The 144179-nt window shown below is 38.3% G+C and overlaps 1 protein-coding gene and 1 long non-coding RNA gene across 2 annotated transcripts; both read left to right on the top strand.

Annotated features, from left to right (window-relative positions):
- Positions 1-48122: 48122 nt before the first annotated feature.
- Positions 48123-140804, top strand: cdh2 (cadherin 2, type 1, N-cadherin (neuronal)). The gene is made up of 16 exons (XM_047367177.1): positions 48123-48443; positions 50565-50673; positions 100436-100644; positions 106138-106305; positions 107642-107797; positions 109992-110136; positions 110301-110473; positions 111474-111611; positions 112057-112242; positions 113948-114201; positions 116853-116995; positions 117982-118215; positions 119130-119363; positions 119582-119721; positions 134665-134829; positions 139246-140804. The coding sequence occupies exons 1-16, from the start codon at positions 48384-48386 to the stop codon at positions 139450-139452; spliced, it is 2721 nt and encodes a 906-aa protein (XP_047223133.1). The 5' UTR covers positions 48123-48383; the 3' UTR covers positions 139453-140804.
- On the top strand, positions 124910-128674 carry LOC124869383. Its single transcript, XR_007038573.1, has 3 exons — positions 124910-125834; positions 126036-126037; positions 127911-128674. It is a non-coding gene; the product is annotated as an uncharacterized LOC124869383 (long non-coding RNA).
- Positions 140805-144179: the final 3375 nt, after the last annotated feature.

Below are 144179 nucleotides of genomic sequence, written 5' to 3'. Positions count from 1 at the left end.
AAGGTTACAAAACATGATTAAGGCTAAGCAATTTTGTAAAGAAGCCTGGGAAAATATTTTTTTATGTAGACCGGTAAAGCTAGTACAGATATACCTGAAAAGACTTGCAACTGTAATTGCATTTAAAGGTGGTTCTAAAGTACTGACACAATGCAAGAACATATGCATGCCAAACATTTTCAACGTTTCATTTGTAAAAACCCTATGTGTAATTTTCGTTTTGCTTTTTTAAAATACCAAATAAATACACTAAAGGTTGCAGAGGTACTGTGACAAAATGTGAAAATGTTCATTGTGTATAAACACTGTTGCCAGCCGCTTTAAACATAGTCAGCTTTTCCATCTAAATTAATTAAACCAGATGTTTCTGCCTCCAATTCATTGAGATGTTTGTCACAGTTTGGGTGACTGTACTCTGTAACACTCATCAGGACAATAGAAACATAGTTTTTTATTTTCTTTCTAATACATAGGAAATTACTATTATAATTTCTTGACAACTGATACTTGACACTGCTCTACAATGTCCTTTAAAATTGTTCAAGGTCATCATAAACATTGTAATGGCAGGCTAATGCTTTGGGGTTATTTTACTTACTTGAAACTGAGGTTAAAGTGGATGAAGTTATGAATAAATCCAAATACTAAACGGCTTTTGGCCAAAATATTTAGCTGTTTGCTGGGATACTGAAGATGAAGAGGGATTTCATTTTTCAGCATCATAAGCTTTTATCCAAATCAAGAAAAGAATGACTTCACCTCAGGAAAATTAAATTATTGGGATGGCCTCGCCAGAGTCCAGAACTAAATTTGACAGAAAATCTGTGGGGACAAGAGACATCCTCATAGTCCAATAGATTTGGAGAATGTTTGCAAGGTTGAGTGGGTAAATATTGCCAAATCAGATGCTAACAGATTTATATAGAGTATGTATAGAGTATGAGTCAATGCAACCAGGTTATTGCAACATTTATTTTTTTCCTTTTCAATAATTGCTTGTTTTTCAGTTGAAGAGTACATTATATGTGGAAAAATGTTGAAATGATTTACCCCAGTCTAATTTCTTGACAGAAACCTGCCATTTTAACAGAGTGCACATGTTTCAGAGCCACTATGTTCCATTGACATTTTAACATATTTGCAACCACTACATGGTTAAGGTTTTAAAAGGTCAAGGCCTTTCAATGCATTTCTCCAAGGTCAGCTTAGTTCAACAAAGTGCATTTCATAAACATTAAACATCTTCTTTTCTCTATATCATGTTCACAAAATTCCCTTTCTAAACTACTTCATCGAGCAAAACTACTTTTTCTTGAGACATTTTATAAAGCAATATCTTGTCTTTTTTGACCGGAAAGTATTTGCTATAAAAGCAACATACTTTACCTTTTGCATTCTGATTACACACCTGTACAGTTGAGATAATGCATAAATTATGGTCCACATTGTAAACTGCAAGTTATCTTTGTAACAATAGGTGCTTGCTTATATTTTCCAGTTTCAAACATTTTACTTGCAAATGTTGGCATTTTTTAGCGTGCCTTGGATTTACCTGCAGAGCATCAACTTTCCATCACTCTGCAGCACTACATCAGTGTTTGCGGCTTCTCCGGATTTAAAGCTGTGTGGTGAGGGTGCTGCGGATGATAAAGAGAGGAGTATTTTCTCACACTGCCACAGAAAGCCCCGCTAAGAGAGAAAAAGAAGCAACACTTAGGAGAGATCAATACCAGCTCTGACCAAAGTAAAATGGATGGCACGTCTGACCTGCTGAACTTGTTAGAACAAAAAGTCATCAGGCCATTATCAGTTCATCCGACTCCTTCAACAGCGCAGAGAACAAGGTTGGCATGTTGCAGGCACAGTGTCTGCACTTAGTGAAGGACACAAAGCTTTTCTCGTCAACACCATCAAGTCATTGAATTAGAAGGCAGTTATATTGAAAAGCGATGGCAGTAATATTGATGATGGAGGTGAATTATGCAAATCTGCAAAACTCTGGAGAGAATTTCTGCAACCATATGTTATTGGAACTCTCTGTCATAGTAGGCTGACACAGTGCTTTGCTGCTGGTTTGAAAAATGATGTTCTAATTGATTTGACTGGGGCTCTTCATGTAGCTTTTATTAAACATCCTCATTGTATCGATCAGATGAAAATGTACAATTGCCCTAGTGCACCATAGGAGAAAAACGGCTCTGGGTAAACTATGCCATAATTAAGAACCTGCCGAAAACCATTAAACTTCTAAGTAGCTTAGGCCTCTTTGGTTCGGAGTGCAGAGCCTCCAATAGTCCATTACTTTGATCTACGGGTCACGGAGGAACAAAACTCAATACCAAGATGCTGTTATGAGCAACATCAAGTTCACTTCAGTCTTAGGTTGAAATCCACAGCTTTTTTTTTTCAATAGTACATCAGCCGTAATTTCTTAATGCAATGTAGAAAGGAGATAAAGATAGCTTGACTGTCACAGAGCATCACTTCAATAATATTGCCGAGCAGCGCAATGGTGCCAAAACAAATGAATGGAGAGCCCTAACTCTAAAAAGCCCTATTTATATCCTCATGAAAAGATAACTGCATTTCACCACATTTGAATTTCTGTGAGCTAGCTGCTGATGGCATGGCAAGCTTCAAACATTTAACGGTGGTCCTTGAAAACATCGACGTACCGGCAGAGCTCTCCTCACAGCATAAAAATTTCATCACAGGCTTTGATTGTACAGTAAACATTTCAGCATACAGTGCTGAGCCCAGATCTGATTTCAGATATTTTGGGGAATAAAATATGAACAAATAGCTACAACGGCGATGTCACATGGTCTAACAGAAAATACATCTGTTTCAGAAATTTGGAGGAGAAATGAGAGGTCATTTAAGACATGGGGGGTGAAGTAAAAACAATCTTTTCTGCATCCAATCAAATGTTTTTATGCTGATTTTGATTAATTCCATAAATGACTGACTTAAAATTTATTTTCTGATGTACTAAACTGCAAATATAAACTTGTATTCCTACCATTGACAAAGTACATGCAATGGATTTTTTAGCATAGAGCTTTCCAAAAGTGTTAATATTGATTGACCTTTTTTACATTTTGTCACGTTAAGGTCAGGTTTTCATGTTCAGGAAAGTGATACATGGTTCTGAAAGCGGCGAAAAGTGTGCTGCGCATTTGTATCTTGCCCACCGTAATTCTGATATTTCTAAATAAACTTCAGAGCAACTCAGCCTTCAGAATTTGATTAATCATTAAATGTACTACCTGTGTATAATTCAACCTCAGTATAAAAGCAGCTGTTTTGTGAAAGTCTCAGAGGTTTGTTAGAGAACATTAATGGACAATCAGCATCATGAAGACCAAGGAGATCATTAAGCAGGTCAGGGATAAAGTTGTGGAGAAGTACAAAGCAGAGTTAAGTTATCTAACTAAATCTAAAGCTTTGAACATCTCAATTCATCATCAAAAAATGGAAAACATAAGGCACAACTGTCAACTTACACTGCAAAAATGTAAATATAAGTCAGTCCTTTTTTCTTGAAATTTGATTTGAGCAGCTACGTAAGACAATATGCCAATGGAATGAGATGATTTATGTTTAAAATAAGAAGAAAAACAACTCTATTTTCAAGTGCATAACATCTAATTATCTTATTTTAAGGGAAAAAATACTCATTCCGTTGGCAGTTCATCTTATTTTCCTACTCAAATTATTGGTAAATGCACTTATTCTTAAGAAATATTAACTTATTTTTTGATCGGTTTTTACAGCGTATTAACCGTCCGCCTAATCTGACAGACCGGGCAAGGAGAGCATTAATCAGAGAAGCTGTAAAGAGGCCCAAAGTAACCCTGGAAGAGTCACAGAGATTCAACTCTCAGGTGTGAGAATCTGTTGATTTGACAACTGTTAATAGTGTACTCCATAAATGTGGCCTTTACTGGAGAGTGGCAAAGTTGTTACTGTTAAACTGTTAAAAGAAAGTTATGACAAAGCCATACAATTTACCACAACCAACGTATGAGACACAGCAAACGTTAAAATAAGCTACTCTGGTCCAATAAACTAAAATTAAACTTTTTGCACTACATGTACAACCCTATGTGTGATGAACAACTAGCACTCTGACACACACAATCCCCCCATGAAACGTGATGGTTGGGATGCTTTTTTCAGCACGGCCTTTTGAACACACCCCAAGAAACTACCATCTATAATCATAGCTAAATGTGGTTTCATAAAACATAGACCCTGGAGTGCTAAATACATATGCATAACATATTTTTCAGGTTTGTATTTGTTGAAAAGCATGCATCATTTTTCTTCCACTTCACAATTATGCACTATTCTTTGTGTTGGTCTCTCACATAAAATCCTAATAAAGTAGTGTAAATGCCATGGTTGTTATGGGACAGAATTTGAAAGGTTCAAAGGATAATAATTATTTTGCAAGGTATTTTATCCTTATTATTCAGAATACTTTGAAACCCTCTTTTCACCTTCTATGAACATATAAATGCTTAGCCCTGTGTATGGTTTTTGTATAAATCTGTCAAAGCAAAGAAAGAGTCAAAGTTCTGTAAACTAATTTTCTCCCTGCAGCTTGTTAATGTTAAATGTGTACTTCCATGCAATGTAAGCACTTTTATTAATGGCTCCATGCAACAAAACTGACATTTACTTTTGCCAAGTACAGCAGCTTTCCTGCCTGCAAAATTTGTTTGTCAGTAAAACGTATATCCCTATGGTAACACATTTGAGATGTAGCCATAATTGACTTCTGGTAAATATAAAGGTTTACATCCTCATACATAACATAAACTAAAAACCATAGATGGATAATTGAGAGCTGCGAACTTTTCCCAAACTTGTGTCAAAATTACTTTTGTATCATATGCCAACAGAAACGATGCTGAAAACGTATTGCTGTGTGGCATGTCTCTTTTTTTTTTTCCCTGCTTCAATACTCTCAGTTCTGTTGCTGGTTGTTAGTGAATTCAACCACAAGGGTTTGGACTTGACTGACAGACCGAAGAGTCAGGCTGAACAGATGCTCTGCGGTGCTGGGAGCTTGACTTGACTGTAACCGGGTCACAAACTTTTATAAATTTGCTTGCTCTGTTTGGTTCAGCCCTTTGCACTCTAACTGCAGGGTTTAACAGCAAAAAGTAAGAAAAAGTAAAGAGTCAGACACCACAAGATGAGAAAACTCTCACAGCTACTGTGCTAGTTCAAGCAGTAGTGTCCCATTTGATGTTTGCTTAAATAGCCATTGCAAAACTTCTCATTTATTGCAGTCTTTGTGCCATACTATAATTTTTAATTTGCCAGTTTTTCAATGTGTGTGAAACAAAGATAGCTGATATAGTATAAAATTGTTGGTACACGAGGCTTACCAACAAGTTAGACCATTACACAATAAGCACTGATTTTATAATTCATCCTAAACTGTTCATCATATAAACTTTACTTCAGACTATTTTTTATGTTAATAAATCATTTGAGGGAGTTAAAGAGAACAAGGATTGAAATATGTACTTGAAGTCTACAAGACATGTTAAATGTGTGTCCTTTCTTCTTCGTGGTCTTAAATGTCTAATCTATCTATTTTCTATACCTGCTTTGTCTTGTTCAGGGTCACAGAATGGCTGGCTACTATCCCAGTTTTCTGCTTGCGAGAGGCAGGGTAAAGCCAGTTTATCACAGGGTTAATGCAGAGACACACAACCATACACATTCCGTCTAATAATGATTTGGAATAACCATCAACCTCCCATTCATCTTTTGGAGCTGGGGGTTAAGATGAAGTACCTGGAAAAAGTCCTAAGACAAGAAGAAAAAATGCAAGCTGTTAAAATGTTAATAGCACAAGATTCAAAAACTTCCTTGTTATACCGTATATGTATATGTATATATATATATATATATATATATATATACATACATCCTGCTTATGCACTTGAATTTCCCAATGGAAAGATAAATACAGGGTTTTTCTATTCTATTCTATTCATTTTTTCTTCACTATGCGTCCAATGTTTTAACAGACAGTACCTAAACTTATAGAGCTTTCCAAAAGTGTTAATATTGATTGACCTTTTTTTACATTTTGTCACATTAAGGTCAGGTTTTCATGTTCAGGAAAGTGATACATGGTTCTGAAAACTTGTCAAAGCAAAACATACAGCTGCTTAGCATAAGGTTTATTTTGTTGATGAATATTACTAAAGCATTTCGTTGTGATGTGGTTTATAGTTGTTTGATCAGCTCTTCACATCATTTTGCTGTTTGCCTTTAAATTGTATTTATTATGATTTTTTGCTTCTTAAGTGTGGCTTATGATAGTTATATTAATCTCTTTTCTGAAATCAAGAAATGTGTAAAACAGCATGGAAGAAAAAGCAAGCACAAGGCAGCTAAAACCACAATTGAAAGTTAATGAAGATTGATGGCATTATGTTTGGAACCTCAAACTGCTGCCACAAAAAAAATAGCCACCCATGGGGAAAATATTGATAGTAATGACTCAAGCTCCAAAATTAATTCATAATATGAAGATTTATATGGAAACATTTTCCAAGGAGGAGGAAGTCAGGATAAATGTTTTCTGAGAGCAGTAACTTGGAGACCTAATAAATAGGCACCCTACCCAAAGATTCAAAAGCACACGGTAGGTTTTGCTTGTGACAAAAACTGTAACATAAAAAGCAGAAATATTATCAGCATTTTGGTAGACGTTAGAATTTCTTATCTTGTTCTGACCAGCTTTGTGACTCTGATGTGCATTCACTTATGGACTTTTTTCTCCCAATGGTCTACCTTATATTGACAAGTGATGCAATAATTCTGCAAATCTACCTTTTCTAGCAGTATCCAGTCTGTGTTTTATTTGTGAGGACAAAACTACACTACAGTAAAGTGTCTATCAAAGCACATATTTTGAGTCCTGTCTGTCAGGCTACTGAAAATGTGTTATTCCATGACCAGCAGAGGTGTCCAAACGTTTTACCATGTCGACCAAAATTGTCAGGTTCAAATTACTATAGGGCCACAGGAGGTTTTCCTTATTATTATTATTTTGTTTATTTTACCTACAATAAACTAAACATGTAGAACAAGTAAAACAGGTTTTGCTCAAATGCCTTATTAAAAGAAAGACATATAATTTCCTATATTTTTAAGGTTGATCTTTTTCTATTTTTTCTAAAAATTTAATCTTGGGGCTATGCAACAAGAACTGGATATTGGTCCGTCTTTTTTTGAAAACACTTGCTGTATTAAGCCAAGTTTAATGGATATGTGTGCCCAAGTCTGCTTTTAAAATCTTTTGGCCCTCTTTACTATTAAAATAAAGTGAAAGCAAAAAGTGTGGTTAATAAAGGAAAAATACTTTGTGTTGTACCTTAAATTTTCCATTTCAAGAATATTTGTGTTGGTAAAAATACAAAAAAATTTTTTTAAAGTATCCATCTGCCTAAATAACCTGTTCTAGTAGGCCAAATATGTATCATTCTTGGTCTGTGGTCAGGGGGTCACAGAACCATCCCAAGGTCCATAAACCCTTAATCTACAGGTAGCTTTGTCACAATATCTGGTTTGACTGATGCTGTAGTCAAACACTCTAATTGATTTGGCTCAAACAAAGAGGAAAAAACTGTTGCTGACAGAAAGGGTCATTTGGAGAGATTGGTTATTGATTTATTTATTTTTTTTATCAAAGCAATCTGCAGATATCAGATGTTTCACATCAACAGATTACACATAAAAAGAAAACAACTAGTGAAAAAGAAAGCATTTTCTTACTCAAAAAAACTTCACTGAACTACCCCCACGTGTTTTTGACTCACTGTGTAGGCTGTCTTCCCTAGCTGTGGAATAAACTGCACTCCGGAACAATGATTTTTTTATTTTCCTGGAGGCCAAGATTCCAAATGTTTCATTTTGAAAAGTGCGAGAGAAGAGACAACAGAGACTGTTTTTGGTGGCAATGAAGAAATCTGCCATATCTACCTGTGTTTACCTCCATGAAGCTTTGAAAAAAAAAGTGCTCACTTCATCCTTTCTGTGGTTTGCCAATAAGCTGGCATTTGACCGATTGCCATTAAAAATTTACTTTACAGTTTAGAAAACAATGCATTCTCAGTCATAGACAATGACAAGGCTTCAAGAAGATGCAGTGACAAACATTACGTCATACTCTACACAAAGGCTCCTTTTGTGTCTGAAGCTTCTGTGACAATACTTTTTCTTTTGGAAAAACAATGAAAAGACTGATTGTGAGTAATGTATCTTTCATACTTTCGTTATTTTGGTTTTCTGGCTTTAAAATATGATATCAGCTCGGCTTTTATCCTTCAGTGTAGGCACAGCATAGATTCATTTTGATAATGTAGAGGCCTCAAATGTAAAAAAAATAAATAAACTTTTGATCAAATCTAGCCATTCAGCTTGTTTCTTTTTTGACATGAAAAAAAAGCTCCTTAAAGAAGGAACCCTTCCAATAATAATAATAATAATAAATAAAATTAAAGATAAAAGATTGAATCATTTAGATTTGATGTTGTTTCAAAGTATCCATCGTTTTACAAACAGTGAGATTGGCAACAAGTACTTCTGAGCGTGATCAAGTAAAAAGTGTCCAAGTATGCTCAGAACATGAAGAAATCCAACATGACTGAAAGGCATCCAGAAATTGGTAGCACGCTCAAGGTTGGTCATTCATGGACAATAATAATTGAAAATTCCAAGCACTTCATTGAATCTGTTGTTTCCATACATATGGCAATCAAAATCAAAGAACTTGGACTTAAAACATCTGCCCTCAGTGAATGAAATGAGAACAGATTATTGAGAGAATAAAGACTGAATTCAAAGACTTTGCAAATACAAAACATTACCATGTGACAAAAGGTGGTACAATTTGGACAAACACTATTTGAAATTTATTCAATATCTAATCAATTGATCAGATAAAAATATATATTTCTATTTTAATCTTTAACTATTGTAATGTATCTCGATACTATTATACTTGTTTATTTATTTAAACTACAAATTTTCAATCAAACTTTTTTTCTTGAACTCTATATTTCACTATTGTTTATTTAATACAGATACATGTTTGGCCCTTTTATTTCTCTCATATTTATTACCACCCAAATATTTTTAAAACATGTCTTTTCCTCAAAAATATATTATTTTTCAAATTACTTTCCTATGCTTTTATTTCTTAAACACTGATATGTTTTCTGGTCTAATACAGGTCCTTCTCAAAATATTAGCATATTGTGATAAAGTTCATTATTTTCCATAATGTCATGATGAAAATTTAACATTCATATATTTTAGATTCATTGCACACTAACTGAAATATTTCAGGTCTTTTATTGTCTTAATACGGATGATTTCAGCATACAGCTCATGAAAACCCAAAATTCCTATCTCACAAAATTAGCATATCATTAAAAGGGTTTCTAAACGAGCTATGAACCTAATCATCTGAATCAACGAGTTAACTCTAAACACCTGCAAAAGATTCCTGAGGCCTTTAAAACTCCCAGCCTGGTTCATCACTCAAAACCCCAATCATGGGTAAGACTGCCGACCTGACTGCTGTCCAGAAGGCCACTATTGACACCCTCACGCAAGAGGGTAAGACAAAGAAAGAAATTTCTGAACGAATAGGCTGTTCCCAGAGTGCTGTATCAAGGCACCTCAGTGGGAAGTCTGTGGGAAGGAAAAAGTGTGGCAGAAAACGCTGCACAACGAGAAGAGGTGACCGGACCCTGAGGAAGATTGTGGAGAAGGGCCGATTCCAGACCTTGGGGGACCTGCAGAAGCAGTGGACTGAGTCTGGAGTAGAAACATCCAGAGCCACCGTGCACAGGCGTGTGCAGGAAATGGGCCACAGGTGCCGCATTCCCCAGGTCAAGCCACTTTTGAACCAGAAACAGCGGCAGAAGCGCCTGACTTGGGCTACAGAGAAGCAGCACCAGACTGTTGCTCAGTGGTCCAAAGTACTTTTTTCAGATGAAAGCAAATTCTGCATTTCATTCGGAAATCAAGGTGCCAGAGTCTGGAGGAAGACTGGGGAGAAGGAAATGCCAAAATGCCAGAAGTCCAGTGTCAAGTACCCACAGTCAGTGATGGTCTGGGGGGCCGTGTCAGCTGCTGGTGTTGGTCCACTGTGTTTTATCAAGGGCAGGGTCAATGCAGCTAGCTATCAGGAGATTTTGGAGCACTTCATGCTTCCATCTGCTGAAAAGTTTTATGGAGATGAAGATTTAATTTTTCAGCACGACCTGGCACCTGCTCACAGTGCCAACACCACTGGTAAATGGTTTACTGACCATGGTATCACTGTGCTCAATTGGCCTGCCAACTCTCCTGACCTGAACCCCATAGAGGATCTGTGGGATATTGTGAAGAGAACGTTGAGAGACTCAAGACCCAACACTCTGGATGAGCTGAAGGCCGCTATTGAAGCATCCTGGGCCTCCATAAGACCTCAGCAGTGCCACAGGCTGATTGCCTCCATGCCACGCCGCATTGAAGCAGTCATTTCTGCCAAAGGATTCCCGACCAAGTATTGAGTGCATAACTGTACATGATTATTTGAAGGTTGACGTTTTTTGTATTAAAAACACTTTTCTTTTATTGGTCGGATGAAATATGCTAATTTTGTGAGATAGGAATTTTGGATTTTCATGAGCTGTATGCCAAAATCATCCGTATTAAGACAATAAAAGACCTGAAATATTTCAGTTAGTGTGCAATGAATCTAAAATATATGAATGTTAAATTTTCATCATGACATTATGGAAAATAATGAACTTTATCACAATATGCTAATATTTTGAGAAGGACCTGTATATCTCTTTTGTATTTTGTTACCCAACGGATTTCTATGAGTTCATTTATATCCATCTTACTTTTTTACATTCCTTGGTTTCTGTATTGTCTTTTCCCCCTCCAGGAGGGGGGTTAGTCTTTGGGGCAGCATCACCGCTTTGTTTTCTCTCCTATTGGCTGAGTTCAGACCTCTGGGAAGTAGGTGCTAAGCCTCATTATGAATAACAGTGCTATCTACCATTATGGCTGCCTGCAATAATGGTAGATAACACTGTTAGTCAGGATAGTTTACTGTACCACTCTGACTCTAACTAAGAGAACACTTCAGTTTGCCCAAGAACTAGAAAGCGTTCATGTTTACGGACCTGCTTTCAAAATAAAAGCATGACTCAGTGACGAACTTGAAACTTGAAAATATTTAGCTATATATTTTTCAGAAATAAAGCCTGGTAAATATGACCAATATTGTTCATCATATTAATGTGGTTTTTAAAGTAAATTGTCACTCAAGGATAATTTCTTTCCTGATTCCATTTCTATAGATGCCACGTAATATGTTTTATTTATATTTCATGTGGGATTTTAAAAGCCTCATAAAGATGTCTGTAAGAAACAATACAGCCCTGGCCCCTGGGAAAGTACAAAATAGGACTCGAATCAGTCGGAGTACATGTACAGAGAGTTTCTTAAAAAAAAAAAAAAAAGCAAAGGAAAAAAAAAGTATTACTAAAACTCAAACTCAGGAATCTGAGCACCCTGCAGGTATACCTCTGGATAAAATATTCCTTGTATGCTGAGAAATATGATATTGGAATATTCAGGTGGCTTCAGATTTTGGCAGCAGATGTGACTGCGTCTTTAGTGATATAGATGGTCTCTGGCAGACATTTTCGTTTTAAGCCGATAATTATAATGTAAGTATAGGTTATATTAGAATATTCAAGGGGTGTCATTTTTAATTTCCACATTAGAAATGAATCAAGTGACATCTAGAGATGATGTAGTTTTATTTTACAATGTTCTTTTAATCGTGTTATAAATACACTAAAAGATTTGGATATATTGCCATATTAGTATTGCCTTAATTTCTTTTTGCACTCATGTAGAAAATGTCAAAGCAGGTATATCCCTCAGGAGCCAAGAAGAGAAAGAAAAGGTTGAAAAGTTTAACAAATAAGCTCAAGGTAATCTAAAAAAAAAACAATGGTCATCAAAGGAATGGGTTACCATGTTTATTGTTTGTGCAATATGTTTTTGCACAAACCTGTTTACTAGTCAGAAACATTGATGCCTTAAGTCTTGATATTCAGAAACTCTAATGTCCTAAGTCTCGTTAATCAGAAGGTTTCTCAGTCTGGAGAGTTGAAAGAACCCTTAAGGTGTAAAAGGGTTTCATTCAGGGTGTCTGGAAGCCTGGAACTCGGAGCAACCGGACTCATTGAGTCCACTGACCAAATCCACTAAGTTAGCCAGGTACAAAACAGCTGCAGGTAGATAGAAGATGCCCAATTTGAAGCCACAGGCCTTTAAGGCTCACGGGCTGAGCTTCTTTGTGGTGAAGAATCCCACCTTGTCTGTGACTCGGGTCCTCTGAACAATCCCCAGTGTCCTTCTCGTTCTCGATCTTGCTTGCTGGACTTCTGTGAGGAAACTGTTCCTCTTATTCAGCCCCTTATTTTGAGGCGTTTCTAACCTTATTGGCTGGTTTATGTTGACATGCTTGTCTTCTTGGTTACTCGCCACATTAGCTGATCTTTTCCTGGGGTTACCCAGAGTCATGTCCTTCACATCAGACATGAGCCATCATCACCTCAGTCTTGAGCCATCTTTTGACTTCTCTTCTGACCTGCACCTCAGTTATCAGCCTCGTACCGTAAGTTACAGCTCTAACTTCCCCAATTCCTAAACATCTGCTCTAGTCCTTTCTGACTCAACATTACACTTCCTCCTAAACAGTGACTTTAAATCTTACAATATCAATGTTGCTAAAACGTTTGGTATAGCAATTACTTCAGTTAAAGTTTAAAACCATCACTTCAACTTCATCTTTGCTATTCATATATAACAACTGATTAACAGTATTTCTCTCACATATATAGTTGATTAACAAAGCCCAATAGCACTTATTATGAAAGTCAAACCTTTTTGCATTTCTATTCATCAATCAGATGTAAAAATCATAAACACTGATATATGTTGTTGGGACCCTAGCTATGGGTTACAACATTAAAGTCCAATAAGAACTTTTCTGGAACTTTCAAAATAAATCGCAATAACCTACTTCTAGCTCAGCCAGGAACAGGAACAAGAGGGGTAACAGTGGACTTCCCATGATGTCACAGTTTGAATAAAAACCCTGCGTTCCAACAAACAGATCTCTTTCCATGCGGATCCCCACGCGAACCGGACAGGAGAGGCACAATGCGCCAATATCTCCTTGCTGGCAAACAGACATAACTCTTCAAACTGGAGAGCGTCGTACGATCACGTTATCATATGCATTCAATTAAGTAGAAATGAATTGCTGGTTGTCTATCCAGTATTCATTCACGAACGGGGGTAATTAAGGTACAAACGTGGCTTGACTTTTCTTTCTGAGGTCTACAGAAGCAAACAGTGTTCCAGAGAGTTCCCAGCAGAGACCCTGTCTCTACAACGCCGAGTGGAGTTTTCCCATTCTGAAGGAAGGACAAACGTACCACGACACCACACGCTGCTCTGCGTGCACTTTGGCCCGGCAGAACGAGCCACCCCACCCCACAGCTATGAAGGTTAGATGCATGCTAGCCCTTTGTTCACCCACACGTGGATGATTTCCTCAACGCCCAGGACAACTCATGATAACAAGCCATAAGCTTCTTTTGTTAGCTCAAGCCGCTAATGGCTAAGAACAAGCCTACTTTATGAGTTAGCTGAAGATCATTTACCCAGGAAAGGTTGTTAGATCCGATCTTTCTTATTTTACTAAACGTGGTAACTAATGAAACACAATTAAGACCCATTTATCCAAAAGGTTTGGTTCTTATTCAAAATAATATTTCCTTAAATATTATTTTACTAAATAAAGGCAGCTAATTAAACACCATTGAGAATTAGTCATCCAGAAGGTTGGTTTTATTCAGCAAATCATTCTTTAAAATGTTATTTTATTAAAATAATGTTTTATGTGATCTTGCATTGTGAATGGTTGTTTGAAGGTATACCAATTATTGCTTAAGTTAGTTCCAAGACTGACTTAACTTCATTTCCAGATTCTTCAAGATAATCCTTGGTTCTCAAACAGAAATAACATTGCATGGTAATGTTGCATCACTCTTTCGGTCATGGTTTTCAACCATCTTTGATTCACTTGTTTATATTGTACATAGCCTATTAGTCTTTCTTATTCTTTCACTTTGCTTGGTAGTTCAGATGGGTTGTTTTAGCATAGTAGAGTTTGTTGATTGAATTACGTTTGACTTTGAGTTGACTTATTTTTGTTAATTAATTCTTGTATTTTAAGAAATTGTGTGAATTCATTCTGTGTGTGTGCAGAGTTTTGCTGTTCAGTAATGCCAGAGCTCGCCTCATCTCTTTCAATTTTGCCCTAATACCACCGCCTTATTGGGCTGGTATTCATAGGACAACCCTTAACAGACCAAATTATTATTTAATAAAATATTTATATATTAATATTAAATAATATATTCATATTAATAATCACAACAATGTTTAACATGATTTTCAAAGAAATCATCATCTCTCCATTCTCTTTTCATGACATCTTATCCATGTAGTATGATCATTATTCATTTGATGCTCTAAGGATTAATCTCTCATATAATCATTTCAACCTGGAAAGACTCACATAATGGAGAAACAACAGAAAGACGGTTAAAGAGTTTATTAATGAAAGATTATTTCTTTGGTGCTTGGACCCCTGAGGGAGACGTGAACGCTGAGGATGAAAATGAGTTTGAATAAACATCTTATGATTATGACTAGGTACGTCTTCCCCCCTGGGATCCAATCCTGGTGGTGGCGTGGGCCTTGGTATGGAAGGAGTTGGGAATCAAAGCACAGCAGAAGAGCGGTGTCTTCCATGCAGAAGGTCTTTAAAAGTGATGCCCTGGGAGATGATTGGCCGAGGAGGAGTGCGGACCTGCCATTGATTGGAGCAGCCAGCGAGGAGTGATTGGACGAGACGGGGTGGTGAGTCTTCCATGTTGAATTTTTGTTTCAACTCCATATGTCATTTCTTTATTCTCAATCATAGTGACACACTTCTACAAAAGAAAATAGAGTAAATAGCATGACTCAGAATGGGCCTCCCAGACTTCAGAATGTGAATATTTACTGATTTATATTTTATTGATTTGATTGTAAATGTTTAATTTATTTCTGTGTGGATACATGGAAATATCTCACCTCATTTTGACACAATGTAATTCAAGAAAAATTTTTAAAACAGCAAGCTTGTATAAATTCTCAGTCATGCAGTACATGGCAAATCCCACCAAAGAAAATGTTGTGGTTTATGATCATAGTGGTAGAAAATCTTGGTCCTGGGTGCAGCATTGAGGAGCTCGGTAGCAGCTCATCCATGCCGACATGCACAGTTGTTAAATGCTCAACCTAGGCTACTGCCTCATCATACCACACTGGGTTGTCAGCACTCCAAACTAATTTATTATAATGATCTGCATGGCAGCTATATACCCTGGATCCCACCTTTCTTCTGGCTGCAATGAAAAGGTTCACCTCAAGCTGCTTGAATGAACAATCCGCCATCTCCACACTAGTAAATACAGTACCATACTCTGGCCCCTTAAACATATAGTATTTTGCCTTCAGCTGGGGAAACCTGCAGGCCCTCCAAATTACACATAGCCTAGTTGATGGGAGACTGAAGGAAGTTGTTAACTTTTCAGGCAACAATTTCAAAGTAAAACATACCTGTCATGGGAAATTTCTGGCCTCATATTTAGTGTTAAGAAAAGCTAAGGAAGTCAACAATCAGAGGTAAAAACCACTTAGAAGAAAGAACTTGAAAATTGCATGATAACAAGGTTTATATTATTGTTATATTATACAATACTTTCAGAGTACCTCAAACCTCACAGTCTTTGAGTGATTAGCCCACATTTATCAATAGTAAACAGATTTAGATTTTACGTTTGCATAATTTCTTTTGACTAAACTTGCTAAGTTATCCTCACAAAGGACTGTCTCAGGTAAAAGAAAATTGCAGAATGGATTACTCAGTTAAGGCCTCCATGGCATAGTTGAAAGTTATGTTGGAGGTGCAGTAATCTTTCATATATCTGGTGAAATTATGTACCGTAGATACTTCTGACAATAGCCTTGTGGTAGGATAAACATGAAATCAGCAAAGAGAAATCTATTTGGCAACTACTAACAGATTAGCCAATTTCAGAAAACACATAATGCCAGGACTTGGAGGTCTTTTAAGTTTTCTGAAAGGATGCAAGATGGCATGGAGGGTTTGAAGTCAACATGGTGCTTTTACGCCTCTGTGGTGCCAACCACGTTAATAACAGCCCCATATTAACAGAGTTATGTAAAAGGTAGTTGAATGTTGTGATGTAGCAATAATAGGCTAAATTAGACTCCAAGTCCACTGTGGTGTATGTACATCATTCCTTGCCATTAAAGCAAATTGAATGGGTTGTGTGAAAGTGCACAGAGAAAGAACGGGTCAATAGACTTCAGCTTAGGGTAGTTTCTTTTGTAGAGGCAATGATTAAATTAGAAGAGAAGGCATCACAAGCGACCAATGTGTTTTTCTGAAAGCTCAAGAGTGAGGAACATAATTAGCTTGATTGATGATCTAAATACAGCTGCAAGCAGCTCAGTAAGGTTCTTTTCTTTTCATGGGTATGACAGAACTGATTGGTGAAAAAGGGTAAATCCTCCACATTTAATTGAGGTTTTTCTAGTTTACAGCATTATAGCAAGTCTGGGAGACCATAGGCAGGTCTTAACCTAGTGTGAAGGAAGCCCTTAAGGTAAGTGATGCAAATCTAACATTGTTGAAAGTGACAGAAAGAAACTGACTATTCTGTTGCACTTGGTTGTCCTTTCATTTACTTTCCTTTTCTTTAAAGAATCACTATCAGATATCAGGTCCAAAGATATGTTGTTAAAATAGCCAAATATTAGAGCCGATCAAGATATGGAGCCTGGTGTCATCTACTGCTGAGCTTAGATATGAGCAGCCACAATAGATTTTAATTCGTTAAATGAGAAGAAAGAACCAGACTTATAGCCAAGGCATTTTCAGGTAATAAGGTATTATTCATGGCCCAAACTTCAAAATATATTATTTGTACATTTGTAAATGTAATTTAATAGAATTAATAACGGGTCAAGTGAAAATTCTGATATTAACTGCTCATATTATACATAATGCATCTTTTGCTACATATCCTTATTAATTGTTAAAAAATAATTAGCATATATATAAATCATACTGCAATACACTGGTGAAAAAGGGATTAAGCATACAGCATGCATAAAAAAAGTGTTAAGTATTGAATGTAAATGTGTTAAAAAGGTTCTTCTTGAACTCTACTTACAATATACAGTAAATGTGGAAACCGGGAAGGATTTTTGGCGTAGAGGAAAATGTTTTGCTTCATTTCTCCAACACACATTTATATCGGGTAGATAATGAGATCCAATATTTCTCAGAGTAAAGATTAACTTTAATATTTCTTGCTAAACAATATCCATTTAAGTTAACAAAACGACAGCATACAGATGAACACCGTTGATACACACAATGAACAGTTGTGCATTCACTGGGTATAAACAACACGATACACTTTCATTGCTTTGTGCAGTATACTGTATGTGGTCCTTTTCAAAAGGATTCCTAAAATTAGAGCTAGATTATCATCAAAGCAGTTCTAGTAATGGAAACAAAAACAACAGGCCGATTGCAGAAAGGACTTTTTGATAAGAAAAACAAAGCTTCTTTTGGTGTCAAACTGTCACCGAACAACAGTGATTAGGTTCTAACACAAGAATGCTAAATTAAAATGCCGATTCTGTCACACAACTGACAGTTTGACTCTGTTAAAAGTAACAAAATAAAAGAATATTGTTTCTTACCTGACATGCAAAATGTACTTCCTAATTTTTCTAAGGTGGATTCAATCAAACAATGCATTTGCTGAAAATAAAAGTTCCCCACCTCTACAAGACAACAAATTGTTAAGCAGTGTAGATGTTTAACATTTAGGCAGAATAATATGGTAGGTATTGTTTTTTTAATATAACAGGAAACAAGAGCAGTGATAAGAAACTACTGCCTTGTGCTGATTGATTTAGATGAATGCAGCCAGACCTATAACATAATTACCTCACTTGGGTTTTTAGCAAATTCAGTGCTATACTCAGGGTTTTCCTCTTGGTATAGGAGGCTAAGTCTGTATCATTTACCACTTACTGTACCTGTGTAAGGAGCAGTGAAACCAGATAGCATAATGACCCAGCTCTGAAAAAGACCAAAAAGTCTTGTTCAGACGGATGCTGCAGTGGTAATTAGAGATAAATCACTTGAACTTATTCGAAATGCAGAAAACAAGATTAACTAATTTCTAAACATGTCAGAGGATTTTAAGTACACACGTTGCATGTTAATATCTAATGGTAAGTAGATTTCTTTTAGATTTCATTTGGCAAAGTTTTTTTACATTAGAGCTTTATTAGCATTGACATCTTTCTCAAGCTCAAGTTCAAAGTGTAGCTTCAAGTGTCAACACGTCCATCTACAGAGAGCAAGTGCTCAGAGCTGAATAGAATATTACATCATTCTCATTGGCATGCAAAAATGCAGCCAGCATTTGGTTTTGCGTGGACTGCTTGATTACACTGTTCATGGTAAATTTGCAGTGAAAACACTAAAATTAACAGTTAATCCGAAATCAGGTCACTATGAACCAGAGGCTAATCCTGCCATGCAGATATAAATAAAATACTCAATAAAATAATTACTGGGCAACAACATAGCTAGACATAGTGCCATTAAATTCAATAAAATAATAAAAAGAAGAGATTTAATAAATAAAGGAAAATACATTATTGAAAATGTGGCTTGTCCTCTTCAGGTTGGAGGGGAGTTCTTGCCTCAAGTGGAGGAGTTCAAGTCTCTCGGGGTCTTGTTCACAAGTAAGGGGAGAATGGAGCAGGAGATCGACAGACGGACCGGTGCGGTTGCCGCAGTAATGGGGACACTGTGCTGGTCCGTTGTGGTGAAGAGAGAGCTGAATCGAAAAGCGAAGCTCTCAATTTACTGGTCAGTCTACGTTCCTACCCTCACCTGTGGCCATGAACTTTGGGTCATGACTGAAAACGAGATCCCGGATACAAGCGGCTGAAATGAGCTTCCTCCTTAGGGTGGCCGGACACTCCCTTAGAGATGGGGTGAGGAGCTTGCCCATCTGGGAGCAGCTCAGAGTAGAGCTGCTGCTACTCCAGGAGCCAGTTGAGGTGGCTAGGGCATCTATACCGGACGCCTCCCGGACACCTTCCTCTCGGCTGGCCTGGGAACGCCTTGGGCTCGCCCCGGAGTAGCTGGAGGAGGTGTCTGGGGAGAGGGACGTCTGGGTGTCCCTACTGAGTCTGCTGCCCCTGCGACCCGGTCCCGGATGAAGCAGAAGACGATGAAGATGAAGACATAATCAAAGATTTGTGGTTTAAGTGTGGTGAGGGCCCTAAGCAGCTGTTTACTGCGCTTAATGGCAGGTCCGGCTCTGCCTGGATGACTGAGAATCTACACCAGTAACTTCTACTTGCAGTCTTTTTTAAACTTAGGTAGACTTTGTTTATTAATGTTATGCAGCCTTTTTAGATCAACCCAACATGTTAGTGTAAGTAAAGATAGAACAGAACCTGAAAATATGTCAGCATACATCTTTGATTTCGATTTTTATCCCCTCAAACCTTTAATATCCTTTACTGAGAGTGAAGTGGCACTACTGCAATTCAGTCTGACAGCACTGAAAATACTCAACTTTATAGTCTATAGTATATAGTAAACTACATTTCCTCACATTTGACAGTGAGTCTGAGCTTTTTATGAGATGTAGAGGTTTATTTAAGTGATGTTGAATCCCATTAGGGTGACATACACAACCGATGCTTTTCAAGCATTGTCTATTCTCTTTCGATGCAGAAGGTAGCACATTTCCTTATTGCACAAACAGCAGAGTTAACAAGTTTGGCTCAGAGTAACATGATGACAAGACACTGTCATGGCATATAGGCTTTTGTTAAAGTCACTGAAGATGGGAAGACTGTGAAGACAGCGCAAGCCTGGCCATTACAAATCCGCTGACATTTACCTGCCTAGAACTACTGTCTGCTAGTTTTATCTTCTTTGTTAGCATATTCATCAAAGAAGAGCACTCACAAATGTAATGGTGGAAAATTAATAGCTTCCACAAGAACACAATGTAAATGCAGTGTTACAGGTTTTTTAAAATGCATAAAAGTCACAATTACAATGCAAATAACACTATATGTGTGCAAGTAAATTACCCACTGGAGTCAAAACATACCTAAGGTTTAATAAGAGAAAGCCTGTAATCATAAGCAGTGATTTACACCAGGAAATTAATGTCACTAATGCTGTGTGGCAACGAAACCACACACTACTATATAGGCACCCCATAAGCTGTGAATTCAAATGTTTACTTTTTGAATGACAACTATCAGAGTCCCCCCACAGTGTTCATTAAATTTCTGAAGGCCATGACCCACCACGTTGTTGCTGCATCAACAAACAAGTATGCAGCTGTTTCAGAAAGCTTCTTGCAACAGGCAACTACACCTCCACTTCGCTACTTTGGTTTGACTTGTAGTCACTGAGCTAAACTCTGGTCAGACCTGTTAGGTACACCACAGTAACATGATACTATGTGCATTACGACATCCTATTTATAATATTCTCATTAAAAATGTACACTGAGAGGAATAAATATTCATTCTATGATTCTCCTGCTCTTCAGCATAGGAATAACATTTTGTAATTTACAGTTCTAAATGAACAGGAACAAGTATCATCAGCTAACACAGTTGCTGCAAACATGGTGAAGCAGTTCACAAATAAAAATCCTCATTCATTTTCATTTGGCAAGAGGGATTTTATTTATCAAAATATCACAAATTAAATCATTATTTATAGCCAAGAGCCAGAAAAAAATATCTATTTTTGCCATGTTTCTTAGAAATAAAATGTTCTTCACATTAGATTTTTATATGAACAAAATGCTCTACCAGGCCTTGGGAATGTGTACCTTTTAGAGACAGCTGTGGTCAAAAATTTAAATCGACTCATAATGTGAATGTCATATTCATGCACATTTTATTGGCATGTTTACATGGATAAAAGTATTCGGAATAAAGGGCAGATTATAAAAAAGAATAAAAATGCATCAGGTAATGTGCAAATAGTAATATTCTGAGCTGATTCAGGTCAATAGGAAGGAATTTGTATTTCAAACGAGAGGGGTGGTTTATGCCAATCCACAATCCGAGCCGCATCAATGTGAACACTTGCTCTGATCGTCTTTTCTGATCGGGACAAACTGACCTGACTGTATATTTGTGTCCTATGTCAGTGTGACGCATATCTACCTTCAGTGCCAAAACTTGGAGGGATGTTAATTTCCTTCTGCTCTCTCATCCTGTAATGCAGAAAAAGCAACATAATGTGTTTCTGAGCCTGTAATTTAATAATGGAAAGCAATAACACCTCAACTGCTCAAAGAAGTTGGTGCGGGTCCAATCTGGGTGATCAAAACAGTCAGAACCAACACACTTCCACCTTTGTTGTTGTTGTTTTTTAGCACAGGTGGAAATACAAATTCTTCTTCTGCAGTTGTTTTAGGAAAATTTCACAACTCTGCTCATGTCGAAGTGCTCGTATTCTGAAAAAAGCTTGGTGCGTGTAAACACACATCATGGTTGGATTATTTGATTTGCGCCCATTTAAACAGTGTATTCAGATTAATTTATTTTTTGTTCAATACAAACATATTTGAATCCAATAAAGAAAATTTGTGCATTTAAACATAATTAGTGTTTCCTGGCACAGACCCCACTTTTAAATATAGGCCATTAATTGTTGGTGAGGTTGGGGCTTCGGGAAAACCATTCTAAAGGCTTAATGTTTTATTTAGTCCAAAACCAGTTTAGATGTGTGCTTGGGATCTTTGTCCTATTGCAACACCCAGTTTTGTCCAAGTTTCAACCAACTAGCAATTTATTTAAAATGATAATAAAGAATTGGGAGGTAGTCCCCTTTCTGCCTTGTTCCATTTCCCTTGTGGTAGTAAAACACCCCCACAGCAGGATAGCACCATCACCATTATGTCAGTTATGGTCATTGTGTCTGACCATAAACCTTTAATTATCTATGAGGGATGCTGCAAATTGTTTGAGTTTGTATGTATATTTTTGATTCTGTGTAAATTCTATTTTTTTAAATCATTACAATGGTATTTTTCCGTCACATTCCACTCATTATAAGACAGGTCAGAAAATTATTAAAACCCCAAATTAATATGACATCCATGCCCATGATTAGTGTATATAAGCGTCAGAATAGAATTGTTAGTATTATAAACTAATAAATAAAATAATTGTAAAATATTACTTTTATAAAAGAAGACTTAACATTAAAAAGCATCATAAACTAAAAGGTCTACAAAAATATCCCCGAGTCAGTCCACAGCCCAATATCAATCACTCAAACTTACAAAAAATCCCACAAAGTAACTGGGACTTCTGGTTAATATTGGATGTCACGTTGTTTCTTTAATTTTAGCTGAAAATGGCAGTTCTTGGAAGGATGCAGGCCTGCCAGTGCTCCACACACCTCTACCTTGTTAACGAACACTGTCTTTGTTGTGCTGTTGTGAAGTTGCTGTGACACACTGTTGTTTCTTGGAGAGAGGTGATTCTTTGTTTCTTCTGACAACAACAGGAACAAAAGAAACAAAGAAAACTAACCGTGTAAATTGCTGCCCGCTCCAGGTTTTTTCATGCAGTAGAACTGTGCAAAAAAGATACAGCACTGCAGTGCTGTCTTGTTTTGCAGTCCTAATTTGGATGCCTACACATCTGGACATACCTGACAAGAAGACCCACATAGCATCCTGCCTAATACAGCTTTCTTTTAAAGAAAGATGGATGTAGAGGTGCACATTTTTCTAACATTAAAACTTAAATTTAAATTTGTTTTATGAAACATGTATTAAGTTAAAGCAAGATTTTTTACAATGATAGAGCAACAAAATGAAATAATTTTGTAAGATGATATAAAAAGGTACAGGTAGGTTGAGAGGGCGAAAGAGAATGTATATGTGTGTGTTTGTTTAACCGGAGCGTTGGTGGCCAAAAAGAATGATGAGCAAGGGACCTTACTTTAATCACAGAACATTTAACCTGGTTTCAGAAAGTTATCCACACCAAATAAGCCTTCCTTTGAATAGGTCATTTATTACAACACCAATAAAAAGCATAACTCCCTCAGGTTTGAAGAATGTTATCTGGGTCTGTTCACTTGCAAATCTCCTTTTTGTACCTATAACTCCCAGCTATAACACATAGTTAACAGGAGGAGGACTTTGTCAGGAAAGATATCTGAAGAATGTTTCAGTGAAGGCCTTTAAGAGATACCCCTGGGTGAAACCGAAGCATTTATACCAACCTTGTTGGTTGTGCAACATGTGTCTGATTACCTTAATGTTTCCTGGATAAACTGAAGCAAGGAAAAGAAACAGTTCAGCTGTCAAAACTATTAAATAAAAATACAGTGCTGTGACAAATGATATACTGATACTACCATACTGACTCTTCTGTTTCTGCTATCTTTTTCACATGTATAGGTTTCAGATCATTAAACAAACTTCAAAATCAGATAAATATAAACTGAGTAAATACAAAAAGTAGTTTTCAACTATGATGGCACTGATAAAGGAAACAAGAACTATCCAAACCAACTTGGCTCTGTGTGGAAATATAATTGTCCCCCCAGTTAAATCATGAAGTAACTGATTAACCCCATTTATTTGGGTTTAACTTCATTTGCCACACCTAGATCAATCAAACTTGTAGAATCAGAAAATCACTTAGCTGGAACCTTTCTGACCATTTAAAGTAGGCTAAACGATCTGGAAAAGCACAGCATAATAGGTCAATATAAGAGATTTTATAAGAGAAAAGATGAGAAATAAAATCATTAACAACTATCAGTCATTTCCAAGGTTTTAAGACTACTATGAACCAGAGTGAGATGCAATATCCGCAGATAGCAAAAACATGAGACAGTGATGAACCTTCCTAGAGATGACCAATCAAAATATCCAAAAAACCCCAAGAGCGCATCAATTACTAATCCACCAGGCCATGAAGGAAACTAGAGCAGCAATGAAAGCACTGCAGTCCTCACTTGCATCAGTTAAGTTCGGTGTTCATCATTCAACAATAGAAAAGGAACCTGGCACAAATAACATCCAAAGTCCTATGGCTAAAACCACAGCGGTCCCAATTAGAAGACAAGACCTGTCTCGCACTTGCCAAAGACATCTTGGTGATCCCCAAGAATTTGGAAATATATTCTGAGGACTGAGAAAGCACAAGAGGAACTTTTTATTTATTTTACCAACAGTCAAATGTGGTGAGTGTAGTGTGATTCTCTGGCGCCAGTTATTGCAAACACTTGACGGCAGTTGTTGCGTAACTAGTTATTAGGTTTAGGGGGCAATTACTTTTTCACATAGGGCTAGGTTGCTTTGTTTTTCTCTTATTAAATGAACAGATTATTTAAAAAATCTATTTTGTATTTATTATTTCATTTATTATTGCCTGATCTTAACATTTTAATTGCATTTTCTGCTGCTAAGGAATGTGCTTACAATTTCTGTTCTCAATTCCTCTACTCCTACTCCATTGCAGTGCCAATGATCGTTGAGGTTTTCCATTAAGGAAAATAAAACTGAATGCAGAAACACAGTATTGATCCTGTGTAGAAGTCTTTGATTTAATCGGCCTCAAGTCCGGCTCTAGCAGTTATTATTCCAAAGCGCTGAAATAATAACCTGGAGGGTGTGCAGTTAATAGCAGTGCTTTATCTTGGGGCAGTCATTTGGGCTAAAACAAGACCAGCATTTTTCTTACTCTGTGATATATTCTACTGAGAGTATTATAGAAACTGCTCAGCATGCCCATCTTCCCCCAAGTGAGATCAGATACTCCTAGAGAACTATAGATGTTTGTACTTTAGCTAACCTTCTGATAACTGATTAACTCCAAGCTGTCTCAACTTATGTACAGTGGTGTGAAAACGTTTTGCCCCCCTACAAGTTTTTTGTGTTTTTGATATTTTTTATCACAAATGTTTCTGATCATCAAAAAAATGTTTCAATTGTATAAAGATAAGCTAAGTAAATACAAAAAAAAAAAAACATTTTCAAATGATGGTTTCATTCATTAAAGGAAATAAGTTATCCAAACCAAACTGGCCCTGTGAGAAAAAGTAATTAACCCCTAAATCTAATAACTTATGCCATCCATAGCAGCAACAACTGACATGAAAGGTTTGCATTAACTGGCAATGAGTCTTTAACATCACCACTGAGGAATTTAGACTCACTCTGCAAGAGTTTCTGGTAGAGAGCAAAACATATGATTTCATCAATTATGGCAAGTCATCCAGGTCTTGAGGAAGCAAAATAGCCCAAAACCCTCACGCTGCCACCAATATGTTTGACTGTCAGCATGATGATCTGTTTCTGAAATGCTGTGTTACTTCTAGATCAGATGTAACATGACACACAGAATATTTTCCTAAACACCTTGGGTATCATCAGGATGTTTTCTAGCAAACATGAGATGGGCTTTTATGTTATCTTTGGTCAGCAGTGGTTTTGTCCACTCCCATCGATGCCATTTTACAAAGTCTCTTTTTGCTAAATGAAGAAAACCGGACTTCACTGAGGCAAATTAGGCCTGCTGTGCTTTAGATGTTGTTCAGGATGAATATTCAGCAAAACACTTTGCATTAAGGCCCCACAAAAATAAACAAGGAGCAGTATAAACACTTAATAATCAATAATCAAATAAATAACAAATAAAATCAATCAAATAAATAATCAAATAAATAACAAACCATCAAATGCTTTAAATGGATGGAGTCATCAAAGGGCCAATATGATGTTGACTGCTTACCAGCTACATTTCTGCTAACAAAGACACAATTAATTGTTTATAAGGTGAAAGCCCTGTTAGTCTAACTATAACTTGCTTCAGAAGATTCAAGTTGTAAATTAAGAGGAAATGTACTCGCAGAGTTGGGCACGGGTCGATGACTTCAAAGTTGTTGACAAATCAATACTGCTGACAGCTAATTTTTCAACTTCTCATCCTTCTCATCCTTATATCATCCTGTGACCAATGTGCCACTGTAGATGTTGTGAGTTTATTGCTTTGCTTGTTATTGTACAACCAGTCGCTATTTTCGTGGCCTAACATATAGTATATTAAAGGGCATATATAGTCATGTGAATAAAGTTGGAATACCTTATTAAATATTTAGTAATTTATTAAGAAATGTTCAAATATTAATGTCTAAATTTGTTATATTTATTAAATAAAGTTATTTAATCACAGGTTAAGAGCAAAAATTAACCTTCTTTTATCAATTCAACACAAATGCCTTCCATAACTGTGAAAAAAGTTAGGACACCCTACTCTGTAATAGCTGTTGTTACCCTCTTTAACTGAAATAAGTCACATGCTTTCTGTAACCATCAACCATTTTCTGACATCGGTTTTAAGAAGGATTGTTCCCCTTTTCAACTGTGAGATGTTGGAAATTTTTGCGTGTACAGCGAATTTCAATTCCCCCCACAGCATTTCAAGGAGATCAAGATCTGGGCTTTGACTCTACCCAGAATATAATTCTCAGCAAGTCCTTGGTGGATGTTTTAGGTCATTATGGTGTTACAGGGTCTTTTCCTACAATACTTTAAATGGTTTACATCAAACATGTCTTCTGTTTTGCTATTCAAATACTTCAATTTAAGACTGTCCAAAAACCAGGTCTTTCAAGCTCCTCTCTCTGGCAAACGTCAACCTGGTCTTTGTTTTTTTCTCAGAAAACAAAGATCTCCTCCTTGCACACCTTCCATGGAAATTAAACCTCTAATGTCTCGTGCTGGTTTTGCAGGTGTGCAATTTCATATCAACATTAGTAAGAGTCTGTTATATATCCTGTGATGAGATTTTTAGATTTTTGGAAACTTCTTTTAACATCTTGCTGTCTGCGTTTGGGGTGGAAACTTTCTTGGATATCAATACCTGGGCATATTGGTAGTAATTTTATTTTATTTAGTTTTACATACAGTGGAATGGCTGACATCAAATTTATTTGAGACTCTTTAAGTTACTTACCAGACTCATAAGCTTCTACAATCTTCTTTCTTACCATTGTGTTCACTCTCAGTTCAAAGGTTAGGACCACACCAAATTCAATTTATAAGGTTTAAACAGGGTAAATGCTTTTCAATGTGCTGAGTGATGGTCATGTTAGTTGTGCCTGATGTAATACGCCTGGGTGAGATTTAAGCCATTTTAGGTGGGAATAATTGTGGCAGTGTTCTAATCTATGCATTTTATAGTTATACTATCACTTTTTCAAAAGATTTTCACATTACATTTTAATTTTTTTATGCATCTACCTCTTGGTTGTTAGATACATTTCATGCCCAAAATCAAGAAATTTCTACAAAGAAAGAGTAATGGGAAAAAAAGCCACCACAAGGCAGTGAGGAACACAAAGTTACATGGTGATGATGCATTTGATTTATACTTTCACGATATTATGATTTCTTGCTCTAAAACGTTCTATTTTAAGGTACTTTATTCTAAAATGGAAAGTGCAATTCCTGAAAAAGTAATGTTCCATTTAATATAAATTAAAATAAATAACTTTTTGATATTTGACAGTTTCAGACATTTGATCACACACAGAATGTTTTTTTTAATAATCTTCTCAATTTAGGAGGTTACTTTTAAGCATGAGTTCCCCTTGCTCAAAATATAGTCAGCATCAATAGGCTAACACATAAAATTATTTTTACAGTATGTGATGGAAGGATCTTTTACAATACACAGACTCCAACTTGTTTCCACTCTGCTGACAGGATTAATGGTAATCATAAACATGAGTTTGTCCCATGAAGGACACTGGTAGGGGAAGCCTGTTTAGGATGTCAGTGTTCACATAAGAAATCTAATTAGCTCTTGTAAGATAACACTTTTTCCTCCTACTTGGCATTCAGTAAGATGCCTCATTTCCTTTTAAACTGTAAATTGTGAATACAAATTAAATTATTATCATAATATTGCAAGGGCAACTTTCAGCATGCCATTCATAGCATTTGCTACCAGCAGCAGCAACAGCAGCAAGGACGAGCACATCTCAGTTGTCTCTTGTGTTTGAGATACAGGAAAAAGAGATGTTGATGCGTGACTTGGAATAAAGCTGGTTTTCACAACATATTTAGCGAAGTTTTTTCTTCCTTTTCAGCAAACGCTGGAAGAGGACAACAAAGATTTTTGGCTCTTTAGCTCAATGTTTTTCTAAGGATGAGAGAGAGGCAATGAGGTGTGTTTCTCTGCTGGTCTGTGCCATTATTATCTGAGTCATAATGGGGAAAAAAACAGCTCCCAGATTTTGTGATCTGGGATTAAACTTTAGAAATGACACTCCTTAAAATCTGTTTTTCTAATCCTGTCAGTAGTTGTACATGTTGCAACAGGGTGGTTTTCTGACTATAGACTGTTGAAAATGTGCTACAAATCTCTGATATGTATTCAGCCCCCCTTTCTTGGATACCCCTAAACAAAATCCAGTGCCTTTAGAAAACTGCCTTTAGAAGTCCATAATTGGTAAATAGAGGTCGCCTTTGTAATTAAATCTCAGTCCAAGTATGGCTGTTCTGTGAAGGCCTCAGAGGTTTGTTAGAGAACATTAGTGAACAGACAGCATCATAGAAACCAAGGAACACGGTAAACAGTTCATCCATGATGTTTTGGAGACATTTTAAGCAGGTTTAGGTTATAAAACAATATTCCAATCTTCAAACTTATGACAGAGCACTTTTTAATCCATCATCCAAAAACAGAAAAGATATGGCACTACTGTAAGCCTACCAAGAAATTGCCATCTAAACTTACAAACTCAGCAAGGAGAGCAATTGATCAAAGACGCCAAGAGGTACATAACTCTAGATGAGCTACAGCTAAAAGGCCAATGGTAATTCTGGAATAACTTCACAGATCGACAACTCAGGTGAGAGAAACTGGACAGGACAACAATTAGTTGTGCACTTCACAAACCTAGCCTTTATAGAAGACTGGCCATGTTCTTTAATTGCTTAAAGAAATCAAGATGAAGTCCTGTTTGCATTTCACTACTAACTAAGTAATGAAGACAGGAAGCATGTGTGAGAAGATTGCTCATGTAAGATGAGATCTAAATTAATCCTTTTGCCCTACATTACAAATAGCTATGTGTGGAGGCAAACAAACATCTTGATTTAACATGGTGGTGGCATCATCGTGCTGTGGGTATGCTTTTCTTAAGCATAGGTAGATGCCTAGTTACACCAAAAGACTTGAGACTGGGGTGGAGATTTCCCTTCCAGCAGGAACATGGTCTTAAACCTACAATCCAAGATCAAATTTAATGGTTTAATTCCAAGCATATTCACATATCTAACTGCCTAGACCAAATTCTAATTGTAGCCGTGGCTAAAAAAAACTATATTCACAGATGCTCCCTATTCAGTCTCACTGAGCCTTAGCAATGTTGCATAAAAGAATGTCCAAATATTTCTATAGATGTGCCAAGCTGGAAGAGATATGCCTCTAGAAGATTTGCAGCTGTATTTGCAGCAAAACATGGTTCTACGAATGATTAAATCTGAGGAACTGAATACAAATGCATGCCAACCTTTTAAGATTTTTATTTGAAAATAATGAACATTTTGAAAATGTATTATTTTCTTTAACCCTTGAGAATTATGTATTACTTTGTGTTGGTCTGTCACAAAAAATGTCATGTCGAGGTTGAGGAAGGACCCACAAGCAGGGTGTATAGAAGTAGATAAAGTCTTTCATAATTAAAGGACCTTATAGGGAAAACAGGACATGGAGCATATGGCAGGTCGAGCAGAGTAGCAGACATGGAACAGGCAGGTAAACAATAGAAACCAGCAAACTATGAAAACAACCAGAGAGCTTATATACACAGGGAGAAGTCAGCAGAAGCAGAACAGAGAGAGACACATGGAAGAATTCTAGCAAAGATAATACAAAATGTACATAAACATGAACTGAGAACCTAATCTACAATGAATGAACAAAAAGAGCAGCAGCTAGAGAACATAAACAACAGGGAAGTGAAGAGAAACAGACAAGAAGGAAACTCAAACACCTAAGGATCATGAGAAAAACTCCCAATAAATATGAAATTTGTGTTTAATAAAAGGTGATAAAGTTCAATACAGCAGGTGAACTCTACATAGGTTAGATCACGCAGTGTGGTGGCCGACATAAAAGACAGATCTAGAATTCCCAACCATGGAGCTCATGTAACAAAGTAAAGGTAAATCTCAGCTGGAAACCTTTTTTTACTCTTGCAGCATGTTTTAATATTTAAACAAGATACAATGTACAGATGAAAAGTTTGACTTCCTCGAACTTTTTGACTTCAATTTGGAGGTTTGATAAGTACAAGTGCTTTTAACATTCATCTGACTGTCACTCTACAGCATATTTCTGATTTCACTTTTTATTTCTTTCCAAAACCATATACCTTTCTCTATGTTTCTGTCTCCAAAAATAAAAGAGAGCAAATAACTAAAAATGGTACTGTAGAATCTTATAGTTCAGAGTGAGAGGTGAAGAAGAAAAAAAAAATCTCACCTCCACAGGCTCTTCCAGAGCGTGAGCAGCGTAAGCTTGTCAGGAGTGAAGCGACTCATCTGCTGACTGCCTCTCTCCACCTCACTGCCACCTTGTTTAGCCTGATCCGCCAGTCTTCAGCAAACTAATGCAAGATGACACTTTGTCACCAGAATCCTAAACTCTACCCACAATACAATTTGTCACTACATTCAGGGGCCCATGACATTCATGAGAGCCTCTCTGTCAGTATCAATTTCAGTCTTACTTTAAGGGGTCTGAGCCCTGGCATTCTCACTAACAGATGCTTAAATAGTATCCCTAAGGTTCATTGCCAATGTAAGCCAAAACTCCTTGCTCTGTCTTGGAGCTTGTTATTTCCACAACATTTACATTTTCATTGGAAGTTTTATGTTTCCACTACTAATTGTAATCATAAGCAACAAAAAGACAAAAAAAAAAAACATAAGCTAAATTGGTATTTATAACTGAACTGTCATTTATAACTAAATGTTAAAATTAAAACTTTGAAACAGCAATCAAAACTTAATAGGATGCCTGTCCTGTTTCGCCCTGAAGGCAGAAGTGAAAAACAGGCGTAATGATGCGTATCTGGGAAGTAATTTCTGACCCTTAAGAAGACGATGTAAATTAAGTACAATGACATAACCAGTTCAGCTTGTGACCTTGCTGCCATTGTGCAAACATTTACACAAATTGTTCACTGTATTTTAAAAAAAAAATAGAAATTCCAGACGGTTTAAGCTGAAGGTTGATGTAACCTTTTCATGTGCAAGACGGGGCAATCAGTCTTAATCTAGGGGGGTGTAATGCTAAATTAACCTACTCAGATTGCATCACATTTAATACTACTATATCTACTGTTTGCAATCTAGCCGCACTTTAAGGCAAAGTAATACAACCAACATGGGCCTTAATTTAAAGTTGACTGGAACTCTGCATGTTGAAAGGCCAGCACTCTGTGTGAGTGTACTTTGGGCCATGCTAAATTAACCTTGTCAACTTCGATTAGAGTAATTATATCTGGGACAAGTATGGGGACACCACCTTAATGAAATCAATATGACTTTAAAAGGTGAAGCCCAAAAAATCCCCCTGTGTAAGTTACCAGTTTTTACAGCAAGGCAAGCTAGAATCTTTTTATTTTTAGAAAGTTTCCCAACATATTTATTTAGTATTTCTTTTATATAAAAGTCAGAAAGCAGCTCTGCCAAAAGAAATACTTTGTCAGCAACGTCATTGCAGTTACATGCTAGAGTGACACCAAAGTTGGAGCAAATTAGCTCAGCCATGAGCTATGCTGAAATAATAGGCACTTTGAAAAAAAATACCATGTGGAAAATCAATGCTTTGGGAATGACAGTTTTGTGTTCAAATTGCTCTGCTTGTTTACTCTGCTTAGTGTCTTTCTGTTGCCCTCTCTCCTTTGATTTGTTCATTTGCACTCAATTTTATGTACAAAAAACTGAGGAAAGGGTTCACGCCGTCATGAACCTAACTAAATACAGTAGCAGGTCACTATTTGTCACCAACAACTTCAAGGGAAACTTCAATGTTTGATACATAAATGCTTGATTTCTAAATAATAGTTGAGATGGTCTTTTTTGCTATAGCTAGATGAATTGTCCAGAGCTTTCTTTGCCACTTTCAAAACTGTCAATAAGTAAAAAGAAAAAAGAAATTTAATTTCTGTTTCTGTCTATTAGAATGGCTCTCTAGAACCCCAAGAGAGTTTAATTTCAGTCAAATGACCAGCCAGCCAATTATAACTTGGTCATCAAAGCAGTTTAAGCTTTAAAAAAACATGTCCTAGCTTAAAGATCTGAAGGTGTTTATAACAAAAGGATAGGGCGCTGATGTTTTCAATGAAGGACGTTATCAGCTGTAGATTTCCACCACTGGCAACTCTGGAAAAAATGTCAAGGTGACATCACTTCACATAGTTTATGGCTGAGCCATTTTGTAACAGTAATATATCACCAAGCAACAGACCCAGAAAAGCATTGTACAATAGCAGTCTGAAGTCAGGAATGGGTGGCTAAGAGGAAAAAAGTTTTTTTTATTTGATTTGACATGGGTTAATATGCTGCAAACCCCCCCCCAAAAAAAGTTCTGTCAAGCTGTTGACAGAACAACCCAATTTGGGTGACTTTGCTAATCCAGTCCTGACTGTGGATTTACCACAACAGAGTGTGCTGGGTTTGGTTTTAAAGACAAATGTTCCTTCATGTTCATTTTTCGGTGGAAGTGTGAATGTTGATTAAATCTAGCATTAGCTTGCAATTATTCCTTAGCAGAAAAAAGGTTTATGTTGACTTAACTGCACAAAGTAATTATCTAGTGTGCATTAAAGTCATTAACAAAACCCACTGACTGCAGCACAGTGACTTTAATAATATCATATAAGCATAATTACCATACGGAGGAGGTGTAGTAAGTTTGATCAGGTCATTGTGTTGTTCAAAATAGTGCTCTGTGGGGAATGTTGAGGCACCTTTCAGTGGTTATTTTGTTTACTGAATCTAGGTTTTCCACTTAGAATTCAAGTCCCTTTTCACCCTATACATTAATTTTCACAGTAGGAAAGAGGCTGCTCCTGCTATCGTTTTTACTGTTATAGCCATAGATAGCGCTCAGGGTGAGAGAGAAACATTAGTCAATTGCGTTTTACAACTTTCAAAGTAAAGCTATTGTCACACTGTTTGCTGTGTATGGTGGCATTGCGAAAAACACCTGTTGAGTGTTTATTTTATTTTTATTCTGTGGTAATCCTGTGAAGTCTTTGACACATGTGTGTTACTTTTGGTGTACTCCCATTAAATAAAGTTCATATACACTGAAGATCAAAGGAGTAAAATTCACAGTGTCCTGTTGCGCTACGACTGGGTACCTTACATTTCAATTAACTTTCCTCTGCTGGAATAAAATTGTATTGCTCCATCAGTGCCCTCAGAAGGTCTAATATACTTATTCATTGAATACATCACACAGGTGGGATGTCTTAAGTTTTACTTTTGGGGTAGCAACCATTGTATGTCTAATGCACGTAAAGCATCTGCAGATTGTGGTGTTAGATTAAATGAGATTAAGAGATTATTGGATCATTGCTGTGACATTTGAGTTACAGTTGCATTGATTATATAGCCATAGTGCATATGTGGAGATAATATGGCATATTAGAGCAATGGTGCTCTTATATTGGAATTTTGGGACATGTTCAAATAGTCTGGGACAGCCTACTTTATGTGGTGATCAAACTATATTCTGACACATGTTCTAACACACATTATTATGATGGGGCTAAATTTCTGAAACAGGAGAACAAGTTTTCTTTAGGTTTTGTCCATGCATGATCAACTGGATTTACACTAAAATGTGTTATGAGCAAAACTTTTAACAAGTCACACCAACAAATGGGCTAACACTAGTCTAGTATGAAAGCCAATTACGCCACAGGAAAACAGCTTGACCAAGACATGAGTTTAATGAATATGGCTCAATGTAGCAAGTTATCCCTCTTTTCCATGCGTGGCTCCACTCTGCTCAACTTTGCTCTACTTAGCACAAAAACTGTTGTGTTTCCATTGATTCACTGACAGCTGGAGATGGGGCTAGGAGCCCCACCTCCAGCCATCAGCGTTTGTGCTTCATAACCGTGTGACCAAAACGTGTGTTGTCATTTTTCTGAGACACCATCAAGCTGCTGCTGAATATTGCACTCTACTATGATGCACAGAAAAGCCTGCACCTCATTGTTGCACCAAGGGTTAGACTTGCTTGTTGCTTGTGAGGATTCCATGACTTCCATCTAATGTAGTTTGGAAAATGGCGGTTGTTTTTTTGCTGACTGACCACGCCATGGCCAATCAGCAGTCTCTTCATGTCATATTTCGGCCTGGCTCAGCCTAAATGGGACCAGCTGCCTAGTAGTACCAAAAAATCCATTACTAGGCCGGAAAGCCAGTAATGAAAATGGTCACAAAATGGACTAAGTGGAGTGGAGCCAGCCAAATTAGAGCCCATGGAAAACGGGAAATATATATATATATGAATCAGGGCCAGTATTCACAAAGAGTCCTCAGAGTCCTCTCTGAGCATTGTAGATGACCATTTAAGCTTAGGCTGCTGACATTATCATGTAAAATACAGCAAATACATATTCACATCATTTACATCTTCCTTCTAGGTATATAGTGCTTAGATTATTGTACTGTATCTCGTGTGGAGTTTCTATTTATGTATTTTTTGTTTTTTCCAATTTTTCCAAATTTATTTTTTGAACGCATTTTACAGTCTGTAAATATTTGAATAATTCCGTACTATATTGTCTGTAATTTTGTTCACCTTTTATTCATAGTTATTTATTATTGATTCTATTGTTTATTTTTCATCCCTTAATCTCTCCTGCCACTGAAACTATTTAATTTTGCCCTAGGGTGATGATAAAGTTTATCTTATCTCTATATTAATAATTGTATGATTGTTATAGAAGTTTATGTGCTCATTTACTTGACTATTAAGGAGTTGGCTCGCTGCGCAATCGAGCTGGTTGCATTTTGTTTATTCACTGTTCATTGAATGGAGAATATCTCTCCATTCTCTCTGTCTTTCCGTCATCTTCTCCGCTTAAGACACTCTTGGGCTCACTAAAAGTCCTCCTTACTACTCTTAACATTTCCTCATGTTTGGAACTCTCTTAAGGCCTAAGATGCTTCATGAATAACTTTTATCTTTCTGAGGGAAAATTCGAAGAAAAATCAATTCGAGAAATTCGAAGATTCTTCATAATATGACATCACTAGAAGTTACTGTATTTTTAGTATTTGGATTCTTTGTGAATACGGGCCCAGGAATTTGTGATTTTCCTAACCCACGTTTAACTAAGGCTATTAGCAGAACCTCACATTGCAACATAGTATCTGTCACCTTAAAAAAAAAAGAGAAAGAATTAGAACGAGAATAGCAGTGACTGCATTGTCCCTAACATCATTGGTGAGTGGAAATAGTGTTGACATGTGGTCTCCTGTATTATTGGCCTGTAAACTTAGACAGTTTGCATGCATGTACTGGATATGACATTCATTTTATTAACTTTCTTCAGCTAAGGCCAATACTAGGACAAAAAACACTAATTGGGACCTCCCTAGACTATGCATTGTTGATTGAGTTGGGGCCAGGCCATATAAGAAACTTTATGTTAGCCAAGTTTATTAATTCCAACGTCATTTTTTATGTGCTAGGGATCATTTTCTTTTTGGAGCACCCAATTGTGCTCAAGTGACAACCACCTAACCCAAACTGTTAGCTTTATATGAAAAGAAATTGGTTAGGATGTTCAAAAGCAACCCAAGGACCACCACCTGGCTGCTGGTATTCTCTTTGCCAACTCAACAAACTGGTACAACATTTATAATCCAGCATCTGTCCCAACATCATATGTACAAGGAAACCTTTCATTTTATTCTTAGTTCATTTCTGCACTTCCACAATTTAACCAAACATATCTAGGTTAGATATACATATAGAGGAGCTGAATGTGAGAATGCAAAAGTCTAAATCACTTACACACAACATTGTGATATTTTTAAAATTTCATTTCTCTTGTGTTCTCTCTGTGTAATGTTGTAATTAAGCCCATGTATAAATATAGTGGACAAATCTCCACCTAATGTATAGTAGGCGGTATCCAGTAACTCATCCAAAATGAAGTCCAAGCTCAAACCAAGGCTGTGAGATTTTCTGAAAATAAGTAAACAATACAAGCTCAGTTCAAATTGTGAGCTTGGATCATAGCATTGTGGATACAAGTTGTGTGCGACTGATTCATGTAATATCCCCCATCTCTGGTTCCAGAATCCCGCTGACACAGCAGCTGTGAGCAATACGTTGTGCTCGGGTGTTTGTGTGTGTTTGTGTGCCTGTGCAGGTGGTAGGAGAGAGGGGGACAGGAATGCCTGTGAGCTGAATAACAAATCTAGCATACTGCACACCTGAGGAGCTGTCATGGTCATAATCAGCCGTTTATAATGCATGGCAAAAAGAGGACAGGACTTCAAGGGAGGAAATGAGGACATAGTTGGTTTCAAAGCTCTGGCTGTATTATATCCTTTTCTTGCTAGGCCTTCTATTGCTGGATGCAGAAATGGGGAGGCCAGTTCTTCTATTTAACATTTCCTCTTCATTCAAAATCTCTTTATTATTGCTTTGCTTTTTCAGTCCCAGATGTCGCATACAGAAAACTGGACGGCTAGCTGCTTCCTCTCAACCTTCATCCTGCCTCCTTTTTCACACCCCATCTGGCCCAGCAGGTTTGTGTCCGGACACCTCCTCCAGACTGCCCAAGGTGACACATGGCTGCTCAGGCACAGAAGATCTCCTGCATCCCTGGACCTTTGACGACTGGAAGTGGATCCTATCACAGTTTTTCCTTTTTACAATTGCACTAGAGTCCCTATGCAGTGGGTACAAACACTCTCCTGTACCCCCTTCACAGCCATATGTTGTTTCAGTGTGACGCTAATCTACGGTTCTGCTGTGAGGGCCACAGCAGCGGCAGATTGACTGATTCCCAGCTCACTGACATAATCATTCATTGCTTGTATTTGGAGTTCTGTGTGTGTGTGTTTGTGGAGTGGGTTGTGTGTGTTTATGTGTGTGTGGGTGTGGGAGTGTGCATGTGTAGCCGGAACAGCGCCTGTTAGACAGCGTGGCTGATATTTTCCTGCAGGATCAGCAGACACATGGCCAAGCCAGCATCATTGGGAAGTAAATCAATGAAACCCAATTAGACACCATAGAATGTGGAAGAGGAACTGGGGAGCTAAAAAAAAAATCCACATAACACAAAGGATATTATTAAAAGGTTTTGATAAGGACACTGAAAGTGCATACATGATATGTACAGTATTTTTTTTATTTTCAGTTTTGTGCACGTTTATAGCACAAAATAGTCATAATTACTACCATGACCAAAATGAAAGAATATGTAAAAAAGCGTTAAAGAAAAAAGTAAAAATACTGCAGTACCATAAGACTGCAACTGCTACGTGAAAGTGGTTATCTCCAGACAACAAGATGTTTTGTAGTGCCATTGGAGATAGCATAAAATTTACCTGATGAACTTTATGCTCACAAACAACAACTGTGGTTGCATCGTTAGTTTGGCTGTTCTTTTTCTGCATTGACAATAAGTCGCGACATTCAAAAAACTCCCATAAAAACTGTATTTTATATGAAAAAACTTTAACAATAACAACAATGGTCTGTTAAACTCTATGAATGTGTGCGTGTGTCATCATCCATACAAGTTACTCATATCCTGTTTTTAAAATTACTTATCTGCTTTATAAAAAACAAGACCAATTTGGACTTATTTATGTTTCATAATTTAAATTTTTATTGATTGAATGGTTCAAAAATATGATTTAATTTGCCTTTTTAGAATGCACCATGTATATTTGCTTCTAATATATGCAGTCATATTCAATAAATGTAAGTAGTTGTTAAAAAGTGCATTTATTTCAGTAACTCACTAGGTGAAACACATTATACAGATTATTTACTCACAGAGTGATGTTTCCAAGCCTTTATTTTTGTTAGTGATGATAACTTTCAGCAGACAGCAAACAGCAATATGATATTTAGAATTAGAATATTACATCAGACTAATAAAAAAAACATTTTAATACAGAAATGTGGGCTTCATGGAAAGTATGTTTAATACCTGCTTAAATGTTGCTATTTTAAAAGGGTACTTTTAATCTGAAAAACGAGCCACATCAGTGTGCATATTCTAATTTATTGAACATACTCTATGTTTAAATGATACAAAACTCAATTAAAAAAAGAAGCATAGAAAAAAAACTTCACCTATACATGTGGGATTATGTTGCAAAAGTGTTGACAGTGTGAGTCACACTAATGAATCATTCCTCTGCTCTGACTAAGAAAACCGTCCAGCAGTACATTTTTCATGAAGGAGCCATGGGAATGCTAAAGCATCAAACTCACTGCCCCTCAACACAACCTTGTCCATGTCCCATAAGGGTAAAGAGAGCAGTCACGTGTCTCTGTTGAGGGCAGGAATAAAGGCAATATGTCTCATGATCACCTCCTGAGTGAGCCAAAGGAGGCACTCCTTGCTCTGAGCAACCTGCCACTAACATCTGCTGCTTTGGCCACAAATGCCTCTTTTTATATCATCGTTTTTTTCTTGTTGCTTTGAACCACTGTCCGATTATACATGAAAACTAAAGAGCAATAAATATTATTTTCCAAAAATACCTTTTAAAATTATTTTTGTCATTTATTTTCAAATGGTTTGATCTTGGTAATGGAGCATAAAGGCAGCAGTGGAGAGACTGGTGCTGTGCAGACAGAAGCAACAAAGCACTGTTGGCTCTGTATAGTTGGTATTCGGGTGTTTTTACTTTTTATCTTTTATCAGATTCTAATGAAAAAATGTTTTCTGAGTTAATAAAAGAAAAACAACCTCTTTTGAAAACCTGCGAACTGCTAATGAGCTGTGGAGGCAAAATAACACACCAAATAATAATCTCTCTCACACAACCATGGATAAAAGAGATCATACTATCCACTGGCAAGAATGTGGAATAAAGTATTATTGATTTCCATAAATTACAATTGTCTTTTTTTTCCATCTCATTAAAACATAGTAATGCATGTCTAACCAGTAATACTATCAACTGTAAAATTCATAATGACCCTAATTTATCTTATGTCAGAGCTAAAATTTAAATTTTTGTCATCATCATTTTCACATTTCCTGCATATGAGGGGCACTTTAAATTATAAAAGGATCCTATTATTCCATGTTTCATTTATTTCTAGATCATTTTACAGTCGTTGCTTTCTTATTATCATTCTTTTCATCATAATCTTAATCATTTTTATGAACACACTGTACCTCTTTAAACAGTCTGGCATACTTGGAGACCGGGCAGGCCTTTTGCCACCCTCTTAAGCCCACAGCAATTACTGACACATTTTTGTAATCAGGCTTCTCTGCCACTGGCATGAAAACAATGTGGCAAATGTGAAAACCAAATTCTCTCAACTAAAAACAATAAGATAATGAGTAAAACACCTAACAAGCTAAGGTAACCTCTAACTTCCTTGCCCTTGTGATTACAAACCGTGCTGAATTCCCTGTCTGCTTGTAAAATTAAACCTTTTATAAGAATGCCTGATGTGATTTAGAAGACCCTAAGTTGGACCGTCAGCAAAATCAGCCCACATAAATACGCATCCAAGCTTTTGTGTACAGGAGGCTGTTGATCCTTCAGCTCTGAAATCCAACAAGCTGTGCTATCAAAATCATAGACCATCTCTTTTTTTATTTTGTAAATTGCTAATGATAAGGTGAAAATAGTGAGGACTCCAAATGAGATCCTCAAATTTCAAACAGCCTCCAGTGAACTGCAGGGATGCTTCACACTGGAATTTGGGGCGTTTAGTGTGATACGTGCTGTAAAATATTCTCACAACAGGAAAAAACAGTGAGAAGAAAGAGCCAAAGAAAAACAGTATGATCCCCCAACATGAGGTTGTCACTAAGGTGTTTTGCTATGCACACTTATATGCATGTACTTGCTTATTGTTATGTTGAATATAAGTGTACGCTAACACAAAACATGTCACTGTTTACAAAAAAGCCACTCTGAATAATTAAGGAACACATTTTGCCTCAAGGCTGTCACAGTGTGATGTCTACACAATAACACTATCTTTTTAAAACAGCCTCTGTAATTTTACAATATAAACTCAGATGGCAAAATTATACAGTTGTGAAAACATTTTAGAAAAATCGGGTTTTCCTTTTCAAACTAATCTGATTTATTTAAGTTTATGACTTAAAAATGTGAAAAGACTCAGTTATTTTGATGCTCTAATAAAACATCAGTACTATCCAGTGGTGTATTTTTTATCATTAACAAATTTACATGGCCAATGAATGCACTGTAGGATTTCACAAGATAAGTTTAAAAGCGCACTGATGAAAAACAAACTTTTATTTTGCTTCCTGTGTACTAGGGTCAGTGACAACCCAAAACGGATAACAACTGCAGTGGTGAACGCTACAGAGGACAGTTACCTTTTGGCAGATCTGGACATAGATTGTGAATTATTCGAGTTGATTTTGAGTAACAAGGGGTTCAAAATTACCTGTCAGAGCCAGTTAGACTCCAACAACTTAACATCATGATGGATGGTGACAATAAGAACTAACATCTTCAGAAATTTAACTAGAACAAATAATTTCATATTTTAATTTGAATTTCTCCATCTAATTGGTTTCAAAGCATAATTCAAAGGATGAGTAAATGATGTATTTTGTTGATGTGATGTGCCAGTACAGTGCCACTGTTTGCAGTCTGGCTTCATGCTAGCTTACCGTACAACCTCTTTCCCACGGTGTTGCCTGGAATGATGGTGATGTTATAGGTTGTACCACAGGTGTATGTATGGTGGGGTTAACAGTTGAGGTTGAAATAATTTTAAACTAAAGAAGCAGGTGATGCATTAGCTCCGCCTCAAACACTTTTGGTGAATTTCCATGTATAGGGAATTTTCTGATAGCTTTTATAACTTGCCGTGAAATGATTGCTGAAGATCAAGAACAATGAAATCTTTTACTATGTCCTGATCCATTTTACGAACGGCTTCCATGCATTTTATTGTTACTACATTTTTGCAAAAGCCATGCAGTTTTCTCACATATGGCTTAGATGTTTTGCAGCAACCTCTGAAAGAAGAATTTTATTCAAAACATTTCAATAAGATGAAACAAAAATACAAATGGGCATATTTAGAAAAAAAAACTTATGACTTATGTGATTTCACCAGATGCATATATGGAATCCTGTTTTTGGGAAGGTAGATTTTATATTTTTTATACAGATGAAATCATGATGAACAATCAAACGGAAACACAAGCCATGTTGTTCTATAAGTGGCAACCTGTATCTAAACTGAGCATGTTTGATTTTAGAGAAAACTATGTCTGGTAGCTGTAAAAGGAAGGAAAATATTGTGAAAGCATAAAACTAAAATACTAGCCTCTTGCATTGCAAATCTATAATAAATAACAGGGGTTGTGATCTCTTGTATTTCTTACTTCAGCATCTCTGCATGAGCAGTTAGTTACTTGTCTGACGACCTGTGAACTCCCCCGAGAGAGAGTTAACCAGACACTGAAGCTGGACTTTAGCAGCTTTCTGGCAAAGTTAAGACACAGCTGAGTGTGTCTCTCTGCTAGAGTGCACAATCCAAGAATGCAGAGAGCCTCTGGGCACTCTGAGCAGCTCTGGCCAAGTATGATTTTATAAGCCTCTATCTGTGGTGCTTTCCAACCTTTTAGCCTAGTCTGCTCATGAAGAACTTGTGCCAGATGGAGAAAGTATTCTCCAGTCATGGGGCGCATGTGGACTGTGAGGATGGAGACCATTTCTGGGTATTAGATGCTAAAATTTGTTCAAAAAGCTGTATCTAAACTGATTGTGTGGTCCGCTTTTAGTGAAGTGAGTAGAAATTATGCAGTTTTTCATGCTATTTCAGCACAAAATAATTTGTCCTATTGAGTTTAGCTTCACTTTTTGGTCATATAAAAAGGTTCAGACCATGTATGGATTGGTGGAAAATGCATGGTAGAAGAACCCTTGATGCTTGAGCCAGAGTTATAACATCTGGAATCACTTGAACAGTACTTTCCATTCAAGAAGTCAGCATTAATCATTGCAAGGAAGATCATGAAGCCTAGTACATTTCCCTGTGCAAATTCATATGTAAAGTATTTCCAGTCAGAGCAAGGTACCTGGTAGGACTCTAAATAGGAAATACTTTCTTCAAAGTGGCTCCATGTATAGTGTCATCAGGTTGGTTATTGTTCAGGCTATTGACATGGCCCCTACAAAAAATATCTGTTACATCTGACAGGATTTAAAACATTTAATTCAATGCCTGCTCTTTTTTTTTTTATATATGTCTTTTACTAAATGCAAGAATAGAGTAAGAGAAAGTTTTAGGGATTTTTGTTATCTTTCCATAAATACCAAAGTTGACATTTCCTCAGTATTTGGTAGAATTGCTTATGACTTTTGTGTATCCTTCCACAAGTTTCTATTTCCCCTGACAGTACTCGCCCCAACACACCTCTGTAAATTTTCCATAGGGCTGAGATAAAGGCTCTCCGATGGTAACTCAAAAACATATACTTTGTTATCTGTAAGGCACTTTTTAACTAATTTGACTATATGCAAAGAATCTTTGCCCATTTGGTAGGCACATTTGAGCGCTGGATAATGTCTTGAGATGTTGCTCTAATATTTCCACGTAATGTAATGTACAAATAATGGAGACAACTGTCTTTTTGCACACGAGCATCAGTACAAATCAATGACCACACTTTTATTGGGGCAATAATTAAATATATTTCCTTCTCTTCTTGAGTTGCTCTGGAGTTCAACACAATTTCCTTTAATCAGGCAATCAATCACTATTAGATCTGTGAGCCACACCAGTGCACAGCAGGCAGATGTGGCCCCCAGCAAAAGCTACAACCAACAAATTGGGGCAGACACACACATGTTAAAGCCCCGTGACTCAGTAGACGATGCCAGAGCTGCTTGCGAAGCAGCATTTTGCCTTCGTTTGTCGACAATGAGGTGGGACCAAGCTGTTTTACTGACATGACTTTTCGCAAGAAATTACAGACAAAACACTCAGCAGGAATGTTTTCTCATTTCCTTTACTGGCACTTCACATTCAATGCAATAAAATTAGAAATTCCCTGAAATTTCCACCGATCATGCATTTGTTTTCTCCGTATGCACGGCACGTACTGCATTCGGTATCTGCAAGACAGCATGTAGTAACCTTTTTAAAATCTTAGGAAAGGCACAAAGTAAACATACAATGTATTTACACATAGCTGCTCCCTCATACACATCACAACTCTGTTTGGCCTCATTGTTTGGATGCCATAGAAGGCTGAATGAGCCAATTTGGCTTGAGAGGAGAATAATCAGAGTAACATAGTGGTCCTCTGAGATCTTTTATTGAATGCATAACAATGAAGCTTGATTGAAATTGATAATGGCTTTGAAGACTGGGTTGCTCCTTTCCATGCACTAATTTGTTCCAAAGCAACCTTTGAGTTGCATGGGATTGCCTGTGACAAGGTAATTAGCCAGCTTTCGAAGAGGGTCAACATCTGTGTAGTTATATAAAAAAAGGAACTAATTTCTGCCTATTTTGAGTGGCATTTCAAAATGCTACATCTAGGTCTCAATGGACTCAAAAGAAAGAAAGCGTACACAAGAATTTCACTGCATTTTGTCTGGCTTTGAAAGGAAGTGCACTACTTTGGAAAAGTGTGTGGGAGCCAAGGGTGTACTGTGTCATATTCCTGTATCAACACGAAGTCAGCAGATGTGAAAGTGCTGCTGACCTCGTCCATTTTTCTTCCAGTGCCATCAAGGCCACCGTGCCGCAGCGCTTCACACCACATCCAATTGTGCAGACTAAAAGGTTGGCTATTGAGGGCTCCTGTGCAGGCCACAAGCTTCCGGACACCTGTGCTTATGAGAGTCAAGTGCAGAGTCAGCACGCCGAGCGGCATGCATCATGCAGTGGCCTCACACACGCCTACAGAACAACATTATCTGTCTGTGCACAGACAACCCAGAGAATATATTATATCAGCCTGCATGGCAACCTTGATGGTAAAATTCCCACCTCTGATTGCACAATGCCAAATTAAGGTATATGTCTCACACAAGGTTGTCCGGGGGTCTCTGATTCGTATTATGAATCATGCAAAATGATATTGTTTGATTGAATGCAGCCAGTCCAAATTGGATTCCCACAAACGCCTCCACCCCTCCCTGCCTAGATAAGAACTGATGAAAGATAACCGCCTCTGCATTAATCAAAGAGATGGAGCATTTTGATCCCACTCTCAATTAGATTAGATTACATGAATTTAACAATTTGTACGAAATGCTATATCAATTATCAACAGGTCAGTCAGTTTAATCTCTTGCCCAAATGTGCTTCAGCAAACAAAAGAGGTGCACATTGAATATGACTGCCTTAGGACAAAAAACAAAACAAAAACAGGACCTTGTAAGGTTTCATAATGCAATGGAAACAAATTCGCCCTTTAAACTGTGTCTTGTTTTAAGTATATTGTTCTTTCTTTTTTCAATTACATTCATTTCCACATAAACCTTAGTTACCCTTAAATGTAAAATGAGGGGAAAATTCCTACCTGAATTTGAAAATGATTCACTCGGATCATCCCTTGTGTGTATGCAGTGCCAGCCTGTGCCGAATCAAACTTTGCGAGCATTTAGGGACAACATCCTGTACAATAGACCTGATTTTACCAGCGAGGCTATATGCAGACCAAGTTTAGACATTAGAATTAATCTTATACCTAATTAAGTTGCCCAAATTTAGACCTCTTTTAGACACAGTAGCTTAACCCTTATAAATAAATGTATATATCCAACATAAACAATAACAAATCCATAAGGAGCCCAAAAAAAGCAGTAAATCATGCATACATTTCTGAATTTCCAAACTAAAACTTAAAGACAGGCTCATTTGATTCAGTATGAATAAACTAGTTTTATCTGGTTCTTAGTTATGATATTGCGGTATCAATGTGTGGAAACAGATTCTGGATTTGTGTTTCATTTAAAGCTAAAACATGAGAGAATACTGGTAAACAAGAAGTCAGTTTTTTGTGCTCTACTAGCAGATGAAAACAACACAGATTTTCATCTAATGCGTTACTGAACATACAAGCTACAAGACAGACTGCACGGACTACGAGACGTTTAATGGACATCCCCAAATTTGGTTCTTTTTCATTAAGGGAAATAAGTAACTGTTTAGCATGAATCTGAGTTTAATGTATATCTGTAAAACAAACAAAAGTCAGCAATTAATTGGCAAAGGCAATATAACCATGGTTTGAACACAATTGTCCTAGACTTGTACATTGTTTGCAGACTCTCACAACTAGTTGGCGGTATGTTCTTTGAAAATCAACATGCGCAAAAACTTTCTGCATATAAAACAGGGGAGAAAGTAAGCAGTTGGAGAACCTTTGTCAGATTCAAAAAGGTCAGTAGCACAAGTACTCTACAATCAGCCATTGTCATGGTTGATATCTCTTCTGTGGATTTTTAAATGGTTGGCAGCTGCCAACTAGTGGTATGGCGGTGGAATTACATCATTTGCTTTTCTGCTGTTGCGGTGTGAGGAGAATGTTTCTAAAATGTTGTCATGTGGATTTGTTAACAGAAACAGAACAAAAATCCTGTTTTCAATGAATCGTTGTCATCTAAACAGGGCCTTGCACTTTGGAACCAGTTCTAAAATAGCAAAAAATGTTGAGAAAATGTGCACTGTTGTTGAGTTAATAAACTTTAGAAACGCAACAAAAAGTTTACATTTTCACCAAAAAACATCATGTAAACATGGCCTTAAACACATTTAAAGATTAGTGCTGCTTGTGTTTTTAATAGGTCAGTGAGTAATAGCCTCCTTTCTATGGTTGCTTGTGAACGCAAAATCAAACTCGGTTCCCCTTCCAAAACTCTGCCTAGGCTGTTAAATGCCCAGTGCACAGTACAAGAATGCAAATAAATAAATAAAATATATTACAGAGACAAAACAAAAGCAGTCAGTAGCACTTTGGTGGCAGGCAGGGTTACCTGGAAGTGGGCCCCCAAATTAATTTCTGCATAGGGGCCCCACAAAATCTCAGGTTGGCTCTGTGTATATGGATGTGGGTGCTTACTGCAAATTTACCAGGGATGCCTTACAGTGTGTTTAGGTTTATAGGAGGATTTCAGGTGTGTAATGTTTGATTTGTAGCAGGAGGGAGGGAACATTGTTCTCGTTACACATACGTTTGCACCTTAAAACACCAATATTTGAAAACAATAGATTTACTCAGGATGTGAAGCAAAAGTGAGATTTTGTGTGTTATTTGGTTATTATGTGGAATTTGTCTCATTTGCTTAACAGAAGTATTTGCATGTCACAAATGCAGTATATTCCATAGAGCCATCTCATGATGGGTAATTAAGAGTCAACAGTACAAGCCTGGTAATTTAACCTTCATCGAGCTGTATCACATGAAAAGATAATATTAGGGAATTATTCATTGCATCTTTCAGCTAAACATGAAAAAGAAGGGTTTACTTACAAATTCTCAGCTTAAGTGAACAGGAATTAATACAATGCAAATTTTAAAACTCCTAAGTGAGTGATTTGTTTCTGAAACAGACAGCTTGTTAAGCTGAGCACTGTGCAGGTACTAGGTCACAGGGAAAAAAGGAGGGGTAGAACAAAAAAGATTTAGCTCCAAATCATTGATAATTAATAATCCTTGAGATCAAACGTGCAGTAAACAGCAATTACCTAAGGAAGCTTGTGATCAGAATCTCATACTTAATGATCAATAGAGTCTGAGCTGCTATTTATGCAGGTTGGCAGACAACTGACAGAATCCTGAATTACTGATGCTTGTGACATTCAAAACACATTTTTCCTCAGAGGAGCCTGGAGCTGATGGATGGAATTTTAATGAAAAACATTATAGGGTGAAATGTTGCACGATTGGAAATAATAATTTCACAATATTCAATGAAAAATGTGGCCATATCCAGAGAGGTAAATAAATTACATATAGTTTTTTTTATTTTTTATAAATTTGTTATTGTTTTTTGTTTGTTTTTTTGGTTTTCTCTTTGTATCTCTACATGAGCCTGGTGCTCATTAAAAAATAATGCGTGTTATGAAAACTAAATTAAATATGCAAAAAGAGACCTGCATAGACATTAATATACAGACATTGCTGTTAATTCTGTGATGCTCTGTGCGGGTCGGCTCCAGACATTTAATTTCAACTGCAAAGATAATATCATAATTGGTTTCAATTGATGTAATCAGGCTGCTAAATTCTTATCAGCAGTTTTGCTCTTCCGTGCGTTTTCAAGCTGACTTTATAGTCAGTATTTACCAAAAAAAAAAAATGCCAACAAAGCTAAGCTAAATTAAGAAATAAAAAAAATAAAAAAATAAAAAAATCATTGTTGAGAAGACCTGCCCTCTCAATCCGCCTCAGCAATGAAATTGGCTGTGTCACCAGCAGGGAGGGACAGTGAGATGGACGACTTAAAACCTAGTGGCCGGGGCTCGTTTTGTTATTGTGTCGGTCGGACTGGATGGGAGGGAGGGAGGAAGCAGCAGACTCAGTACCAGGCAGTGCTTTCCCTCAGTGCGGACGGCGTTGACAGTCAGAGGAGGAGGCTGCTACATCGTATCTCCTCCTGCTGCCTATCTCTTACAGGGAGCGTTTTCGAGGCCACTCTTGAACCAGGAGGATATTCATTTTTTTATTTTTTTTATTTTTATTATCCACATCTTTTCTACGGATTCCGAACCGGGGAAATAAAATAAAAAAAGGAGCGACGGGCGTACCAATGTTCTCCTTACACGAGGGTAGCGGGTTGCTTCTGCTCTCGCTCTTAGCAGGACTGCAGGTAATGTGATTGCAAAGCGGAGTTATACACCGGACAGTTTGATCGCTTTTTTTCTTCCCCTCTCTGTACCTTTCCAATGCTGCTTCCTGAGTGTTACGAACCGGGACGGGTTTGTGGCTCCCTAGAAGCCACTTTAGGTAGCGTGTAGTTCGAAAGCATCGCGGGGTCGGGTACAGAAATTGACAATAAAGTCGGCGGAGTCTGGCTTCGCTTGGGCGGCAATTACTCGCTAACGGCTTCACTGAATCCTCGCAAGACGCCAAAACGAGGTGTACGTTTGGATGAATTATTTCAGCTAAACGGCTTCAAATTTACTGCCCGATTTAGGAGTTTCTGTGGTCGGATCTTGTTGTCTTGGAAGTTGGCAACACAGGCCCACAGTAACCTAGATACCAGTCGGTTATATGCGGTTCGGGTTTTAGTGTCTTATGTAGTTTGAAACATTGTAAGGTTGTTGTCGATGTGGAGGTCGTAATAATTAACATTGTAAAGCACAACAATGCAGTGGATGTACAGCCTGTCAACTTGACGAACCCACAATAATGTGATGTTTTGTTAAATGACTAATTTTCGAGTCTAAAACAGTAAGGAATCTAGAGTGTAGCTTGAATTAAAAAGAGAACAGCAAGCATTTAGTTAATTTCTGGCATCCATATAACCTAAATTTCCTTCTCCCAAAGGTTTGACTTGTGTATTAACATTTAAATCCAGAAATATGCAACCTGCTGCCATGGTTGTTGGGTTGGTAGCCTAGCTCTGCTCCCCCACCCTTGCTTAAAGCTTTGTCCATTTTTAAATTCCCCTGGTTGAGAATGGAACAAAGCATTTTATTTATTTATTATTTCTAGCAAGAAGCGTCTCATTTCACATTCTTCAAAAAGTAAATTTCAAAATGAGAGAAAAACGCCGGGCCTGTTTGTCAAAGACCTGGAATGAATATTGAGTTTAGATGCACCGATCATCCAGCCTGAGATTGGAATTGGCCAATATTCCCGTGATTGGCTCTAATTGGGGAAATAATTAAAAAAATTGTGCTCTCTCTGGTTTATTTAGTTTGTGTGAATACACACTGGTTTTCGAATGCATAATTTAGTTTTATTCGTCTTTTACTATGTGATTTAGTGCAAATGCAGTGGCCAATTGATGAGAGTTGACCAATTTTTCAAGTTTTCTTTTCTTCTGCCCCCTATTTGTTACATGTGTCAAAATTAGGTACCTCCAGCATTTCAAGTCTATAAACATATCAACTAACTTGTACTAATGTACTTCTACACGGTTTTTGGAGTTTTATAACAATCAGATAAATGTTTGGGATATTTGCTTTAGTTCACAAAAGGGTCCTACAGCACATTTTTTCATTTTGTGTTGTAGCTGCTGAAAAAAAAAATCAGTATCGGCAATAAAATCGCAAATGGGTGTCAGCCAAAAAAAGTCTGATTAGTGCTTCTCTAATGCTGAGGTCATGCAATTGCTGAGGTGATGAAAACATCAAAGTATGTTCTTTAGTTTGGGATGAAATCTTCTTTCACAAAATACTGGGTTTGACGATTTTATTTATTTTTTTTGTTCTTTGAATTGTAGCTACAGCATTATTGCATATTTTGTAAGAATGAGGTAAAAACAAAGTGAAAGCATCAAGGAAAAACACAAAAAGGAGTATATCGATCATTCATTACCTAGCAGTCTTTTTGAAATAAAAAACTGAGTGGTTTTCTAGTGTTTGCTCAGACATTCACACATAGATGTTTATTCCCCACTCTGTGTGTTGCTACCGTTAGCTTTTATTCCTTCGTTCCTGTATTTCAAAGCAAAGAGTGTTTGTCCAGAAGTAGTGTGTTGATCACAGAGGCTGGCAGACCGCTACCCTGTTCCTGGGCCCCTGTACTCTGGGACAAATGGGTCTTGTTCTTGCCTAGCCATGCTCTTTGGCTAACGCTTAACCCTTTTGGCCTCATTATCCTAATTGCGGCCCCCGCTATAAAAACAACAGATGCTTTTGTACAAGCGCAAGGAGTTCATAATGTGACCAGGAGGTTTTGGAGACAGAGTGCATTTTTTGAAGGCTGGTTTTTATAACTCATTCTTCCAACCCTTTTATCTCTTTCTTCTCTCACATTGCAGATTGCAGCAGAGGCGAGGGGTGCCCCACCATGCAGGCCGGGCTTCTCAGAAGATCTTTACACGGTTGTGGTGCCAGATATCACAGAGGAAGGATGGCATCTTTTCAATGGTGAGTGGTGAAATATTCCTAGTTTTGTTTCACGCTGGATGCCTATTACATCTGCGTTTGAGCGTGTATTTGTCTTGGCATCCACGTCAATGGTGCCTGCCTCCATGTGTTACATTTCAGGGGGAGGATCTGAACAAGGTTGACATATTTAAACAATTAGCCTTGTTGCAGTTGTGTGGTACTGCAAGTCATGTTGTTTGCCTTGTAAAACAGCACGAATGTGGTTCAACTTCACAACGCTCCAACCCTTTTCGCTTACTTACCTTTTTTTTTTTTTTTCTGCACAGCGGGGTGAAACCAATGTAGATTAAATGTTAGACTATGCTCTTTGCTCACTTTTTTGCACCATTGTTAGAATTTCAGATGAGTATTAGCCTCTGGCTTTGATTAAATGGTAAAAACTTTCCTGATTGCTTTGGGGAGTTGCATCTACTTGCAATGAATAAAAATGAACTACACAACAGATCTGAATGCTTCTGCAATTTGAATCAAGCAAATAATCTAATTATTAAAGATTTTATGCCTTGTGCTTGCAGACTGGTTTACTTTTATTAGGTTATGCAATTGGTTTGCAATTTTCCTGTCCTAATTTAACATCTCTTCAGATTTGAATATGAAGCAGGAGATTATTTCTTCCAAATGCTGACTTTTGTTTTTTTTTAACCTAAAGGTTCTGCTTGATTCATTCATGCCCAGCTGCATTTTACACTGATAACACTAATAGTAAAATTGTGTTCAAAATGTATGTAGCAATAAAACAACAAAATCTTCTGTTGTAAACATAAAAATGAAAAACTGCATATACATTTGGATAAATGCAATATAATGAAACTTATGACCTTCCACTTCTTCTTAGTGTAATATTTGCCGTACAGGGATGCAGCTGCAAAAAATGTTACACAGGTCTGCAGACGGTAATAAAAACTGGAATATATCACCAGTGTGCCATTAGAGGGGTTAGAGCCTTTAGGTCATTTGGACCAGAAAGCATTCCCACTTGTGTTGGGTTTCACAGTGTGAGCCTAAAACTTGCACGCTGCTGTCATTGTGAGTCAGAGCAGTGGAAGGAGGGGCAAGGGGGATGTGGCAGGGACTAGAGAATAAAGGAGAGAGGGAAGAGAGTGGTTTGAATGGGTGGATACTGCTTTCACTGAGCTCTACCTAGTGCAAAAGTTTGCATTTGATCCTGCAGGTGATGGATTTCCCTGTGTTGGCTTGTGGATGAGCCGTGACCAGGGGTAATCAGGTTCTCCTTTGTTCCCCCCCTTCTGTCTTGCTCTTCCTTTCCCCTCCCCCAGCGAGTTGTTGCTCTAAGGAGATTTCCTTGACAGTGAGGGGCACTCCTGTTCATTGTAATGCAGCAGGGCACAGCAGCGTGGGTTGATGTTAATGAAACTCTATTCTCTAACGAGGATCTCCTGTGGCATGTTTTAAAAGACAGAGCCCCCACAGTGTGCAGAGGATTGTCAGTTTCCCCACTTTGTTTCCACCATGCTGTTTTTTTTTTTTTTTTTTTGGGGGGGGGGGTTGACCAGTCGCTGGAGGCTTTTTAAGAAATGGGACTACTTTAACAATTCATAGCAGCATTTGGTCAGCTTTTCATCAGCTTTGCCATTTCTTGAATATTGAATGATGAGTCAGCTAGAACATAAAACATGTCTGCAAGTTTATCATGCTATAAATAACACTCAGCTAATTTCAGCATGCATAGATGTCTTCTTGGGTTATTGATGAGGAGTCATCAATTGCCTGCTGGTTCAGTTGGCTTTTCTGAAATAGGATCCGCCTCCATGTCTGTGTAATACTATCACAAGGTTGTGTAAGATGTCAGTAACATGATTCCAGCTCATATTATATTGCGTTTGATCCCAGATATGCTGTAGACATGGTGGGGGTAAACTGTTAAAAATCTTTCCTCAATCTAATTGCAGCTGTCATATTCCTAAGTGATTAAGGGAATACACATCCTGTGGCCTGTAAGGCCTGAGAATGGTTGCAGTTGGTATGTAAACAGCAGACATTGTATGTGCTAAATTGAAGACATCCTGTAGATTAGATAATGGTAATTGTGGGCAGCCAGTTAGCAGAGGTAATCACATTCTGGTGGGTGGAAGCTGAACTTTTACTTTTGGCTGGCTATATAGTGGTCCTACTGGTTTTATTCAGGAGGTTGAAAGTTTTTAGAACAAGGAAAGCCCAAATAGTACTTATTCTGCTATAATAATTCTTTAATGAGCTAATAAAGAGTGGTTGAGATCATTGTTTGGAGATGCAAAAGCACTTCAATTTTGGGACGTCTGCCAACCATCCTTATGACCAGAGATTCACCCATCAGAATTTAGCAGTTTATTTCTGATCCCTGGTTTTTGTACATTTTTCTTCAGCTACTTTCTATTTTTATTTTGAGCTGATAATATACCAAGAAATGAGAACAACAAAATATTATTTTCTACCCAGTCATTGATTGTTTATATAGAAAGTGGAGACGATGCGATACTCTTGTCTGAGAGCCGTTGATGTCTTTTTATAAAGGTAATGACATTTCTACCTGGTATCAGCATCTTATGTAAGCACTTAGCAAAGCTAGTGTTACAAGAATGGTACTTTCTATGTGTAGTCTGTAAAGACTTCCAAAACTCTGTCAACCTTTCCAAATACTGCAAGTTCTATGACAGACTGGCTGAAAGCTCAAAAGGGAAAAAAACGAAGCAACATTTCTGTATTCCATACAGCCTTTCTGTTTTCTGCTGAAAGTCTTGCTCTCTACGTCTTCATGAACTGTAAACACCTCTCGATTGGCTGTAGAAAATTCATTGTCCACCCACTCACCTAATAAGTGAGATCTAAGCAAACATTATTTGTAGTTCTAAGCATGAAAAAAGCAAAAATATTTTACACATCAGCACAGTAGTTCCTCTTATCAAGTTTAGCTGTTTGATCAAAGTGACTTATTTTACTAAATTTCATTTAATTTAAGGTATGCTGTAGCTGCGGGTGGTTTGCCCCTGGGTGTCTAATGAAATTCTTTGTGGCTTTGGAGAGCTGACACACATTGTGCCTTTTTTTTTTTTTGGTCTTGATAAAGCTCACAAAGCAGAGCAAGTCAGATTCGGTGCATTATTCAGCGGGGGTTTCCCCCTCCCTAAATCTAGGTTAATGAAAAGCCTGAAAGCTTAATTGAGCTTAATACGCCCTCTTATTCCGCCGTTCTGCCATCTCTACCCCCAATCTTCTATTCTGCTTTCATTTTTTCCTTTTCTCCTCCCCTCAGAACCTGGCTTTTACTTATTTTTCTGACAATTATGCAGTCTCTACAAGGATGCTTCTGTCATGGCCAGTCAGCATTGGCCTTGGTTCTTTAAATGTGACAGTGGCAAGAGGGTCCAGTTATGTAGCTCTGCAAATCAGTGTGATTTGGGTTGGTCCTGGGGGAGATTTACAGTTGACCAGTTTAATAATGTGATTAAAACCATTAGTGTCAACGTCAGCAGTGCGAACATCAGCCAGGAAGATCTGTAAATGTAAACAACAATTTGCACTTTTTTAGGAAGAGTTTTGGTTGTCTAAACCTTTCCAACAATCTACATTTCACTCCTTTCGCATGACAATCATAGGTAAATAATCTTTAGGTTTTCTAACCGAACAGAATTTTTTATTTTTTTTTCCAGTTCACTGCTCAGTTAAGAATGTTGTGATTCTAACCAAACCTGGGGCCCACTCACATGTGTTTTTGTTTTGTTTTTTAAGAGAGGCACCAGCATTTGGTGAGCCATGACCCTGCTTGACCTGGTCTTGTAAACTGGGACAAGTACCCTGCACCAAAGTCACCAACCCCCAGATCTTAGTTTAGCATTGAAGCTGGTGGGAGTATTTCCTGGTGAAGTATGGATGAGTGAGAGACCAGTAACAGAGGTCCTGACACATCAACAGGGAGGTAACATAAGCATGACCTTATGTTACCTAAAGTTATTGTGACCTACAGGCTCGATAGTATATCACCAACAGAAAAAATGGAAGCCAAAAAATGAAAAAAAGGGTATAAAAAAATTTTAGACCTGGTTTATCAAGCCTACTAAAATTTGTACTCCTATAAGGTTTTGCACTTTTTGTAGGAAATTTCCAGAAAGAAAAGATATGGAGTCAATACATTGTTTTTGAATTGTATGAAGTATGTTTTAAGCTGTGCACCAGTATTAAATAATTGAAGTAAAACCTGACCTTCTAATGTTTAAATTCCTTTTTTAGCAGATATCCTTGAGATACTTCAGATCACTGGTGCCACACGTGAAAAAAGATTTAAGAGCATTGTGAGTCACTGTGAGACTCGCACAGGTGCTGCATGTCTCGTATTTCCCTGGTCACCATGGGACATTATGAGCAACCCCTGTGGTCATTCTTATTTCCTTGTTTTTATGGTACTTCATACTCAAGCTCTTCTTTTTTTTTATAGCTTTTTAAGCTTAGGCAGCAGTCTTGAGCACAAGTTTGTTTCAAAGAGCCCCCATCCCCCCTCTTTTTTCCTGAAAGGGGATCAATGAATCCAGGGTCTTTGTTTGCTCAGATCAATATGTTGTAATGAAGGCTGTGCTCCAATTCCCAGCTAAGGCATCACTGTCATGGTGGGGTAGAATTTGTTTTATATTTTACTCTAACCAGATTACATAAATTTGATTTCATCTCACTGTCACTCTCCCTTTTTTCTTTCATCTGGAGCACATTGGCCTGGATAACTAGTACATATTACGATGACAGATTGAATCTTGGCACTGCTGATTCGGAAAGTAACCTTTTGCTTGTGGACTACAGTATAACAAGAAAGCAGAGATGTGTCAGGGGTTGAAGTTGTCTTCTTCAGTCCTTTACATTGCTTTGCACTGTTTAAAACCATATAAAAATGCAAATGTTTGCATAATAAATGCACTGTTTTTTTTTTTTTTTGGCTAAACTTTTGATTCTTTCCAAACTTGTTTAGCAACATACAGTATACTTTAATTATCCAACCTTTTGGCTGCCTTTTCCTTGGTCTGGCAATTATCACTCCATATTTGGAGGCAGAAAGTGCGTTGGCAGAATACCCAACTGTCAATGAAGTATTTTGTTGAGGGCAGATATCTGCATCACAGCTTGTCATCACTTTTGTTCATATCACTCTTATCAGCTACAGGCCACAGCCTTTGCCACTGGCACCTGAACAGATGCCACTGACATGACACCGTAGTTTAGGTGTCCCTCTCTTGTGGCTGAGAGGTTGTGTGTTGGGCATTTGTCCTTGGCATATAATTAGCTTGCTCTCAAGGAGTTACTGATGCTGTGGGCAAATATTTTGGCGACAAAGACTTTCTGCAAACGTGCGCCTCTGTTAATGCTAGAATTAACTGAAAATCACTTGTCATACAATGCCATGCATTAGGTGACGGGTGTATAGTGAACTCCGAATATAAAAATCGCATAATGTTTCTTGTCAAAATAAAATCTGTTATGCAAAGTCTTGACAGTTCCTGTTGGCATGTGACTTTAGCTGGTGAAACGTAAGATATTATAAAATAAGAAGGGGTGTGTTTGTGCGCTCAGCAGCATTTATCTTTTTGAAACTCTTATTTTGAAGTAAGAAGGGAAGTAGTTCTTGAGCCACCCAGTCATAGGAGGGCCGACTAAAGATTACTCATTTGGGATCTTGTTCGTGGGAGCAGTATGGAGCAGTTGATCAGTTGTGTTTTTTGTTCCAGCTTAACAAGACTGAAAGAAAATCAATGCATTGTGGCTAGAATACACATCCAGATTTCCAGCTGCTGCTTTTGACCAATACAGAAAGAAACTATTGTTGTCTTTTTTTAAATATTGTCCTCATTGAAGCATGAAAATGGCATGCATTATACCATTTGACAAGACATGGGGAAAACTCCTCAAGTATTGAGATTAAGCTTATGCAGTATAAGGCAAATGATGCTGGATTTTAATTGCCATGCATGCAAATTCTGCATGTGAATGATATTTTTGCCAATTGGATAGATTCTCACTGCCCTTTATGCCAACACTTTATGTATATTTTTAGTGGTTGAGATGCTAAGCTTACACAGAATGACGGCAACAGTGGGATGAAGGAACAGAGAAGGGCCAGGAAAATTTGGGTCAGTTGTGATAAATGCTGTCATCGCAATATTTAGTGACGGTGTCAAAGTTGCACAATTTCCTGATATCTTTCAGCGCCATTTTGTACCATCTTGTTTATTGCCAAGTTATATCGAATTACAGTACAGACCTAAAGTTTGGACACACCTTCTCATTCAAAGAGTTTTCTTTATTTTCATGACTATGAATTACAATATTCATAGTTCACATACAATATTCACACTGAAGGCATCAAAACTATGAATTAAGACATGTGGAATTATATACTGAACAAAAAAGTGTGAAACAACTGAAAATATGTCTTATATTCTAGGTTCTTCTAAGTAGCCACCTTTTGCTTAGATTACTGCTCCTCACACTCATGGCATTCTGTTGATGAGCTTCAACAGATTTGAAGGAGTTCCCAGAGATGCTTAGCACTTGTTGGCCCTTTGGCTTTCACTCTGTGGTCCAGCTCATCCCACACCATCTCGATTGGGTTCAGGTCCGGTGACTGTGGAGTCCAGGTCATCTGGCGCATCACCCCATCACTCTCCTTCTTGGTCAAATAGCTCTTACACAGCCTGGAGGTGTGTTTGGGGTCATTGTCCTGTTGAAAAATAAACGATGGTCCCACTAAACGCAAACCGGATGGATTTATGAAACACTAAGGCCCTGTCCCAATACTCGTACTTCCACCCTTGTGTCCCTGAATTGCGGGTTCCCGTTGATGGGTTTGAGTGCGTAGTGTGTCCCAATTCTCCAGAGTGGTCCTTAGCCCCACCCCCTTTGTGCCATCAATCCGCCCTTCGGCGAAGCCCGAATCTAAGCGGACTTCACTGAAGTATATTATCCACAATTCACTGCTGCAGATGACATTCTGAGCAAAAACCAATCACAACCGTCAACGTAACCAGCCATCAAATCAGAATAATAAGAACTGCGTAAACTTTAGATGGCAAGCCGACAAATATATTATTTTACTGGTTTTCCAGGCTCAACATTGTAAGATACCACTGGGTTCAGAGTGAGTCTGGGCAGTCAATAGGTCATAACACTGAAGTTACCTTTCAAACAAACACTGGCGTGTCCGCTTCCTGCACTTTCTTCTCCTCAAAACAATTGCTTGTTGCAGTTTTAAATAGTTTTTTTTTAGCAGCAAGACTGTGAAAACCGCGCTGGTTCCCGCCCTTTTTGATGTTGCAGTTACGGTGCAGAGGTGCAAGTTGATGACGTAACCCCTACTGTCCCAATTCTCCAATTTTGCACGCTTGTAACCTGCGCACTTCAACCCTTACATGCACTTGTACAAAGTATATACTTCATAGAGGGGCGTAGGGTGTAGTGTGGGTATTGGGACAGGGCCAAATTCTATTTGCAGGAAGAAAGGGAGTATTTTCAGTGTTTATTGTGTCATTAAGAATGCTATTGAATTAGGCGAACTTAAAAGACCCTAATATAGGGACTGGTCAAACTTTGACAGCAACAATTTACACAGATTATAGATTCTTTGTAATACAGTTAGTTGAATCTTTACTCTAAAGACATAGAACCAGTGTGTATTCTTCCTTTAGGAAAATTTTCCTGAAGTCTTTGAACCTCGTTTCAGGTATCTCATCTCCTGGCCTGGGTGTATGGTTACAACCAGACTGATGACTTGTAGGTTGTTGTTTATCTTTCACATCGTCAGTGGCTGTGACTCAAAATGCCTTCCCTAAGGTCTGAATATAGTTAAAATGGCAGATCTTTTATTGCTATTCTGTTCGTAAAGGGGTTTATAAGTTGTTTATATCCTTTGCCCACCTTGGTTCCCTCATCTTTGATGTGCTTCTGTTAACATTTTAAAAACTGAATTGTGTGCTTTTACACAAAAAAAACCTGTTGGGTTTCTATTTATTCTTTTAACGCAATCTCTCCATGTGGGTGGTTAAATAAGACTCATCCAATGTCATACCTGGTGACTGATTTTTGTCTTGCTTTTATTTAATTTGAAGAACACAGTGCATAACATGACCCGACTATATAATGAGGTCGCATATAAATAGCTGCATTGACCCAACTTTCTACATGTGCGTCCAACTAGGAGAGTGTTAATTTACGCAAGTGAAATGCTAGAATCGATGTGGAAAAGAAAATGCCAGCTTGCACCTAGAAGACAAAACATCAGCACTATGGACTAAATAGTTTTATCCCTTTTGTTATTTTTTTCAGGACTGATTTGTGAATTTCATTGCCAGTTTTGTTCTGTGGGGGGAGCCCTGTTTTGGCATATAAAGCAAACGGCTCCTCTTCTCTCACAGATTTTTGTTCCTACTAAGTAAGCTGTGCTTGGTGTTGCAGTAACACTGTTCGATTTTTGCCCACGGTTTTCTCTCTTAGTGGTGCTTGTTTTGCTCATTATGTTAAGCCACGTAAGTGTGAAGAGAACTATATCCTCAAGTGTTAAATTGGCAGCCACTTTAAAAAGGGAGACACCCCTCTCCCCCTAACCAGCTTTCTCTTACATTTACATGTTTTGTTCATATGGCAGTGCCTTTAGTTTCTTTTTAAACAGACAAGCAAGCATTTTTTAGCCCGACAGATGTAGATTCAACAGCGGTACCTGTTTCACGTTGCTGTGAACGACAGCCAGCAGGCAGACAACAGTGTCTTTGTGTACTGTGTCAGACAAGCTAATACTCCAATGAACATATTAATGAGGGTTTTTGTGCCAATGGAGAGAATGGGGACAGCACTGGCCTTGTGTGTGTGTGTGTATATAACCTTTTTCTGTGTGCAAGTGACAGTCACTTTTTTTTTTTTAAACGCTGTGCTGTGTTCAAAAGTCTGCATGAATTTGAACGGCATTATTCTCTCGACTATAAAAGAAACACTTGATGCAGGGACATGTTAATTGACCCAGATACTGTAACCATGTTCACAAAGGCCAATATCCTGCCTGGGAAGAGATGTCTACGTCCTGCAGGCCACGCCAACTATTATGTTCCAGCGCAGGGTTCAATTTCAATGCTACAGCGTTTTTATTTATTTTTTTCTTCCTTTGGACTGTAGCTTCTGATGTCACTAATCTTTAGGCATTCTCGATCCGTCTTCTCTTTGATGCAGTCCTCCATCACCTCCTCTACTTATTTCCTTATTGTCCCTTTCTCTTTTTTCTTGTAGGCTTTCAGATGGGGGGTGGGTGCTCCCCCTTGGCTCTATACAAAGATTGATGTGCTGTAATTGGGTAATTCAAGGACAATACTGTAGCATTTTCTCTTTCTTTTTTTCACAACTGAATTTGTTTCCTGCAGTGACCTTGGTTGCTTCATGGCTTCAGTCATGCGTGTTCAGTTTTACTTGTGTGGGTAATAATTTTGATGCATGGCTGCCTGAGGTTTTGAAGAACTTGTGGTTTTTGATGGGATAAGTTTTATTTGTAAACTAGCATCCAAACACAATTCAGTGTGTTTTTATTGGAAAAGAACAAAGATAAAGAAAACGTAGTAATATGAGAATGGGAAAAATATAACTATTTAAATAAAAAGTTAATTCAAAACATTAAAATAGCTAAGACATAAAATAATTGGTAAAATATTAAAAAAGTTTTTGGAAAGCTGCATTAAATGGATGTAAACAAGCCAACAGTTTGTGAACTTATTGTGTTTTCTGGAAGCTGGTTACAGCTTTTATGGAAGCTGTAACCAGATCTGGCAAGTATAGAAAATAAATACTTTCCCATTAGTTTAGATTCAGTCTTGGAAACGTTCAGTGATAATGTCTCTGATGTAATTGTGATAAGAATTTGTAATTGTGATAAGAATTTGGACTATCGTGACAACTATAAATTGCAATTAACGATGCTGATAATGGTGATTGTCAGGATTGTCTTTTTATTTTTTTCACTTTTCAATGAGAACATCAATAATTATCAATACATTTGAAGATACTATCAAATGCAGTTTAGTGATTAAAGAAAAACACATTTGTTTAGGTAAATGCGGTCTTGAAGAAGCATCACTCATTATTAACATTTTAAGTCTTTATCGTCCACCCCTGCTCTAATAACCTTTTGGGTTTAGACATTAACAAGATTTTTAAATCTCTTCTTCAGCGAACCTCTACGGTATTTTTTTGTTGAGTTGCATTTGCAGGATTTATTTATTTATTTTCTGAATAGAAAACGCCATTGCAATATTCAAATTATATTTTCTGTGTCCTGATTTGACAAGAAACTCATTTATTTAAGATTGTAACAAGTTAACATGGTAATGGCTAATATGCAGAAGAAACCATATATCACGATATAAACTATTTTATATCACAATAACGATATACTGGTCCTTCTCAAAATATTAGCATATTGTGATAAAGTTCATTATTTTCCATAATGTCATGATGAAAATTTAACATTCATATATTTTAGATTCATTGCACACTAACTGAAATATTTCAGGTCTTTTATTGTCTTAATACGGATGATTTTGGCATACAGCTCATGAAAACCCCAAATTTCTATCTCACAAAATTAGCATATCATTAAAAGGGTCTCTAAACGAGCTATGAACCTAATCATCTGAATCAATGAGTTAACTCTAAACACCTGCAAAAGATTCCTGAGGCCTTTAAAACTCCCAGCCTGGTTCATCACTCAAAAACCCAATCATGGGTAAGACTGCCGACCTGACTGCTGTCCAAAAGGCCACTATTGACACCCTCAAGCAAGAGGGTAAGACACAGAAAGAAATTTCTGTACGAATAGGCTGTTCCCAGAGTGCTGTATCAAGGCACCTCAGTGGGAAGTCTGTGGGAAGGAAAAAGTGTGGCAGAAAACGCTGCACAACGAGAAGAGGTGACCGGACCCTGAGGAAGATTGTGGAGAAGGGCCGATTCCAGACCTTGGGGGACCTGCGGAAGCAGTGGACTGAGTCTGGGGTAGAAACATTCAGAGCCACCGTGCACAGGCGTGTGCAAGAAATGGGCTACAGGTGCCGCATTCCCCAGACCTGGGCTACAGAGAAGCAGCACTGGACTGTTGCTCAGTGGTCCAAAGTACTTTTTTCGGATGAAAGCAAATTCTGCATGTCATTCGGAAATCAAGGTGCCAGAGTCTGGAGGAAGACTGGGGAGAAGGAAATGCCAAAATGCCAGAAGTCCAGTGTCAAGTACCCACAGTCAGTGATGGTCTGGTTGCCGTGTCAGCTGCTGGTGTTGGTCCACTGTGTTTTATCAAGGGCAGGGTCAATGCAGCTAGCTATCAGGAGATATTGGAGCACTTCATGCTTCCATCTGCTGAAAAGCTTTATGGAGATGAAGATTTCATTTTTCAGCACAACCTGGCACCTGCTCACAGTGCCAAAACCACTGGTAAATGGTTTACTGACCATGGTATCACTGTGCTCAATTGGCCTGCCAACTCTCCTGACCTGAACCCCATAGAGAATCTGTGGGATATTGTGAAGAGAACGTTGAGAGACTCAAGACCCAACACTTTGGATGAGCTAAAGGCCGCTATCGAAGCATCCTGGGCCTCCATAAGACCTCAGCAGTGCCGCAGGCTGATTGCCTCCATGCCACGCCGCATTGAAGCAGTCATTTCTGCCAAAGGATTCCCGACCAAGTATTGAGTGCATAACTGTACATGATTATTTGAAGGTTGACGTTTTTTGTATTAAAAAAACTTTTCTTTTATTGGTCGGATGAAATATGCTAATTTTGTGAGATAGGAATTTTGGGTTTTCATGAGCTGTATGCCAAAATCATCCGTATTAAGACAATAAAAGACCTGAAATATTTCAGTTAGTGTGCAATTAATCTAAAATATATGAATGTTAAATTTTCATCATGACATTATGGAAAATAATGAACTTTATCACAATATGCTAATATTTTGAGAAGGACCTGTATATCACGATATACCCCCAATTCTTCTGTTATTCTCTGAAAAATATGACAAAATAATATAATGCTTACTTTTTTCCAACTTTATTTTAAAGTGACAATTTACGGAGCCTGCGAGGGGACATGGGGGATTTTTTTTCTTTTGCGTCCCCATGCAATACTTTTGCGTTCGCTCGCAAAAGTTGTTAATCACCTTGAGAAGGCTGTGCATTTTGGAACAGCAGCACAGATGACAAACCGCTCACAAAACAAATCTCATTGATATGGCATTGATATGGTTTATTTGTCATATGCAGGTTCACACGCAGTCAATGCGATTAAATGCTTAGGATAAGAAGAACCATTCAAATCATGATAAAAACAAAAGCACTGCAAAAAAGCGTGCAAAAAAAAGTACACATCATGCAGCAGCAATAAGCAAATAAAGTGTCAGAGATGTGGTTTCGTACAGTATTATTGTCCAGGGTTCAGTAGTTTGACAGCTTGTGGATAATAACTGTCTTCGAGTCTGATTGAAGATCCTTTTTATTTAAGGCCGATTTCAAAATGAAACTCAATAAATCTCAAACGGGTATAGTGTTTGTTCCATTTTTGCAGTTATCTAGTTTGGAAACTCTCCCACAAAGTATAGCGAGATAACGCAAAGACTTTTGCGAGCCAACGCAAAATTAATGCGTGGGAAAAGCAAAAGAAAGAAAATTCCCCCATGTCCCCTCGCGGGCTCCGTAACATTTAACTGAACTATCACAAATGAGAAAAATACATATTAGTGCAGCAATATATGTGTATCAAATTACAACAGATGAGGCAGAGGTAGAGCTGCAGTTGCAGCTTCTTGAACCCAAAATGTATCCAAATCACAGACATACCCCCTATTTTTGGTAAAAGAGCTTCTTCTTGGGCTGTCTGCATACCTGTCTCTGTTTGTTGCAACCCCGGGTATGAGACTTCAGCCTCTGGCGCCTCCATCTTTCAGCGCTCATGAGTTAAATAATGTAAAGCATGTCGCGAACCGGCGTGTGAGTCACATAATGTAAAGCAGCGTCATGTCGCAAAACCACGAGACGGAGCTTCTTTGCAAAAAACCTATTTTTTTATTCTTGTTTATCACATATAAACTGAGTGTATGCAAAGTGACAACACTAATACATTCATCATAGCCTACTTTATGAAATATTTGCTTGAATAATTGATAAAATTATGTTAGAAACGATAGAAGAGAAGTAGCACAATAGACACTTCTCTGTCATTCCCACAATATGTATTGTCTTATTGCCCAGCACTAGCAGAGTCTATTATAATTTAAAACTGGGTCTAAATCCTTATTTTTACCAAGGGCTCTTGTACGCTCTTCTTTCTAGCCTTATTCAGTCTAGTTGTATAATCTGTAACTTTGCATTTCTGGTGGAAAAACAGCTCGTCTATTTTGCACCCATCTACTCATTGATATTATGAGCACAGTATGACAACAAGGAACTGATTATGTGATGAGGAAAAACATGTAAGGTTTGTTGTCGGCACATGTACGGTAATAGAAGTAATACTCCATAGTTCAAGGGGAAGGCATATTGTTATTGAATAAAGGTGGACTGAGAATGGAGCCCTGAGGTACTCCACATTTGATCTATGTTCTTTTGAAGTCATAATTGCCAAAGAACACAAAGTAGTCCTGGTCTTCCAAGTAATATCTGAAGCAGTTTAGCACTGATGATCCCACTGCTTTTCCAGTTTATCAGTCAGTATGTTACAATTGGCTCAAATGCAGCAAAAAATTTGTAAATTAAATAACAGTTTTTTTTCTTTGTATAGTAATATTTGAAAACTCTTAAGATACAAAGGTAGGTAAATATTTTTTTGAATTTAATTAAAACAATCTTTAAGTTTAGCATTGATGTCGATTGGTGGCTGGGAAAATTGATTTTTGTGTTCCATTCAAACTGATGCCTCATCAAATGAGCTTATGTAGCCCTCCTGAGTGCTTGTCTCAAGTGAGCTATGGTTGCCAGGCTGTGCTGACACTGTTTTATGCCATCACCAGATATTATGGTTAACCTGCAGCAATTTCTAGTCTCCGTTTTCCTCCTCACTTTATGGGAGTGAGCTACATATCGCTTTGTGTTCAGCATTGTCTGGGTTTATATTATCTCTTCCTCTGTCGATATTTACTGGTGCATTAAAGGGTGTCCAATCTATTTCCTTTAGCACTACTACCAAAGCAGGACAGTGGTTCAAGGGGAGGCATTCTAACTGAAAGGTTACCTGGCTGCCGCAAACTGAAGATCTACTGATTTGCAAAACATGCTTATTTTATGCACCAGAACATCAGAGAGTGGATAAGTACAGGGCAGATGACATGTTCGTTTGATTGAAGTCTCTCTTGTAAACGGCATTCTGCCTTGTGCTTTCATCACAATGAACAGGGTTACAGATGTAATCAAATTATTCCATTTCCTAATGACGAGTGGCTAAGATTTTTTGAAACTAAATTGACTAATGCTTTACTCCTTATGGCATCATGAGTTTCTCATAAATAAACATCTAAACAATTAACTGTTTTTACATTTTAACAAAATAAGAGGAAACATATAAAGTGATCTTTTGAATTAGACTCTAAATGGAATGATCATTTCTTCCCCAAAACTTAAGTAAAAACCTTTTAATTGATTAGAAAACATTAGCCTTGATAAGGAAGTTATGTCTATAATAAATAAAAATTTATGTAAGCCTAAACTTAAGTCTTGATAAAGACTTTGTTCTTTTTGATAAATTTATAAACTTGTTTAAATTCTTGACATCCTGTCAACCGAAGACAAAGCTATCGAATCAATGAAATCTTATTTATTTATTTTTAAAAGCCACACTATGTCCAAGTCAACGTTTTGGACCGGAAGAATGGTGTCTTTTTTTTTCTTTTTGTTGCCATTTGTCTTTACATTACAAAATATAGATATTTTTCAGAGAAGGAAACTCCATGATTTTGTTTATTTTTTTATTGTCTAACTTTGTTAGAGCTGCACCAGTCAGTCAGCCAAACATGGGAATTGGCCAGTTTTCCTTTGACAAGCTTGGATTGATTATTGGGAGCTGAGGTTTTTAGGTGATTTTTATTTATTTTTTATTCTCCAGTTCATTAACTGTATCAAAACTGATAATGTTTGCTATTTTCTGTGCAAAGGAATATTAACCAATATTGACATTCTTTGAATTAATGGGGATAATCTTGCAATTCCTTCATTTTGTGTTTCAAACCACAACCCACGTTATTCACACTTCTCTACTTGTTTATTCATTGTAGACATTTTGTTGAAAGTATTCAGGTTTGTACATCAAGGACAGTTAAAAATCGTTATTCCAATGTCTTGTGTTGATGGATGAACCTCGAAATATAATAATCTATCAAATAGTCCAGTCCATGGCAATTGTGACATTGCACAAATTGACTACTGCGATTTAGTATGATCTATCTTAGTCAAATTATGTTTATTTGATTGAAGTGCCAAGGTATTACAGTTCTCTGTAGTTATAAAACTGTGAATCGTGAAATCAGATGATATACAATTTGTAGCTGCTTACACGCATACACACACATTACACACATTGTGTCTGATTACTCCCAATAACAAAACTTTCAATCTTGTATGTGTCCTATGTCAGCTCTTCACTTTTGCACTGAGTGATCCAAGCACTGTGACCTTTTGCAGACGTTAAGATTCCTTTAGCCGACTTGAAGACTTCGGAATAACGGCCTCAACCAGTAATTCATGGCGTTGCTAACCATATGAGGGCTTTGAGCCAAGGTTATTGACCTTTCATGCCTGTCAGTGCTGATGGAGAGAGCCAGACCCTGGAGGAAAATGAATTGTGCTTGTTAAGGAACTACACTTTTTGAATCAAACCCAGTGAGTAACTTTACACTCAACATTTCTTCATTTAAGTAATTACTTCTCAGCAGTGTTTGACCAGCTTTTTTGGGAGCACAAACTGAACAGATGGAGTTGCATTTTATCATACATGCTTTGGGGAGAGATCAGAGTATAATTTGCAGGGTGCCTGAAGGATGATTTTTTTTTTTTTTAAGATGTTTCACTCACATTAATGTTTCAAGGAATAATCCAACACCTGAAAATTCATATCGTCAATCTGTACAGTCAGCATCTACTTGCTTGTGACCGTGGAGCTACAAGACTTTAGGATTTATAACAGCTGATCAAAAGTTGGCTGGGGTGCTGACAAAATGCATTCAGGGAAGTGTGGGGAAGTGTTTCAGTCAACAAGTACTTTCAAATACTTCCTGTGTTTGTTGGGGTAAATCCTTTTGTTTTCTGCTTAGAAGTAACTAAATATTATTGAACTTTGTAGAAATACTTTTTCTCTTCTGCCACAAGGTATTGAGAAGGAACATCTGCACAAGGGGAGTTGTGCAATACTTTAATGTTATTGATCCAGATGGCATACATTCATGAACATCCAGCTTTAGTACCAGCATCTTTAAAGGCAATAAGCCTATGAGTGGCTGAACGTTTATAGCTTGAACAGCTTTAAAACTATCTGAAAATAAAGCAAAATGCACAAAATAGACTCACAATGAAGAACAGGAATGACTAGCCAACTCCAGAGGGAGTATGGCTAGTTAGGGAAATGAAAGATCATATTTTCTACTATACAAACTGCAGGTTAGCTAAGTTAGATCCTCTATTTGTTTTCACATTACATGAACTGTTGTTACCTTTAGTTCATAAAAGTCCTTTTTAAGCCCTTATGTTGCAGCTAATACTCATGATATTTATGTTCAGATGTGGTTGGTTCTGTTATAAAGAATGTAAGCATATAGATGCAAGACTGCTCCTCAAGTCACATTTTTAAAAGGATGCCATTGTTTCTAAACCCAGCATGTTCCATGACAGAGGGTGAAAGCTCAAAAATGACCTTTTATCTGAGCTTAGTAAAGCCTTTTGTTTTTTTACCTAATTTAAGTCTTGCTCTTTCCCTGCCTAAATGAACCTCTGAAATGATATAACTTGTTAACAACATTTGAGGACTCTGGTCCCCAAGAGCCAAATTGCCCAACTGCTGCTTTAGATGTTATCTGATTGACTAAAAAATCTTTGAGGGTTTAGAGTGTTTGTGTCCATAATTCTTCTGCACTGCTCATAAATCAGTTTCCACTGATCATTATCTGTTCTCTCAAACCAAATAAATGACTAACAAAGCAATGTCTGAAAATAAACTGTAAGTGTCTTGGTCAATTTAAATGAAATACCTTGTACTTCCCATTGTGTATTTCCTCTTAGACAAAACTACAGTTAACTGAAGTTGGAGGTAATTATTAGTTGTCTTTGTTGGCCAAGATCTGCTCTTTTCTTAGCCTCAGTTGTATAAATACTGTTGCAGGTGTTAGTCTGTCAATTCATTTTCTTGCCTTTGAAAGCACATCCTGTAAACATTGCTTCGCCTTCTGCTGTGACTTCACTCAACAAACTACAGGCAAATTTAATTACAGCTTTTGCAACTGTTGTGATTTTTATTTATTTATTTATTTATTTTTGGTGAATTTCGCCAGCAAAAGTAACATGGCAACCGTAACCGTGTTATGCAAAAGTCCCTTTTGGTAGTACAAATGTGAAGAAAGGAAAACGTTTCCTCCAAGGAGATTGTCAGTTTTTTGTGTTCCTTATGGTGTCACAGTTGCATAAAAGAGCCTGTAATGATAGTTGGTCCAAAACTTTCTTGAGCATGTCAACCATTAAGGAGTGCCTAGATCCATTTGATCTTTGACTGTAAAATTAACATTTTAGGCATTTTCAAAAAAACATAGTAAATCTTTTGAAATAAATGGTTTAATTATAGATATTTAGATGAATGTTGGTTTTTGAGGTGTATTTGTACATTTACCAAGGAAACTAGGGATATTAATGAGCAGAGGTGTATTTGAATAAAATAAAGCATGTGAAGAATGCGTTGTGGACTGCGGAGAAACGGAGCCATAGAAAGAAGTACCATGTTATTTCAGCTCTGTCCTCCCCCAGAGCTCCAAGCCTGTAAATCCTGGTGGGAGGCATACATTTATATTTGATGAACATACTATGATGGTATTTTTTTCATGCTCAGTCTCTTGTTTTCATAATCATAGCCGGTCCCTTTTGGGTTGCTACTAAAACCATTTTTATTGACTCTGGAGAAGGGTATCTCTGGCTGATGTACTGGGAAAGGAAAGTGGTTCTACATTTGTACACAGGATCACTTTCCTGTCACAATGGGGAATAAGCAATGGATGATAACAAACATCTTCTACCATAAATGGTATAGGTTTGCCACTTTCCTATTATGCTTGTAATGTAATTATCAATACTGTATTTTTGTCTTTCTTTTTAATACATGTACCTCTAGATTGTTTTTTTTTTTTAATAGGCTTATTTAGGTTTGGAGAGCACAAAAGGAGGAAGAATTACAAAGCTCTTCAGCCACCCAAGTCAAAATTCAAAAGATCTTTTAGAACCATTTGACGTGTTTATTTGTGGAAAGAAAAACTAGATAATGACATAAAGGGGACTAATTTAGAAAAATTGTATGCTTGGCCTCGCTGTTTGTTACTGCAGTTCATTTATTTGTCAGGGTTAACTTACTTGTGCACTCAAATGGGCTGCTTATTAAAATGTACAGCCCTGCACCAAAATGAGAAACAAATATGAGGCTGTTTGCTGTTGTAATGAGGCTGGATATGAGTAGGAGTGCATATTTTGGTCCTGAAAAGCCCCATTTTGGAAATGCTTATTTCTCAGGCTGTAAAATAAAATAAAAATAAAATAAAAAGCCAGAATGTGGGTTTAATAAATGTGCATCTTGGGTTGCAAATCTGAATTTCAAAGAAGATAACTGACAAAAGACTGTTGCCTTGAAATTCTAAAAATCAGGGCTTGACATTTGAAGGTAAATTTGAGTATTAAGACAACAGCAACATAATAATAATCACTCCACTCCTATGGGTTAATTCCCTGTGTCTAAGCATATACATCAACAAATACCAAGGTTTTAAAAATTTGGTTTCAAATTTGCTTTGAATTTTCCATCATATCATTCAGACAGTTTAACTTGTTAATGCCAGAGAAAGTTGAGGAGCCATTTAAGTTTTCTCTAGCTCTATGTAACACAGCAGAATGGCGCTCACCATACCCAACTTGTTGCTGGGCACTGCCATTTAGGTCTCTTAAAGCAGGTTACTATACTTTTTCCTTTGCTTACAACAAAGACATGCTCATCTGTTTGGAAATATGTTGAGGCACGGAAATACAAGGGCTGCACGATATATCTACATTGAGATCCGTATCGGCCAATGTTGGTCATTTTTTTAACATATAAGTATCGGCCCAATAAGTAAAACTGGCCCGATATTAATGACCAATATTTATTACCATCTTGTTGCTGTTTGTGTTTCTGGAGAGGGAGGGGAGGGGTTGGCCATGTTTAGGCATGTGACAGTGATGGTGATGCAGTGCAGGACTGTAGGGTGTTTTAACTGAAGCAAAGAAGCAATGTCAGCAGTGTGGTCATTTTGTCACGGTGTTGAAAGGATATTGAGATATGATGCATAATATCTGTTATCGGCCACAACAGCGATATTGATATTGGAAATCCATCGGCCTGAATTTTGATATAAGTGCATCCCTAGAAAAACATTATCATGACATGGATACTAAAGTAGGCTACCAGAGCAGATGGTCTGAATAATTAACTAGTGAATGCCAGCTTGCTATACTTTCTACTCTATAAGAAGCAAAACAGCAAAAACTCTGTATTTTTGCTTGAGTCTATTTATCAAAATCCAAATTACAAAATGGTAGCAGCAGTTATAATAATTGGTGAATTATAGCAAATATATTTGTTACACAATTATTGTGTAAATTGTGTCATATTTTTACTAAGTTGTCATACCCCAGGGTCTCATACGGACCTGTGCACACCTCTGTCAGTTTATTTGCACTTTGGACAAAAAGGTAGCAGTGAAAATAAAAGTCGTACATTTTCAATCCAGGCACTGACTTCCCCTTTTGTGCTCTTTACAGCAGGGTCATTTTGTGATCTGAAATCAAATGCTGCACTTCACTTGAAGGTCCTACATTTGTCAGAAGTGAAAAAAGTACAGAAAGTCACTTTGAGAAACTCACATTTTGGTTGTTTGCACAGAAAATATTTCATACAGCTGCTAGCTTTTTTTTTTTTTTTAGATTTGTATTTTCCTCAACAGTGCTGTGGCTATGGGTGTAAATAATGGATTGAGACATTTGTTCCATTAACCTGTTCTCTCTCCAAATGCTCTGCATGATGTAGTATTTCATTTAAAATGTCTGACAGTTCTATCAGCAACTGACAATCACAAATGTGCAGTGAACCCTCTGGTCGGCCACCTTAGTTCATTAGTCATCAGGATTTAAGTAAAGTGAAGAGGTTTTAGTCCGTCTATGCAAAATTCATCTTTCTAACCCAAGAAATTAATGCGTTCCTTTACAAAGAGAGAGACGTTAGGGTAACATGAATTAATTATAAATCAGCAGTCTGACATCATGGTATAAGTTGGGGCCTAAGCATTTGTTCAAGCTGTCCTGCCACACATACATTCATCATGTCTTTTTAAAGTAGATGGTTGATAAATGGGAGGAAAGAGATGGAAATAAGCAGGTTATTCTGATTGAATGTCTCTCCTCTGTACTACGAGGAATGTGTTGTCATAGAAAGCTGAGGTCAAAAGACACAAATGCCTCTTTGTTCCGCCTCTACCAGGCTTTATTTTGTGCACAGCGACTGTAATGGGGCAACACTGGCACCCGTTGTTCTGCTACACATCTGTTGAAAGATTGGGGATTTGATTGAGGGAGAGCATTTATTCATGAGCTGTCATGCTGTGTATTAGCTTTATTTAATTTTGACTGCCAAGACTGTCACACACATCCTCATAATTAGAATATATTGCAGTTATGCATCTGGAAGTTTTTTTATATATATATATATATATTTTTTTTTTCCCATCGTAAGCGCAATCTAAGTGGAGCAGACCCTTGAAGCACACACAGATGCATATTGATGTGTAGGAGAGGTGTATGGCTTTTTAGAAGAGGATATTTAATGATGCAAGCAGAAGAGCAACGAAAACTTTATTTATTTTTTTTTTTGTAAGATGTATTCTGATTATGCATACAGTCCAAACTAGCATTCAACACTTTCATGGTTTGGCTGTTTGGACTCATTTTTTATAGCATTGACTTATGCAGCCATCGAATACAATTATGTAAATTAATTTCCAGAGTCAACTATGTTCTAAAGTAAACATTTGGTGCATTATGGGGGTGATTCATCAACATTTGTGTGCCTCTTAGAAATTTCATCTCACAGAGTTTCATCTCACAGAAATGTTGTCAATGCTGTATGTTTTAATTGCTAAAAGAATGAAAAGTTGGAGCCCCCTATCAACTAGACTCTGGCCACAAAATTATGATTGGTGCATTTCCAATTTTTATCTAAAGCTTTGAGAACTCAAAATTTCTTTTTAGCTTTCCTACCATGAGTTGCCATTATTTGTATCAGCAACTGTGTGTGTGTGTGTGTGTGTGTGTGTGAGATCAATTTTGGTAAATTAAACCAAAATAATTAGCATTGAGATTTGAAGTTGACATCTAAATGATACTGAAAATGCTTAAGTTTGAATATTCTTCAAAGTAACAACCTTAACATCAGAAAATGTTTTGCCCAAACACGTAACACTCGGCTATGTTTTTTTTCCCTAAACAGATAAAAACCAGCTGAATATTTGCTGATTTCGGTCACCAGTTTCTATGTGCATCCTTACACATGTGTGTGTGTGGACATGCTTGTACAGCAGCAGGTGTTCAGTTTTAACGGTTGTGGAAAGAAGTTTATACAACAAAAACCTATACAAACAGTGCAGTGTGTATCCTCTCCTCAGTTTATCCTGTGATCTCTGACTATTATTTATTGTTCTGTCCACAGTGTGCTCGGAAAATGCAATTCCACCACCATTGATTCATGTCTGTTTGAAATAAGGTGGTTCAGACTCGGGGCACATGAATAAGCACCACTTGTTTTTTATTTTCGCTCTTTTTCTTTTTTTGTTTACTTTCGACCTCTCATTCTCTCTCCCAACCACTTTTCACAATCCCATTTTCAACATGCCTCGTAGCCACAGTGATGCTTTTCTCAGTTGCTTATTATGCCTCCAACCAAACCACCAAGGGGGTATAAGCATGTGTACACAGGCAGCTGTGTGCCACTGTATAACTCCGCTCAGTGCAGGATAAGTGGGGATTGGCATGTCCTGTGCCCTTTTCATCTCCTCAAAAATGTGACAGCTGGGTAATACTTTTTCCACTCCTCCTATATGAGGATGACGCATTCAAATGAGACATAGCGAAACAGTTGGAGGAGTGACAAAGAGACTGGGGTAGCCACCAACTGGTGTGGCGCAAAGCAAGTGTTGGCCCATGTGTTATGAGTTAGTGTTGACATAACTGTTTTATGGCTGCCCTAACACATTAAAGCTGTTTGCCTAATTCCTATTTTTTGCCCCTCTCTTTATGCTGTAAACACTGTGCAGTAATGGTAGTAAGGGCATAAGAAGTGTAATTTATTTGTGGGGAGAAGCCTGAGATGAGGCCTCCCTCTGGGATTAATGGGAGTCTCTGTGTCTGTTCACAGGAAATATGAAAGGCCCTTTGTTGGTAAAGGACTTGCTGGTGCCAGCAAATAACTACCCCCTGTCATATCAAAAATCCCCAACCTCTAAATTCATTGCCGACTCTGCTACTCATCCTTCACCCCTCTTTTTGTTTTTCCCTTATAAGCCTGTGTGTTTTCTGTCAGGGTCGCTCATTTATGATTCCACACTGCGCCTGCAGATCCAGAGCCCAGGAGACACAAGCTCGTATTGTTAGTATTCACTGTCACTTCTGGAGTCCAGGCCATTGGGTGCAAAAGCGGAAGAGTGGGAGAAATGGTGGCCGTTCAGGTGGCGATTCATATTTTCACTTGTGATGCTATGCACCACACTCCTCTCCTGTTTCCTCTCCACGTTCGATTCGGAGACTTGCCATCAACTCAAGTGGGGAAAGACAGGTTTTATGTGGTTAATGTGTGACCAATGGACTGTGCTGGTGGTCTGGTTTATTTTTGGGGTCTGTGTGTGTGTGTGTGTGTGTGTGTTAATTGCACGGTGGTTAATCATACCTCCTAAGGCTACTCTAAATAAAGAATTGCCTATCAGTGTGGGTAAATGACTGCTAGGCAGTGCACTGGCAGTGTGTCTTTCATCAGGTCACACATTGGTCACCTGCAGCTCAGAACAGGGGAGTGAAAGGCTGTTGGCAAGTGTTAATTGCTGTAATAAAAAAAACTGGAAAAGAAAGGCGAGATGAGGTAGGTGTGTGTGTACTTGGCAGCATGTTTTTTTCTCTACATTAAACTTTCTTCTTTTGTTGAAGCATAGAGTAATGCATTTGTACAAAAATCTAGAAATGGTCTGATCTAGTTTTTGTATCAAACTGATACTGTCATCCTTGGATTGGATATTGTGTTTAGGTCACCGATCCAGACAAGAGCTTGCAACGCTGGAGGTCATTTTGATTTTATTATACAATGTCTTAGCCGTCAGCCAAAATTATTTTGCACACGTCATTATACATCAAATTTAATGAATTGTAAATCATAAAACAAATACTCCCAAATATATCATTAGATGTATTTGTATTGTTTAGATTTAGTAGATTACTTGAAGTTTTAAAATATGGGTGGAGTCTGTTACAGAAGCCTCCTCAGTAAAGTCTGCTACATTTTGCTGTTCAGCTTCGACATCACAACAGTCATTACAAGTTTGTTCAATATCCCAGTTGCAAAGGACGGTTTGGATGCAATATGTGGTAGGTTGTAACATTTCAAGGTCTTTTCCAATTGGATGGACTTTAACTTGGCTTACGCTTGATAAAGATTAAGCCATTGTGAGGTGGAAAAGAAAAAACAGGGAGGAAATGTGGGCTAGTCGTTACTGTCTTTGTCAAATTTGACAATCGCAATCTCCTGTTATATTAATATCATGCAGCCCTACTTTTAACTTTCTGCCATGGAGCAAAAATAATTTTGAAACATTGACATCCTGTTGGAAGGCTTTGACAAAAGGTTGGAATATTTTTTATTTTTTTTAATCTTGTAATAATATGGTGCAGTTTCTGTTACAGTGAACAATACTAATAGTGCTAAGTGTGCTGCTTGCTATCACTTTTGTATGTCTTTGGCATTTTTGTCTTACTGCAATTGGACACTCCTGTCTTATTGAGCTGTTTGGTGAGATTTGCCTGAGTCTTTTGTGTATATTCACAAATATTAGCCACTGCTAAAGCTATAGTGTTTGTAGTAGCAGTCGCATTTTAGTGTCTGCAACTAACAGTAGTGAATAAATACTGTCAGAGGCCTATAATGCCCCCTTCTCTCTTCTTAGTCTCCGCACGCTATACAGATTTAGCAGCTCTGTACCAAAATGTTAATAAAGGCATGTCCGAGCTACCGCAGCCTGTTGCCGGTCAGACGCCTCGGAGCTCCTCCGGTACTTGGTCCCCAGAAGCAATCACATACTTTATCTAACACCGACTCTTAAATGAACGACTCTCATACAGTTTCTAACTTTTAGCTCTTTTAATCTAAATTAAGGCAGAGGAATGATTACAGAGATCAGCGCTGAGGCTCCCGTCTCGGACTGTCGCCGTCTGTTAGAGGATGACGAAGAGCCTCGATAGAAAGTCACATGTAGTTTTATATCTGGCACTCCAATGCAATGTATCTGCACTCCCTCAATGATTATCAGTAGACTATGTGTCACCATTGTGGTGTCTATCTGTTAGATTGTGTAGTAGCGGGTGTCCATCCTTAATCTAAGTGTGTTGTAGGTTTCTAATCAACCCAGTTATACCAGCTGCTTCACTATCAAACCCAGTGCCTCAGGTCATTTATGACAATCCTTGGGCCATTTATCCTTGTACTGTGTGTCGATGAGCAGTCTTATCCTATTCTAACAAAAGGGAAACATTAGAACTTATACTTTATATCACTATGGGAAAAAAGGGAAAAACAGCTACAAGTCATATTAATAAAGGTTATTCCTAACAGGCATAAAGGAATCACTGAGGCTTATTGTCTAATTATCATTCTTGTAAATAAGAGTTCAAATAAAGGCAAGGGTGGGATTACTGTTATACATTGTGAGCTGAACTACTGCAGTTTTGACTTATTACTAGGCTTTTAACAGGTAAAGTCTGTTAATTTTATTTGTTTTGAACACCTAGACAAAAACACAAAGATTAAAACGTTCTGGATCAGAAAATACTCGCCGGAGATATCCATGTTCCAGTATTCGGATGGGATCGGAACCCAAAAATCCCAGATCGGAGCGTCTCTACAAAAATGATTACCCGGAGTTTTAAGCTGAAAACAGTTGATTTTTATCTTAATGATCTGCCCTTTATTGCCTTTCTCCTTTTTCTTTTCCTCCATTCTTTGATTGTTGAAGCCATTTCCGCTTGTGAACTCTGCGGAAGAGTAGGGGATCTAATGGCTCCATATTGACTCCCTCAGGCTGTTGCCAATGGATTTGACATGGATAACATGGTTGTGTTGGAAACCCAACGGGGAGGGGAGTTAAAAAAACCCCCCAAAAAAACCAAGACCCCCCCCCAACTGCAAACAAAAAAGAGGGAAATAAAATGGGCTCAACTCGGCAAAAGCTTTAGGTTGTCTAGGGCAACTAAGATTACCCTGTGAAACAAAGAAAGCTGCTTCACACCATTGGTCAGCAAGTACGTATGGCTGTCGTTGTGGAAAGAGTGAAACGAAACGCACATTAGATCTCTGCATTTATAAATGATTTATAATTTCGTTTTATTTTGCTCCTGCAGTTGAGATTTAACAAGCTTCTGAGTATTCATGTTGTTCTATGATTTAATTGTAATACTGAAGATGACAATCATTTGTTTAATTTCCTAGGCTGGGAACTGATGGCTAGGCTTCCATGGAAGAAGGAAGTGTAATGGCCATTCTCTGCAAAGGATAAGGTTTATTAGGTCTGAGTGGCCTCCTGTCTCATATGACCTAATGTGGCTTTGATAGACAGAGGATTCCTGGTTCTGATACATTGGAACCATAAATCCAAACATATTCCTTGCCTCTGGACTTTGTAATTGCCCATCAAGGGCAGTGTTTGTAGATGGAGGGGCCAGATGTGCTTAATGTGGCCAAGGGTCCAATGTGTGCTTTAAGGCAGCATGCAGTAAAAGATGAGGAGGAGCACGGGCTGGACATTGCCTCTCATTAAACTGACCCGTTCTCTGCCAGCAGAGCCATAAAATAGCTTTAATGTTCTTACCAGAGTAGCTCCACAATTTGTCCACAATTCAGCTGCCATAAAAAAGGAATTGAATTCCATATGAGTCTGCTCCTCTTGTGCCTCACAGGACCAGCTTTCTGTCCTTGTTTTAAATCCAGACCTTGGGGCTGCCTTTTCTCAGTTTGGTGTTTTTCCATATGTTACATTGATGTGAAAAACTCAGCTCTCTCTTGGCCACTTTACCAGGAGAAATGAGCATAATTTGGTGATATATAGAGAATTACGACAAAAAGCACTTTAACACCCGACATAAAATATTCAACCGTTAAAGCGGAGTCCGTGTTATTTTTTTTTTTTTGTCTTGGCATTATGCATCAAAATTGCTGAATATGAATAAAAACTGTTAGTTCTTTTCCCCAAGCTCACAGTTAGGTACAGCACGTTGGTAGTGACGTCCATGTTTCAGGGTCGGTATCTGTCTGTAGAAATTAAGGATTGTTAGTCTTCGTCAAATGCAGTGTAGCCCCGGATGTGAATGCAAGTGCTTTAAGCTTCACACACTATCTATAATTTAGACTCCTATTTTGAACTGTAAAAGGAAGTATTTCTTTAACTGTTACATTGTTGTGTTGAAGGAATTGGCTAGTAAAGGTGTTTATGAGACTGACTAACAACACTGTGCTACAAGAGCACTGAAGAAGCCTCCAGTGATTTTAAATTGAATCTCAACATTTTGATTTCTCTCTAGAAAGAGATACAAATGATTTTTAAGCACTGAGAATGCTGTTACTGATAAGTTAGATGCTGTTGGGATCTGCATTAAAGTTTTTATTTTTTTATTTTTTTTATGAATCTTTTTTATTATGAATCTAGACAGAAATTGGTAAATAGTGTATACATTCACAGTGAGCACATTTGTATTTTCATTTAAACCAGTTTAAGATATAGAAAGCTTTTATTCCATTTCTAAAAACACAAACGGGAAAACATTTCAGCATTAGGACGATCATAGAATTAAACTAGCATTAAAAACCTCAGATGGACTAGTTAAACCTGGATTGAATAATTCTACACTGATTGGATTCTTTTAAACCCTGATGATTTATGATTTGGGAAATCTTTAGACTGTTTAAGAACCAAAACAAATAAATTGGGATTTTTAGGTTCCCCAAAAATCTTGTCTTGTGAGGTGAATGTATTATCATTCACAGGTGAGAGATTTTTTTTTTTCTTGCCAGTTTTTAAAAAAAATTTTTTTTAGCTATACTCTTAAGTCTGTTTTGGAGTTCAAAGGTCACTGAGATGCTGTTTTTACAATTGTTGAGGAAGTGTAACAAAACAAATGGCACACACAGAAGGTCGTATCTGTAGTGTTTGGTAGTGCACATTTCTAACGGTCAATTGATATTTGGTTTGACTGAGATTTCCAAGCAGACTGTAGCACGCTGAATTCGTTAGAAATGGTAGAGCAGTTGCTCTCCAGGGACTCTATTTTCTTCTAAGGCTCTGTGAGCATGTTTAAAATTTCTTTTTCTTTTTTTGAATCCACACTGTCCACAGGTGTTTGCAGTATCCTTGGTTGCAACAGAATACCAGCATATTGGAATTTCCACTTTGAGGCAGAACTGGACTTTGTGACCTCAGACTTCCATGCTGTTCATACACTCAGCCTTCAACTATTAACCTTACCAAGGTTAAAGAGTTGTGCTGGCCAATACCCAAACATTTCAAAGCAACATGTCTCTTCTTTACAACTTTGTAAGGACAGCACATAGCTTTCTTTTATATATTTTTTTAATGAATGATCAGTTTCTGTGTTACACCTGAAAAGAGCCCCACAGTTTCCGTCATGGACCAGAACACAATAAAAACGGCTACAAACAGAGCTCGGCTTTATCCCCTCTTCTTTGTCTTTTTCACATTGTTTCCCCCCCATCTCTTTGGATTCCTCCACATCTCTCTTTATGCGGTGAAAACCTGATATACGGCAGAGCGCTTCAGGTTACAGTGCAAATGGTAACCACTGTGAATAATAGGATGTTGTGGAGGTGCGGGGAATTTGGATGGAGAAACGCAGGACCAAGGGAGGAACCACTCTCCCCTTTGCCGCTAGGCTAAAAGCATCCAGCTCCTGCCCATTGTGAGCTTGAACTCAAAAGGATTTGTGATGTGGATGATCTTTGACCTCTTTACGCCCACATCATGTAAATGAGCACACAAAAATAGAGATGGTTTTTTTTTTTTCTTTGTTTGTTACACACTAAGGCTGCTGGTTTTTGCTTTTTGAATTTCTGTTACAAACCAGATATCCATGTTAAAATGGACTATATAGCTTTGTCTGAGTTTACTGCATGTTTTTCTATTTGCATCTCAACAAACAGTATGTTAAGGCATCAATGTAACTGAGACAAGTGTAAGAAAATTGACCTGTTTGCATGCAACTACAAGTTGCTAAAGCAAAGGTTGGGAAGGTAACTAGATCCATCCCATCAGGCATGCAGATCCCCCCCCCCTCCCATGTTCTTATTGTCCCGGACGCACAAAGGGTGGGGGATGTGTATCGTAAGATGAAGCAACACACTGAGGTTCATGGACAACACCCTTTCCCAGACTTTATGCGACTATTTAGGTGAACCAATGTCTGGCCTTGTGTATTTTATATTTCCCCTTAAAAATACAAACATCTTTATTGTATGTGGTCTCATTTGGACAACTATTTAGGGTTGTCAGTGTCATGAACATTACATAGTCATTTGCTAACTGCAGTGCCATTCATTGTTTCGGACAGGGGATGGTTAACATTATTTCTATAATAACCCCCTAGCTGATTTACCTCGACTGGAGAAATGGAAAGAAAAACATCCACAACGTGTCTTCTATATATTAAGGTTTAAAAAAAATACTCTTTGTTGTATTTATGGCAATAAGGAGTTCAAAGCTCCTTCCAACGTGGCCTGTATATATAAAAAAAAATAAAGCTTCTATTTTTGTAAATGTTTAAAAAAATAAATAAATAAACAAAAGAACAGGATTTTTTTTCTTCTAAGACCAATGAGCAGACTTTAAGCCTTTTGATTTATTTGCTTTAATCAGCTGACCTGTCTTTTTTTTGTGCAGTGTTAATGAACACAACAAAACCCTCTGTGACACTTCAGTAATGGAGGTAGGGCAGCTAAACATAATGGCTTTCAACTTTTGAGTAATTTCTTCAACACCTCTCTCCTGCACACATGTTGTTTTTTGCTCCGTGCAAAGCATTTAAACAGAGTAATGCTCTTCAAAGAAAGAATGGCCTTCAAGCTCAGTACATGAAGCTTTTACTTCGGCATGATCGGCAGCTGTTGGGTTAATGTTATAGCTTGTTGGCTCGTGTTGTAAATTTATGCACACAGTAATTGTGAATGCAAATTGAAGCAATCTGTGGTTGTAGTTTATTTGGCATATGTACATGTTTCACCCTTGTGATCTCCTATATCAGGAAATCTCCACAGAAGCTTAGGTATATTTTTTATTCTTGTATTTAGATATGACTAGAGCAAAAGTACAGAATACAGCAAAGTGTAGTAACAGTTATCAAGCAGAATATTATCTTTTTTTGCCATCCTGTTAATTATGATTAACAGAGTATAATAAACAGGTTTTCCATCCCACTGGCTACTTCTTAAAATGATAGTTGAGGATAGTAAAATGTTTTATTGGTGTGAATTTGTAGAAAAATGAATTAATCCATAGGGCATTGGGAGACTAAAAGCTAGTCAAATGGACCCCCGTTTTTGATGTGTAGCAACTTTTTTTTTTTTTTCCTTTCTTCAGCCATCTAAATTGGCAGTGTGCAGCAATGAGGGCAGGGCTATCCTAATTATGTGCCATACAGCTGAGGAAATGTCAGTCACTACCACACTTTCTCTGAGAACTCATAAAGATTTTTAAACCACTGGAATGATGCATAAGAGTAATGTTGCACAATGGCGCAACCAATTGAATATGCATATGACTGTTCACCTAGTGGAGTTTATAATTAAATGGTTTTTTATTTTAAAGTCAAAATGGTTGCATGGTTTCACAATTTTTTATATTTTGTTATCCCATAAATTGACATGGAAAAATTTTGACAATTTCCCTGGAAAGTCACAAAATTTCAAAGTAGTTTTCAAGATGTATCTTTTGCTTTTGTAATTAATAAGGCATTGGCAAATACATGAGACTTTTGTTTTCAAAACTCAGTAGGTCTCAGATGTGCCTTGATCCAAACCATATGCCGAGTACACTTGAGCAATTCACCCCCCACCCCCTACATCAATGGACTCAGCTGGCCAGGAGCCCGTGATCTCATAGCATGACGTATTTGCCATGTTTTGTTGCTTTCATCAGCCTTGTTGAAGCCTCAACTCTTCTAACATTTATTATTGCTGACGAATTACCTTCATAATTGGTTGCAGTCAAGCTTTGCTTAAAGAAAAAAAAAATATTGTGGCAACTATTGGAGATTTCCAAATTCTTTGCTGGTATTGTGGCAATGAGAATAGCTGTAAAACTGCCAACTGAACGTTATTTATTGTTGCTGTGTCAGCTGTTTTTAGACCCTCGTGTGAAGTTAACATGGGAATTACAGCGCACAACCACAGTGATTTGGACATAGTGAGTTACAGCCTTAACTGCCCACACTGCTCATCCTTAACACACTGGGATATTAAAGTTTGTTTTACTCCCCTCATCTACAGCAAAGCAACACAATAGACGCATGTTATTGAATTCATATAATGTGAGATATTGGGTCATACATCTTGATTGTCTGTTTATATTGCCGCATAAGTCCTCTTTGGTCTGAGAGAAAATGAAGTTGAGGCGTGGATAATGTCAGCTCATAGGCACCTGTGTCCTGACCACTGAAGATATGAAATAGATAATTAAATAAATGTTTTATATTATCACCCCTGGTCAGATCGTCTAATTTCCTAGATTCATCTGAGCATGCTCACACATCTGCTGCACACTATATCCTTTCCTTTCAAGACAATAGATGACAACCTTCTTGTCAGTACAGCATTTTTTTTAGCCAATGAAAGTAATGAGGTTAAGCTGATGAGGAAGGGACTGGAAAGATAACTTAATTTGTGCGCTGACTCCAGTGAACGAAAGGAAGGTGAATAAGTGAAGAGAGATCAGAAGCAGTGTAGGTGATAAAAACAAAAACAAGCTGCAGACCAGGATATGCAGGCACCATCACTCCTCTTGCTCTGTTCATGCTCTTTAAAAAATGGAAAACAATTTCAAGTCTTGAGAATTGCTATTCTGGTATCTGCAGGCCAAGCAGAGGAGTTTTTACAGAAAACAGGAGCCCACCTGGAACAATTTAATCCTAAATCTGTTTCAAACACAGAGCTAGTACTTAATTGTTTCAGTGTTATGTTGAGTGCCTTGCAAAAACATTCATACTCCCTTGACATTTTTCACATTCCAAAAATAAATCTAATATATTCTATTAAGATTTTGTGTGATGGACCAACACAAAGTACCCCATACCTGTGAAATGCAAAAACAGTGACGCATAGTTTTAAAATCAAACAAAAAAAATCAAAATAGTTTTGCATGTATTTGCATTCAACTTGCTTTACTTTGATGCCCCTACATTACATCCAGTCTGCCTTCAAAAATGGAAAGAGAATGGAACAACTACAAACTTACCATGAAGGCCCTCTGCAGTGAAACATGGTGGTGGCAGCATAACGCTGTGGTGATACTTTTCTCCAGCAGAGGTGTGGAAATTGATGGGAAACTGGATAGAGTGTCAATAAAACATGTTGGAAACCTGAGACTGGGGCAGAGGTTCACCTTCCAGCAGATTAGGGACCCTACAAATAAAACTAGAGATGCAATGGAATTGTTTAGATCAAATCATATTCACGTTAGAAAGCATCATTCCAAGTCCAGACTTAAATCTAATCGAGAGTGTTCACAAATGCTATCTAGCTTGACTGAGTTTGAGTTATTTTCCAAATATTTCAATCTCCAGATTTACAGAAACTGGTAGGAGCATGCATCAAAAACCTTGCAGCTATATGTGCAGCGAAAGATGGTTCTACATAGAAGTGACCTAGGAGGACTGAATACATGTGCATCCCACGCTTTTCAGATCTTTATTTGAATACATTTTAAAATCCTTGTATCATGTGCCTTTTGCTTCATTAATGTGATTCTTTGTGTTTGCCTGTTTTAAAAAAAAATCCCAGTAAAGCATATTGGAGTCTGTGTCTGTAACGTGAGGAAATTAAGAAAAATTCAAGTACCTAATGCTGAGGTGTTCATTTTAGCTATCGATCAAGTCTAATAAAAGGAGAATAATGGCTGCAAACACAACTGTATTTTTGTTACTGAAGCATTCTCTTTAAAGATGAATCTCAAGAAACAGAACATCGTTTAACCTGTTCAGCCCGACTGTGTGGTGTGTTTGAATTCTTTTTGTTTTGGTTTAAATGAAACTAAATCACACATAGTAACAGTTGCAATAGTGGAAACACTTGGAAAAATATTCTTTTATGTCTTACCTTTACACAGGTACCAAAAGCTTGCATGTAGACATTTTTATAACTGTGGAGCTATATTTGATTTGTCTTTTATGTAACTTCAGGCGGAAATTGCTTCTAAAGCCCTTAGGTCACTAATTTCCGACAGTGAAACTCCTATATTATTAGACACATACGTATAGTGAAATATTTCAAGCCTTTATTTATTGTAAATTTGATGATTTCCAGATGACAAAAATGAAAAATGCAGTGTGCCAGAAACATTTTGTTATTGCATAACAACTTTAAAAAAGGCTGTTCTAACATATAAATGTAATGGCCATATTATCACCCACACACTAATAAAAGACTGCTGACAGATGTCCAGAAGACAGTCGTGCACCTCCTCCAGATGGAGGGTAAGATACAGTAGGTCATCGCTAAAGAAGCTGGTTGTTCAGAGTGCTGAATCCAACCAGATTAATTTGTTTGTGAAGAAGGAAAAGGTGTGGTAGGAAACGGTGTACCAGGAACTGGTAGAACTAGGGCCATAAGAGGATTGTCAGGCACAATCCATTCAAGTATTCGGGGAGCTTCACAACGAGTGGACTGAAGCTGGAGTTGGGTCGTCAAGAGACACTACGCAGGGACGAATCCTACTGTCATATTCCTCATGTCAAGCCACTCATGAATCAGAAACCATGTCAGAAACTTCTTACACTATGTGTGCATAAAGAATTAGCGGTTTGATTAGGGTGATACAGTTTGGGTCACTGTATAAGCACTCACTATTCTTTGTGCAATGCAAAGTCCTTTTGAATGTGTTCCAGCATTGGTGGGGTGTCTTCCTGGTGAATCAGCGGTCTGTTTGCATAACACTCTGTGAACCTGCATGTTGTTTGTTTGCCTGAAAGGTTCCACTGAAGCAGAATGATGGGATGGCACCAAGAAACCATATCCCCCCCCCCCCCCCGATCGTCTCCTGTTCTCTTTTAAATTGGTTGGGAAGCATTACAAGTGGATGCGACATTATCACTGGCACTTAGAAAGTTCGAAAACCCAATTCACAGGCCGAGAACAAATACACAAAGATTTGAAAGAAAGAGTTGCAGACTTGGACAAGAATACCCTTGCTTTTTAATGGACCACAGTGCAGTTTTTACATCCTAAGCTATAAAACCTGGATGGCAGCACACATTTCTGTTGTCCTAAAAACACTGCAACTGACTCATGGTAACATTATAAAGCTGCCCCCTTTTGATTCACATGTTGCGCCACCTGCTTCTTTGAGCCAGTACTGTCAATGTTGGTCTGACGCTGACTAACAGTGCTATCACTGAGAGGCGACAGAGTATTCCCACGAGCCCTCGTGTTAAAAAGCCACAGTCTGGAAACATTTCTGCAGGCGGCCTTTCCAAGCAGAGACAGATTTGTACATGGGCCTACTTGTGGTTTTGTGTTATAGGTGCATACAAACTGAGGACAGATGTGCTTGGATTCCCCTCACCACCACCACCAACTCCTTCCATCCCTGTGATAGTTGATGCCCTTCCTCCCTCCTTCCAGTTTCCTTAATCTGGGAGTCATTGTGTCTAGAATAAAGCACAGCTGCACAGATCCCCTCTCTAAAGCCATTCAGTTCAGCTGATTACATCGGAGTAAAAGGGCTCTTAACTCGCATAGTCCACTCGCAAAGCCTCACTCCACACATGGTAATGCTCAGCAACCCAACATGCATATGAGACAGACTATTCCCGTGCTGGACTGATGCCAAGATTAATCATCGCCATCTGATGTTTTGTTTAGACTGAGAAGCGTTATGATGCAAAGACTGCAAATATCAGTTTTTATGCGCACAGATTTCAGAAACCTAGCTCATTCTTTATCATTTTTAACTGTTAAGTGCTACTGCAGCACAAATAATCTGTTACAGATGCAGATCTTTGAAGCTCAAACATTTTGTTTTGCCTCTATATTTTTCCAGTTCTTTTTAGATTCTAATGTTGCTTAAGCTAAATCATGAATGTGAGATATCGGTACAGTTAGGTAAGGGCCAGTATGTTCTAACGATACAATCTTGTGTAAAAATGCAATTTTATTTGAATAAAATTTTTACCAAGGTTGTTAAAATTATCCATTTCAATATAATAATTACTTAGGAAAATAACGTTTTTACGGATCTTCATTTATGTCAAAACCTATATTAAGTGAGCTGTTCTCACCTTCCTGAGTTGGCACACAAAATTGCACAACAGGGCTGCAGACACACAGATGCTTAGCCACTCTCCTCCCTTGTGGTGGCTTAGTTGAACAGTGAAAGCAGATCGAAAAAGTGTGCTGTTGCTGAGAGTTAAAAACTACTGTAACATAACTTGCATCCGGAGAAGAGCCTTTATATAAATCCCAAGTTCTACAGCAGTGAAGTATGAAACACCCCAGGCCGCAAAGAACACATCTGTTTCAGTATGAGTTACTTAACAATAACCCCAATGCTCCTCTGTTCAGTGGTAAAGTAGTTGGGGAGCTATTGCTTATGAAAAAAACATTGACCTTTTAAACGTTGTTTGAAACAAAATTATTCTAAATCATCCAGGGTTGTGGGTAAAATTCTGAAAGTTTTTTTTCTGCTGCGTTTGTGGTTTCATGTCCAGCCTTGGGATACAGAGATTATTTGCTTTGCACACATCGATTTTACTCTTGCAGTCAAAGAATAAACCCTGTTTTCAGTCTACTTAGCTTATCTATTTAAGCACAAACTACATGTGGGGGGAGGGTCACTCAGGTCAAAGTGAGTTAGCGGTCAGATGCATGTAAGCTATGGATTTAGCTTTTCAAGAATCAACCAAGAACAAAGAAGGGAGAAATATAAGCTTACTTGACATATTAACAAAGTGTTTGTATATTCATACAAAGAGCTTCCAAGCTTCTCTGCTTGCTTTCTTCCTACATTAACGAGCTGTCGCGTGTCTGAAAAGCCATGCACGTGCTAAAGCTTCTCAGTGGAACATTGGACTCGTCTTTAATCTTCCTTCTGTTGGTTTTTCCATTTTTGTCTTTACGTATTGGATAATTGCATTCTAAGCTGAATCTGGCACATATTGATTCAAATGTGGAATTGCAGATGTAGATTCTATGTATGTTGGCAGCTGGCCCAAACCTTCTCTTTAAAGTTTCTTCTTGTCATCAGTGTCCAGAAGATGGATTTTATTTTTTTGCCTTTTTTTTTTTTTTTTTTTTATTCCAGTAAACCAGCGATCCATGGTGTGGTTTGATTTGCTCTTATAAAGGTGTCTCTGAGAGATTGATGTGTTTTGTGATGAGTGGTGTAGGGCATGTGGATGAAAGGGAAATAAAGCTAAGCAGTTGTTACGATCATGAGTTATTTCATTTGGTTTACTCCAAAAAGCTCATCTAGATGGATTCATTTCCTGCCATTTAAATCTAGAAGGTAAACCAGTTAGCACATCGTTATACATTTTAACAATTTACAGTTGGGTGTAAGAAAAAACTGAAACAGAATTCTGTATGTTTTCTTTGTTGTGTGCAGCTCAAATCATTTTTTCTTTAGCTTGAGAGACACAAAGGCAGCATAGATCTTACATTATAGTCTCCTCCAGAGACTGCCAGCCTCATCTTCCTTTGTCTGCCGCTTTTGTTTCCTGGCCAAGCAGGATTCACATTCCTCCTCTGTTTTCTTTTCATACCCTGACTTCTCTAAAGCAAAAGGCAGAGAAGGAATTCCATGGGCCTTCTTTTATAACTGTAAAAATGTGGTTCATTAACTGACTGCATGTATGAATTATGAAGATACGGGTTCAAGCCCATATGTATTTCCAAAGAAAATAAGTAAAAATGACCAAAAATAGTAAGGTGTGCGTGCACGGATGGTTAGGTTTGTGATTGGAAGCAGTGAACTGTCAGTCTTTACCTGAGCTTGTAATTTGCATTTGTGCTTGATTGACACCAGAGCTATGCAAAACGTATTAAAGCAGGCAATATATACATCAGGCCTTTTTTTTTCATTAGCAGTCACTTGCATGTACATTAGTATTGAGTCATCACTGATGGGGAATATGATTACAATTTATTTTGAAAAAGCACATGTTAATCTTATTCACCTGGGGTCCATCTCTCAAGTGTCAGTTTTTGCTTGCAGTAGATCTGAGCTGTTGAATGAGTGAAGTATGGAAACCTAGATTTTTCTTAAAATACTCTTCCTAAATACTACATGAGGTATTACACAAATTAAAATGGCAACATCAAACACTTCAATAGATAAAGGCCAGAATAATGTGGTAAAACAACACCTGTAATGTTGTGTTTTGTTTTTTGTTTTGTGCATTTTAAAATTTCATTAGACAAATCTATGGGAATGGGGTGTAGTAAACTCCTTCAAAAACTATTATACAATTAAACACAATTATGCAAATATTCTGTCTCTATAATTACTTACAAACACTTGACTACAATTGAGAAAAAACCCTGATATTTAATTGTTAAGTACAAAATGATGATGAAATGGGGGCTGTGGTTCGGCATGTATGGAGTTAATTGGCCTGTAATGTGGTTTAAAAAAAACCAAAAACGGGAGATCTAAATTGCTATGTAAGCATAGCTTATCTACCAAGTAGATTGTTCTACTGCTTTCAAGACCCAGTGCAATAATAATAATTGCTCTACATTAATCAAGTTAATGGGTAAAAATGACATTAACAATACCTAATATTATGACAAGGTAAACAAAGTACAACATGTCTTGTAAGCTGAGTTGAAGTAAAACACTTCTAATTGGTTGCATGGATGGCACACTTATGAGTTGTTTATCATGTTATGGCACTGCTTTCATCTGAAGAGCTAAAGGAACTCAGAAAAAACTTCAAGGAAGTGGAAACTATTAAAAAAAAGCAATGACAACAACCACATCCAGAATAATACAGCATCTATCCACTTGCTTTTACTCAAAAGCAGACTTTGCTGCACCCAAATCTGTTTTTAATTAATTTATAAAACTTGGCTAAATACAGCAAGTACAAAGAGAGCATGACCCAAATCCTGTTATTACTGAGAATATACTTGGGACTGCTGGATTTTTGTGTAAACCACCCTTTAAACGATTACGGGTACATTTTAAGTGTATTGGGATTGAGCAATGTAGAACATTGGTGTCCTAGGTATTCTAGCTTGCATCTCGACATAAAAAAAAATCTAATGTGGCAATTGGTCAAATGACAACCCAGAGACTTTGGAATAAGATGCCATTTGTGTTGTCTATATAAACAGAACACACCTTCCTCTTCTGCCTAGTTGTTTTTCTATTTTCCAAATGTGTAGCAGGTTTTATTTATGCTCTTATTTTTTTCCTAGTTATGCAGGCCGTCTCAACTTCCACTCACCTGTGAATGTGTGAACACAACTTATTAAAGAGACGGCGGGAAGTGGTGGATATAAATCTGAATATTATTCTCATCCTGTTACACCTCATTTAATTTTGACTGTCGTTACCATCATGTTTATTCTGGCGGGTTACTTGTGTTGTGGTATTGACCACAATGCAATGAAAGCGTAAAGGTGTCGGGGGAGGGCATACATAGTACGGGGGGGTGTCTCATGCATGACGGTCATTACTCACATTGGCTGAATCTGCTCCCTTTCAGCATTAAATGAACTCCTCATCAAGTACTGAGACAAGAGGTTAGGCAATTTGTCAGAATTTAATCACATTCTAATAAACAACAGTGCTAATCTTATCAAAACTGATAACATACAAATAGGTTCCTCTGTGATCAATCTCCCGGGAAATGGCTTTGTCTTCTTGAACGTTCATTTGCAGAACCTTTTGTCCAGTGCAAATCAAAGTTTTAATTAAGTGTGTGGTTTGTTGTCTCCCAGTGAAGATCATGTTTATCTGTTAATTGTCTTGGAGCGTGTTCAGTGTATTTTAATTTATTATGTTCATATACAGAGATAAAATGCAGTGTGACTGTATTCAATGTCAAAGTCTTATTTATGCCGTTTTTTGTGTCTTAGGTGGACCAACTGTTCAGACTGATTTTGTCTGAAGAAACAAAATAGACTGCGTCCACAGAAATATTGTTCAGTAGCCTTAAAAGCAGTTACAAAAGCTTGGTATTCTTCTTCACATATACCAGTTGTATCAGATTTTTCACATTCTCTTATGCTACTCCTGTAGAATAATTTATCAGCTGTTCATGCTGCCTGATCCCAAAATGAGGCCATTTGTTAATTCTTTGCTGCATGCACAACCAATATGTTAGTGGTCAGGATCTGATTGATACAATATGTTCCCAGCTTCAGCTAAACCCTGTAATGCTTTCACACACACATCTGTCTTGCACCCACCACATTCTGACCACATGCTTGCTTTTTTGTGTTTTGAGCATAATTATATATTTATGAAAGAGATGTCTATTCGCAGGCCGTTAACGCTGCATCAGGTACTTATTCGCTTAGATTATTGTCCTGGAAAACAATAATTGGTACAGTTCTAGACACAAACCTGCATTCCATTTCTACAGTTCCTTTTAGTAAAGAAGAAACACCTCTTCAGCTGCGATTTAAAAAGTCATGCAAGACCTGGTGAAAATGTCAGGAGAGGTTATCTCATCCCTGGTCACCGGCTGTTTTTCTGCCTCTTTGATTTTTGTGATGGTATTTATACACAAATGATCAAGGGGAGGCACTAAATAGCTTTGAGTCTATGATTTGGAGATCAAAAGACCCCAATAATGTCACGTTGCAGGTTGCATTGAGGCACTTTCGGTGCCTGGCCCTCGTGAGCAGCCTCTTCAGAAATCATCAGCTCAGCTTGAAACCACAGACATGGGGGCTCATGGTGACAAGTTAATAAACTATTTGGCTGCTTTCCTTGAAGACTTTTCTTTAGCCTTTTTAGTATTAACCTCCAAGTAAAAGATCAAGGAATGTATCACCCGCTCTGTCATCTAATTTAGGCAAAGCATTTTTAATGTCTCCCACACATTACCATATTGAAACAGATTGTTCTATTGCAAATAATTTCAGGATTCTGAATAATTTGAAAGGAAAAATATTTTTACTCTAAGCGGTTGAGGTTTTGGTTAAAGCAAAATTATGTATCCTGGATGTTTTATGGTTTATATCTTCCTCCAATCAGAGCCTCGGGGATGAGGTTTAACTTTTTGTCCTGCTGAAAATGCCTGAGGTAGCACTGTAGCGACCCTATGGCATTGCAGTGATGGATGTACAGATCACTGGAGCGTCTTCTAAAATTAGTATTATTGCCTGCGCTGGACTTGAGCAATGGCTTACTAGGGCAGTAGTTCAGGACCCTGAGATTTTAGGACCCCCAAAACAGTTTTTTGTTTTTTTCTTTTGCCTTTTTCTAAGAATGGATCGCTTACACACTCTGTATTTTCAGTTATTTTATAAACTTCTAAGTTTCCAAGGAAGAATTGGAGTTTTAGATTTGTTTCATTATTTTTGTAAACAATAACTTAACCCTGGATTTTCAACTAGGTCAGATGTGTTAACAGGCTTTCAGAATATGCTCTATGTCAGCTTATTTGTTTTTGGTTTATTTCTGTGACTGGCTAACATCACTTCATACAGACCTGAAATAGTTAATTTAACGTTTAGGGTCATGTTTATGCATTGTCTTTGTATGGATGATGGCTTTTGTAGATCATTTTGGCAAAAGTGTATTTTCATGCAGACAAGGTCTAAAAAAGCTAAAGTTGAAGTTGATCCTTTTACATATCCATATATAAAAAAAACCAGCTAATTTAGCTCATTTAAGACGAATGGACATAGGTTTTAAGTATTTTTTTTAAATCACCAAGGCAGTGGAAAAGTGTAATGGAGATGTAACATATTGGCTGGTAACTGTATTTTTAGCTTTATTGGCCCAGACTGGTAAATGAGTGGTCACAAACTAAAATATCTGATCTTTTTTTCAATTGGTGAATACACCATACTGTATTGCCACTGGATCACAGTATGAACAAAACTCTTTATTTATTTATTTATTTTTTTCTTTTGTGGAAGTTTTAACTGAGGAAGGAAGACTCAAAGGTGTTCAAACCTTTACCACCTGAATTTATTTACTATTATATAAAAAAATAAACTGTTATCAAGCTGATTCTAAATTAAGTGGAGATTGTAAATTTGATCATTCATCTTCTATACCGCTTTTCCACAGTGGGTCACGGGGGAGCTGGTGCCTATTTCCACCAGTCTACGGGCGAGAGGCAGGGTACACCCTGGACAGGTTGTCAGTCCATCACAGGGCAACACAGAGACATACAGGACAAACCACCATGCACATACTCATTCACACCTAAGGCCAATTTAGAGAGACCACTTAACAGTCATGGTCTTGGACGGTGGGAGAAAGCCAGAGTACCCGGTGAGAACCCACGCATGCACGGGGAGAACATGCAAACTCCATGCAGAAAGATCCCTGTCCGGGAGTCGAACCAGGACCTTCTTGCTGCAAGGCAACAGTGCTACCAACTGCACCACCGTGCAGCCCTAAATTTAAACATGGCACCAAAAAAATAAATAAATAAAAAAGTCCGAAATCAGAGATACTTTTACCGCAGACCTTACGGTACGGGGTTGGACTCTTTCATCACCCAGGCGGAAGTCACCAAGGTGGTTAAAAAGCTCCGCGGTGGCAGGGCTTCGGGGGTGGATGAGATCCACCCCGAGTGCCTAAAATCTCTGGATGTTGTGGGGCTGTCATGGTTGACATGCCTCTTCAACATTGCGTGGCAGTCGGGGACAGTGCCGCTGGAATGGCAGACTGGGGTGGTGGTCCTCCCCCCTTCATGTTGAAGCACCTGAAAGACATTACAGGCCCCCTGCTGGACCCCCTGCAATTTGCTTACCAAGCAAACAGGTCGGCAAATGATGCTGTTAACTTAGGTCTACACTTTATCCTGCAACACCTCAACCGTCCAGGGACGTACGCCAGGATCCTGTTTGTAGACTTCAGCTCGGCCTTCAACACTATCATACCAGACATCCTCCACCAGAAGCTTACCCAGCTCAACGTCCCAGCCTCCACCTGTCAGTGGATCAACAGCTTCCTGACGGACCGACAGCAGCAGGTGAGACTGGGTAGCATCTTCTCTCGATCCAGATCAATAAGTACTGGTGCCCCCCAGAGGTGTGTTCTATCCCCACTCCTCTTCTCCCTGTACACAAATGACTGCACCTCATCGGACTCGTCTGTGAAACTCCTGAAGTTTGCAGACGACACCACTGTCATTGGACTGATCCAGGACGGTGATGAGTCTGCATACAGACAGCAGGTGGATCGGCTGGTACACTGGTGCGGTCAGAACTACCTTGAACTGAACCCACTCAAGACTGTGGAAATGGTGGTGGACATTCGGAGAACACCACCCCCATACACCCCCCTCACCATCCTCAACAACACTGTATCGGCCGTGGACCACGTCAGGTTCTTAGGAACCACCATCTCTGAGGACCTGAGATGGTCTTCACACATAAACACTGTTCGAAAGAAGGCCCAGCAGAGACTGTACTTCCTGAGGCAACTCAAGTAGTTTAACCTTCCACAGGAACTGCTGGTCATCTTCTACACTGCCATCATTCAGTCTGTCCTGTCTTCATCCATCTCAGTGTGGTTTGGCTCATCCACAAAACAGGACAGGTCCAGACTGCAACGAATAATCAGGAATGCAGAGAGAATAATCAGGGCTGACGTTCCCTCCATCCAGGATTTATACAGGTCTAGGGTCAGGAAAAGAGCTGCTAAAATCTCTGCAGACCCCACACACCCTGCACATAAACTGTTCAGAGCTTTACCTTCAGGCCGCCATTACAGAGCACTGTTCACTAAAACCAGCCACCACAGAGACAGTTTCTTCCCCCAGGCTGTTTCTCTGTTGAACATTCAATAGAGTACAAAACAACAGCATACAGATGTTGCAAATGCACCTTTTTATTATATATGTGTATATTGTACATTGTACATATGTATATTCTGTAATACAAAAACAAAACCAAAGAGCAAAGTGTTCCGGAGTCAAATTCCTTGTTTGTATGTACGAACTTGGCAATAAAGCTGATTCTGATAAGAAGGGTGACCGGAGGGTGTGTTCCAACTACATAGGGATCACACTCCTCAGCCTCCCTGGTAAGGCCTATGCCAGGGTATTGGAGAGGAGAGTCCGGCCAAAAGTCGAACCTTAGCTTCAGGAGGAGCAGTGGAGTTTTCGTCCCGGCCGTGGAACACTGGACCAGCTCTATACCCTCTACAGGGTACTTCAGGGTTCATGGGAGTTTGCCCAACCGGTCCATATGTGTTTTGTGTACCTGGAGAAAGCATTCAACTGTGTCCCTCGTGGTGCCCTGTGGGGGGTGCTCCAGGAGTATGGAATCGGGGACCCTTTATTAGGGGCCATCCGGTCCCTTTACAAGTGGAGCAGGAGTTTGGTTCGCATTGCTGGGATGAAGATCAGCTCCTTCAAGTCAGAGGCCATAATACTTGACTGGAAAAGGGTGTCTTGTCCTCTTCAGGTTGGAGGGGAGTTCCTGCGTCAAGTGGAGGAGTTCAAGTATCTCGGGGTCTTGTTCACGAGTGAGGGAAGAAGGGAGCGGGAGATCGACAGACGGATCGGTGCGGCTGTCGCAGTAATGGGGGCACTGTGCCGGTCCGTTGTGGTGAAGAAAGAACTGAGCCGAAAAGCGAAGTTCTGGATTTACCGGTCGGTCTACGTTCCTACACTCACCTATGGCCTTGAACTTTGGGTCATGACCGAAAGAACGGGATCCTGGATACAAGCGGCTGAAATGAGCTTCCTCCGTAGGGTGGCCGGGCACTCCCTTAGAGATTAGGGTGAGGAGCTCGGCCATCTGGGAGGGGCTCGGAGTAGAGCCGCTGCTCCTCCACATCGAGATGAGCCAGCTGAGGTGGCTCGGGCATCTATACTGGATGCCTCCTGGACGCCTTCCCCGGGAGGTGTTCCAGGCACGTCCCACCGGGAGGAGGCCCAGTGGACAGCCTAGGACACGCTGGAGGGACAATGTATCTCGGCTGGCCTGGGAATGACTTGGGCTCCCCCCGGAGGAGCTGGAGGAGGTGTCTGGGGAGAGGGACGTCTACGTGTCTCTGCTGAGTCTGCTGCCCCCGCGACCAGGTCCCGGATAAGCGGAAGACGACAAGTACGAGACACTTTTACCAGATGACAGGAAGGCAGAAACTCCTGTTCTAGTGATGCTAGCTACATTGACAGTTATAAGATGTTAAAGACGGCATAAGACACAGAAACTGGCTCCAGCCCAGGGGTCCCACATCTTCCTAAATCCCACCCTGAGTATCACAGTAAATGGTCAGCAGGGATTACCCCTTTAGTACAGAAACAATTTAAATGTATTAATTTAGTATACATAAACCTGGTTTGTTCTAGTTTTGCTTTAGTTTTTAATCCTAAATCATCTCTGGCTGTTAACGTTTTAGTCACGTTTGCACCATCCATTTCATGTAGACTGATTAAAATTTAAAACCTAGAAGATTTATGTGAGGTTTGATTATGCTGTATATTCCTATATTATAAGCCTATTTCAAAGTCTTATTTTTATATTGTATACTTTAACCTATTTAATATATTCAGGCAACAATTTAAATACATTCCAGTATACATGTATTTGATATTAAGAGGTAAAATGAATATCGTGGTTGCTTGGTGGTTGACATCTTGGAAGTACGATCATTATGATGTTTCTCCAAACCCTGTGCATCAAGTCGCTCGTCTCAATAACCCGCAGAACAAATTCCTAGTAGCTATGCACTGATAACTGCAGAAGGATGTAGCTTAGCCTTATCAGTTCTTGGCTCCAGTGGCACGTTAATCCACACAATGCCCAACTGTCAGCATGATGGAAAACACAGAATCATTTTGTTTACTCAACAAAGTCCTTAAATAATTGTTTCCCCCTGCTGTTCATATGCACTATAAACCCAAAGAGGCTGCTAATTTTCAAATGACAAAAACTGTTTATTTAAATAAAGTGGGGGGGGGACACATTTTCTGTTAAACAATCCCTGTTTTGCGACAGCAATTAAAGGAATTTGTGAAAAACCTTTTATGGGACGTTTATAGTGGTGGAATGAAAAAGATAGATCATTTTAGGTTGCCTGAGCAAAGATGTATCTTTTGTAGCAAATTCAAGGAATCTTTGCTCGAGGAAGGCTTCTGGATAAAGTGACTGTACCCCTTAGACATTTTTCAAGTAACATTTGAACACTGATACTTTTGTTCCTGTCAAGCAAATTAGGAATGTTTGTCTTTACTTGGACCCAGATTGCCATACCATGAATGCATACAAAATCTGTATTGGGTACAGACCAAACAGAAAAGAATAAAACTGTTAATCATGGTGCTTATCTTTCTCAGTTTGATAATCATGTGCGTCTTGTGATAAGCAGCCTAATGTCAATATGTTTTTGAGAGCCTTTCCAGAATTCTCCAACAGATCTAGCAGCTTTAAGACTGAAACAAAGTGCTGGGGAAATTGGTCACTACAACCAAGCTAGGGAAATGAGATAGCTGCTTGTTTTATTTTTAAGCACTGATGTTATTCTTCTTTAGCTTTCTTAATTGGTAGCGGTACTGCACAAAGAACAGATACTACATATTTTTTCATGCAAATCCCCCCTGCATATTGTATGTTGGTCTATAAATGCATGTGCTTGAAGTGCCCTGCCTTCAAGTGTTTAGACTGGCAAAATTAACTATCATCATTCTCAGATTAAAGCTCGGGCTACAAACTGTTCACTGTCTCTAAAGAATATGCTATTTATGGAAAATAGGACTATACGTTCATCGTATCTTTGCATCCTGGAGTCTTTGTTTAGCGAGACATATTCGGTTGTCATACATAAGTCACTCCTTTATTTTTCAGATGGAATGCAATAAAAAAAAAGCACACTTGAAGCAGTTTTAGAAAAATGTCTTCAATTAAGAGCAATAGGACAAATTATGTTACACAATGGTCTTATTTACAAGCCCTACAGCTGTGAAATATGCTTTTTATAATGATAGCCTTTAAAAAAAAGCAACAAAAAAAACCGCAATGGTAACAAAACAAAAAAAAAACACGCATGAGCAATTACGCATAGCAAGCAGCAATATTACTTTGTGTTCCATTAGTACATTGTGCGTTTAGCAGTTCATGCAATAATTGGCCGATTACAGAATATGCTGTTGGGGATATTTTTTTGTGGTTTGCACTAAAAGTCTCTGCACAGCTAGAGAATGCTGACAGTAATTTGCCATGTTCTTCCTAGTTTTGAACCAGCGTTGATTTTCATATCACAGCAGTTTGAATTGAGACCACAGAGCAAGCTCCATTGGGGCTCAACAGGATTGTATAAACAGTGGTGCTGGCTTGGATGTCATTCAATTTGAGCCTTTACTTCATATTGCGTTGTATCACTGCCAGGTTCAAGCTGGCTCTGCTAACCCCGGTCAAATTCATTTGTGAATTATGCATTCAGTCCAGGGGTGTAGAACGATTTGCTAGGACTAGGTCAGGAGATTGACACCTGAGTATTTGCACTAGTGTGCGTATATCGGCAGCTTCTAGTGAAACACCTATACTGGGTATTTCTCAGCTGTCAGTGACTTCACTTCTCAAAAGAAATGATGGCATGCTGAGATAAACTCACATGAGAGGTTTTAGTCTTGTCACATTAACAGCACATTAGAGGAAGTTCAGTGTGCTGGCTTCCAATAAGTACAGTTGGCAGGCAATAAAGATGAGATTCTGGTACATCTTCTTTGCCTCTGTGGAGTCGGAAGAGTCTACATTCTGTTCCCCCAGATGAAATGTCTTCCCCCTTTCCCCTTTACCCCGGAAAACTATTTGTGTCTGTCTGAGTTAGAGGTATCACGTGATGTACAGACAATAGAGAGGCACTCTCGGACTATGGAGAGGTTACAGGTTTTTTTTTTTGTGTTGTACGGCAAGGGAGGGCTTGGGGTGGGAATTGCATCCAAGCTGTGAATGGGATCATTGAGTCGGAGGTAATTTTGGGCTCTGGTTCAGGGCATTAGTTGGACAGTTCTTTCTGCTGACATGCCTGTTTCCCCCTCTTGCTCCTTTATTTAACCCCCACCCCCTAGCTCTTCTCTGTGCTCCATCGGCATTTCTGCCCAAATTGAGCCCTTATCGTCCTGCCCATGGTGACGTTTGATGGGGTGTGGCAACCAAGATCTCTTTCTACCATTTACCTTGGGGATCCTCTTCATCTGGAGATTGATAACCTGCAGCTGAATCACACTTTGTATTTCTGTGGTGTTATAAGCCACCAGAGGCTATCTGAAACATGAATATATGTGTGCAGGACATTCCTATACATTATCATTGTAGCTGCTGGCAGCTTATAATGTTGTGACTGTAGAAAACCCTCTCAAAAGGGAGCAGGGCAAAAATTTGTACGCATTTTCAACCTGTAGAAAAGAAACTGGGCCATATTTTTGGTTGCGTATTTAAGACCAGTGTACATATGTTGTTTTAAATATTAAGCTTTTGATTACTATGGCATTGGTAATTTCAGTAATATGAAATTTGCCAGTGACTGAAATCATCCAATTTTCATGAGCAGTGACCCGCAAGCTGTAAAATTAAAAAGCGATTGCAATAAAAGTGATTTGCAGTAACAACAACTCACCTGAGTGGAAGTTTTCAATGAGGAAAGAACAATCAAAGTTGGCTGCTTTCAGTATCTAGGAAGTGTTTAAAAAATTAAGTCAGAGGAAACGCAAAAAATGTAAGAAACTTTAATAGGAACTATATTTTTGACATATCAAGATATGTGCATTCAGGCTACGAGAGAAAGTGAGATTTTCAGCAGATAACAGGAAGGCACAAAGGTGCTCTTTATATTTTTAGCTTGCTGCCATTGTTATAGAACTTGGAGCGTCGGCAGTCTTTTGGAAATCTTTGAGTTTAAGCGTCTACATTTTCAAGGGAAGACACACGGGTACTGCTGTTTTCAGAATGCTAGCTATGCTCACTATGCTAATGTATTTTATCTTATAAAAAATTAATTGCCACTCACTGCAAGGAGGCTAGAACAAATTAGCTATATTCTGTTTCTATATTGCCATATATTAAAAAATGAATCAGCTAAAATCTAAATTAACAAGTTATTGTTCTACATAAGAATAAAATCTAATAAACCAATCAATACCCATGCCTTTTTGTAAGACTTTAAGTGATTTAAATAGTGTTTTGTTTGGATGTTTATATATATATATATATATATATATATATATATATATATATATATATATATATATATATATATATATATATATATAATTGCCAGCTTCACTCCTGTTTGCAGAAAATCCTTTTCTTAAAGATGCAGTCAAGATTGTCTTAAACTATGCCCACTTTGAAAATTGTGACGCTTCCTAAATTTCTGACAGCCTTCTGCTGCAATGTGAGTTATTTTGACAGTCCCTTATTCTGTATTCTACCTCCGTCTGAGTATCTGCTGCTGACTTGAGATGGCTGGTGATTGCCTGAGGGCTTTGTGCTTACAGGCACCTGGTTTTAAAGCCAGACCATCAGAAAGAGAGTCATTTATCTGATGTCAGTGTTGCCAGGTTCAAAGGGGGGGAAAAAAACGTACTTGGTCAAGGGTAATTTAACCGAAATAGGCAGTAAGGAGATGGTTTATATTAAAGGTATTATAGCCTAAAAGAAAGATGCTGCCATTTTCCATTTCTATTTTTGGAACTTTAGCTTTATAACATTAATTCTGTGTGCTATAATGCAACATTTTGGCCTAATGACAGTTCTGTGTAACCTGCAGGTTGTTATGCAGGAAATGGTTTAAAGTTACCCACATCACTAAAAAATGTAGTACTTTCAGGATGTGGTGCAATTGTGGTTTTCCTCAGACCCCTAAGTGGTCGGCTATATCTTTTCCTCAAGCTCGGAGGAACTTTATGCTCTCCAAGCACAGATGATACTCCGTAGACATCATTGGGTCCCAAACGTATCTGCTCAAAGAAGATAAAGCGCCCACATTCACAGCTTTGTTTTTTTGTTTTTTTGTTTTAGTCTCACATCTGCTTTAATAATTCATGAGAGCTTCACTGTAGCCTTCATGTAAATGATATATGGTAACATTATGGTCTTTCTAAGCAACACAACAGAACATTCAATGAAGCTGCTGAGGTGTTTGTGCACTTGATGCTATGTGCATATGCAGGAGACACACGTCTTGTGTTGCACTGTCACTCAGTCATCGCATAAAGCGATGTTGTACCCCTGCCGCTGTGGCACCCGTGGGACACGAGCCCCCAAGAGCCACCTGTCTGCCGTGTCTGCATGTGTGCTCCCTGAGTTTTGGATTTCTGTGCACTCTTGTTTATGAAATATCAAACACCAATCACGTATCTCAAGGAGCCGAGGACCGTAATTATCCGTGGAAAACATCCCGGAATGTCATGGGGCACAAAACTAGCATGCAATAACATTTGACATGTTAAAATATTCAAAGTTTTCTTTTTGTTTAAAGCTTTAGACTGCAAGCAATTCACTGTTGTTAACATCACTTTTTAAGTGTATTGTTTTCACTGTTTTTTTATACATTTAATAGTCCTTAAGTAGCACACTACCTATTTTACTTAAGTTTTTTCTCCTCTCTTTTTCCTCCACTTCACCAGTTTGGAGCAGTACCTTTGGGCAACAGCTTGAACTGAATAATGTATAAGTGGGAAGAAGAATCGGAAAACCTTTGTGGGCTTTCTGTATCACTAATTCTCTTTCGGTCCTTTTGTCTACATTCTCAGCTTTTTCCTGTTTGTCTAATTTTAAACCAAAATCCTTCTGTCACTTTCTCCTGCAGTGAAGTTTGTCAGCTGTGGCCGAGGAGGTCTGGTGCGGTTTGAATGCAGCAATCCATCTGACTTTCGGATAGAGGGTGACGGAGTAGTTTACGCCGCAAGGACTCTTCAGCGCACTCCAGTCCCTGCATCGCCTTTGCTGATCAAGGCTGTAGACACCACCACTCAGCAACAATGGGTGACACAAGTCAAGATGATGCCTCCCACACAGGTGAACACTCCTACTTTCTCTGTAATGCTCTCTTGTTTGTTTTTTTGTGTCTGATATTAATGCTCGGGAAATGCAAAAGGATAATTTCTGCCCTTACAGCAAATAATGTATTTTATGCTTGCTGTACATTCACAGATGACTGCTTCCTTGAAATAAAGCAGGTGTTCCATGAGACAGGATGGATGCTTGCATAATTAGAACTGAATCTGTCAATTTACCAGAATCGCAAATGTTATATGGGCATGGCCAGTGAAGGGTAAGATCAGATGCAGAATAGCTTTAAGTAAAGTTTAACTCTCTGAGGTTCCAGCTTTGTCTTCCAGAGGAGAGCACACCTGTTTGTAAGCGATGGAATATGGGAAGCATCTGTGTGAGCTGGGGAAGCTGCTCATCTATTAGTTTCTATGGCCATGTATTTCACATGTCAGCATTGTATTTGGCTGACGATGGGTGGAATTTGACCAAAAAAAAAGCCACGTTATGTCTGTGCGCTGAAACTTAGAAGGAACACTGCAGCTAAATGCCTTTAACCTCACTTAAGGATGGTGGAGATCTGAATATGCCCATTTAGCAATCTCTGCAGGGCAGCGGTACACATAAAAGTACAGCCAGGCTAATTTCAGTTGTGTATTACTCTATTCTCACACTTTCTAAGGGGACAAATGTAGGCATTTATTTGCATAAGTTGGTAATTATTATCGCTTGATCCTAAATTATTGGCCTTGTGGTGTCTTAATGAGCAAAACCCAATGCTATAATCTTGCTTGCTTTTACAAAGTCCAATGTGCTTTCTTTAAGCCTGCTACACAAACGTGGCTGTTTCTGATTGAACTGAACAAGAAATAATCACAGAAAAGGTGGGTGCTGAATTTACATGGATGCAAAACAAATACTGACTTTGCATTGGTACTGTAGACACAAGTCTGCTCAGTAAAATATGAAACGTGTGCAGGTTGACATTTTTTACTATTAGTTGCTGAAAAGGGTTTTACTTTAAGCGTTCCTGTTTGTATGTCATGTTAGTGAAATCTGTACTTCTACATTGATCAAACTTTGTCCAGCCGATACCAGTTTCTGGTTTTCCTTATAGTGTAAACCTGCTAATTCTGATTTCAGCCAATTCTGATTTGTTTATATTTGTCGAAGGATAAGAAAAATATGCTCCATTTGCTTTTAATAAAGGTTATAGTTTTCAATCCAGCTCAAAATAATCAGATTCAAAGATTATTTGAAATTATGCATCCAAGCATATGCCCCTGTATGATTATCTGAATTTACGGAACTAAGAAACATGCATCATAGCATAGGCTGTTAGCTCATTTATTTATCGGAGTAGGCAGACAGGAAATGGGGTGGAGTGAGGGGGAGGACATGCGGCCAAAGTCACCACTTCTGCCTTGTACAGCCTTGTACATGGGTCGCGCACTTTTCAGCAACGTTTGTAAGCTCTGCATTTAAAATTTGAAAAGACCACTGTTTTGTTACATGTAGACAAAAGTGATCAACTCACTTGGTGGTTGTTTATATCTTTAAATTAGCTCTGATTCATAATGAAATTGGGGTGTGACTTCTCCCTGTCTTGCATTTTTGAGGTTATGAGTTATTCAGCTCAATACCCACCCCCACCTCAAAACTCTAATATTGCAATAAATCATTACACATCTTTTAATCACATCAGCAATTGCATTTTTTTTGATAGCGCAACTAATGTGCCAGCCTTGGAAAACATTTTAATCAATGGCAACCAAACAATATCCTCATTATTATGAGTGCATACCTCCTTGCCCTCTATCTCCATCACTATTTAAATTTTAATTCTACCACACTCTGAGAAAACAGACTGTTAGGAAATGGAGGACATCTCTTTTTTAAATTTTTTTCTTCTTCCCTTTCCAAAAGGGCAACTACACACACATGTAATCCTTCCTACACACTCACAAACACTCAGGCCATCACTCAGCCCAACACTCTCCGGGAGTCTGAAGTAGACTTTTAATCTGAAGATGGAAAATGCGGGCTAAGTGTGGAAGGGTACAGACCTCCAGTGCACCAGAGACAGATCTGCTCTGCGTTGGGCTGAACACATCCGCCATGCCATTCATCACTCCAGATGCAAGTTCCAAATAATTACTGGTCTCACTCGCAGCCATTTTAATAGGGTAATAGATATTTCTGAGGCATGCTCCTTCACTATCTGTCCGCTTGCCTTCTCTGCATTTTCAGTGTGGGAAAGCGGTATAATCGGATTTCAAACATGATTAGTGGAAGCTCTGTGACATCTCCCCAGATGTTAGAGGAGGAGTGTGGGATGTGAGTCATGTTATAAGGTGAAAAGGTGGTAATTAATTTCTGTGTTTGCGCAAGGCGCTTCGTTGTAGTTTGAAATATTCGACTACCTAACAAGCTGTCAGTGTTCAGATACTAACAGACAAGGCTACGGTCATTCAAAGGGAGTGGCAGTAAATAAAAAAATAATCTGTTTGTTAACATTAACAGATTTGACTTATTGACTTTTTCTATTTTCCTTCTCATTTATTTCAGTTCAAGGGTATTTGAACTTTTTCTGGCAGTCTTCTGTAGTCTCTGAATCAGCGTAGACAATTTGAACCACGTGCGTGCATAGTGTCTGGCTTTCAGGTACCACCTCCTTTGTTTTAAATCATTTTCATTACTGCTGAGGGAGGATGGCAGATCCATTATGGAAGATGGTATATCTGTGTGGGTGTGTCTTGACAGCACATAAGAGATCTGCCATTTAAAACAATCCAGTGTTGCAGGAGGGAGACTACAGAAGCAATTTCAAAGAGTTTCAAGTCATACCCTCACAAATGTACGGTTTGAAGCCTAAAAGAAAACCAGAACAGATGGTCTCGTTTGATTGAACGAGGATTTAAAGGAAGTGTGGAATAACATTTTAAATAGAAGCCTGTTTGTTGCCAAGATAGTTTATTTTAGTTACATTTTCCAGAAAAGGTCATTGTCAGTCTTAAGTAAGGTCAGGATTTTATTTACACATTTAGAATTTGTAGTTTTAATCTTCCAGTGGCATACTAGCACTTTTTTCCTGAGCTCTGATTTTTATTATTTTTTTTCCTATATAGCATAAATGATGTTTGCTGATGGGCTGAAACGCAAATCTAACTCCACAACAAATATTATAGCTGCACCAATCAATTTTGTTGCCAGTTTCTGATCTCTAGTTTTTGCAAAGCTTTCACTTGCCGTTACCAACGTTAGCCGATTCCAGCAGTCATTTTTTCCAGAGCAGATGCAACATCACACCACGTGTGGGAGAGGGCAGTTGCTGTAAAACAGGAGAGATCAATTATAAACTGATTTGCATATAGTAGCATTCCTAACTGTAAATATTGGTCAGTGTGTGTGTTCCTTTGCCCCTTTTTTCTCAAACTGCGGTACAACTACCAATGGTGGTACATTGGGCTCCATATAAGGGGGCTCAAAAGAAATTTTTGTACAGTTATTTGCAAGGTGAGAAATTATTTAGAGATTTGGTGCCAATAAGCACCTACGGCCATGAGGTACTTAAGCACACTGATTGTAGCTTTATCTGCAACACCTTAAAACAGAAGTGGAAGGAGAGGAAATTCCCAGTATGAACTTCCAGTATAAACGAAAGTGGACGGCAGCGAACCAGCAGCCAAGATGGTGGCTACCTTATCCATTTACCTCTAAAGTCAGAAATGGGAATGGCGATGAATCGAACTTAAGTGGTCCTTTTCCAAGTTCAAACACCTGTGTGATTTGCTGACTACCTGGCAAATAGTGGTTAAGCCAACTACTATTGGCACATAAAAGGGAGGTGCACCAATTAATCGGCCGGCTGATCGACTGGCCCCGATTTCCTTAATTTTGGGTGATCAGCCGATACTTTCACTTAAAACCGATCTTATCTACCTCTGCAAATGTCTGAAAATCAACTGCTGTCCTTTTTTGCTCTGCCATGAGAGAGGGCTGACTGAAAGACCCGCCCTCCAGATCACGTCTTCATGTGCGTGGTTCACAACTGTTGACAACATAAGATTGGAACATTGAAGGTGCGTTGTGACCTTATGACACCTGCCAGTGTCAGTTATGAAGAAAATCGGTGTCAGCCAAAATTGGAATTGGCAGGTCAGGCTTTATAAAGACTGATGATCGGCCAGAAAACTGCAATCGGTGCACCCCTACATATTAGCTTATTTATTTCTCTGTATTTTCAAATTTTGTAGCAACATTTAAAAAGTTTGCATAACAAACTATGTGAAGGATTTAAAATTATCAAAATAATCAAAACTGCTAACGTGATGCTTTTACTGTGGTCCTTATATGCAAGACAGCCATATTTGATTTGAGGTTATGGTTGGTAAGAAGCCTCCTGCTTTTCCTGTTGTAATTCCATCAGGGGACCTTTTTGTTAATTATTATTTTAGGAATCTGAACTTGAGTTAAAATGAGATTCATAATAAAAAATGTTTTTCAACCAGTCATTCAGCACCTGTGAATAAGAGCATTTTGTTTTCCTTTTTCTTCGACAAAGTTGTTGTCATGTTGCTCTACTGTTATTAAAATGTGTGTTTGTCTGGGGGTACCTGGAGCCTAATCTTTACTGCAGGGCTAGTGTGAGAACCACTGCCCTAGATAATAGACTCTTAACTGAACTCTGAGATTTCAAAAGGCCGCAAACATTTCCAAGTCTAGCATGTTCCACAACAGAGCTTGAAAGCTCAAAAAGGTCCAAGTAGTGCAGCTTTGCTGTAATACAGGCATTGCTGCTGGTATCTGCTGTCTCACTCCCCATTTAGAGGCGGGAACCTAAATTAATAGCCAACATGACTCTGTAGAAAGTAGTGTCCGTTTTGATTAGCTTGTTTCATCTTTTTGTGCTTCTTCTAACTTAATTTTAAGCACCTCACTGATAATGAAAGTGGTTGACTTCCCCCAATAACTTCTACACTGAAATGTGTGTTCACTGGTTGTATAAAGAAATAAGAATATTTCATAGTCAGAATCAGCTTTATTGCAAAGTTTATGCACACAAACAAGGAATTTGACTCCGGTATACTTTGCTCTTGGTATTTGGGTTTCTATGTAGCCAGTCGAGCTAAAAACCAATTCCTGTTACCCACTGATTTCTTGGTACATTTATTTGCTTTTACCAGCTTTTGCTTAAAGTGAAAGCATCAAAAATAAATTACACACCCTTGTGAGTTAAATATGAATGTGCATTTCCCATTATGTGTAATCCAACTGCTGTTCAGACCACAAACCACAAACGTCACAGTGGTATTAGAAGCGACCTTAGTCACTGGATTACCAAAGTCTTCAGGAATTCTTTGGCCAGCTGTGAAAACGTTGTTGAGCTATTTCTGTCTGTTCCAAACCAACCCACAGATCGGCACTGCCAACATAGCTATTCCTCCTGGGTGTTTAAAACGTCTGTTCTCACACTGCACTGCATATATATATAATCACTAAATCATTTCCTTTTGGCAGGTCCAGGAGCGCGCCGTCCCTCCAGTCATATCCAAAACTTTAAAGGAAATAGTGTTTCCATCACAAAATGCGGACAGCACGCTGAAACGCATAAAAAGAGACTGGGTCATCCCTCCAATCAATGTGCCTGAGAACTCCAGAGGCCCATTCCCACAGGAGCTTGTCCGGGTAATGTATTAGACTCCACCGGATGCATGAATACAGACACCAGTCTCTCAGATTTAAAACTCTACACTGCTTCTTTTTTCTTTTCTTTTTTTTTGCTTGATATGACAACTTTGCAGGTTCCAAATAGTGTAGATTCATGCGTACAGCACATTTTGGAAGTTTAATCACCCTTTTGGTTGTTATTTATCTTGTGGTGCACAGAGCAGTCTGTGCAGCATGGTATTGTTTGGGAGGCTTTATAATCTGAAGTGCTCAAAATGATAATTGTTGGTTGACCGGTATTATCCTGAAGTCCTCTTTTTCACATCTCAAGGACAGGTTCCCAATTTTTTTAGCCGCAAAACAGTCCTGTGTGTTAGCTGTTCCACAAAACACTCTTGGGACAGCTTAGGAGCAGAATCCGTTTTCTACCAGCTTTCGTACACAGTGCAAAACCCTGAGATTGCCATATGTAAGTTTTTATTTTTAATCCGACTATATGAAGGATGTTTCTGGGCTCGAGTTGCTGATAACAGGAGGAGGAGGAAGTGTTTGCTCAGCATGGATCAAGGGTGTGGGCACAGAAGGTCTCCGCTTACAGGAAAACTGGGCAAAAAGTCTGACTATGACAGAACTTCAAAACAATGTAGGAACGCATTACATGAATACTTGTTCTCTAACAGCAGCTAAACTGAACTAGTACAGCAAATATTGGTCTAAAAGGACATTTAATGGAGTTTAATGCAATGATGACAGGGCTTCTATGCAGCCTCAAAGTCTGGACTTTCTTTCTATCTCTTTATCTGTTTTGGTTTTATTGGTTCTTTCCTTCCTTTTTTTTTTAATGGGCAAAATCTAATGATGCCGAACAAAATCGGTAGGTTTTGATTTAAATGAAATAATGTGCTTTATCTTTATTTGCTACATCACAAACATTTTACCCATGACATTAGTTTTTTTTTTAATTTGCTGACTAAATGCATATTCATTAAAAAATAATCCAATTAGGGCTATTTCTTGGCTTTTTTGGGACTCTAGATGGTTAAAGTCATGTTGAACAGGAGCTGTGATTCTTGGGTCTGGTTAAAACAAAGCACTAAAGCAACTATTTCCCTAAAGGTTGTTCACAAACTGTGCTTTAAAAATATCTAGATTTAGTTTGGGATACTGTAGTATTTCCTTTCATGTCCTAACAGGTCTAGGAGCTTCAGATTTTGAAATGGAGCCGATCCATTTGTGTATTGACAGAAAATTACCTTTTAAAATGTTTAGGAACAATAATGATGAAGAGATTGAATTTAGACATGTAGAATGATTCTCAAGTGATGAGTCTCAACCTGAATGTTTGTTCCAACAGATTCGCTCAGATCATGATAAAAACCGGTCCCTCAGATACAGCGTGACTGGTCCAGGTGCTGACCAGCCCCCAAACGGAATCTTTACCATCGATCCCATTTCTGGAGAACTATACGTCAACAAGCCCCTCGATCGAGAGCACATTCCCAACTTCCATGTAAGTCAGACACTGCATTGAGAATTTCAAAGTGATCTGGGAAAAAAAAAAAAAAATCAGACTGTTTTATCAAAAGATGTCTCTTTCTTGCACGCTGTACATTCCAGCCAGTTCGCATGTGCTCCAGGGTCATGTGTAGCCTAAACAGTCTGCTCAGACTCGATAAAAGCCAGAGTCTCTCAGGGAAATCTTTCTTATCCGTCTGAGAATTTGAAGAATTTTGAGAAAAAAGTTTTAGATACTTAAACATAACCTTCAGTTTTAAAGCTGCTTTATTTGTTAACATTTTGTTTTTATGTCATCAAAATGTTCTCTGAAGAATTGCCCTTGAGTACAATGTTTTGGACATGATGGTTAGTTTTGCTTTAACAGAATCTATAGTTACTTGTAGACAGTTCTGTTTCGACCCATACTGCATAATAAGATGGAGAATGAAAGAAAGCTGTAGACAGACAGACAGGTGCCCATGGACTGTTCAAACATGGATTTTATTGTATTGGCAAACCTTGATCTATGTATTCCAGAGACATACATAAAAAATTAGATACTTTTCATGTTGACTTTGAATGAGGCATCCCAATACACATTCTTTTTATTATCTTGTGCTATGTGAGGACAGAGCAAGTGGCATAACTAAAGATGGATTCTGTGATCCCTCATGTCTGATTAAACATTTTTTCAGCTGTTTAATATTAATTAATATTTCTCACACTTTTACAGATCAGCAACACTGGTTGTTGTAAGGACGTCTTTTTACCAATCATTTAAAATGACACATTTGCCCATGCAGAGTCCTAGTCCAGTCCTCCAAGTATAACATTGTTTCTGCAAGGTTTAAGTCCTAAAGTATCTTCAGTTAAACAATCTTCATTTTAGGCTTTTTAAAGAACACTTAATATATCCACATTTTATATTCCATGTATATTTAGTGGTTGTTCCATCAACTTTTTTTTTTCTTTGACAAAAAGATGCTTTCAGCTTGCAGTGAACTGGTGTATTGTGTGATTTTGTTTTCATTACTTTATCCACTACTAGCTTATGTGAAAGTATATCATTTAGCCTGTTCTGGCTTTAAACCAGGGATTTAAACAGTTGGCAAAAACGTGTTATAAGTAACCTTTTTAAGGCATTGAAGATGGAAAAATGTTGGTGTAAAAGCTCTGGATGTGATTGGTAAGGTAAATAAAAAATATTGAGCTGTTTATTGTTTTATTTACGTTTTCTCTTGTAATTCATGTAGATCTGAAATGTATATAATGGACTTAAAAAAGGTCTTAAAAACTCCTGATTGAAATCTACAAAACAATGCATCTGGTTAAAATTAATTTTAAGTGTAAAAAAATAACACTATTCCATCAGTATTAAGTGGTCTACATTAGTGTACGAATCGTTAGTAATTCACCAATAGTAATCAGTATGCAGCTGTATTGGTTTTTAAGCAGAGTAATATATATTATGTTTCTTTTTGTATGTTCTGGACAACCTAAATGTGCTGCATCAACACAGGGTTACTAGGGTTAAAAAAGCTGCTATGATGTTCTGACATGTTCACCTGAAACATGTATTTTAACACGTATAGCTGCAGTCTTTATTAAACCAGTTTCTCACTCTCACTGACAATGTTTTTATCCAGGACAGTTTGCTCAAGTGCTAAGGTTAGCATGGTTACATGTTTTTTTTTAAATGACTTGTTAATAATTCTGCTCTGAACATATTTTAGTGCTTTTCCAGTCAACCATGAGTAACCAGACCTTGCACAAAAGTTAGTCTCCTGCTTCTTAAACTCAAGACTTTCAGTGTTTCCCCTACAAATGTTGTCTGTTTCCCCAACAACTCATCCTTTAGTAAATTGTTAAGAAAAATCCAGACTTGTTTTCTCAATAATATAATCTGCAGTGCCTGAATTACAGTTTTGGGAGCTGTGCGCACTAAAATATGTAGGCTTTAAAAAAAATTGGCTGTGTAGAACACGCCTGTATGGGTTGTTATGTGTGCCGGTGGCAGCAAAATCACAGACATTACAGCACCAGCAGGAGTTTCTGATTCATAAGACTTCAATGACTGGTTTGTCTGTTTAGCACAGGTGTATAATGTATTTGTTTTTCCCATCAGTAGATTTACAGCTGGCTAAAGTCCTTGTTTGAACCATTCTACAACCCACATGTTTTTATTGTTACTTCTTTTTCTCATCCAGTTGAGAGCTCATGCAGTAGACCTGAATGGCAACCAGGTGGAAAACCCCATAGATATTGTAATCAACGTGATTGACATGAATGACAACAGACCTGAGTTCACCCACCAAATCTGGAATGGAACTGTTCCAGAAGGTTCCAAACCAGGTAAGGTTTTATTTCATGGATGTCTTTTTCTCCAGCTTCAATGTTGCTACAATACCAGCCTGTACTAATACTGTATTTCAAGGCTAGAAAGATGAACACTGAATTTTGATTAACAATAACTAAATAAATGGTCACATGAAATATACTTTTTCCCTGTCTCAAAGGAACTTTTGTTATGACTGTAACGTCTATTGACAAAGACGACCCCAAAACGGCAAATGGCATGCTTCGATACAAGATCTTATCTCAGAATCCAGAGAGTCCGTCCTCTAATATGTTCACGATCAACAACAAAACTGGAGGCATCATTACAGTGGCTGCAGGCCTGGACAGAGAGGTATTTATTGCTTATTTTTTGGGGGGGTCGTGTTTTGTTTCTTCAGACAAATGTTTACACATTTTATATGACCCGCTACACCCAGGAATAGTATTTTCTCCTTTTGCTTCTTGCTCTTTTTCACTGAATCGTGTTTCTATATTATCAGGAGTGGACTGAGTTTTTAAAGAGGCGGTTAGAGTTTAGCTGTTAATATTCAAACTGTCTGAGAACTAATGAGCCACAGCAAATTTTGCTTAAATGAGAAGTAGAAGTTGGCTTGGTTGTTTCACACTTATTACTCTTACAAGGAGGCACCATGCATCACCAAGCAACCAAATGTTTCTTTCCCACCTATTCTGTTTTTTTTTTCTAAAGACAACATTTTATTTTACATATTTATTCTTTCCATTACCCATGCTGCAAAGGTTACCACACTCTATAAATTAGGATCGCGCGGCTGTTTGAGGAAAATAAATAAAATGATGTATACAGCTGGAGCTTCGTAGCCGAAACCTTGTGAGGGCAATCTGGCTGAGTTGGCTGCTAAATCACTTCCACCCTGGGGCCACCGTTTTATGTCCGCAAGTCGCCACCATGAAAGTAATTTCCCTGCCTCTCATTACCTAGCAACTGGTCCATCACCTGAGCGGTTTTTAATGTGAAAAGAGTCATTTGTCCCCTTTATGGAGGTGTTCGTTCTGCGTCTGGCACGCGCACGCTCACAAACTCTCATTAGCCCCTGAGGAGGAAGTCAAAATCATTTGAAAAACTTGTCATTTATCATCATAATTAAGATGTTGGACTAGTCACATTTGTTTCATCTCTGTAGAAATAATTTAACACAGTGCAAATGTACACCACACAACTATCTTATTAGAGATAGTTGTGAAGTAGAATAGAATTTAGTGAAGTAATCTGGCAATTATGTCTTTGTAAAGCTATAAATACAGTATAATTCCAAATCGTTTTGCTCTAACTCTCCAATTATGCCATTATTTCTCCTTTTCTTCTCTTCTAGAAAGTGCCTCAGTACACTTTGATCATCCAGGCAACTGACATGGAGGGTAACCCCATGTACGGCCTGTCCAACACAGCCACTGCTGTCATCAGAGTCACCGACATCAATGACAATCCGCCAGAGTTTACCGCTGAAATGGTAAGAAACAAGCTCTTATCTGAGATTCCACTGTAACAGACTTAAGGTTCCTCATTTTATCCAAGCATTCAGTGTATGCCCTCAACCGTCAGTTCTGCTCACTTACCTGGTTTTGCTTGCCTAGCATCTCTGTAACTATACATATACACAAGTCGCCAGCCATGTGTAAAGTGTTATATCCTACTCCAAATGTTGACACGTACAACTGCAGAAATGTCTGCCTCAGTGAAAATGGCACTTACCAGGCTTGCAAATCAAAGAAATTTGTAATGCTGCTGTTATGCTATCAGGGAAGCACAGGGAATGAGAACACCGTGACCAGATGATAAGTTACCTTGGATGTCTGTTTACCCTTGATTGGTCCTGCTGTGCTTTGTGAGCCAAGGGAACAGTGCAGTATCGCTAACAGCTCTCTGTACCTTACATTTGTGGTTTATTTATGCAGTTTTTTGGGGAGGTGCCTGAGAATGCCGTGAATGTTATAGTGGCCAACCTGTCTGTGACTGACAAGGACCAGCCCAACACACCTGCCTGGAATGCAGTGTACAAAATCACCGGGGGCGACCCCACCGGCAAGTTCTCGGTGCCCACCGATCCAACTACTAATGAGGGTCTGGTAACAGTGGTCAAGGTAAATGACGTCTTCAAATTCCTCTTTCAGCTCAAAGAGATGTGCTGAATATTTTGTTGCAAGAATGTTGGCATTTCATGATTAAATAACTGAAGTTAAGGCAGAGAAAGTTAAACCCTCATTGTCTGTTTATCTTTTTTCACTTATTTGGAGGAATATACAGTTAATGGTAAACGTATTTAGCACATTTAGATTTAAATAAATTTTTTTAAGCCTAGAAGTTTATGATTGTAAATAATATGTGCATCTCTCAAAAAGTAACAAAACCATGTAAAATGAATATCAATTTGACAAAAAAAATATATTTTATGTATGTCATATCAAATTTTTTATACCCTTCTCCATAATCAATAGAGAAATCTTTATTGGCATTACAGGAAGCAACCCCACATGTATTGCTGACCAATTAATGCTTGGTGATGATTTCCAAGTTTTGAGGTTGGAAGGCTTCCTTGTCATCACCCTAATCTTTAGCTCCCCCCCCAGATTCTCCATCAGAGTCAATTCAGAACCTTTGCTGGGCCACTTCAAAACCTTCTAATGTCCAGTCTGAAAAAACATGGTGGTAAAGTTAAAAGATTACATGAAATCAAAAATGTTTGAGTGTATGAATAATTTGGGCTTAACTGTAAATATCTAAAATCCAAATCTTAATGGTTTTTATATTCTTTTGCATTTTTGTATAAATGAAAGGCATGGACTGTTTAACGGTTTCAAATTAGACAAAGTATTAAACCGTTACGATGAAAATGTTCTATCATACCTTCACTGCGGTCCTTTTTTTAATAAGATGCTGAAGAAAAAAAATTGCACTTTAGTAACGAAGAGTGAGATAAATTTAAAATCAGTTTCAGCTAAAACAGCATATTTTTTATATTTTATCTGATGTACACAGGGGTGGAAGACTAAAACAAAATATCTGAATAAAATCTTTTTAGAGCGTTGAATATTATCTCTTTATGGTTCTGGTCTTTATAGAGGAACAGTGGGAGTCTAACAAGCTAATATTAGCTGACCAAATAGCCAGGCCTTTGGCTCAGTTGTAGCGTTGTAGTGCCATTTTAGCCTGGTAGCTTGCCACTGTACTTTCAAAAAAGCATTACGTAAAGATTAGTGGGTTGCGCTCCTTGAGTTTCCACACCATGACTTCCCAAACAGACCCATTCCCAATGGCAGCACTCCCTTCCTCCACTTGTTGCTTAGCACTACTATTCAGCTGGCTGAAAGAAGGCTCATGCACTATACCCTTGCTTACAAGAAAAGCACTTTTAGCTGCTTGAAAACGACCCGACATCAGCTTCAGCTTCTTATACTTATGTTACTCTGTAAACAGAAAAGTAAATGCATTGTGCTCAATAAGCGTTTTTGTTTTTTACTATTACAATATTTGACAGATCTTTAATATTTTTTCTTAAGACTATCTATCAAGATTTCCATTATTAACTATTTTGTTTTTAAATGTCCTGTCATATTTTAACTGTTTAAAAATGGTTGTTGAACTCATATCAGCTTTGTTTCTTTGAACTGATTACAAAAGGATTTTGTCTGTTTATTCATATGTCCTGGCTATCACAATATTTTTTATGCTAGATGAAAAGAGTGTGTTTTTTTTTTTTTGAGTTGCTCTGAACTCTGTATCATACGAACACAGTGATAACTTGTATCTTCACTCCAAGTCTTTATTCTCCTACTCACTGTTTTCCAGCCCATTGACTATGAAATCACCAGAACGTATGTGCTGACAGTGGAAGCGAGAAATGAGGTTCCTCTGGCCAGAGGCATTCACTCTCCCAGACAGTCCACCGCCACAGTCTCCATCAGAGTAAAAGACGTCAATGAGAGTCCTTACTTTGATCCCAACCCCAAACTTATCAAGCTGGAAGAGGGAATGATGCCAGAGTCGACTCTGACCATTTTCACGGCGCAGGATCCAGATCGATACATGGAGCAAACCATCAGGTATGCAGTATGTGGTTAAAAGAAGACCTGCATTGTTAAAATTAAAGACTTTAGTTTACATATGTGGCATTCCAAGCAATATATTTGAGCTTTAACTGACTGTGATTCATTGTTCCTATTACCAGGAACAGAGCTTCTCAAAGGTTCTTGTTTTTTGGATTTCTGTTTAATTCAGAAGTTAAATCGACCCGATCTTACGTTTTTACCAACTTGACACCGTTTATGATAAATTAATATTTTTCTTCAAGAAAAAAGGTTTTAGAGAGTAAATCTTAGTTGCACTAGTCATGTCTTTTAATTCAACCTTAAATATAAAACTGCTCTTTTTTTCCTTACCAAGCATTAATCAGTATTGAAGTTAAAATGAAATGCCCACCAGCTTTTCTTGTCTTAGAACCCTGTTCCTTCTAATAAAGACAGTTAAAGTGCTGCCTTGTGTAAATGTCTTCTATGCTGAGCAGTTGAATTAAATTAAAGCATCAGCCTTTAAATGATGTACAACCGGAAATCATTGGTGGAAGACCGGGACAAAGATCTCTTTACACATTGCGTTACTTTTTAGATTCATTCAAATTTTCTTTTTCAATTAAAACAACCACCAATTAACTGAACTTAACAGGGTCCAATGCTGTTGTTGTGATGGACAGGACCAGAACATAGGAAAACGTGAAGCAGGTGCTTGATGGCAGTGGTCACAGGCAGGTCTTGTATTAGGACACACTCGAGAATGCCTTGCTTTTTTCCAGTGGACACAATGCAAGATTTTACATTGCATAAGTCCATGTTTGGTGCACAGAGAGAAACTATGTACCCAAAGAAGCATATTGTCCCACAGTAATAACATAGCCCAATTCCTGCTTACAAGCTCCCTAGAGAGTCAATAATGACATAACACGAAATTAACATATCCTCTCGTACAGGCATGAGATGTGGCCCTTTAATGTTGGCAGAGATGACAAAAGGACATCAATATCCTATGAATTCATTTCAAATGAAATCCAGAGGTTTTCTTTTTGTTAAAACTTCGAACCTGCAAATAGCGAGAGAAGTGAGTTTTAGGGAGACTAAACTTATTTGACTGCTTTTGGAAAGAGACAAAGGTGCCATCGAAGTAAATGTCATTGAATGACTGAATGCCAAGATTGGACCAAAGAGAGAATGCCCCATTGATGACTGAAGGTTGGAAAGAAGGATTCTTAGCAACAGGAGCCTGTAAAGAGAAGAAGTGTAGCCTAAAATGAAGCAGAAACTAATTTCAAATTCCTAAGGTAGATTTAACTATTGCATTCTTATAGAATTCTGGTCTAAGTAGGTCTTTTGGTGTATAAACCAAAGCGGCCAATTGTGGACGTCATGCAGGAAGAGGCTTCCGATCTCGGCCAGGCTGGAACGTTCCCACGAAAGAACTTTCCATAGCCAGTATTGAAAAACACAAATATTGGTTGCCCAATGATAAAACGTATCGTTCAGTAAGGCCGTCCCACCTGTGCTGTTGGCTCTCTGAAGATAAAGCTTGTGAATTCTCAGAGGGTTTTTATTCCAAATAAATTCTGAAAGGATTGCATCCAGTTTGTGAAAAAAAAGAAGCTGGGATAAAAAGCAGGACACATTACGCACATTCATTTTAATAGTATCAGTGCGCCCAGTAACGGACAATTTGAGCCTGTCAAGGTCCTGCCAAAACCCATCCAAAAAGTGGAACAAAACTTAGCTCGAAAAGGTCCCCAAATTTGTTAGGGACATAAACCCCTAAGGTACTATCTGAAACATGAAATTGTAATGTAGCAAGTGGGTATTTACAGCAGCAGAATCACAATCCAAAGCTCATGTTTTAGAGAATCTATCATCTTAGAATGAGCCTAGGTATGACTAACCTATATACTGTCTTTTTAATTCTTATTCTAAGGTGGTCCTAATGGCAAGACAGGATTGAAGGCACTCCCATTTTTGTGTTTTTACGAAGTGTAGAATTATCAAGTTTATGAATGATCCGTCTAAGTCGTGTAAATTTTGAACTAGAGATGATCAAATGAAGCCTAGACTCATTTAAATCTGTTCAATAACTCTTGAGTTTAGTTCTGGTGGAAGGCTCCAAGGCACATACCAACTTCAGCACCATTAGTGGCAACGATTAGCCTATCGCGGTATTCTCGCAATGCATACTAATTTTTCACATTTTGTTGGACACTCTTCCATAGTTTCTTAGTACAGAGCACTTAAAATACTGCCACACAAGCAATTTAAAACTTTTCTTTATTTTTTGACTTAATCAACACAACCATTGTCGCCAACTATGTATTTTTTCCTGTTAAAATGACACTAAACCACCAGCTTGTCTTGTTCTTTTAACAAATGTTTTCTTTTTTTTTGTAATTGTTAATAATAGCTCAGTTCAAGTCAACTTGAAAATAAATGAAATGAAGCTTTTCCTGCAACTGAATTTGAGGAACTGAAACAAGCTAGGTTGTTTCTGTTTTGCTTCTCTCAGTAGCTGGAGGAGCTATGTAAAATGATGTCTGAAGTATTCTCCATTAACAAAACAAGTTGACAGTTTTATTCACAGTTTGCTACATAAACTCTAAAATAAATTGATTTCTACAACAGACAAGACCGCTAACAGCTAAACTGAAATCTGTCTTTTCTTGCTTCAGATATTCCAAGCTCTCAGATCCAGCCAATTGGCTGATGATTGACCAAAACACTGGTCGGATTAAAACAATTGCCATTTTGGACCGAGAGTCGCCCTATGTGAAGAACAGCTTATACAATGCAACATTCCTGGCCACTGACAACGGTATGTAAGCATAAAAGCGATTCTGCAGTTGCCAGAAATGCCTTGTTGAGCTTCTGTGATGCACAGGTTTTATGCTCTGGATGTTTTAGTCAGACTGTTACACAAGCACCTTTTTTTTTAACCCCATTACTGCCAGAGTGTTCAGGGGAAGCTAATGCCTCCTTTTTCAGACAGAAGCCCAGTGGGTGTCTAATGTAGTCCAGCTCTCAAGGGTCAGTCTTCCACCTAGCATCCTTTTGACTGATTTTTGTAATGCTTCTTTACCTGAAGCATCCACCTTGTTTACAAGTCACAAAGGTGTTCTCCAAGCTTGAAGCACGATCACGAACATGGCACTTGGCAGCGTTGACCGCTTTACTTGAAGGTTAATATGTTAGCAATCCCCAGAATCATCCAGCATGTGGATGTTTTCACCTTCTATTTGCACTGGCAGGATTTACCTCTGTTCAGGTTTACCCTGTTCTGTGGGGCATAGCTTAGGCCAATAGGCTTAAAAACTCTACCAATAAAGAGGTTTCTCAGCATTAATGGGTCAGGATTGGATGACTAGCTCCTTTGAGCGTGGCCTGAATGGTAAAAAAGCCTCTTAGCTGGGTGAATACATAGAGGAGCCTGAGAGGAGCGACAGTGGGCTCTGTTTGTGTGCTTTAGTATTCCTATCCTGCGTCCTTCGTCAGGAAGACGTTCTTTGGAACACAAAGAAACACACACAGCAAATGTTCTGATATCCACCTCTTTCTTTGCACCTCTTCACTTGAGATTAGACTCTCAGATCAGTATGCAGTTTGGGACTTCTTCCAGTAGAGTAAAAACTGATTTAGAGAGCCAGCGAAGAAACTCTATACTTTTAGTGTCCTCTACTGACTCTATAATGATTGTAAAACGAGAGTTGCAGATTCAGTAGCATATCTTTCAGCATGTAAAAGTGTAGATATTTCTCAGAAATCCTTTTTGTATTTGATTAAGGGCTGTGTTTGTCTATCCAGGCGAGAAAAAAGCAAGCGGAACAGGCACCCTTCAGATCTATTTGGTGGATATCAACGACAACGCACCAAAGGTGTTCCCCCAGGAGGCAGAGATATGTGAAAAGCCCGAACCAAATGCCATCAACATCACGGCGCTCGATGGGGACTTGATCCCCAACGCAGGCCCGTTTGCCTTCGAGTTGGCCCACAGGCCCTCGGACGTCAGGAGGAACTGGACCATAACAAGAATAAGCGGTGAGATACGGAACAATCTGAAATCCTGATCGGATTCATGCAGGGGCCATTTGTGCTGGTTTAAACCCCCCTGGGATAATGAGATTAATTTAATCTTCAATTTGCTGTTCCCAGATTGTCAGAGATGATGAGTCAGCTTTTTTGCTTTGCTCTTTGAGGTTGTTACAATAAAGCAGAAAAGAATGTGGTATTTATTTTTTTTTTTTTTGCAATAAGTGGCATGTGAGAGCCATAAAAGTTTCAAACCAAAAACAAGGTTGATTGCTCAGCGGTTTGTTGTTCAGTCAAGCTTTAAGGGTTTAATCTTCAATTAGCCTGAGCAAAACTTGGGAAACATGTTTAACTGTTGGTAAAAAGCACACCTTGGAGGTATCAGACCTATATAGTAATCTATTAATCTTACCAAATAGGTTTGAATTATTTATGCTAATTTAAAACAAAAGCACAAGCGAAGGAGCTCATTTGTTATGTGTTTAGCTATTAGATAGTGGGAGATGAAACGCAGTGAATAAATCTTAATAGGATAATAGCGTTTGGATTATCGCTGCTGGGAATTTAGCCTAAGCAGCATTATCAAAAGGTATTCAGAAGATTTATATGCTTCAAATCCAAATCCTGACCATGTTTTGGATTAGATATGCTGATGCAACTTCCAGGTGGGAATTTATGCTGCATATTTGTGATAAAAGGAGTGTAATCACGGTGTGAACAGGATCTGTACAAATGACTTCCCAGTTTTGGAATAAATCTCGTGTGAAAAACCTGATCTCCGAAAAACAAATTTATTAGTTTATATTAAAATGCACTGACCTGCTTAATCTTTAATGTCATCTTTCCAAATGTATTTCTTCTAAGGATACATTTAGAATCATATCATACTGACTTTTTCCCCTGTTCCTCTTCATTTTCTTTAGGTGAATATGCTCAGATGAGCCTGAAGATTGGCTACCTTGAAAGTGGGATCTATGAGGTCCCCATCATAATCACAGACTCGGGCAACCTGCCCATGTCCAATACCTCCTACCTGCGGATTAAAGTGTGCCAGTGCGATATGAACGGAGACTGCACTGACCAGCAGCACATTATGGCTGCTGGTCTGGGCACAGGAGCCATTATATCCATCCTCCTCTGCATCATCATCCTTCTCAGTGAGTATTTTAGCATTTTCCTCTCCAACTCTACATCACACCAGTGAAGATGGGGATTATGAAGGAAGCGGTCCAAGATATCACTAGATTACTGTCGGATTACCTGATAAATAGACTTGATCAAGCCCACATCCCAGCTCCTAAAATATCAGATCTGACTACATTTCAACAACAAATTGCAAGTTGTTTACTTTCTTCTCTGTTGCTGTATTATTTAGTTCTAGTGCTGATGTTTGTGGTGTGGATGAAGCGGCGTGACAAAGAGCGTCAGGCCAAACAGCTTCTTATCGATCCTGAAGATGATGTGAGGGACAATATTCTGAAGTATGATGAGGAAGGTGGCGGAGAGGAAGATCAGGTAAGGGTTACTATTTCATGTTATCCTATTTCCCTTAGTGGTTATTTTTTATTAGATCAGTTTTATTCACCTCAATAGGAAGCTAGAATAAAGGTTTATGATTGCTGCAGAAACCTTTGTGTCCATGCTGCATGGTCTGGTTTCTTTCTCCTGGCAGGATCCAAAAAACCTTTCATCTGCATGTGAATAGAAGCTGTTGAGATTGAGACTTATTTAGCTGCTTAGAGTTAGTCAATCTGATGAAACTTTTGTTATTAAATAGTCTGGATTATTGTGATTTTTTTTTTTTTCTGTAAAACATATAGCTGAACATTCTTACAGTAACTGAGAAATGCTTGTTTCCAAGGACTTCTTCCATTAGCATTGTACATAATTCATTTGAAAATTACATTAGACACCCTGGTAAAGATGTTTGAAAAGATCTCAGAAAAAATGTCATATTATCCTGAAATATACTGAAACTTTTGCATCTCTTCAGTGGGGGGAATTTTCACTGTAAAAGTTAGTTGTTTTTAACAAAATCACCAGTAGTACAATTATTGGTACCCCTGCTGTTAATACTTTGTACAACCCTCTTTTGGCAATAGGGGAGCACTTGCTCTTCTCATATAAACTATAGCCAAGATTGGAGCATTTAGGAAGAGGAGAATAGGTGAGTCTTTACCTATTCGCTTTGCACGGTCACTCCAGATCATCCAGAGTTCTGGATCCTCTCTAAGGCTCATTCTGGTCTGGGGACTAAGATAGCCATTAAGAAGGATAACCTGAAAGACCCTTTGACATGTTTTCAATTCAGTGAAAGAGTCCAGCAGACTATTTAAAATATCGTGGTATTTCTAATAGTTTATGATGTCATGCATTTTTGAAGTTTCCAGGGTCATTTTAGGAAAACCGGCCCACGGCATCATGGGTCCACTGCTGCACTTAACATTGGGTAGGAGGTGCCCTTCCACATATTTTTGGTTTGTTTTATCCCAAACCTACCAGGGGTGTTTGTTGTGGAAAAGCTCAATCTTAGTACTATATGACACATTTTTTTTACACTTCAGGGTGCCTGTAAATGTTGGATAAACTGAAATAACTTTAGTTAAGATCACAATTTGAAATATTAATTTCCATACATCAAGTGTGATATCAACCCTTAGATAGATCTTGTTTTATTTTAGATTGAAATATGTCCATGACAGTCCTAGTAGTAGGATTTAATTAGTGTGAATGCTGTAGGCACTAGTGTTCCTGTTTCTCTTTATTCTTTATTATTATTATTATTATTATTCCAGTTTGATTTTAATCCGAAATCTATCTTAGATTTTGTTTGGATAGAGTTCCTATGTTGAATTTAACCAATAATCTGAGGTAAATAAGCTATTGGTTATTTTTGAAGTCTTATTGTAATGTTTTCTTGGAACATACCACTCTCCTAACAAGTACACTGCCATTGAAAACATAATAAAAGGCAAATGTTTTCTCATTATTGGGGAGGGTTATTCAAGTACCATCTCTGACGCACACACACAGTTTGGCTGAATCAACATAGGGACAAAGAGCACCTCTTACAAGCTTTCTGCAAGCATATGTATGTACATTTACTGGGTTTCTTTCTTGTAATATTTCTGCTTTTTCTGTTGCTCCAAGATGCACCTAAGTCATTCAAATTGAAGATTATTCTTTATATTGTACTCTATTTTTTTATATTGAAAATGGAAGATTGTTATTTTTCTCCCCTCAAAGGAAGCTGGGAATCAAAGACTGGAATCAATAAGGCAAATACATTTTGATCCAATTGGTTCTGGAAGTATTGGAAATGTTTTGTCAACTGGAACAGCTTCCCGCTTCACAGCTCTAATGCACACACAAACAATAAAAATGCAGTGCCACTGGCATCAATAATGTCCCATCTCTGTATTCTCCTGCACTGATCAGACACACACAGAATTGAATTGTCCTAATAACCCCTTGTTAGCAGAACGGAATCATTTCATAAAAAAGGCAGGATTATACCAAATGGGCTATTTTCCTGCTGCTGGCAGAAGTGCTTTGGTAGCTTAGGTATAACAGAAATGTGCGGGAGACCCCATCCTGACCCATCGCGGTGCCAAATTAGCCTCGGAGACGTGTAATTGGTGAGCTGATGTCATTTAGAGACAGACATCTGCTGGGGTGCAATAATGAAGCCCTGTCTAAGGTAACAATACGACTGGAAAGCCATTACACATCTGCCGGTGATTAGGCAGGAGGGAGAACACCCATTTGTCTATTAACATTCTCAGCCTCACTCATAAAATGCACAAACCTGTGGACCAGAACGTGTTGAAAAGAGAAACTGTGGCACATAACACCCCTCAAAGGCAAACGAGTGGGTGCAGTGATTTTATTGAGGAAAAACAAGCCTGCCGTTGGGCAGAGAAGGCCAGGGCGTCCGGAGAAAATGGTCTTGTCTGTGGAATGGGAAGTGGAGTCAGTGTTGGGTAAAAAATGGGCCTGACTTTCCTAGCGATGTAGTCTTAATAATGCACACCTCTGTTCCTCCTATCTCCCGCTGGGGAAGAAATTAAAGTGTCAGACCACTGGGTGCTCTCACAGAATGTGATTTTAGTTGCCGCTGTCATCGTCCTGGTTGGTACGGCTTTGTATAGGCCTCATTTCATCAAAGGCAGACAGGTGATCAGCTTTCGCTCCCTGGAAATGGTAAAAGGAGGAAAAAGGAGGAAAAAAAGCGTAGGAATAATAAATTGAGAAGCGGTTGTGCACAGATTCCGTTCAGAGACAGGAGAAAAAGAAGAAACTGGTAATTAATCTCCTTAAAAATGACCTTAGATTGATTTGATTCATATTTACCTTTTGATAGTGGGCTGGGAGACAAAAAGGCTGTATTTATTTTCTTCCCCAATCTGTTTAACAAGTAAATCAAATCAGAACCTTTTCAGAAAGTGTTTTCTCCAAATAAAAGGTCATGACGTTGCGCTAATAGCATTTTTAAGGAAATCATTCTAATTTAGTTTTTACACAAAATAAGCTTGTTGTAGCCATCATGACCTGGTTCTAATGACACCAAACCAAAGGAAGTAATCACCTCATCCAAATCCAAATGTTATTACTGAAACTTAAATGAGAAAGGTGGTACTGTATATTTAAGCTACTTAACCCCAAAATGAGAGGAGGAGAGAGCCTGCCAAAGGACACACAATCTGGTGGCCGGCACATATGTTTCCATTTTGTCAAGCTAAGTAACCAGAGTGCTGGCTCTATCCCTGAATGACATGGATTTATGAGAATTCAATTGATCTTTTCATTTATATACGAAAGGGAAAAGAAAACTTAAAAAACACTCCATATTTGTTTTAATCCAACACTTAATTTATTGCAAATTGTATCATGGTGAGTATAGTTTAATGTAGGTAGTAGGCATTGGCTGTTTGGTTTTCTTGCACCTCAGCAATATTCTTGATTTGGACTGCTTAATCTGCATATTTTGTTTAAAGAAACCCCCAAGTCTTCATCCAACCATACAGGTTTATTTGTGTAGCTTCTTCGTGGTGGAGTTACTCATGATGTCTGTGTATAAAACAAGCAAAGCCAACAAAGCGGTGCAGGGAGCAATAATAAAAGTGGCACGACAACCAAATTACTTACTGTTTGACGGACTAAACTGATCAGGACACAAATCAACAGTTGTCTTTGCTGCTGAAAGAAAGTCCTTTCAGTTTGTTACTGTACAGATGAAGGTCTCCTTTAGCCTTTCAGCTGTCCTGCATGCTCACAGCTTTTTCCACCGGCTGCTTTCTTCAACCAGGCAAACGGCATATAACTCCAGGAAGTTTGATAGACTTAACTTGTTTTAGTACATACTACATTTTTAGTACATACAAGATTTTTTAAATGTATTCACGCTCTGATTGTTCCGTTCTACACAGCAGTAATGGCAACAAAACAGTCAACAGGAAGCACTCCTCAGGCATGAAAACAAACATACCTTTTTTATAGATGGATAGATCTCAGCCTAAATTTCTATATCTGTGCATCCCTAGTTTAGCTAATGATGGTATTTACAGCAATACTGTTGCTATTTTGGATAACCCTTTATACCTTGATATTATATTACTACCGAACCCTAGTATCAATGTTCTGATTGATTTTATTTAAAACAAATGAACAATTATTCTTACTCTTGCTAAAACGTATTTTGATTTTGAAATACAAAGTTAAAGGTGACCTATTATACTTTTGTTAGGTTCAAACCCCAACACTCATTACAACATCTGCACAAAGAAAGACACAGAGAAGTTAGTTTGTTTTAACTTGCAAGGAGAGTGTCCCGGAGACTGTCTCAGTTACAATCCTCCGAACACACTCTGAAGACAGTCTCCGCTCTTCATGCTTTTATTGGATAAGGAACGCCCTAGTTACATGAGGTTTCAACTGCTGAGGGAGTTTATCTTAATGTGAAAACAGACTGTTCTCACATCCTGTGCTCATGTTGCAACATCATATTCCTCTATGCATAAGGAGATAACAACCATTCTCAATCAGTAATATAAACAGCACATCTAGATAGTAAATGAGTAATGTAGAATGAAAACTGAATAATGTATGTACATTTATCTAACATTTCCCTCCTGTTTATTCAGTTTAGCATTATATCAATTTTAAACATCATTCAGTGACTACTTCTTTTCAGATTTTCAGTCATGAAATCATTGCAATGCATAAAAAGTTACACTCAGAGGACCTCCCTAATAACCATCAGGGTCTGGATACAAGTCTGGAAAATGCAGGGACGTCTCTTCGTTGCTTGTCTCATCAGGGTCTTCATCTGAGTCCTCGTCTGGTCTTATATGGGCATACATCTCTGAGAGCTCTGTTTTAACTGGTTGTATAGCAGAGGTGATTATTCGAGAACACAAGGCTCTTATACAAGGAATACAACAACATCCACACAAAGTGAGAATAGCTGCAAAGACTGCTATTGACATAAGGATAGATAGCACTAATTGTTTATATTTACCAAACATTTCTCCAAACCCATCCCACATTGTGGTGTCAACTCCAGAATGATCTTTCATTTTGCTGTTAAGTGACCTAAGGCCCTCCAGGGCCTTGGTGAGGCTCCCATCAGCTGCGGTGTTATTTGGAATGAACGTACAACATTGATGCCCAAATATTGAACATACTCCACCTTTTTCAGCTAAGAGCATATCGACAGCAATTCTATTTTGGAAAGCCATTAGAGAGGTAGCTGACAACTGTTCATGGATGGCTGAGAATCCTTCTTCAGTTTTATTTCCTAGTCGTTGCACATTGTAATGGATGTAATTGATTCTATCAACGTTTTTATTGATTGTACACCACCAACATATGGTGGATTCAAAGCCTGCTGCTACTTGATCTGCTAATTTATATTCATCAGGGACCCCTCTTGGTATTCCTATGCTGTGTGTCCTATGTTAGGACACAATAATAATGTTATACAGGGATCTTGTGCATGTGGTCTCCTCACCAAAACTCTTGGGTACACCAAAAGGAATTAGGGTCGTGTTAATGTTTAACATTAATTGTTTATTTGTTTTGGTTAATGAGACCTGTTTCCCCCAATCCCGGCACTCTGTGGAGTGTCCATATGTTCCCTTTTCCCATGATCCTGTAGTGGCAAAGACATTTCCCCACCAATGTCCTGATTGTTTCATACCACTACAATCTAGATACCAGTCATATCCATCCCAGCTGTTTGCCCCATAGCCCCCTATTTGCAAGTTTCGATCAAAAGTGAACACAGTCTGTGTTCTGTTAGTTTGATAGCAGAAATACAGTTCTTTTGTTCTACTGCTATCCCCATCTGTAGTTTTACAGGGGTTTTTTAATATTTCATGTTGGATTTTGGATCGATTAGGATTATAGTACCCTGCTCTTCTTTTTTGCATTTTGTGATTTCTTTCCCATATTAACAGGGCACTTACAACTATGATTGAGATGATGCTCCCTATTATCAATATCTTTTTGTGTGTAGGGGTGAACATCTTTCTGTAGATTGGAGCCCTTCCTAAAAACCTGTAGCAGAGCTGTGGACAATCTTCACCGGTTTGAGACAACTGCAAACTATAATTGCAGCCCCCTTTGTAGCCGGACTACCTCTGAAGGTCAGATGAAGAGCTACAATGCTACAACAGATACCACAATGCTATTACTACAACACAAACAATGATAGTTAGGGTAAACACTGCTATTGAGAAATTTATTTTAGTTATGTTCTATTATTCTTTTACAATGTGTTAGATGGATCCATGAGTTCCTTTCTGCAATCTTAATTGCAGTTCCAGTGGTCAACAACACCTGATAGGGACCTTCCCACTTAGGTGAATGCCAATGCTTCTTCTTTATGCTTTTTATCAGGACCCAGTCTCCAGGTTCAACTAATGGTTTTTCCTGTGTAGACACAAAAGGCTCATGGTCACTTGCGTGTTCATCTGTTTGTTGTTTTTGCTGTAACATTTTTCTCATGTAATCTGCTAGTGTGCTTTCATCATCAGTTTCCCATTTATTTTTAAAGAATGGTAATCTATATGGCCTCCCAAACAGGGTTTCATAGGGTGTTAGTCCTCCTGTGCTTGTGATGTTTATGTAGAGCTTTACTAAGTCTAAACATTTAGTCCATGGTCTTCCTGTTTCTTCCATGCACTTTTTTAATCGATTTTTTATTGTTCCATTCATTCGTTCTACTAGACCAGCGCTTTGAGGGTGATAAGCGCAGTGATGTCTAAGATCCATTTGTAGGGCTTCTCCTATTTTTTCTATCATTTGATTGACGAAATGAGTTCCATTATCACTATATATTTTTTCTGGAATTCCATATCTAGGTATGATATCTTTACATAGTGCTTTTGCTACGGTCAATGCATCAGGATTTTGTGTAGGAAATAACTCTATCCATTTAGAAAAAGAGTCTATTATTACTAAACAGTACTTTTTTCCTTCACTTTTATTTAATTCTATGAAATCCATATGTATGTGTTGGAAAGGATATTTTGCTTTGGGGAACTGTCCCCTTTTTGGTCTGAAGTTCCCTTGTGCATTGTGTTTAGCACAGATCAAACATGTTCTACAAAAATTTTTTGAGTAAGAGTTAAATCCATATGTTGTGTATATTTTGTTCACTAATCCTACCATTCCTCCTCTCGAGACATGAGAAACTCCATGACTCGAAATTGCTGCCCATTTGTATAGGTTTTTTGGTAGGATAGGTTTATTTTCTGGTCAGGTGTATATCCCTTTAAATGTGAAAGCAAACCAGTATTGACTGTCTTTGTGTAGTGGTACAGAAAAGAATGCATTACTTATGTCCACTACCGTGAAATATTTTGCTTTCGGGTTCAAGGAGTTTAGTAACGTGTGTGGATCTGCTACACACGGGGATCTTTGTATTACTGCATTATTTACTGCTTGTAAATCTTGAACCATCCTCCATCCCACAGATGGGGGTGCCTTTTTTACAAACTTTTTCTGCATGCAGGGCATGGTTGATGTAATCCTGTAATGAGCCTCCACTCATTCCTATGTAATGGCGGTTTACCCAGCCATGTATTTCAGGTGACGAACCTGAATGGAGTGCATTTTTTAACTGTTGTTGGAAGGCACTGTTTACATCTTCACTTGATTCTAGACCACTGTGAACCTTGAACACCGTTCCCATTCTTGCTCTATATTCATCAAATGGTTCATCTGGTTTCTGTCGGCACCTTCCTATTTCAGTGTAATTTGCTCTCTTTTTATATTTAGCTTTAATTCTTTCCAATAGGGGGTTCACATGTTCTGTCAGATCATTACTGTCAGCAACTCGGTTGGTACCATCTGCTTGAGTAGGCGTATAAGTTCCTTTAACATGAAACCAGTCAGGGCCTAACTTGCACATCCACACCTGTTGTACTTCTGCTCCGTTCAGGTGATAAGAACGTCTGAGGTCTTCCATTTGTTTCAAACATTCCTCAACATCTTCTCTAGGGTGGGGAATGCCCTCTACTGCCTTTTTAATATCATCTTGTGTCCATGTTCGATATACCCTTATTACAGCCGGATCATTCTGTCCTGATCGTGGATTTGGAAGTTCTATCAGAGGGAAAGTCTGTACTTCAAGTCCCTCTTCCTCAAAACTTAGTAACTTTTGAGGTTCCCTGGGAGGGCTTAACACACTATTAAAGTCCCCAGATAGGGTTGTTGACCAGTTCCCTACTGCACCGTCTTTCTGTAATTTAGGCTTACTTCCTATATCTTTTAGTGTATATTTAGGTGGATTTTTGGGAACTGGGGCGACAGGGGGAGCCATAGGCTCAGTTATTTCATCTTCCCCAGCCGCCTCTTCATCTTGTTGGGCTAATTGTTGCTGTAAGGCTGCATAAGGACCTGAATATTCATCATCTTCCTTTCGGTGAAACATTATTTCTTTTTCTTTTCATTTGTTTTTCATTTTGTTTACATTTGTTAGCTATTTTACCTTGTAAGTCTTTTAAGGCAGCCGTGGATAACTTTCCATTAAAGTTATAATGTTTTACCCAGTAACATAATGGTTCCACAGCTGTTGGTTCTTACTTTTCTACTACTTTCCAATCTTTGCATGATAAATTATCAAGTAACTTTTGTTTTTCTTTACTTTGTCCCTTACCCATTTTTAGGCGACTTTTAGTTCCAGTATGGTTTTAACACCTGGTGTGTTCTAAATACTGGAAATACTTTTTAAACAAGATGGTGATCAACTAACCTGTTGCGGTAAAATTCACTTCAACCCGTTAAGGTGGAATTTTCTTGCCTACATGCATCCGCAACGGCTCACCATTTGTTCCTTGTTTAATTTATATGAAAAACAGTCACCTAGTGGTGGCTATTTTTCCACTCTCACACTCACTCGCTCCTTTTATTAGTTTCTTAACAGAGGACTCCGCCGTCCTTAACGTAGAATTTAATTAGTCTATTTCAACTAAGGGAGTCTACCCTCCTGCGGAATTTAACTGTATTCTTCTTAGTTTCCTAACAGAGGACTCCGCCGTCCTTAACGTAGAATTTAATTAGTCTATTTCAACTAAGGGAGCCTACCCTCCTGCGGAATTTAACTGTATTCTTCTCTTGTACCTGATAGTGTCTAGAATTGTCAGGGTTTTACTATTTTATTCTTTTGTCATTCATCCCTCTTTTAATCATAAGATTTACTCACACTTCTCTGCGTCTTTGGAGTTCCGTCAACCCTTGGATTCCAGCTTGTCAGGGAGAACCAGTCCCGGAAAAGGTCTTTTTACCGTGGCCACGGAGTTTTACCTGGATCTCTCTCACCCGCTGGGATCGTCAGGTATCTTGGACTCCGGCTCGAAAGGACCATTTAAATGTTAGGTTCAAACCCCAACACTCATTACAACATCTGCACAAAGAAAGACACAGAGAAGTTAGTTTGTTTTAACTTGCAAGGAGAGTGTCCCGGAGACTGTCTCAGTTACAATCCTCCGAACACACTCTGAAGACAGTCTCCGCTCTTCATGCTTTTATTGGATAAGGAACGCCCTAGTTACATGAGGTTTCAACTGCTGAGGGAGTTTATCTTAATGTGAAAACAGACTGTTCTCACATCCTGTGCTCATGTTGCAACATCATATTCCTCTATGCATAAGGAGATAACAACCATTCTCAATCAGTAATATAAACAGCACATCTAGATAGTAAATGAGTAATGTAGAATGAAAACTGAATAATGTATGTACATTTATCTAACAACTTTCTTTTAAACATTTGGGATAGGTCTATGGGCTATACAAAACATGTTAATTAAATTTTTTGCACAAAATCATTTTCAGATCATGAAATTTCACCTCCTCAGTTCCCCCTTTTTTGAGCTTTTTTAGGGCTCTGTCACTTTTATGCAAATAGCTGTATCTGGCTATGAAAATAAAACTAAAACTCATAAGACAGAACAATGAGTACTTACATTTTCTGTCATCTGCAGATTTGCCACGAACAGTAGGGACTGAATTTTTCTTCATTCTAAGTCTTTCTGCAAATCCTGACGTGTACTGATGTGAGTTCTCAAAGCAGTCCTTGGTGAAGTGATTCTCGCAAATTAGTACAGTCTTCAGCAATGTGACTGGAACATTGCCCTCAAAAATAAAATGAAGACACAAATCTCTGTTATCTGACAGCGGGAGTATGTGCATGGACACATGTGGGTCTTTGCGGCCAACAACAGAACATCTGCCTTTGAGGGTAGCCATTGTAAAGCCCGTGTAAAATAAAACCAAACAGTGAGATGTGATCCTCTACTCAAAATCAAGTGGGTGGAGCTTCACTTCAGTTGCTAGTCAGGGGCGGGACTCGGATAATGTTGCTGGGTGCCAGTGTAACTGTAACGTCACAATTACACAACTTTTGAAATCGTGCGTTTCCTAGAAAAAATAAAACATTCATTTACAGCTAAAAAATGGCTGAATGTGTTTTGTTTTTTTTTTGCGTTTGGGCTGTTTGTAGAAGCATTACAGACCCAAGTAGAAGTATAAAAACGATCAAAAGGTGAAATGTAAAATAAACACCCACTTTATTTAGTAGTAATTTCAATCTCTTTGTGGTTTCGCTCTTTACAGGGTAACACAAGTATAACAAGCTGATGTTGGCCGTTTTATTATTCTCTTTTTTTTTTTTTGTTGGACTGTCTTCTCAGGAAGCTAGCCTGGACTGGGTTGGATTGCCAACTCATGGTGTTTTTTTTAATTTTTTTATTTTTTATTCTAACTTGAAACTGCCAAACTGTGCCAAAATTGGCTGTTCTCAAAGGCAAGGGAAAAGTTTAGGAGTCTTCCTTCATCACTGCTGAATGTGCACAGCAACAAGGTATCTTTTGTTCAGAGGCATTCCTGCTGCTATGTGCTTTATACAAGTAGATTTAGCTTTGGTCACTCAAGTTCCTTCTTTGGCATCTTACTAAAAGTTCTTCAAACTGTAGAAATGGGTTTGTTGGGGTTTTGAAACCATAACTTGTTAATACTGAGTTTTACCCTAATACCCATAAAACATGACTGTGTCATGCTCAAGCTCTGAAATGCATTAACTAATGTATGTTTGTGAAAACTGGACTGTAAAATCTCAGTAATCTGCAGTAGTGTAACATATTTAGTTCTGGGTTGTTTTATAAAATTAGATGACCTGTGTCCTTGGTTCCTCTCAGAAATTACTAAATTCCCACATTTGATAATATAATTTATTGTACAACGATAAATAATATCCACAGTTGCAATAATCCAAAATGGTTCTGTAAACCTTATATTGAATTTTTGGCTACAGTTAGGCCTCTATTGGCATAAGAGTTCTTGTCCTTACATAATTATTACTAAGCCTTTTGTATGCACTTAACCTGGGATGACCGCAATCATTATGCTTAATTCATATTATTTGTATTTTTGGACATATTAAAACACATTAAAATGAACAAATGCCACTTTTTTTCTACAGTTGGCTTTAATTGTAACTCAGTAAGCCTCAGTTGAAATTAACCTCATTCTGTTCTGTTATCACAACAGCCCTTAACACTTAACTTGATCTCATTTTTAAATACGTCTTGCCACAAATGATGTGTATGGAATCTGAATGTTTAGATGCATATGTTTAAATGTGGTTTCTGAGTGCTATGGGCAACCATTTCAGCAGGCCAGAATATGTCTGAGACGCCACTTCCCCACAGAGAGTTGCTATGTCATCATGTCATTTTTGGTTTGGTGGATTGAGCGCCTCTGACAACCAGCTCTTTACTGCAGTTCAGACAAATGGATTTCTCAATTTATCTTCAACCATTTTTCTTTCCATTGAAAACTAAATTGAGCATTCATGTTTTGGATTTGGATCAAATTTGGATTATATTTAATAATGGAAACACGTGGGTTATGACCATTTCAATGGTACAGTACATGTTTGCTTTAAAATAACATCAGATGTTATTTTAAAAGATGCAACTAGAAGACGCCTGTAATTCAGATTGGTTTAAATAACAATACAACTGGGTAACCAAATGGCCTTTCTTATGAGCAAAATTTGAGATGTACTTATTGTCATACCATTACATCTCGTCACATGTCAACTATCACCAGCACACGCAAAATATCTTTAATTTTGCTTTAACTGTTTTTAACTACAAGGTTTTGTCTTTAGAATGAGACCCCTTTCCTCTGTGAGATTATGAATGTCCATGTGAATAAAGGTAAAAGTAATAAACAATTACATATCTGCTGCATGTGCAATGGCATATCCAGTTCATGAGATCATAGACGATATTGAGTTCATCAGAAGTAGTATTTTGGCGAGAACTAAGAATCCCTACATTCTGTTTACATAAATGTGACAAACGTTTCCCCAATCCCAAACAGTTTGAAGGAATTTGAAATATTCTAACAATAATTCAGTCCAGGTTTGACTAGACCATATATTGAGCTTTTTACGCTTGTCTAATTCTGTAGCATTAATGCTTGCCTTTGCTTTTTTTCACAAATATAATAAAGGTTTTACTGCCATTGTGAACGGTTATTGGAATCTGTTCTTTGAGAAACAGCCGTTTAGTGCAGCACTGATGATGAACTCTGAAACCCATGCCAAATTTAGCATCATTAGCAGCTAATAGACGGTCAGTCACTGTTTTCTTGCAGTCAGACTGGAGTTTGTGATCAGACTCTGCTCACACAATGGGGCAAAGCAGTAACTACTCTCTTACTTTGAAATAAGTTGAGCTTAAAACTTGCCTTCCGAGCCAGGGCTCATAATAACCACTTAGACCTAATTCATCAGAGGACGCCACATGCTGACAGCAACTAAATAGAGCTTTGCTATAAAATCCATGTAATACTGGGAGATCTTGCGCCAAGAGATCCTGTCACAGCCATGGTAACTGCCTAATTTCTGTGCTGAGCATTACTCATGATGCACCTATAGCATTAAGGTTGATTTACAAGCAAGGAATTATAATTTAAACAAATTTGACAACTGTCCTTTGTTGAATGACGTCAAAGAACAATTATATTAATAATTCTGTTTTTATAGTGGATAAGAACACATGTTTGGAGTCCAGAGCAATTTACTGCAGTTATATGCCTCTTATAGAGCAGCATTAATGCTGTACGGCAAAGGAACAGGTCTGGTTCTTGGAAAACATTCATTCATTTCTAAATCTTGTTTGTAGTAAAATTCTTAATTTCTCAAGGTTCCACCTGGAAACAACAATAATGTCTATTGGTCTGTGTTTGTGATTCTGAAAATGTTATTGTAATTTTAAAAGTACAATAGAATGTAGGCCAGCAAAGGTACAATGGTTACAATTTGTGGTAATCTAATTAATAAACACTAACTAGCATTTTGTTTAACAGATACGCAGTCACAAATGATCAGCTCAGTGAGAACCTGTGCAGGTATAAGGGTAGGTGTGAAAGAACATCAGAGAGGGGATTTTTCAAATGGCTGTCATCATCGTGGGGTAAGTCTGGTCTTCTCACAAGATGGCTACTGCAGTTGAAAAAAGGAAGGTATTACAAGATGGCAGAACTCGTCATGTTGCCTCCGAGCTTATGTTCCTGGGACCCATTGGTGTTTCAGCCCAGGTGGTACAAGTAACAATGGGCCTTTTTGAAAGAAGTTATTGGAAGTTATTGAGAGTCTGGTTCACTCACTAAACAAGCACGGGACTTGATAAGTCACAATTTTCATGCTTATCCATGTGCTCTGCACTAAAACGTTGCTGTGCAGTTAGTTTGTTACCACAGTCTGCAGGATGTCTCTCTCCTGGTGTAATCTTACTTCGCTTATAAAAGATATTAACAGTATATATTCTCCTTTGCCCATGAGTTTGGTTCTTATTGTTAAGGTTTGAAGGATGTTGTTTCTATTTAGCTGCCAACAAAACAGGCACCCATTACGGTACTTCAGGCATAACTCCCAGTGTTATTTTGGCTGCCCTGCTGAGTATAGGCAAACCCTTGGCTACAAGTCAGGTAGTCCACATATCCGACAAGCTAGTGACGAGTTCAAGAGACAAACCAAACAGTAATAACGCTCACAATTAAAAAAAATTTTTATTGCAATAATTGTTAAATGAATCTCCTGTAAGAATATAACCAAGTGACTGTGCATACTTGCTTTGCTGTGTTTGGGGTTCCTTCTGCACAAGGTTTATATGCACTCATGTTTATTTTAACAGCCCTGTTTCTGTTGGGAGTGTCTGTGTGAGAATGTACATCTGCAACTGAGCAAAGATAATTTTGAAGAGGAATATTAGAGATGGATGGATTACTGAAAATCTCTTAAAGAGGGACAATCCATCATGCACGCCTATTAGGCACACAGTGCCTCTCAAATGGTATTATCTTTATCATATCTGCAGTCACCCTGATATCATCCAGCCGTCATTCAACTCAGCAGCTCTGCTCTCTATTGCAGCTTCTTTTGGACCCCCCCATCCACTCTTCTCGTCTTCTCTCCCTTGCCCATGACTTTGCACAAACCGCGAGCCATTCAGGTTGCCTTGGTAATGTTAATAGGATTAGCTGTGGCTTATGCATATCCACCATCCCGCGTCTGGGCATTGATTAGAGCAAAACAGTCGCCTGCACATTCTTCCTGCTGCACCATACACGAGTACAGAGAGTCTGCAGTGTATGATGTGCTCCTCAGCTTGAACCCCTTCGGTGCTGGCTCTTTTTATGTGTCAAGTTGTTCCTTGGCGTGTTCCTTTTACAGAAAAGAAGATTAAAGCCCCCCCCCCCCCCCCTCATGTTCTCTTAACTCTCCTTGCCGCAATTTAACTTTAAAATCTTCCCTCCCCCGAGTTGAACTTCTTCGTGCTCTTTACAGCACAAGATGTGTTTATCTGTTTAAATAATCTCACTCAGTTCAGGGTCTTGTCACACAGCTCAGCTAAGCTCCATCTGTTTGCGTATTTCCCAGGATTATGACCTGAGTCAGCTCCAGCAGCCAGACACGTTAGAGCCTGACGCCATCAAGCCGGTTGGAATCCGCCGTCTAGACGAGAGGCCCCTCCACCCCGAGCCGCAGTATCCAATGAGGTCAGCAGCACCCCATCCTGGAGACATCGGAGACTTCATTAATGAGGTAAAAACACACTAGCTGAGTACAGTTACTTACAACTGACACTGGGTCTCTGTGAGGTGGAATTAAAATCCTAGGAAGAGACCAAAGATGACGGACACAATGCAGCCGAAAAGCTTGAATTTCATTTTCAAGTTAGAGAATTTATTTTATAACATTTCTGTCTAGGTAAACAATCTGTCTTTTTAAGAGTGAGCATCAAGGACCGCCCTTTAGCTGGTCGACAGACATTTTGACACTTGCTAGAGCTTGTTTTTTTTTTTTTTTATGTTTTCTCTGTAGAGACCAAGAAACCTTTCTAATCTGACCCATGTCTGCTGTGATTCCTATAAGGCCCAAAATGTATATGAGACTAACTCGCTCGAGTATAATTGTTTTCCTCTATCTGAAAAGTGGAGATAGAGATGTGTCAGCAGAACAATAGTAGATGAGAGCAGAATGCATCGGCTTTCTATCTGCGTGCACAACTCGGAGTGCCCTCGTTTGCCTGAGGCCATCATTGACTCCGGCATGAAGGGAGAATGTAAAATGAAAAGAGGAGTCATATATTTTTCACAAGCTCCAACAGACAGGAGTTTCACTGCATTACAAATGAAGTTCGCTCCTAGTTTTTGGATGGTTGCCCATGTTTTTAGATTAGAGCTAGCTCTTTTCGGCTCTGCTGCCCAACCATTTATCTCTGGGTTCCCTTCAACCGGGCGCAATCCCCCCCATCCTCCCACCGATCTTGAGTCAGGAAAACAAGAAATAAGGCTGTCTAACAGCTGATATAAAGATAAATGTAATATTTAGTTGTAAATAAAGGTTTGCAGATGTACACCATCCTTTATTAGACTTGTTTACACAGTGCCTTGCAAAAGTATTCACTCCTGACATTTTTCATGTTACAACAAGGAATCTAAGGTATTTTATTGGGGTTTTATGTGTTAGGTCAAAACACCGTAGTAAAACATTGTGAAGGGAGATGAAAGTGATGAATGATTTTAAGTTTCTTTCAAATAAAAATCAGAAAGCTATGAAAGGCTTTTATATTCTGCAGCCTTTGCTCTAAAGCCCCCAATTTGTAAATGGAGTCACCTGTGGATACTTGTAAAGCAGAATTAGATTATAAAACAATATCCCACACTTTGAGTATCTCACAGAGCACAGTTCTTTCAATCATCTTAAAATGAAAAGTGTATGGGACAGCTGCAAAACAACAAGGAAAACATTAATCAGGGAAGCAGCAAAGAGGCCTCTATTTACTCTGGAGGAGCTGCAAAGATCAACAGCTCAGGCTGAATAGTCTCTTTACAGGTCAAGTATCAGTTGTGACATCCCCAAACCTGACCTTTTTATGAAAAGCAACAATGCCCACCGTGAAATGTAGTGATATCTAAAACATGTCAATACTGGAAGAGGGTTGCGTGGTGGCGCAGTTGGTAGCACTGTTGCCTTGCAGCAAGAAGGTCCTGGGTTCGATTCCTGGCCGGGGGTCTTTCTGCATGGAGTTTGCATGTTCTCCCCGTGCATGCGTGGGTTCTCACCGGGTACTCCGGCTTCCTCCCACAGTCCAAAGACATGCCTGTTAGGTTAACTGGTAACTCTAAATTGCCCTTAGGTGTATGAATGAGTGTGTGCATGGTTGTTTGTGTGTTGCCCTGTGATGGACTGGCGACCTGTCCAGGGTGTACCCTGCCTCTCGCCCATAGACTGCTGGAGATAGGTACCAGCTCCCCCGCGACCCACTATGGAATAAGCGGTAGAAAATGACTGACTGACTGACTGGAAGAGTACCAGTTAGAAGCTGCAGAGGTAAAGAAAACAGTGAGACTGACATACGTTTACCTTCTGGGAGGACAACAACCCTAACCTTACAGTAAGAACTACAATTAAATGGTTTAGATCAGAGCATCTTTGCGTGTTAGATCTGTTTGCCTGAATCAGACAGTGTTGGTCTGTAGTCTCAACATTGACTGCTCCTAAAACTAAGTCTTGGTAACTGCAGCACAGCCATTGAGCTGGAATGACCTAACTGATGGGGCCGGCTGCCAACAGAGAGGGGAGACAAACGGGAGGGAGTGAGAGGAGAATGTCTCATCTCCATCCTGAATCGTGCACATTCCCTCGGAGCTCTTAATTAAATTAGAAGGACAGGGAAAAAAATCAAGCATACGCTTACCATAAGGACGTTAACCCGTTAGTTGGACAAACAGTGCGGCATTAATCAACTTTTGGCCTGTTTTCACAGAGGGGAGCAGAGCTAAAATCATTAGCACAAACTTGACCAAATCTTAGTTCACAGGTGGACATAGGAGATAAAGTTGAAGTGATTGCACTCAGTGTTTTGCTCAATTGCTCATTCCAACCCTCACAAGGTTTTCTGTGATAGCAGTGGGTTTGATTACACTTTTCTTTATCTGCAGGACAGAGCGGCTCCAAAAAGTGAGGGCAGTTCGTGATTTAACACTTACGGGCTGTGATTGTTTTTACAACAGGGAATAACTGTTATAATGAAATCTTTTATTAGAATGCTGAGTTCAGTTATTGACTAACTTTATGAAACTGGCACTTTTGGATGGAGAGAATTATATCCCGCAGAGCTATTATGGTTGTAATTGAAATTAACTATCCATCTGTCATATTTTCACAAAATGATCAGCATCATAGCCCTGAGCAAATTCTTAACAAAAGCTAACAGGTGGAAAATAATGGCTAAGTGCCCAGGCACTTTAATACACTCCATCTTTTCATTTGAGAGCATTTCAGAACTATAGTGTCTATTTAGAGGACGCCATAAATCTTTGACAAATTCCAATGAGTTGAGGTCTCATTTCTCTGTTACGTTCATGTACTTCTTTTAATTCACATATTATTTGTTGAGTGTCCTCGGTTCCAGTGGCAACAGGGAAAAATCAGGCTTGCATCCAAAAGTGATTCATGGCCAAAGCACATCTCAACTCCTAGATTAGCAATCCATCAAGTCTCCAGAGCCCTGTTAGTGAATGAGGCTGGAAATCAATAACAATCCATAAGGACCTCTGGTGCTGGTGCTGCTATGAGGATTTCTGGGAATGTCAAGTACAATCTTCAAAATAGAACCACTCCCAACCAGCACCCTGAGCCTCTAGATGACAGCGAAAATGCGCATGCGTCTGCAAACAACCCACTTGCCTTCATCCCTGCTTGGGTCTTTGGTTTACAGAGCTGGAAATCTATAAAATATTAAAGATGTTTTGAGCTAGCTGGCAGATGACATCCTATCAGAGCTGTACTGGCAGGGCAGGGCAAGGGGCTCGGTCACAAGGGTTATTGAGGGAAAGGAGATTCTACCAGGCGTCTTAAGGCTGCCAGTCATGCTTAGTCTCTACTTTTGATCAAGCAGATAATTCTACATCTTAGAAACATCAGGAGGATCTGACTAAAACCAAAGGAAGCTCAAAGAAGCAGGAGAGCCTGATGAATTTGGACAGGAACCACATTTCCTAAACAAGTGGAGGAGAGCCTCTGAAAGGTTCTATGGTAAATTGTCTTGTTTGTGAGAAGCAGCACTTGGGAAGGAGCAACATTTATGTGGCTCAAACCTTGGTGCAGGCGGTTATGTGTACGGAGTCCAGACGGGGTCTAATCGTTTCCTCTACTAGCAGAGATATTCACAATTTTTCACAAGTCCAACCCAAGTCTCAAATGCCTATAATAAAAATTTTTCCATCAAATGCAAGCCATCAAATCTACCTATAAACCTGCAATGCTGTATATCAGGAGTTAAAATCTCCTACCGATTAAAACAGGATTTAACAAATGTTCAGTTTCCAGATGCCTGAAAGTGCCACAAACATCTGTTCAATTATATATGCAAGTATAAAAAACAAAGGGAATGTCCAGCCATTACACTGTTGAGGAGACAAGTTATGTGTTCAAGAGATTAATATGTTTCTATGGGAAATATGTACACAAACCCCAGAACTGAAACAAGATAGTGTACTTGCCCACAGTGAAATAATACCTGTACCTGGGTGTTTTGCTGTGGGAAGGACTGGTGCACTTCATTAAATAAATGACATCATGAGGAAAGATTATGTGGAAATGTGTAAGCAATATTTAAAGAAGCTTTTGGAAAGATAACCAAAACATTGGTTCCAAGTTGTAAGCTCTAAAGGTAATTCTACCAGATATTAAGGAAATGTATGTAAACTTGTGAATATTAAAGTTATAATAAATGTGGTAAAAAAAAATCTTTTGTTCTGGCAGTTAGCAAATGCAAATTTTGGTAATTCTGAAGTAAAACATGAAATGTTAAGTTTGATATAAAATCAGACAGTGATGGGGGAGAAAAAGTTTTTTTTTTTTTTTTTTAGACTGCAAATGTTTAATGGTCTAAGTCAGAAACATGAGTCAATAACTGCCTAATAGTGGTTTCTTTTTTGTTGTCCTGCACAGGGATTGAAGGCAGCCGACAACGACCCCACTGCTCCTCCCTACGACTCCCTGCTAGTGTTCGATTACGAGGGCAGCGGCTCCACAGCCGGCTCCCTAAGCTCACTCAATTCCTCCAGCAGCGGGGGCGACCAGGACTACGATTATCTCAACGACTGGGGCCCTCGCTTCCGAAAACTGGCGGATATGTACGGCGGAAGCGACGACTAGACTGGGACACCACGACGGATACAAAGTTAAGATTTAAAAAAAAAAAAAAAAAAAAATGAAGAGAAGAGAAGAGAAGAGAAGGAAAAATTTCCCATTGAAGGACACATACAGCTTCTGATATTCCCTGAGAGTGATAGAACTGTGACTGAAAAGATACAAATAATAAACATTGATTCAGAATTTTTTTCTAAACAAAACACACACAAAAAAACAACCAACCTAGGCTTATTGTTGTAGTCTACGCATACATATGCTTGTTGAAAGCTTAGGCATAGCCTGTGCTCCAAGTGTGAAGGATGTTGGGAGATGACGCTCTGGACTGTCGCCACTCGGATTGTCGGTATTGAATGCGCTCAGTTAAACTTGAATTTCACAGTACAGAAGCACTGGGATATAATGTGCCTTTTTGTACATTTTTTTGGATCTAAATGATTAGTTTTATGTTCAAGGCTTTAATGGTACTGACTTTTGGAGTGATTTCAAACAGTATGTTACACTCTGGTATGCTTCTACGTGCTTTATTTTATTTTATTTTTATTTTTTCCAGTTACACAATGCTCCTTTTTGAAGAATAATTGAATCCCGGATGAAAGAAAAAACGATTATGAACAGCACTGTACAGTATGCTAGACCTTTAGAAATTTCTCACAAAAAAATTAAAATTATGCAGCTGGTGGCAAATAAAGGGAGTTAAAAATCACACTTTTTGTAGCAGATTTTTCATTTTTGTTTTTTACTTTTCTTTTTTTTTTTTTTTTTTTCATTTTGAGGTGATGTAGTATTTTACAAAAACAACAAAAAACTGTTTTGGTCTAAACTATTACACTTAATTTGCCTTAGTCATCTGATATTTTCAACTTATACTTCACTGTAAAAAGATGTGTGTACATACTGTTTTCTTTTACTTTTTTGTTTGTTGTATTATGACGCAGTGCAAAAGTTCCAAACTTGTAAATGTATAATTTGGGCAACAAATTGAAGTTTTTTGCATGTTTTTATCTTTTCATGATGACAGAAATTTGAGAAAAAAAATTGTTTCCCAAATTTATTTAAAAGTGGAAAAAATACAGTTACATGTGTAGAAGTTGAAGTTTTTTTGTATAAAAATAAATAAAAAAATTAATAAAATGACCAAAAAAAAGATTTAAGTAGTAATCTTGTCAGCACAGCATTTGAATTTGTACCAAAAAAGGGAGAATGGGCTGGGTAACATGCTAATTGGCCATGACTAATGATTCAGCTTTAAGACTGGAAATGGTTTCGGACTTGAGCCTTGTGGATAACTGTGTGTACTGGAACACAACTTATACATCTCTGAACCCCAATCATCCAAATAAAATGCTGATTTTGGAGCTAAAAGCCCCTGCTTCTTTATTTCTTGTACTTGATCTCAGCATAACTTTAGAAGCCAAATTACATTTTCAGTTGTGTTGTCTCAAAAAGTGGCCTTTGCATAAAAATACTTCTCTGCAGGACATTTTGGTGAAGCTAAGAATAAATACAGGTCCTTCTCAAAATATTAGCATATTATGATAAAGTTAATTATTTTCCATAATGTCATGATGAAAATTTAACATTCATATATTTTAGATTCATTGCACACTAACTGAAATATTTCAGGTCTTTTATTATCTTAATACGGATGATTGTGGCATACAGCTCCTGAAAACCCAAAATTCCTATCTCACAAAATTAGCATATTTCATCTGACCAATAAAAGAAAAGTGTTTTTAATACAAACAACGTCAACCTTCAAATAATCATGTACAGTTATGCACTCAATACTTGGTCGGGAATCCTTTGGCAGAAATGACTGCTTCAATGTGGCGTGGCATGGAGGCAATCAGCCTTTGGCACTGCTGAGGTCTTATGGAGGCCCAGGATGCTTCGATAGCGGCCTTTAGCTCATCCAGAGTGTTGGGTCTTGAGTCTCTCAACGTTCTCTTCACAATATCCCACAGATTCTCTATGGGGTTCAGGTCAGGAGAGTTGGCAGGCCAATTGAGCACAGTGATACCATGGTCAGTAAACCATTTACCAGTGGTTTTGGCACTGTGAGCATGCACAGGTTGTGATGAAAAATGAAATCTTCATCTCCATAAAGCTTTTCAGCAGATGGAAGCATGAAGTGCTCCAAAATCTCCTGATAGCTAGCTGCATTGACCCTGCCCTTGATAAAACACAGTGGACCAACACCAGCAGCTGACACGGCACCCCAGACCATCACTGACTGTGGGTACTTGACACTGGACTTCTGGCATTTTGGCATTTCCTTCTCCCCAGTCTTCCTCCAGACTCTGGCACCTTGATTTCCGAATGACATGCAGAATTTGCTTTCATCCGAAAAAAGTACTTTGGACCACTGAGCAACAGTCCAGTGCTGCTTCTCTGTAGCCCAGGTCAGGCGCTTCTGCCGCTGTTTCTGGTTCAAAAGAGGCTTGACCTGGGGAATGCGGCACCTGTGGCCCATTTCCTGCACACGTCTGTGCACGGTGGCTCTGGATGTTTCTACTCCAGACTCAGTCCACTGCTTCCGCAGGTCCCCCAAGGTCTGGAATCGGCCCTTCTCCACAATCTTCCTCAGGGTCCGGTCACCTCTTCTCGTTGTGCAGCGTTTTCTGCCACACTTTTTCCTTCCCACAGACTTCCCACTGAGGTGCCTTGATACAGCACTCTGGGAACAGCCTATTTGTTCAGACATTTCTTTCTGTGTCTTACCTTCTTGCTTGAGGGTGTCAATAGTGGCCTTCTGGACAGCAGTCAGGTCAGCAGTCTTACCCATGATTGGGGTTTTGAGTGATGAACCAGGCTGGGAGTTTTAAAAGCCTCAGGAATCTTTTGCAGGTGTTTAGAGTTAACTTGTTGATTCAGATGATTAGGTTCATAGCTCGTTTAGAGACCCTTTTAATGATATGCTAATTTTGTGAGATAGGAATTTTGGGTTTTCATGAGCTGTATGCCAAAATCATCCGTATTAAGACAATAAAAGACCTGAAATATTTCAGTTAGTGTGCAATGAATCTAAAATATATGAATGTTAAATTTTCATCATGACATTATGGAAAATAATGAACTTTATCACAATATGCTAATATTTTGAGAAGGACCTGTAATTTATACCTTATTTATTTCCAGGGATTATACAAAACAAAAAATATTTAAACCCTTATGCATGGAAGTTTTGTTGCTAAATGGTAAATTTAGTATGTAACACTATCTGTGTCCCCAAGTCAAGGACAGAAACTCGCAGGAAACACATTTATCCAGCACCTGTCTGCTATGAGGGATTTGTTCCGTTGAGTACCGAACTGTCAGATTAGTCTTGACCTCGAGACGAAGATTGTCTGCTAATCCCAACACTGCCTCTTACCAGACTTCCTTTTGTATTTGCTTGAGGTTGAAAACAAGAATTACTTTGAGAAATCTGTTCAGCTGTCGGTGTAGCATCTTTGGTTGATGAAAATCACAAGACATCACTCATTCAGATATCACCTGCTTCTCTCTCCTGTTCTGACTCCAATCTTCACACTAACATTTAGCCAAGTTCAATTACTTACAGTAAAATTAGACTGAGCAAAGTCTGGTTAGCTGGTGTTTGTTGAAGTTCCTCTTCCGGCTCCTTTCAGAGTTGGTGAACCCTTGTTCATGTGCAAATGACCTTGTCATTTGCAGAGCTTACCTCCGTGTGCACAGCTCTTCAGTACCATTCCTCAGAATTGACACAAAATGTTACACTGCAGAGCCAGATGTATTGTTACAAATCAAACTGACCTCCAGGTTCTGTTTCATCTGCAGCTCATTCACATTTGCTCAATCAACCTATTTCCATTTTTACCTTGTGGTTTCCAAACGAAAGCAGTTCCCTTTTTCTTTACTTTTGTCTCTGCTCCCGTAATGGAAATGGTTAACTTTTGACTAACCCCTTTAGCTGGCTTTGATCTTGAGCCAGCAGACATGTGTTTAGTGATTCAACGTAACAAAAAAAAAAAAAGGGCTTCATTTTGTAGCTTAGAAGTTTCTAGTGTATGCAGTGAAGCAGCACATACTTCAAGTAGATTGTGCACCATTAAAAAAGTAGTTTGACATTTTCAGACATCTGCTTGTTTGCTTTTGAAGGCCTAGATGAGTGAATTCAGGCTATTAAATTACACACATCTGTCCATTGTAGAACAGCAGGGAGCAGCTGGAGAACACACACAAAGAGCAGAAATGGGGGAAAAAATGAATGTGGATCACATTTCCAACAACCTAAAGTTATAGCTGGAGTTATTTTAACAGTATCTTTTCTTGATACATTGTTGTTCACAGCAACCTCTCTTGCTCCAGAGAAAAAAACATTGAGAGAGATTAGGAGAACCTTTACTGATGTCTGGAATATAATACAGGATGTTTGCACGAAGAAGCTTCTGAGATGATACCCAGCTGAGTATGTGAGGACACAATGTATGCACAACACATTTTAATGCTAATGTTGGTCCTTTGTTTATAAAAATGTATTATTTACACCGTCATGTAAATCTTTAAAGTAGACACTAGCTTTTGTTTTTGACTTGTCTTCATAGTAGTATCTCTGAATACAGGTGGACATACTAGCGGTACCCCTTGTGAGTAGAAAAGTTGTGGTTCTGCTCTTCTGAATCTATGATGAAATTCTGAGCCAAAACCTAAAGCATTAATGGATGTGGTAGAACATATCTCCATCAACTGGCCAGTAGCCTACCATTGAA

Source organism: Girardinichthys multiradiatus, chromosome 6 (assembly GCF_021462225.1).
Source record: "Girardinichthys multiradiatus isolate DD_20200921_A chromosome 6, DD_fGirMul_XY1, whole genome shotgun sequence".
NCBI lineage: Eukaryota > Metazoa > Chordata > Actinopteri > Cyprinodontiformes > Goodeidae > Girardinichthys > Girardinichthys multiradiatus.
The sequence above is the reverse complement of the archived record's forward strand: the minus strand, read 5'-3'. Positions and strand labels throughout refer to the sequence as shown.

Excerpts from the sequence above, each read along its gene's own strand:
- cdh2 (XM_047367177.1), top strand. The coding sequence starts at position 48,384 with ATGTTCTCCTTACACGAGGGTAGCGGGTTGCTTCTGCTCTCGCTCTTA. Across the intron at positions 106,306-107,641 it reads TCCCACAGGAGCTTGTCCGG|ATTCGCTCAGATCATGATAA; the intron begins GTAATGTATTAG and ends TTGTTCCAACAG. Across the intron at positions 118,216-119,129 it reads GACCATAACAAGAATAAGCG|GTGAATATGCTCAGATGAGC; the intron begins GTGAGATACGGA and ends CATTTTCTTTAG.